Source organism: Pantherophis guttatus, chromosome 6 (genome assembly GCF_059756535.1).
Source record: "Pantherophis guttatus breed Tessera chromosome 6, ASM5975653v1, whole genome shotgun sequence".
Classification (NCBI taxonomy): domain Eukaryota; kingdom Metazoa; phylum Chordata; class Lepidosauria; order Squamata; family Colubridae; genus Pantherophis; species Pantherophis guttatus.
The window spans coordinates 76,970,645-77,092,540 of record NC_142068.1 but is presented as its reverse complement, the minus strand read 5'-3'; the positions used below and the strand labels follow the sequence as shown (position 1 = coordinate 77,092,540).

Sequence of the window (121,896 nt, the reverse complement as noted above, 5' to 3'; positions counted from 1 at the left end):
ATTGCTTTCTCCAATGAATTCTCCTGCATGACATGCCCAAGAGAGAACAAAAAGTGATACATTTGCACCAGCTTGCAAAATTCAACATCTGCAACAGCTAATAGTTAACCCAGAAATGGAGCTATTAACTAGGAGGGAATGAACTGCATTCTTCAGGAACTCTGCTGAGCTTTTTTTGGGGGGGGGGAATAAACACCCTCCCTCCCAAGAAGTTCTAAGTCTAGTGAAAAGAAGGGCTAGGAGTGACATTTCAATATTCGAGGGGCTGCCACAAGACCGACCACGTCAACCTATTCTCCAAAGCACATGAAGGCAAGACAAGAAGCAACGCGTGGAAACTAATCAAGGACAGAACCAACCTAAAACTTAAGGAAAAAAATTCCTGGTACTAAGAACTATTAACCAATGGAACAGCTTGCCTTTAGAATTTGTGGGTGCTCCCATCACTGGAGATTTTAAAGAAGAGATAGGACAACCATTTGTATGGAATAGTGGAGGCTTTCCTGTTTGAGCAGGGGGTTGGACTAGAAGACCTACAACTCGTTATTCTGTTAACTAAGCACGCTCTGTATATTTATAGACTAGTGCCGTGATGGCGAACCTATGGCACAGGTGGCACGCGGAGCCATATTGGTGGGCACGCAAGTGTTGCCCTAGCTCAGCTCCAGCGCGCATGCATGCACCAGCCAATTGATTTTCAGGCCTTCCAGTCCCACCGGAAGTCGGGAAACTGGCTGTTTCTGACCTCCGGAAGGCCTTCAGGGGGATAGGGAAGGCTGTTTTTGCTCCTAGAAAGCTTCTGGAGCCTGGGGAGAGGAAAAAACGGACCTACTAGGCCCACTGGGCCATCGCGTGCCAAAAGCAGGGAGAAGTATGGGGGGGTCACGTGCACATGTGTGGGAGGGCGGGGCCCATTGAATTATGGATGTGGGCACACGCACACGCGACGCCCCCGCGACCCCCGCTTTTGGCACGCGACGGCAAAAAGGTTAGCCATCACTGGACTAGTGGCTCTTTTCTGGAAAAGGGAAGTAAGCACATGGAGACAGGACTGTTTCACTGCGTCTTTTTTTTTCCTGTTCATCATATCCTGGAAGTGACACCTACCTCTCTCCTCAGTGCCTCAGTTGATTAATTTACTTGCAGGAAGTGTGGTGGTTGTTGTAACTACACCGAAAAAGGCAAAGCCAGCAAATCGAACTCAGCTGTCACTTCTCAAGCACATCCTTTATTGCCTTGGCAAGAGATTTAAAAAAAAAAAAGGGGGGGGTTGCCCTTAATGTCTCTTGAAAGATGCTTCCACACCCATCCACCCACCCCGGTCTTCCTCGTGGTCTCCCATCCGAACACCAAACAGATCCGTCCAGGAAGAAATTCAATGAGACGACTCTCCATTTAGAGGGCGAGGACGGGCTTTGCCTTTAAATCCTCCCCTCCCGCGGAACCCACGAGAGAGGGCGCTCGTTCTGCCTGGCTTCGCTCGGCTTGGCCGGGGCCTCCGGCTTCAACCGCTGATGATCATTGGTCCCGGCGGGGGGCTACGGGGCTGTTCTCCGTCCGGCTGGTCGGGAGAGCTTTTCCCTCCCCCCACCCTGGGTGGATTTAAAAACGGAGGCCCAGCTGCTCCCGTCCTTCTCCATGGCCGGGGGAGGTTCGCCGGTGCGCTACGCTCCAGCAGCCGCCCAGGACACAAGGCAACCCTGCTGTGCCTTTGCGGTAAGCGTGCAAAAAAAGGGCAAGCGGGCAGGTGGGGAGAGAGAGAGAGAGCAAAGACCCCGCAGCCTTAATTGCACTTCAGAAGTGGGGAGGGGGGGCGCAGAGGATGGAGGCTCTCCCCGCGCAGAAACAGCTCGTTGCAAGCAGGGGTCTCCAACCTTGGCAACTTTAAGATTTGTGGACTTCAACTCCCAGAGTTCCTCAGCCAGCTTTGCTGGCTGAGGAACTCTGGGAGTTGAAGTCCACAAGTCTTAAAGTTGCCAAGGTTGGAGACCCCCCCCCTGAGATAAAGCGTACTGGAGCGCACAATGGATCTGCTTTCCCGGAGATATGAAGGGGGAGGGGGAAGGAAGGTGACTCACAACTCGAACTTCCGGTAGTGATGCGAAGCTCTTGTGAGTTCCAGCACGTACAACATCAAGAGTGGCTGCGGTTGTGGTCCTTTTGCGTAGCTCAATCTGGGGTTTCCCCCCCCCCCCCTGCGGATGGTTGGTCTTCCACTCGGGCTGATTTCCCGGTCTGAGCGAGGAAGGACGTTCTGTTTATTGTGGTTAGGTTGTGTTTGGCGCAATCCATTGTCCTTCCTCTCTCCAAACACTGGGCCCCTTCAAACGAATTGCAAAAGGTGGGCTTTTTTTAAGGAGGAAAAGGAGGGGTGGGTGGGCTAAGTTTCTTTCAGTTGCACCATGCAAACACAGGTTGCGCTGAGAGGTCTAGTATTCCACTGGATTAATAGAATAGAATAGAATAGAATAGAATAGAATAGAATAGAATAGAATAGAATAGAATAGAATAGAATAGAATAGAATATTGGCCAAGTGTGATTGGACACACAAGGAATTTGTCTTGGTGCATATGATCTCAGTGTACATAAAAGAAAAGATACGTTCGTCAAGAATCATAAGGTACAACGCTTAACAATAGTCACAGGGTACAAATAAGCAATCAGGAAACAATATAAATATAAATCATAAGGATACAAGCAACAAAGTTACAGTCATACAGTCATAAGTGGGAGGAGATGGGTGATGGGAACGATGAGAAGATTAATAGTAATGCAGATTTATAGTTTGACAGTGTTGAGGGAATTATTTGTTTAGCAGAGTGATGGCATTCGGGGAAAAACTGTTCTTGTGTCTAATTGTTCTGGTGTGCAGTGCTCTATAGCGTCATTTTGAGCATAGGAGTTGAAACAGTTTTATGTCCAGGATGCGAGGGGTCTGTAAATATTTTCGCAGCCCTCTTTTTGATTCGTGCAGTTTACAGTATGCAGGATTCTTAAAAAATAAATAAATAAATGGTTGAACTACAAATCTGCTGAATAATCGCATTTGGCCTGGATTGGATAATACAGTTAGCGGCATGCTATAAAACACGGCCTATTAACTGCAGGTAGTTAACTCAAGTTGCAACAATTTATTTAGAGACCATTTGAAGTAACATTGGCGCTGCAAAAAGTGACATGACCTTTTTTTCCCCACATTTACTACTGTTTTAGCATCCCCAAGGTCATGTGATCAAGAATTTAGACACTTGGCAACTGACTCATGGTTGCAAGATCCCAGGGTCATGTGATCACCTTTTTGCAATCTTCTCACAAGCAAAACCAATGGAGAAAGACAGATTCATTTAACAACCGTGTTACTAACTTAGCAACTGCAGTGATTCACTTAACAACTGGGGCAAGAAAGGTTGTAAAATGGGCCAAACCTCACTTAACAAATGTCTCAGCAACAGAAATTTTGGCCTCGATTGTGGTCATAAGTCGAGGACTACCTGTACATCCTAGGCTAGTTTAGCATAGGATCAACCCCCTGTGACATCACACTATTGTGGGCAATGAAGCTGTGGATGCTGTTCACTTTTGGTAATGTTTTCCAACCTTGACAACTTGAAAATGTGTGGACTTCAACTCCCACAATTCCCCAGCCAGCTGGAGGATTCTGGGAGTTGAAATTCACATGTCTTCAAGTTGCGAAGGCTAGGAAACACTGAATGATGGCGTACTAAACTCAACTGTTGTGGCTGTCCAGATATATTTGGAGAACACACAATTATGGATGCGTCTTATGCTTCCTTGAAGAAGGGTGTTAGGACTACAGTAATTGCTTTTTTCCAATCCTAAATGTACACTTGCTCTTTCCAACCACTAGGAGGCAGTAAAGATATAAAAAAAAAACTTTTGTGCCCTCAAGTGTTCATCTGGGCATAACACAGCTCAATCATTATTTATACCTATATCCATCAATTAATCTGGTCCACTTTTGTCACTTCTAATTCTTGGCCATATGCAAACTAATTAAACAATACTGGTCAAAAATACAGAACTTTATGGGATCTCTCTACAAACAATGCAGTCCTTTCACACGCACAAAATATGAAGTTAGATTGTATAAATGTTGAAAATCATAGATGGCAATATTAGACTATGCAGTTTAGATAGAAGATCAGTAACTACACATCTGTTAAGGAGCCCCTGCTGTGCTGAATACTACTGTAGCTAGGGAAAATTGTTTATTTAATCTGGCCATAAAGTATAGGACTTCTGTCATTATGGGGTATTGAGTTTAGATCACGGGTGTCAAACTCGCGTCGTGATGCCACCATGACATATCGGGACGTTATCCCCCTTTGCTAAACTGGGTGGGGACGGAGCCAGCATGTGACGCATCTGGCCCGCGGGCCACGAGTTTGACACCCCTGGTGTAGATTAATGAAAAAAAAAGTGAATTTCAACAACTGTAGAATCAGGCTGCAGCATATCAAAATTGAGAAAAGTGAAGGGGGTCTGAATACTTTCTGAATGCATTGTATGTACATGCACAAATTGGTCTGTTGGTACAGTGTTGGTTTTTTTCAGATTCAGACCCACAACCATGTTGTAGCTGATGATCTGGGCAAGTGCTTATGCTGCTAATTTTAGGTAGGTGGGTATGTACTCATAGCCTGCTCAAATGAATTTCACATCACTGTGGAGTGAAGTTATATAGCCTTGATGGCGAACCTATGGCACGGGTGCCACAGCTGGCATGCAGTGCCTTCTCTGCAGGCACATGAGCTGTTGTCCAGCTCAGCTCTATGCATGCGCCTCCTGCCGGCCATCTTCAGGATGCGTGGGGGTGGGGTGCAGTGGTGGGTTCCTCCCGGTTCGTCCTGGTTCCGCTGAGCTGGTAGCGGTGATGATATGACGTCAGTGAACTGGTTCGCCCCCCTGCCTCCCCCCTCCGCGTTATTCTTACCTTTTATTTGGCCCCACCCCCAATCTATTGCTGCTTCCTGAGTCCCAGCTGATCGGCTAGAAGGAAAAAAACTGTTTAAACTCTTGCCGTGGGGCTTCAAAGGGCCGCCCTATAGCTGTTCAGTGTTAAAAGGCAGTGTGGTGGTAGACCGGTGCCTCCAAAAACAAATGAGTAGACCGGTACCTGCAAAAATAAATGGGTAGACCAGTGCCTGCAAAAACAAATGGGTAGACCGGTACAGCTCTGAAAGCAGTTAAAAGCCTGGTAGACCAGTACCTCTGCTAAATCCTAAAGAATTGTCACATGACCATCAAGCCATGCCCACAAAATAAGCCACGCCCACAGAACTGGTAGTAAAAAAAATTTAGAACCCACCCCTGGTGGGGCGCATGTGGGAGACGCATGCACTTGTGCAGAGGGGGTCATGTGTGCGGGGGGGTAGGGAGGGAGTGCGGGAGGGGTGCACTGCACCACCCCACGGCCCATTTTTGGGCCCAGGAGCTGCAGGCAGGCCTGCTAGGTCAAAAACGGGGGGCAGGGGGGTCATGTGCGCATGCGTGGGGAAACGGGGGGGTCATGCGCACATGCCCAGGGGGAACGCATTGCATTATGGGTGCTGGCACGCATGTGCACTGTTGCGCACACGCACGCTTTCAGCACACGAGAAAAAGATTAGTCATCACTGTTCTATAGCAAAAAGAAAAAGAAATAACTAAAAATCAGATGAAAGCAGAAACCCTTGTTTAAATCAGGGACCTGTTTGAGAGAATTCAGGTTTGACGGCTTTGAACAGGCAGCATTATACAGGTTTTTGGCCTCCATTTTAGAAGAATCTGCCAGAATCTTCAGAAATGACTCAGCTTTCACTCTGAACTCTTTTGTTCTGTGGATCTGGAGTGCCACAAGTATGTGAAGGTAATTCATTGACTTTATTTGCTTATAAAAGGAGACCGTCCTTTGGCCTTGGTTTCTGATTCTGGCTTGTTCATTAAAACAAAAAACAACCAGAAATACTGAATCACTTATCACCGTGACTAGTGTTGTCTAAAGTTGTTTCTTTTTCACCGCCATTGTGTGATTGGATCATATTTTACTTCCCACATCTATAAATGTTTAAGCGGTTAGAGTTAGGAGACAGAATGAAAGACATGAAAGATTAGGCTACTTTATCCTGGCCTTCTTAAAATCTGGATGAATGCTTTTCGTTTTCTAAGACTTTATTAAATGTCAACAGATTGTTTAACTGTAAATACAGGAAAGTAAATAAGGGGAAAAAAGGTGAGTCAAGGAAAAAACAAAATTGGGGGTGGGGGTGCAGAAAAAGAAAAGAAAAATATACAGAAAAAGAATAACTTCCATCCTATAACTTCAATACAGATAAAACTATAAAATGCATTCATCTTGTCCTTTAAAATTAAGCATACAGGTAATGCTCGATTTACGACCAGAGTTGAATCCAAAATTTCTGTTGCTAAGCAAGACAGTCAAGTGAATTTTGCCCCAATTTAAGATCTTACTTGCCACAGTTACTGAATCACTGCAGTTAGTAACCCGGTTGTAAAGTGAATCTGGCTTCCTCATAGACTTTGCTTGTCAGAAGGTCACAAAAGGTGATCATATGATTCCAGGACCCTGCAACCATTATAAATATGAAGCAGTTGCCAAGCTTTTGAATTTTGGTCACATGACCATGGGGCTGCTGCAACAGTCGTAAGTATGAAAAATGGTCATAAGTGTTCTGCCCCAGCTACGGACCCCAAAGAACGCAGCACACACAATGTCTGTACAAACCTTAGTTTATTAAATTAAATCAGTCTTTTTCAAACAAAGGCTGTTAATTAACTTTCTTAACAACCTACGAGTATCCAAAGAATAAATAATCGTAGTCTTACTAGGATTGGCAGAAAGCCCAGAAGCAATTTGCAGGAAACTGATAAAAGAACTAAGCTCAAGACATGAAGGAAAGTGAACTAAGTTGTTCCCTGAAAATTGCTTCAGTCGGCGTTCCTCCTTAAATAGGCGAAGGGAGTGGCCAATTAGCCCCAAGCCTTACTCTCGAGGAGACCTCCTCCTGAGGAGCCACTCCTGCCTTTTCTCAGCTCTGCATGCCCGTGCATCAAGAAGAGGCTCCTCCTCTTCATCCTCTTCACTTAAAGGAGCTTCTGGAGGTTCTGAAGGCCCTGGTTGAATCCCTGCCTCTGGCACCACATCTTCTCCAGCCTCCTCATTGTCTGACTCGAGTGCCAGCTGCACAGGCTGCTGGCGCAACACCACACCAGCCTCCTCGCTGTCAGAATCAGCTACTAGCTGCACAGCCTGCTGATTGGCCACAACACTAAGCCACTTTTATATATATATTCCATGTGCTCATTTTGCCCAGGACCTCAAATCATGTGGTCCTGTCCACCATTAAACCATCTTTCCAAATAGCCTTCATGGTTCCAGTGTATTTCTCCCCACTTGGAACTGAACCCAGGTGGACATTTTTTCCAACATTAGTATATAAGCTTTTTCCAAATTTACTTTCTTTTGAACATTCATGTTCCGGATGGAGAGCTGTGTTCCAAGATGCACCTGTTTATTGAATTTGTTTCTCTGTAAAAGTCCAGCTCATAGAAGGAACAATCTGTTAAACATTAGCAGACCTCAGTAAATTTTAGGCACACATTGACTTAATGTTTTCTTTCTTTCAGAAAAGCTGCTTTCTAACCCTTTGTGAGGTATTAGCACTGTGGAGCCTGTTTTGATTTTTTTTGTTTGTTTTTTGTTTGCTTAGCTGTAGGAACTTCCCTAAAGGATTTTTATGGTTCGACATACCTGCATGGAGAAAAAAATGGGTGAAGCTGTTGCCAGAGTAGCTAAGAAGGTGAATGAAACAGTTGAAAATCAAGCAGATTCTCTTGGTAAGTTAACCACTGTTGGATTTTTTTTTCCAGAATTCAGGATGCCATTACAGGTAGTCCTCAACTTACAAGCACAATTGAGACCAAATTTTCTGTTGCTAAGCGAGACATTTGTTAAGTGAGTTTTGCCCCTTTTAATGACCTTTCTTGCCACAGTTGTTAAATGAATCACTGTTGTTAAGTTTATGGTCACTAAATGAACTGTTGCAAGTTGGGGACTGCTTCTATATATTAAGCTAAAATCGGTGTTTTTCAAACTTGGAAACTGGCTGGGGAATTGTGGGAGTTGAAGATCACATGTCTTAAATTTGAGGAACACTGAGCTAGATGATCCAGTATTGACTACAGCAAGAATTAATGGCTTTTCAGGAGACAGTCTCAGTCTATTCCTGAAAATGAGGGACTTCCTGTCCATTCTCCTAGAAGTGCCAAGAATTGGGCCTGTAATTAGGTGGATCATACTTATACCAGGCTCTACCATCAAACTGGTTTTCTACAATAGCAACGGGGAAGGGAAAGGAATCACTAGACCAGATGTTCTGGTCCACCACAATCCAGTCAAGTCTCCAACAGCGAAGAAGGCTCTGATTGGATTTTCAAGATTTAGATCAGTGATGATTAGCCTTTTTGGTGCTGAGTGTCCAAAGCATGCATGCACGAATGCACATGCGTGTGCCCGAACCCCCAAAATGCATGCACGTGCCCCACTGCATGCCCCCCACCCCCTGTGCATGTGCCCTTTCCCCCGTACCCCGTTTTGGTTTCTAGGTTGGTGTAGGCACCTTTCCAGACCCAAAATGGGGCATGGGGGGGACCCCCCATGCCCCATTTTGGGTCTGGAAAGCCGCCTGCACCAACCTGCACCCCCTCGTGCATGTGCCCCACCCCCCGCGCATGCGCAGCAGAGACCCGAAGACCAGCTGGCCAGTGGGAGGCATGCACATGTGCACTGGAGCTGGCTGGGGTGACAGGTGGCGTGCCCAAAGAGAGGGCTCTCCATGCCACCTGTGGCATGCATGCCGTACGTTTGCCATCATGGACGTAGATAGTTTATATCACAGTGTAACAACGCCAAGCATATATATATATATATATATATCTTAGCATGCATATGACTGCAGTCTCGCATCATATTAAATTTTAAACCATGGCTGATTGCAAACCAGGGTTGTACAATATACCAAGTCAAAGGCAAACTGACTACCGGTACATTATGACTTGGTTCTCGTATCACACCATGTCATGGATTGTTTAACCATACTTTGTTGAGCAAACTACAATTCACTGGATTGGAACAATAAATCATATAGACCAGAATGTACAAATCAATGTGGCTGTTGATTTGTACTGTCCTAAGTCAAAAAAGCAAACTACAGTATGGCAATACTGTATGTTATTAAAGAGGATAAGGATAATTTTGCACAATGAAAATAAATTATTCTTACAGTTAAGGAATAGATCCAAGATCCAATATAAGTTATCTATTTTTGAAAACTCTTATGTGTTCTAAAAATCAGAACATGGCATAATACATTGCTATACGGACTAGATGTAATGATAAGCTTAGGGATTGAATTAATTTTATATTGTTATCTACAGTTATTATGTTTTGTTAATTATTTTTTCTTTTATCACAACTTATTTTAATCACTGTAATTACATCAATATATTTTCTTCACTGTATACTCATAATCATATAATCACTTTATAATCATTATTTCTGCTGGTGATGTAGGATGTTTTTGTATTTCACCATTAAAAATGGTGGCCTGATGGCTCAGCAGATTAAAAGCATTGTGATTAACACCAGCTGTCTGCAATTACTGTAAATTCGAATCTCTCCAAGGCTCAAGGTTGACTCAGCCTTCCATCCTTTCTAAGGTAGGTAAATTGAGGACCCAGTTTGTGGGGGCAATAAGCTGACTTTGTATAAATATACAAAAGTATGAAGGCTATTGCTTAACGCATTGTAAGCCGCCCTGAGTCTCTGGAGAAGGGCGGCATATAAATCAAATTAAAAAATAATAATAATAATTTTTATTATTAAAAAATTTAAATGCTGTGAATGGGGCCCAGAAGCCTAATGGCAACGAATATAGCAACTTTATTTTGGCAGGATTGTCTTGTAAATAATCTTGTTGCTATACTTTGCACTAGCTACAACACGGGGTTCAAGCTCACCACGTCACGTTGCGGTCACGTGTCATTTTGCGACGTTTTTCCCCTTTGCGGAGCTGGGGTGGGCGTGGCCTGTGCGTGATGCATGCGACCCGTGGGCCTCCAGTTTGACACCTTTGAGCTACAACTTTCAGGTTGTAGGCAGCCCATATAAAGTATGTCACAATAGACTCTAAGGCATGACTGCTGATGTCACAGCATCTTTGAGGGGAGCACAGTCTTTTCCTGAGTCCTGAGGATAATGTAATTGGGGTGTGGAGAAGTCTACTGACTGCTAGGAACTCCATCATTGTGAGTATTGATCTGAGCTTGTTTTATTCAAATCTGCACTGGGTCCTTATTAACTTCAGACACTGGCCCAGGACTTCTGCATCAGTGGAGTGTAGGAATAGCTGAGAATTTAATGCACCAACTAATTAAAAATGGAGATTTTAAACTAAAAGTCCAGGTACATTAAGTTAAGCATTGTTTAATCCAGAAAGCATGCTAAACTATAATGGCTTTTGTTAGATTTTGGCTTTATAAGGGTTGTTAGGGATGCGGTGGCTCAGTGGTGAAGACGCTGAGCTTGTCGATCACAAAGGTCAGCAGTTCAGAGGTTCAAATCCCTAGTGCCGCATAACAGAGTGAGCTCCCGTTACTTGTCCCGGCTTCTGCCAACCTAGCAGTTCGAAAGCATGTAAAAAATGCAAGTAGAAAAAATAGAGATCACCTTTGGTGGGAAGGTAACAGTGTTCCGTGCGCCTTTGGCATTTAGTCATGCCGGCCACATGACCATGGAGACGTCTTCGGACAGCTCTTCGGCTTTGAAAAGGAAATGAGCACCGCCCCCTAGAGTCGGGAACGACTAGCACATATGTGCGAGGGGAACCTTTACCTTTACCTAAGGGCTGTAAATTCATCTGTGATGATTTGTAGACCAGTGCAGGTGGTATAGCATATCGAATAAACAACCTTTAACTCATCTCTGGTTAAACATACCAGTAATTATAAATAATAATTTTAAATATAGATAGTTCTTGACTGTGACCGTTCGAAGTTATGACGGACCATCGCCTTCCTATCCATGTTTGTTAGCTTTTTGAATTGATATATTTGGCTAATGCAAAGGTTTCTTTGGCCCAGTTCTGTAGGATTCTTCTTATCTGCTCACTTATTTTATATGGTGCTTTCAGTGTCACTTCCATGGATGTCTCTTTTATCCCCACAATTTATTTTAGAGGTAGGTTGGGCTGTGAGAGTCTGTGATCTTTATTTTTGTTTTTAATGTTTTATTGATTTTATTATAACTTATTTGATTGAGCTACCCAGAGTTGTTGAAAATCAGGCAACATGCAAGTTTATTGTATAATAATAATAACGAGGATTCGATAGGTGGATTAAAATGCCAAATCCAATCTAAATGTCTGGCTGACTGTGCAACCAACCGTCATAATAATAATATCTTTTAGATTCTGCAGATTATAAAAGATTATCCTAAATTACTGAAGGAAATGAACCATTAGGTCGTGAATGTTTTTATCAATTTTACGGCTTCTAAATGATCATAGCTGACATGCGAACTGGGGAAAAAAACTACATCTGTTTTAAAGAATTGTAGGCCAGTACTACATTTACACCCCCAAATATTCTAAAGCAGGGGTGTCAAACTCAATTTCATTGAGGGCCTCATCAGGGTTGTGTTTGACCTTGGCGGGCCAGGGGGCATGGCCAGGGTGGGCGTGGCCAGCTCAACTTCACTCATCGAAGTTCCATTTTCAGTTGCAACGGCCTCCTGCGGCTCTCTGCCAGCAAAAATAGAGCTTGGGGAGGCTGCGCGTAGCTCCCCGGGCTCCGTTTTTGCTGGCAGAGGGCTGCAGAAGGCCGTCATGGCCAAAAACGTAGCCCCGGCGGGTCGCACGCAACCTCCCCAAGCTCCATTTTTGCTGGTAGAGGGCTGCAGAGGCTGTCGTGGCCAAAAACGTAGCCTCGGCAGGTCACACGCGACCTCCCCAAGCTCCATTTTTGCTAGCAGAGGTCTGCAGTCGTGGCCGAAAATGGAGCCCGGGTGGGCCACGTGCGACCTCCTCAGGCTCCGTTTTTGCTGGCAAAGGCAGAGCAGGCCTGTCCTTTGCTGTTTCCAGGGCGGCCCCGTGGGCCAAATCTAAGCACTGTACGGGCTAAATTTATGCCGAGGGCCTTGAGTTTGACACCCCTGTTCTAAAGCATCTTTTTGGAATTGAATTCAAAGTAATGTACAGTTTGAATAGTATCCCATTTGGCAGCGTATTTCTGAATAGTAATTGCTGGGAATATAGCCAAGGGAGTGCTATTTTTAAGTCGGGTATGACTGTCTACAACTGTAAATTAATATGTCTCATATGTTGACTTGGTTATGTAGGTAGTCCTTAATTTATAACCAATCGTTCACAACTGAAATTATGATGCGGCTGAAAAAAAATAGACTTAGGACCTGTGCCTGAAGTTATGGCTGATGCAGGGCCCACAAAGACATATGATCAAAATTTGGGGCTTTGGCAGCCTGCCCACACTTATGTTTGTAGGGGCGCTGCAACTCTCCCCACCCATCTATCCCCCCCCCCCGATCTATGTTCTTTTGACCACCCTGAACAGCAGCCCTTGGCAGCAGCAGTGGCTCTGGGGTTGGTGTGGGGGCAGTGCAGTTGGAAACCTCTATTTCAGCCCCAGTGCCAGCACTGCTACTGATGAGTGCCACTGTGTAAGTCAGCCAATAGGTGTTAGTTGGAAGGTGGGGAAGAGGTAGACAATGGAGGGAACTGCCCAGGAATTCTAAATGCTCCTTCGTCAGATGAGGGGAGGGGGCTGAGGTTTTTTGGGTGTGATAGTTTTGTGCTGCACTGCTGGGCCAGGCTGGGATAGCTGAGACTTCCAGAGGTGGCTGAGGCTTTGTGCAGTACTTCAGAAGCCCTCCCTCCAAATTATATGCAGCCTGGATTGCCCCACCCCAAAAGGCACCCTTGCATGCCTTACCTGGTATTTCCTCTGCTTAACCCACAATTTTCGTTTAACAGTGGGATTAATGAGTGCTGGGATTGTGGTCACTAAGTGAGGTAGTCTTAGGGTGACTGCAGCACTCAGTGACCAAAATTCCGGTCCCAATTGTGGTCGTAATTTGAGGATACCTATCTGTTTCAGACAGATAGTCCTCGATTTATGACTGTGATGGAGTCTACTATTAGAATATTAAGTCATTGCAGTTATTAAGCCAATCAACCATATGATCAACTCGCTCAGCGACCACTGTCCTGGCCCTCTCAGGCACAGATGTAAAGTGAATAGCAATAGTTGTCAACTCTGAAGCAAACCCATCTTGTGCTGCCTCATAGTTGCCACGAAGCCTGAGACGGGGAAGGGAGGTGGGGAAGTAGATGGCCCGGCTAACCGCCAAAACAAAAAGTTTTCCTGTGGGAACCCAGGTCATTGATTGATTGATTGATTGATTGATTGATTGATTGATTGATTGATTGATTTGATTTATATGCCGCCCTTCTCCAGAGACTCAGGGCGGCTTACAATGCGTTAAGCAATAGCCTTCATACTTTTGTATATACCTGCTTAGTAGGGCTTTCGCCCCCCCCCAAGCAGTGTTCTTTTTTATACAAAGTCAGCTTATTGCCCCCACAATCCGGGTCCTCATTTTACCTACCTCGAAAGGATGGAAGGCTGAGTCAACCTTGGTGAGATTTGAACTTGCAGTAATTGCAGGCAGCTGGTGCTACTTAATAGCACTTTAGTCTGCTGCGCCACCAAGGCTCATTGTAACAGGTGGCTCTTGAAGGAGGAGAGGAGTGACCAAGCAGCCTGCCAGCTATATTCATTGGACAATGTGACTGGTGACATCCGGGAGGGGGGACTTTTGCTCTTTTAATTAAGTGAAAACCGCGGAAAGTTTTAGAGTTGGTTTTCACCGGCTGTGCCGATATGATGTATCCAATAAACATACCCTTTGAGCTGGGCTGGGCAATTATGGCCCTTTTACGAACTGTGGACTTCAATTCCCAGAATTCCTGAGCTGGCTCAGGAATTCTGGGAGTTGAAGTCCACAGTTCGTAAAAGGGCCATAATTGCCCAGCCCTGCCTTTGAGGAATCTACCTGACTCGGAGTTCTGCTTTCAGTGGGTGCGCTACTTAGAAGGCTAACAATAGCACTTATATACCGCTTCCCAGTGCTTTACAGCCCTCTCTAAGCAGTTTTGCAGAGTCAGCCTATTGCCCCCAACAATCTGGGTCCTCGTTTTAACGACTTCGGAAGGATGGAAGGCTGAGTCAAGCTTGAGCCATTCAGAATCGAACTGCCGAACCTGCAGTCAGCCGGCAGATAGCAGAAATAGCCTGCAGTGCTGCATTCTAACCACTGCGCCACCACGGCTCATGAAGTGAAAGAGCTGCTTGCTGAAAAAGGCCAGGCAGTTCCTCTCTGGCCACAGAACAGGCAGGCTGGGCTAGAGAAAGAAAGCTTGGATCCTTATGATCCAAGCTTTTTTCTCTGGTCCAGCATGCTGTCTCCTCTCCCTAACCTTTTTGTGTGACAGAAGGTTAGGAAATCTTTCTAGCCAAAAATGTGGAAGGATGGCAGTGCAGTATGTGGAGAAATCTCCCAAGGAGGGCAGGGCAGGGCACCGGAAAAACAATATCGTTGTGATTTTCCCTGCCAGTTTCCCTGTTGATTTTCTGAGGAAGCCAGCAGGTAAGATTGCAAATGACAACTCCATAATCATGAACAGTTTGTCAACCTGTTGTAGGTACGAATCGGTTGCCAAGAGCCCTGATCGCAATCCCTTGACTTTGTGAGCTCTGCAACATCCGTAACTTTGGGCACCAGTTGTAAGTCCTTTCGTTCAGTACCATCATAATTTCAAACGGTTGCTTGAATGAACAGTTGTAAATTGAGGGCTGCCCATGCTAAATGAGTTGATTGAGAGATGGCCAATACTTTTAAAAACAACTCTTTTTTTAGATCCCACCTTTTGTAAGCTTCAAAAGCGCTGCAGCATCAGTTGCTCTCAGAGTCCATTGAAAACAAAACATATACCGTAAGTTATTCTGCTTGGGACTCCAGAAGGTGGAGTAGTTTCCCAGTAAATCAGGAAACATTGAAAACTTTGGCAAGAAAAATATCAAAATTGAAGCTGGCTTGAAGATGCAATTATAGCCTATTCTCTCTGCCTCTGGGTTTTTGGTTTTTTTGTTTTTTTTTAGATATTTTTCAATTGAATATTTCATTTAGAAATATTCAAAGTTTTCTTCATTGCAAAATAGGTGTTCTCTCTCTCTCTCTCTCTCTCTCTCTCTCTCTCTCTCTCTCTCTCTCTCTCTCTCTCTCTCTCTCTCTCACACACACACACACACACACACACACACACACACACACACACACTTATTCTGAAAGTGCTGTTCTGGGCAATCCTTCAGTTTGGTTGAGGAGCCAGTCAAAATTATTCTGCTCCAAAGTCAAAATATCCTCTCACTATTACTCTTGAGAAACAGCTAATGAGTTCATCACTCAAAACCAACACCAATGGAAAGCAAAATCCTTGTAGGAGTACCACTGAAAGTATTTTTAAGTATAGCATAGTAGTCCTTGACTTAGGACCACAATTGGTTATAAGCACCATTCCCTATAGTCAACAACAACTAGCGGAGTAAAATCTGCGGGGATTCCTTACAGTAACTAATATTAGAATGAGTTGGACAGTGGGCTTATTCGCACAATGACATTTTATAACATCTTGAAATGATAATAATGTTTTATGGATTTAGATAAGGGCAGTGGTGGGATTCAGCCAGTTCACACCTATTCGGGAGAACCGGTTGTTAACTTTCTAAGCAGTTCGGAGAACTGATTGTTGGAAGAAATATTTCCCCCCCTCCCCCCACTTTACAGGGCTAATCCTATAAGGAAGGCAGGAAGGAAACATTCTGCTGGTGTTTCTAGCCTAATCTTTATTGCCCTGCTTACAGAAACTGCCTCTCTGGTTAACCCTTATTACATTGTAACAGCTAAGGCAAAGCACCCATTGACGTGAGTAATGTTGAGTTGGCCATGCCCACACGGTCATATGACCACCAAGCCACGCCTACCCAGCTGGTCATTAGGGCAGAGAACTGGTTGTTAAATTATTTGAATCCCACCACTGGATAAGGGGATGGGATGTTGTGATGCTTAACCTTACAGGGGGTGAAGAGTTATTAAATCTGTTTATATTTGTGATGAATGTTGGAATTATAATTACCAACAGTGGAGATTTCATAAAGTTCTGATATATAAAATAGGTTTTGCAGTCAACCTCTATTCCTTCCCAAGAAAGATTGAAAAAGGAAAGAAATTACTGTTTTCTGTAGCTCTGGAATAAAACTGATATGTGGGAAGATAATTGGCCGGGCAATCTCATGACAGATGGTTCAATGAATATCTCTGCCCATGAGCTGCTCAGATCATGTTATGGAAAAACCTCCAATGGCGATGACAAATGCTGAAGCATTGGCAAAATCGTAAATAACTGCACAAGTTTCTTTGTCTGAGTGGCCTTTTTGGAGGGTCATTGCAGTTACGTAACAAGCAAGAAGAGCAGGGGTGGGTTCTAAATTTTTTTACAACCGGTTCTGTGGGCGTGTCTTATTTTGTGGGTGTGGCTTGGAGGTCATGTGACTAGGTGGGCATGGCTAGCTGGTCAGAGTCATTTCTGGAAGGTCCTCGCACTTACGACCAGTCCTCGCACTTACGACCCGACTCATTTGTTTGCTTTTAACACTGATTAGCTGTAGGACGGCCCTTTGAAGCCCCGCGGCAAGAGTTTAAACAGTTTTTTTCCCTCTAGTCATCAGCTGGGACTCAGGAGGCAGCAATAGATTGGGGGTGGGACCAAATAAAAGGTAAGAATAACGTGGGTGGGTGGGTGTGGGTCGGAGGATGGGGGGGGGGGAGAACCGGTTCGGTGACGTCATATTGTCACCGCTACTGGCTCGGCCGAACTGGACCGAACCGGGAGGAACCCACCACTGAAGAAGAGAATGATCTTTGGATGAAGATTCAGATTGGAAGGCAGACCAGAAATATGTTAATAGAGAGAGTACTTTATAGATGACGTAGGGCTAGGCAAGTGCACAAAATTAAATGTGTGGGTATGTACGTGCAGATTAAAACTTGGCACTCTATAGAAATGAAAGTTGGATTTGGAAGAAACATGATAAAAAGAGCATGGATAAGGTAACGGTTCCCCTGGACATGCATGCTAGTTGTTTCTGGCTCTAGGGGGTGGTGCTCATCTCCGTTTCAAAGCCAAAGAGCCAGCACTGTCCGAAGACGTGGTTATGTGGCCAGCATGACTAAACGCTGAAGGCCCATGGACCGCTGTTACCTTCCCACCAAAGCAGGGTTGGGTTCCATTTACTTTTACTACCAGTTCACAGTGGGATTGCGCACGCATACGCTCTTTTGTACATGCACAGATCACCCATAATGATGACCTGGCAGGTGGGTGGGGCCTCTGGCTGGTTTTACTACCAGTTCTATAGAACCGGACAGAACCAGGAGCAACCCATCACTGCACCAAAGTGGTCCCTATTTTTCTACTTGCATTTTTTACATGCTTTCGAACTGCTAGGTTGGTAGAAGCTGGGACAAGTAACAGGAGCTCACTCTGTGTTGCAGCGCTAGGGATTCGAACCGCTGAACTGCCGACCTGATCGACAAGCTCAGCGTCTTAGCCACGTCCCTAGAGCATTGATACTTTGAGCTTGAAGTTTCCTAGGAATATCTCAAGAGCCAAGAGAACAACAAATGGATTATACATATAGGGAGCTGAGTGACTGATGTTACTGAAAGAAAACAGGCAGTGAAATTGGGGGAAAGAAGAAGGAGGTGTTATTGATGATCCCAGCAGAGCAACACAGATTGGCCGGTGAAAGATTGGACAGTGAGAGAAAGATGCTATTGTGGATGGATAAATAATGGAGCAGCAGAGCGCAGTGGATCAATTCAAGCTGCTGGCTTTCCAAGAAGGCTTAGAAAAACAGAAATTTTGCCTCTCCTCCTCCTCCCTTTAGAAGGTTTAGAATAACAGAGTTGGAAGGGACCTTGGAGGTCTTCTAGTCCAACCCCTGCTTAGGAAGGAAACCCTACACCAATATTTACTGTGGAGTCAGTTTCTTGACCTGGTCTACCTCAAAGGGCTGAAACATTATCTATGAAGGCAAGCAGAATCCATTTAGCTTGAAAGAGAAGCACATGATCTGTTCTAATGTACGGTACCTAACCAACAGGAACAGAACCCACAGAGAAGTTCTCTCATCCTGCCAGGTCACTATCGTATAATGTGGTGGCTCATGACTCCAACATTAAATAATAGATAATTGTTTTGCAAAGAATTGGGCATCAGAAAAGGAGAAACACCTGGAAACCGAGCTTTGCAAATTATATTCTTGTCTAAGCCCTTTCTCTCATAACCCCTCTGAATTCTTCCATTGTTCTACTCAAAATCATTAACTGCAGCACTCGGTAAGAATGGATCTGGACAACGTTAGCTGCATTTTTCCATTACATTTTGAAAAGAATTGAATTCAGCTGGCTGATCTCTGGTGCTGCGTGATCAGCAGTCAGTGTTAATTCAGTTGAAGTCTCCAGGATTATACAGCATAAATTTCCCAATTTCAGCTGGGAAAGTGTGCCTATTTTAGAGCAAAGCTAATCCAAAGTTGCTAAGGAATTTGACATTCTGACAAATTGGCTATCAACAGACACCAAGAGATACACTCCATCTCTGCGTCGTTTAAAAGACAACCCAAAGCGACTTCGCATTTCACAATTGGCAAACTTCATCCTCTCCTTCCCTGATGATATTACAGAGCCTACGAATAAAACTGGAAAACAGCTAAGCTCAGAGAAAATGGAATACATAAAACTTAGTCTATTCAAAGAGAAAACAAAGAGATATATACAGAAGATCATGTAATAATTTATATTATGAGATAGGGTTCCATGTATTAGCAGTGGAGAGCTGCACACTAAGAACCACAGATGATCGGAACTAAAAATGTAGATAACAAACACTAAATTTTATAAAGATATGAGTATAGATGGTTGAATGTTAAAGCTATTGTATAGGACAGCGATGGCTAACCTTTTCCAGACCGAGTGCCCAAAGTGCACAAGCGCACACCTAAACCCCGAAAATGCAATGTGCGTGCGGCCCTCCCGCACGCCCCACGCCCCTTTGCATGCACACATGGCCCCCCACACGCGCCCTGCCCTCACGCATGTGTACATGGCCCCCCACATGCACCCTGCACCCCCACACATGTGTGGCAGAGACCCAAAGACCAGCTGGCTGGCGGGAGGTGCACGCAGATGCGCAACACACCTGAACTGGAGTGACGGCTTGCGTGCCATCAGAGAGGGCTCTGCATGCCACTTCTGGCACGTATGCCATAGGTCAGTGTTAGCAAACCTTTTTCTCGTGGCGTGCCGGAAGTGTGTATGTGCGTGCGCAACAGCTTGCGTGCGTGCCAGTACCCATAATGCAATGCGAACCCTCCCACATGCGCATGTGCCCCACAGTGCGCATGCACGCCCTGCACATGCACTTCGCCCTCCTCCCCCCGGTTTTGGGCCTGGAAAGTCGTTATTCTGAGGGAGGTCCGGGGCTTCTCTGTCTCCCCACTTGAGCAGACTTCTGGCATAGCCCCAGGCCTCAGGGGAGAGGGAGGGAGGGAAGCCCTGGCCTACTGCTCCTGCCGCCGCCACCCCCTTGCCCCCAGCAAGAGCAGTTCTCATGCTCCTGGTGCGCATGTGTGCCCTGGAAACCCGGAAGAAGAATGGATGACACCAGTGGTGGGTTCCTCCCGGTTCGGTCCGGTTCGGCCGAGCCGGTAGCGGTGACGATATGACGTCACCGAACCGGTTCTCCCCCCCCCGCCATCCCCACCCACCCACGTTATTCTTACCTTTTATTTGGTCCCACCCCCAATCTATTGCTGCCTCCTGAGTCCCAGCTGATGACTAGAGGGAAAAAACCTGTTTAAACTCTTGCCACGGGGCTTCAAAGGGCCGTCCTTCAGCTGATCAGTGTTAAAAGCAAACAAATGAGTCAGGTCGTAAGTGCGAGGACTGGTCGTAAGTGCGAGGACCTTCCAGAAATGACTGATCAGCTAGCCACGCCCACCTAGTCACATGACCTCCAAGCCACACCCACAAATAAGCCTCGCCCACAGAACCGGTAGTAAAAAAATTTAGAACCCACCCCTGGGTGACACCATGCGTGCCGGCCAACATGGCTCTGCGTGCCACTTCCGGCACGGATATAGAAAGTATTTTAAACAGTACTGTTTTTCAGGACTAAATACAGTACATTTACAGTGACTAAAATAGAAGCTAACTGGATTAATTTATCACACTGACAACTTCATCAGTGTTTATAGTACACTAAAAGTCACAGTGTGTGAACTAAAAACTTAGAATTGCTAGATATTATATAGATATAAATATAGACAGTTGAAGAGTAAAGCTATTGTATATGAAACAGCAGCTAAATGGGTTTACTTATCCGAGTGATATTTCATCCGTGTTTGTTTGTTATGGCTGTTTCCAACTGTTTCTACATCTGTTTCTTCAAAAGCCCATCTGGGATTCTAAGAATTCTCTTTCTAACTGTTCTTTGAATTCATTTCTTTGGCTGTACAGCCAACAATCCTGTTCAAAGACATTCTTAAGATCAGGAACCCCAAAACTCCATGCACTTTTCCTGAAATTGCTGGGAGCAGAACCAAATTCCGACTGAGAGTCAGTTTTGCTGTGTGCAGAGAGGATAAAAGACAGAACAAGGAGCCCATTGATGTTAAAATGATAGCTGGCACTGTCAGGATAACTGAGCACGGGTTCATTAGTTTGACTCATAAGGAAGAACACGATTTCATTTATCGTTTTTAGGGTGTCGTATAGAGCATAACTAATTTCAAGAATTCCCAGCTATGTTCGTTGTGCGAATCAGAATACCCCGGCTTGCAAATCAGAGTTTTATGGCTTAGCATATTGAGTAATCGGCCAAATTGTGGTTTATTTAACGAATCACAATTCAACAAATGATGGCTACGTACGATGAAAGAACTCTGATGGATTATAAATCTGTATAGTGTCAGAAATACAGAGAAGAATTTTAAAAGTGGAATACGTTGATTGTGTTTCTAAACTTTCATCATCTGGTTGAATTCTATGTAATGGATTTCTGATCTGTTCAAGTGCTGACAAGTAGAAAGAAAAGCCCATTAACACCAAAAAAAGAATGAAATTCTGAACACCCATTTGGCAGCTTTAGAATTTGTATACAAGTAGTCTTCGACTTAACCCCCATTTATTTAGCAACCGTTTGTAGTTAAAACGCTGTAGAAAAAAAATGACTTACAATCATTGCAACATTCCCACGATAACAGGCTCATAATTTGGGGAGGGTTGGCAACTGGTATGTATTTACAATTAGTTTCAGTGTTCATAGGATCGCCATTTGCGACCTTCCCAGCCAACTTCTAACAAGCAAAGTCATTGGGGGAAGCCGATCTTCCTTACCAATCACATGTTTCACTTAACAACCATGGCAATAAAGATCATAAAATCTGGCATGACTCACATTTAACAACCACCTTGCTTAACAGTGAAAATTTGGTTCCGATTGTGGTTATAAGTTAGAGGACTACCTAAAATCGAACCTTTTATATTATAGATCCGTGATGGCGAACCTATGGCACGCTTGCCACAGGTGGCATGCGGAGCCATAACTGTGGGCACGTGAGCGTTACCCTATCTTAGCTCCAGCGCACAAGAACGCGCCAGCCACCTGATTTTCAGGCCTTCCAGTCCCACTGGAAGTCGGGAAACATGCCGTTTCCGGCCTCCAGAGGGCCTCCGGGGGGAAAGAGGGAAAAGCCATTTTCGTCCTCCCCAGGCTCCAAAGCCATTTTCGCCCTCCCCAAGCCTCTGGAGCCTGGGGAGGGCGAAAAAGAGGCCTACTGGGGCCACCGTGCCAAAACGGGGGGAGCGCGGGGGGGGGTCGCATGTGCATGCGTGGGGGGCAGGGTGCATTGAATTATGGGTGTGGGCACGCATGCACGCGACCCTCCGTGTCCCCCTGCTTTTGGCACGCAATGGCAAAAAGGTTAGCCATCACTGTTATAGGTGCTTAATGAACATCCCGAAGCAATAAGCTTTTGCCATCTGATATTTCATCTATCTAGCTGCTAGGGCTGTGATGGCGAACCTATGGCACGCGTGCCAGAGGTGGCACGCAGTGCCCTCTCTGTGGGCATGTGAGCCATCACCCCAGTTCAAGTCCACCGCGTATGCACTTGAGCCTCCTGGTGGCCAGCTGATCTTCGGGTCTCTGCTGCACATGCGGGGGGGCGGTGTGTGTGCAGGGGGTTTCCACATGTGCATGCATGGGAAGGCGTGCACATGCGTGTGACGCATGCACTGGGCCGTACGCGCATTGCATTTTGGGAGTTCGGACACACGCTATGGGCACTTGGTCCGGAAAAGGTGAGCCGTCACTGTGTTGGGAGTCAAAATAAAGTCTAAAATTTACCTGACTTAAAAAGACACAAGAGATTAGTGGAAATGAAATGACTTCATGCATGTTCCATTTCATTGTCTTGGCTATAGTAAAGGTGTTTGCCGTTGCAGCCTTGTGGAGAGAAAAATGAGGGGCATCTCAGCCTAGCCCTATTTGTGGGGTTTCTCTTGACTTTTCCATCTGAGTACTAATCAGAGCCAACCCTGCTCAATTTTGGGGGGGGGGGGTGAGATTGAATATGATCTTCTAAGCCCTGGCACCTAGGGATATGCTTACAAAGGCAAGCAACATGAATGAAAAAGGACCTTAATTAGATGTTTATGAGGGGCAGGGGGCTGCAATCACGACATTTAGTGTGAAAGCAAAATATTTTCTGCTTGAAAAGGCATCAAATATGTTTTTAGTAATAAAGGTGCACGTTTTTTCAGGTTTATAAAGGTGTTGAACATCATGAGAGGGTAGAGAAAGAACAGAGCTAGTGATTCTCTATTGAAATGACCATGGATGGACTCCGACACATTCTCTTTGGGATAACCACCTGGGACTATCTGACCATAGAATAGCACTCCAATTTCCAAGTCAGGATTTCCCAACCTTGGCAACTTTAAGACGTGTGGACTTCAATTCCTAGAAGCATAGCTGGTGGGAGAATTCTGGGAATTGAAGTTCACACCTCTTAAAGTTGCTAAGGTTGGGAAACCCTATTGTTGTTGTGGCCTGTCAGCGGCCTGTACGGATTGTAGCTTATTCTGACAGCGAGGAGGCTGGTGTGGTGTTGCGCCAGCAGCCTGTGCAGCTGGCATCCGAGTCAGACAATGAGGAGGCTGGAGAAGATATGGTGCCAGAGGCAGGGATTCAGCCAGGGCTTTCAGAACCTCCAGAAGCTCCTTTAAGTGAAGAGGACGAAGAGGAGGAGCCTCTTCTCAATGCACAGGCACGTAGAACTGCCAAAAGGCAGGAGTGGCTCCTCAGGAGGAGGTCTCCTTAAGAGTAAGGCTTGGGGCTAATTGGCCACTCCTTTAGCATTTAAGGAGGAACGCCGACTGAAGCAATTTGTAGAGAACAACTTTAGTTCATTCTCCTTTGCATCTTGATTCTGTGCAAATTGCTTCTGGGCTTTCTGCCAACCTTAGTAAGATTGTGATTACTTTATCTTTGGTTTCTGTTAAGAAAGTTTATTAACAGCCTTTGTTTGGAAAAGACTGAGTTATTTTAGTAAATTTAAGTTTTGTACAAACTTTGTGTGTGCTGTATTCTTTGGGGCCCGTAACTGGGGCAGAACAATTGTAGATGACCCAGAAGGGCACCATGGTTGATATTAAAATCTGTTGCGATTCTGTTGATCCAAGAGGAATACATGCCACCATCTAAGTCCCAGTGAAGTTCATTCATCAAATCTCCCCAGGCAGCTTCTGCCCACGATCAGGCTTGAAAACTGACATTTTATATGTGTTGTATGTGCAGATGTGTTTTATATATCTTGCACTAGTTTTTCTTCATTTTAGCAATGTGCATGTTTTATTAATAATATGAATAACAATTTATTTAAACATTAACTAAAGTCGTGTATTTATCCCATGATAGTCCAGAGTTGCTCCAACAGTGAGATGAAGGGCATATAAATTTAATAAGTAAATAATAACCTGTAATCTTATATTGTGATGAATGCAGCTTTTCTGAAAGGCAGACTGTTGTTAGATAGAGAAGCCAGTTTTGGAGACTATAAAAACTATTCTGTTTTCCTTACTGCACAATTTGTTAGCATCCTCAAAAAATTATTCTCACAATAAAGAGAATAGTTTGTTTAGTAAACTCTTTACTATAGTAAAGAGTAGTTTGTTTAGATTCATCTAATTCACTTTTAATGTAATAACAGTTTCTTCTTATTTATTTATTTATTTGGCACATGAACAATTTGGCTTTGAATTGGTTTTTCTATGTTTCTACTATCTTCTACTAAGCCTATGCAGCCGACTCTTTTTCAATATGTCTCTAAGAAGAACCCTAAATCCTACATCTCGAGGGGTGAAATATTACTGTACTAATAAGTATTATACAAACAGGATAGCACTGTGAGGTCCTTGATGCTCTGTGAGCTTCAAGATTTTCATGCAGGCATTTCATTACCAAACTAGGTAACATCAACAGTGCTAAAAGGACTTGCTTTTATTTTTATATTCTAGACTTGTAAGTATCATGGTGGTTCCTTGATTAGCTATTGTTTACAGTTAGCTTGTTTTGGTAGTTCCTTGATTGTGGTATTGTTTACTTTTTGATTGTCAGTCTAGTGTTGGTCTTAAGTGTTATTTTCTACTAGTATGCGTATTGATTGCTGGTGAGGAGATGCTGTGGTGTTTTTGTTTCCTTTTGGGCATTTTAATTGTCTCTTTTGAATGATGTGTAGATGTTGTTTATCTCTACATACCTGTGGATGGCCGATTTATCTTTTTTTTTTTTTTTGAAAAGTTTTTATTTTTATTTCTCATAAACACATTTAAATGTACAGTCTCTTATCCATCGTTAATCATTCCTCTTATCTTGTAACTATTTTTAATTATTATTAATTGTTCGGGGCTTGTTCTTTTACCAAGAGCCTTGGTGGCGCAGCAGACTAAAGTGCTGTTAAGTAGCACCAGCTGCCTGCAATTACTGCAAGTTCAAATCTCACCAGGCTCAAGGTTGACTCAGCCTTCCATCCTTTCGAGGTAGGTAAAATGAGGACCCGGATTGTGGGGGCAATAAGTTGACTTTGTATAAAAAAGAACACCACTTAGGGAGGGTCGAAAGCCCTACTAAGCAGGTATATGCAAAAGTATAAGGCTATTGCTTAACGCATTGTAAGCCGCCCTGAGTCTCCGGAGAAGAGCAGCATATAAATCGAACCAATAAATAAATAAATAAATAAATTTCCTCTCTTTTATTTTACCACAATTTTTCCTCCTCTTCTTCCCTTCTCTTCCTTCTGACCCTTTCTACTTTCTTCATTCCTTCTCTCCTTCCCTTTCCTACTTCCCTTTCCCTTCCCCCACTCCTCTCTTCTTCTTCCTTTTCTAACCCTCTCTCCTACTCTTCTTTCCCCTCTCCTTTCTTCCTCTCCTTTTCCCATTTTTCTATCCCTCACTCTCCTTTCCTCTCTTCTCTCCTCCTGCTCTTTCCCTACTCCTCTCTCTTTTCCACACCCTTGTTGTTTCCATTTTCAATTCAATCTAAAATGGTATTCGAGCAGCCCCGATTTTCTATTTATAATTATATACATCTTAATTTCAATTTCTTTTTCATTTAATAATTACAACTATTTCATCATTCATGTACACTTTTTATAGCAACACTTTTTCCTTTTCCCCCCTTCCCCTTTTTTCATTTACTTAGGTATCATCTGAGTTTCTATTCTTTTCATTATCTTTTCTCTTGTTTGTCTTTTTCCTATCCACTTTATCTCTATACCTTTATTCATATTTCTTTTCTAACCAATCATAAAATTGGTTAGAATTTTTAGATGGCCGATTTATCTGAGTGCCAGTTGGGTCTGGGCGGTTTACAATGTCAGGATACAGTATTGCCTCCAACAATTGGGGTCCTCATTTAACTGACCTTGGAAGGCTGAGGCAATAGCTTTTTCTCCCTATGTTTCTTCTACATGCTGGCTAGATTAATGTAGAATATGGAGGAGTTATTTGAGTGTTCTTCTCACGTACAGGATGAGAGCAAGTTCTCTTCCAGTTCACCTGAAAAGAGCAAAAACCACTTTTACCAAGAGGAGGAAGATAATGTGCTCGTTATATTCCTTTGCTGCAGGAATATTATTCCTACATTTCCTGAATTTTAAGTGTTTTTAAGGGCAGGACCTTCAGAGAGAAGTTCTAAGATAGAAGATTTCAGAGCAGAGAGATGGGATGGACTATTTACTGACTTCTGAAATGAAGTAGAGACAATACCTGCCTCTTTTTATCCTCCAGATAATTTATTTTTCATTTCTTACCTGCATGCTATGTTTGTCAGTGAATAGGGTTCATACTTAAGTGGTAGGAAAACAGAAGAGTTTTCCCAGCATTGTAATCTCCTGGCAGCCCTATTACTTTGATATTCTGATCTGTTGCAGCACTCCATCCTATTTTATCAAGATAGACTTTATTTCAAAGTGTACCTGCTCCTGATTCTTCTACTGCAAGCATCTAATCCTCTCGGATAGCTAATAAAATTTTGATGCCTCACAACGCAGCTTATTTTGTTCTGGAAAACTGAATATTTTTTCTCTCACCCTTCCTTTCCTCCTTTGATGTCTTCCTTTAGATTTGGCAGATTGCAAATTGATGACATTTCCCATCGCTCTTTATAAAGTCATGAGGCATGTGGCTGAAGGCATACATCTCATCACACTGGCCAATAATGAGCTGAAGTCTGTAACCAGCAAATTCATTATCACTTTTAGCCAGCTGAGAGGTAGGTGTGCATCTCTGGAGGTAACAAGAAAAAGGAAGTGTGTCTGTTGTTGCTTTTCCTTTTCCAGATGTTAGGACTTCTTCATTTTAAAAATGTATTTATGCAGAAAAAACATTTACATATTTTTTACATATTTTACATATTTACATATTTTTTCTCAGTAACCATGAATATAATGTTATAAATTGATAGTAAAACACTCGTTATCAAAATATAGGTAGTGCTTGACATACAGCAGTTTGTTAGTGGCCATTTGAAGTTACAGTGGCACTGAAAAACACTTACAGTAGTGGCCAAAATTGTGGAAACCTTTTGGGAAAAGTGTATTTTTGAGGTTCGATGGCTAATAACACCACTTTTTTTTGGAGTTTCAAGATAATCATATTCCACTGCTGGAATGGTCCAATCCTTAACCCAATTGAAAATCTATGGAGCTGACTAAAGAAACTTGTTAGTCAGAAGCGACCCATCAATAAAACCTAGTTAATAGAAGCAATCCTTCAATCTTGGTTTCACATTAGAACAGCTGCAGAACTAAAAGACTTGGTTCACTCCATGGGAAAATGTCGTAAGGCAGTAATCCATGCTAAAGGTTAGTATTAAGTATTAACTGACATGATGATAATTTTTGCATATCTCATTTTTTCTATGGTGATAATTTTTGTATATCTCATTTTTTCTACGTGTTTCACTTTACTTCTTTATACTGTAACTGCTATTCTAATAGCAAATCCTTCATAAAAGTTATTGCATTACATTCTTGATTAAATTATCTTTCCATTGATATATAATTTTATGGTACTACTTCAAAAAAAAAGGTGGTGTTATTAGCTAGTTTTAGAAAATACACTTTTCCCAAAAGGTTTCCACAATTTTGGCCACTACTTTAGTGACACCTATGACTGATTTTCACACTTGAAGCATCCCCATGGCCATGTGATCAGAGTTCAGATGCTTGACAACTGGTTCCTATTTATGACAAATGCAGATTCCCACCTTTTGCAACCTTCTGACAAACTCAGTTGGGAAACTTAAGATTCACTTAACAACCGTGTTAACTAATTTAACAACTGCAGTGATTCACTTAACAAATGAGGCAGGAAAGGTGGTGCAATGGGGCAAAACTCACTTAACAAATCCCTCACTTAGCAACATAAATGTTGGGCTCAATTGTGATCGTAAATCGAGGACTACCTATAAAAGAGTCTTTTTGGAGATGGGTGGCAAATAAATTAATAATAAATAAAATTACCCTGCTCTCAAACGTTATCAGCATTGTGATCACCTTAGCTTCCCACAGCCTCACAAATGTATAATGAGAGGGTAAGATCTGAACGTCAGCAAAAATTCCACGTGGGAGACTTCTGTAAGATGTTTATTTTTCGAATTTTAGACTGAACCTTCTTACTGTTGTGATGACATTGTTACTCTGCCTTGCAGCAAAGTTGAGGTTTATATCTTTCATTTTTCTGTAGAGTTCTCTGCAATGTGGAATAATCCTGTGTCCTTCAGTAACCCACCAGTTTTATTGTTTTCATTTAAGGCAGAGGTTCTCAAATAGGTCTCATTCCTATGAGTGTCTGAACAGTTTAGGGGATTTTTTTAAAAAAATATCAAACTTACATGGATAAAATGGAACCACTTTCAAAGCTTACCGGCCTTCACTATACAAGCCAGCTGCAGGCTATTGTGAGAATCTCTTGATAGATAGATTAAAAATTAATTTTTAAAAGCAAGAGGTTATATTATCTCATGCCAGCTCCATTAGTTTCATTTGGAGGGAGGTCTCTCAAAATCTCTTATCACAAAGTGAGCTAGTACCCACCTATGGGAAGCAGAATAATGACACAACATTATAATGTTGGCATCTGTTTCCATCAGTTTAGGGAACTGGGGGTGTAAAATACTGATTTCATGCAAGGAATGAGAAGAAGAACTAGCACATTATCTTCTAAGATGAATAAATGATTCCCTGACAGATTTAATTACCTCCTCAAAGGTTAAAAGGAATTTTGCATTTTATTAAGATTGTTGAAAAGTAATAGGGCATTTGAGGAATATGTAGAGTGAAACTATGAAACTAGAGTGACTCTAGAAAGAGTGCAGAGAAGAGCAACAAAGATGATTAGGGAACCAGAGGCTAAAACATATAAAGAACAGTTGCTGGAACTGGGTATGTCTAGTTTGATTAAAAGAAGGACTAGGGGTGACATGATAGCAGTCTTCCAATATCTCAGGTGCTTCCACAAAGAAGAGGGAGTCAAGCTATTCTCCAAAGCACCTGAGGGCAGGACAAGAAGCAACGGGTGAAAACTAATCAAGGAGAGAAGCAACTTAGAACTAAGGAGAAATTTCCTGTCAGTTAGAACAATTAATCAGTAGAACAATTTGCCTCCAGAAGTTGTGAATGCTCCAACACTGGAAGTTTTTAAGAAGAAGTTGGATAACCATTTGTCTGAAGTGGTGTAGGGTTTCCTGCCTAAGCAGGGGGTTGGACTAGAAGACCTCCAAGGTCCCTTCCAACTCTGTTGCTCTATTTTTCTATTTTTTTTTCTACAATCAAATTGCTACGTATAAATAATATGAGCTTTGATGAAATATATACTGAGGAAGCAACAGTATGTGGTTGCAAAGAAGGATTAATGAGGTTCGACAGAGGCGCAGAACAAAAATGCATACTGTATTTTGATAAAACAATTCTAACAGACAAAACAATTGAGTGGCTGAGTGAATAATATTTATAGAGGAAAGATACATATGGCTGTTTATGTTTATTTTTTAAAGCTTTCTGTACTGTTAGCTATTAAAAGGTGCTGGAGTACATTGTGTCTCCTTACAAATCATTTAATCATTGATTGACTGAACATTTTAGTAGCTGTGCAAGCTGTGATGCAAAAATATGGAATGATGAAAGGAAAATTGAAGTGTCCCTCCAACTATAATTACCAATTATCTTAGCTGTGTCTGTCGTATACTGTTGAAATAAGTCATCTCTAGCATTGTCTTTATCCAACAATTTAGCTGGAAGGCAAGAATATAAATTAGGAAACCTTACGGAGTTGGGTGCTTCTTTCACATTGAAAACTATAGTTGGCTTTTGAGTGAAGGCTGGGGTGAAATACAGCAGGTTCTGGAGAACCGGCAGCAAAAATTTTGAATAGTTTAGAGAAGCGGCAAATAGCACCTCTGGCTGGCCCCAGAGTGGGGTCGGAATGGAGATTTTGCAATATCCTTCCCCCAGGAGTGGGGAGGGAATGGGGATTTTGTAATATCCTTCCCCTGGAATGGGGTGGGAGTGCAGATTTTGCAGTATCCTTCCCCTGTCACGCCCACCAAGCCACGCCCACAGAACCGGTAGGGAAAAAATTTGAATTTCACCCCTGAGTGAAGGGCCGGGGGGGGGCCTTACCTAGAAATGAAATTGCGCAAAGCAGACTAGTAGGCAAGACAAAAACCACGTTTGGTTTGATTTCATTTCCAGATTATTTAAATTTCAATTAAAAGATTTAAAACTATGGTGGCTGAATGAAAAGTGGCTGTAGATCCAATCCCATATCTCAGGAATGGCGAACCTTTTAGGCACAGAGTGCCCAAACCAGAAGGGCACATGCGTGCATGTGGGTGCGTGCTAGAGTGCCAGAAACCTGATGACCAGCTGGCCAGCACACATGCGCGCCTCGGGAACCCAACAACCAGCTGGCTGACCTGTTGCGATGGTGCACGTGCCCACGGAGCGGGTTCTGCGTGCCACCTCTTGCACACGTCATCAGAGCCGTATCTATTCAGTGGAAGAAAAGAAGACTTATTTACATGGGCGATGGAGAACAGAGAACACTCTTGACCGCTTATCAAAGCACTGGCAATTCCATTATTGAAGAAGTTAATGAATTTTAATCACTCAGGCTAAGTTAGACTTGCCTTTCAGTCCTTATTCGCACAGGAGCTGACATTATTTATGCATCGGTTGCTCTTTGAGTGTGAGCTGGGAAAAGCAAGCCTTAAGATTAGCAAATGATGTTCTAGAATTTTGTAAAACCGGGCAGAAAATAAAACAGGTGATGATTTGCAGGGAGAAGTAGGCTTTCTCAATCTTGGCCCTAGATGTATTTATATATTTATTTGTTTAAATTTCTATACCGCCCTTCTTCAACATAGGACTCAGGGCGGTGAACAGCCAAAGTAAAAAACAATACATACAAAATTTAAAAACAGTATTAAAATAATTAAATATTTTGGCTGTAAATTAAAACAACCCAATTTAAAATCAATTTAAAATTAACTCAAGCCAGCCCAGCTAGTTGAAATAAATGGGTTTTCAGGGCCCGACGAAAAATCCGGAGGTCTGTTATTGTACGTATCTCTGGGGGGAGGTTGTTCCAGAGGGTGGGCGCCGCCACAGAGAAGGCTCTCCCCCTGGGGGTCGCCAGCCGACGGCACCCTGAGGAGGCCCACTCTGTGCGAGCGTACTGGCCGGCGGGAGGCTATTGGTGGCGGAAGGCGGTCTCGTAAGTACCGAATGTATGCAATTCTATGCTTGTGTTTCAGCAGTGTCAGCCCCACTAAGTAAACCAGACCATAACATTAACTCCAGGGCAGGGGTCGGCAACCTTAAACACTCAAAAGAGCCAGAAAGATCCTAACCGGAAGCCACCGTTCAATTCTGCAGCCGACCGGAAGTCCGGTTCCCCCATCATAGTTTCCTCTTAGCACAGTGTCCTTTTTTCTCTCCTGACCGGAAGTCTGGTTCCCCCACCAAAGAGTGCCATCCTAGCGCAGCATCCTTTTTCCTCTATCTGTCCTAACCGAAAGCCCTATCAATTGTAGAGCCGACCAGCAACAGGGAGCCGCAGCAGAGGGCCATATGTGGCTCCAGAGCTGCGAGTGCTGACCCCTTACTCCAGGGAAAGGCAAACACTTCTTCTATTAAGATTGGTATAATAACAGAATCTTAGAGGTCTGATAATTCCTCCTCCTCCTTCTTGTAGTTCAGTGAATTAAGAAGGGCTGGCTGAGGCCCTTCCAAACATTATCTCGCTCTTCTTCACTTAAAAGTTTTCAGCCCCCTTTTGCCTAGGCAACAGGACCTGCATCTCTGCATCAAGATCATCATCTTCCTTACTTTCTCTGCAAGATAGGAAGAGTTTTTCCAAAGGAGAGCTGCATGAGCTTGTTATAGGAAGACCAAAACAGAAGGATATTTTGGAGGGCAGCAGCCAGCCATATGGTGCAGAGGATGGAATGAGGAGAGCAAAGTGTTGTTGGAAGAAAAACCTGGTCCGGTTCCAAGCCGGGAGAAAGGCGCTGGAAATAAAATGGAAGTTGACTGGCTGCAAAGAAAGAAGGTTGATTTGGATTCCAGAAACTTCATTGACAGCAGCAATGTTTCTGGGGTGGCTGACCCCTTGGCTTAGGAAGGGATGGATTTTTATAGGGTTCTGAGATGCTCCAGGGGGTTGTGCAATGTAATGAGGCCTTGTGGCTTTTGCTATTCTAATGGTGGTGGATTAATCCTATTATGTCCTAAAGGTCATGTCCTGTTCTTAGAATTTGGGTGGGGGATGCAAATTTTAATCCTATCAGCTCCAACCTTCTATGCATTGTTTATGAATAGATTGGTCCAGTCTCGATGGGCACGAAATATCCATCTCTAAAGATTTGAGGCTTCTGCTATTAAGAAAGACTGGGGCTGCTTTCTGCCTTTAAGAACATGTTTTCTCTATTTCTCCTTTGGGGAAATATTCTGTATTCTGTCTTTCTTAATATTAAGAATAAAGAATATTTTAATCTGGAGAGAGGGGGCTTCCTACAATTACAGTGTTATTTTCTAAAATACAAAATATGTATGCTATATCCTATAGGAGAGCCAGTATTTTTGAAGGAAATAATTGACCTTTTCCCCTGGAGATTAATACTAACCTGCACTGGGAGACAGGTTAGTATGACTGAATACATTGACATGCCATGCTATAACAGGTGGGCAATTTAGAAGACACCCAATTCTCTCTTTTGTAGCTGGCAGGATCTCCTGTGATTGTGGCACAGAATTTGCCTGCACAATTATTAAAAAAAAAAAAAAAAGATCACCTGGATCCAGGGGTGGGCTGCTGGGGGTTCGCAGGGGTTTGGGAGAACCTGTAGCTAAGATTCTGTGCAGTTTGAAGAACCCCCAAATCGCACTGCTGGCTGGCTCCGCCCACCCCACACCATCCCTCCCAGGAGTCCCCACGTGGCCCGTTTTGGATGCAGGTAAATGCAGGGTGTGCACGGAGGTTTGGGGAGGGCAAAAAATGGGCCTACCGGGCATTCGGGAAGTTCCAAAGGGCCTCCGGAGCCTGAGGAGGCCGTTTTTGCCCTCCTGGAGGCTCAAGAAAAGCCTCCAGAGCCCGGGGAAGGCAAAAATGCCCCCTGCTGTGGTGCAGAAGGCCAACTAGGCCACGCCCACCATGGCTATGCCCATCCGGCAACCATGCAGAGAACCCCTTGCTAAAATTTTTGAAGCCCACCCCTGCCTGGATCCCAAAATTTTGAAAACTGAAAGGATATTATAAATTAGATTTTTTTTTTTTTTAAAGAAAAGCCTACTTCCTCAAAAACCTAGCAAAATTTATGGTTCCTGTAAAAATAAAGAAAAGGAAAGTGGACACAAACAATTTTGTTTTCCTTCCTTCAGTTTGGTACATCGTTATGATAAAGGACCATCTACTGCTACATCTGCTTTTTTATTCTTTCCAAATTCTTTCGATCCGTATGAAAAATTTAGTGCCACGATTCATCTTTTTCAAAACTGCAAACATGAAAAAACCTTTCAAAATTGTCAAAAGCTTTTTTCTGTATCTGGAGAGAGCAGTAGAATATTTTTTTTTTTTTGTCTCATTCTGATTTTGTTTCTCCTTTTCAGAAATTGAAAAGGCAGCCTGCGTGAGATAAGTAACTGTTCAGTTGCTTAAAAAGAAGTTAAGAACATTATCAATTCAGAGTTACTTGCTTCTAGGAGATCACCATTTTGTTTCTTTGAACCAGATATATTCTGTCTGATCCAGTCCCTTCTTTTTCTTTTATTTTAATTTTTTAATTAGATTCTTGGTGTTTTCTGAATTTGTTTCTCTGCTTGGAGACATCTCATTACCAGCTAGGTAATGAGATGCAACATCAGTGCATGGGAATGATGCAGTGGTGAAATTCAAATTTTTTTACTACCGGTATTGTGGGCGAGGCTTGGTGGGTATGGTGTGGCTTGGTGGGCGTGGCTTGGTGGGCATGGCAGGGGAAGGATACGGCAAAATCTCCATTCCCACACTACTCCAGGAGAAGGATACTGCAAAATCCCCATTTCCTCCCCACTCCAGGAGAAGGATACTGCAAAATAAAGAGCCCGTAGTACAGTGGACTAAAGCACTGTTATTAACATCTGCTGCTTGCAATTACTGCAAGTTCAAATCTCACCAGGCTCAAGATTGACTCAGCTTTCCATCCTTTCAAAGGTAGGTGAAATGAGGACCCAGATTGTGGGGGCAATAAGCTGACTTTGTATAAATATACAAAAGTATGAAGGCTATTGCTTAACGCATTGTAAGCCGCCCTGAGTCTGTGGAGAAGGGCGGCATATAAATTAAAGCAAAAAAAAAAAAAAAAGATCCCCATTCCCTCCCCACTCCTGGGGGAAGGATATTGCAAAATTCCCATTCCCACCCCTCTCTGGGACCAGCCAGAGGTGATATTTGCCGGTTCTCCAAACTACTCAAAATTTCCGCTACCGGTTCTCCATAACCTGTCAGAACCTGCTGGATTTCACCCCCAGAATGATGTTTAAGTTAACTCTGAATTACACACAGGTGGGTCTTAATAATGGAGTCAGTCCATTACATTGTATATTGTAATGGTTGTAAAACAGTTCCTTTTTTTACAGCAGTTGTTAAATGAATTCAGTGGTCTTTAAGAGAACCAGTGGTTTTCTATAGGTGTGTTTTTGCCAAAAATCAGAGATTTCAGCAAAACCATTGTAAAACATGGCCATGTAAAAATATGATTATGGAATGCTACAAATGCAGCCATGTTTGCCAAGCTCCTGAAGTTCAGGCTTGTGAGTAAGGAAGGGGTTGACTCTCATAACACCCGTTTTTCATTTGTAACTCTGAATGGTTGCTAAGCAACTGTCATAAATCCAGGACTACCTGTAAATTCTCCATTATGCTAATTTCCTTCTCTCTTCAATTAATTTAATTTTCTCTTTTGACCCGAAAAGGGAGCTCCGTCATAATTGAACGCTGATCTGAAACGATAAGTTATAATATTCATTTGAAAAATATTTTAATTACTGTTTTAATGTTTGGTACAGCTTAAGTAATTTCTTTGTGTCATTTCCCCTCACGCTAGTCATTTGTTAAACTATAAAGAATTACTGGACTTTCTATTTTTAGAACTTTCTTTTTCTTCTTCTTCTACTATTAATGTTATAATTTGCTTTGCTTGATATTAATGAATAGAAATTCTAGGGGCAAGATTGCTTACTATTCTTCCTAATAAAGCAGAAGGAAGCATAAGATCAGACAAAGCTCTGCTGGATTTTTCTTTTCCTCAGCTTGAAGAATTTTTTTAAGGGAAATTGCACACAAGGGAATTAACTGAACAAACACATCAAAATTTAGAAATGGCACATGATTCTGTTAAAGCTAATACTGGACCCCACAGATTAATGACTCAAATCAGATTCAAGAATAATATAATAACAGAGTTGGAAGGGACCTTAGAGGGATGCTTAATCCAATCTCATATTTAGAACAAAAGATAAATGCAATACAAAATCGAGTAGATTTACTGGATGTAAATGAGAGATATGCAGTTATTAATCTGTATAACTGTATACAGATACACAGTTCTTAATCAAGAAGGCTGAATGCCTTAGATAGTTGGAAGCTTATGCAAATAAAACGAAGGGTTTCCACCTTGATCTGTGTAATAATATTCTACATTCTAGACTTTAGTCACTTTATTAAGTTTTGTGAATTTCTCTGTCATTTCTATCTGTGATATTTTAGAAGTTTTAAACTTCTCTCAAAACATTGCAGTGTGGAATGCTTCCATTCATAACACCTATTCCATTTCTTATTTTCTAACAGTCATCCCCTATTTGTTGGGACTGTCTGAATAAGTTAAGTCCTGAGGGGCTGTTTTGGTAGATCCCCTCTGCCTCTGTTTAATGCCTTTTGAAGACTACTTGCCCATCTGTATATATTGCAGCACCCTTGAATACAGGTAGTCCTCGACGTGTGACACAATTGAGCCCCTCATTTCTGTTCTTGGGCAAGACAGTTGTTAAATGACTTTTGCCTGATTTTATGACCTTGCCACCAGTCCGCTCCCACAGAGAGGGGCTCCTCAGGGTGCCATCGGCCAAGTTATGTCGGCTGGCGACACCCAGGGGGAGGGCCTTCTCTGTGGGAGCCCCAGCCCTGTGGAATGAACTGCCCCCGGAAATACGTAAGATCTCCGACCTCCGGGTGTTTCGCTGCGCTCTGAAGACCCTGTTGTTCCGCCAGGCCGGGCTATTAACATAATGTTTTAAATTGGGGTATTTTAAATTTCTGGGATTTTAATTGGAGCCTAATTATTTAATGATTTTAAATTTTAATTGTTGTTTTGTTTCTGTGTTTTTAAATAGGCTGTACACTGCCTTGAGTCCTTCGGGAGAAGGGCGGTATAGAAATAAAATTATTATTATTATTATTATTATTATTATTATTATTATTATTATTATTATTATTATTATTATTATTATTATTGCTAAGTGAATTGTTGTGGTTGTTAAGTTGGTTCTTAAGAGAATCTGGCTTCCCCATTGACTTTGCTTCTCAGAAAGTCACAAAGGGTTATCACATCATCCCGGGACACTGCAACTGTCATAAATATGGATTGCCAAACATCTGAATTTTAATGGCATGACCGCAGGGATGTTGCAATGGTCGTAAGTGTGGAAAATGCCCCAAAGTTACATTTTTAGTGCTGTTGTAACTTTGAACAGTCATTAAACAAATGGCTGTACTGTAAGTCATGGATTACCAGTAAGGGGATACCTCTCTCTATTTAGTTATTGAAAGTTATGTCATTAAAGACAAAAGATTAGAAACAGAAACCAATTATAATCAATCATATACATCTTTCTGTGTGTGTAACTAAGCATATATAGTGGTACTCATTATTAATTGGTTCTGGGGAGGCGCGATGAGTACCAAAAATGATGAGTACCGAACAAATTTTCCCATAAGGAATAATGTCATGATTCATAAGGCAGTCAACATTGAAAAAAAATCTAGCTTCTGCCTCAAGCATCAAACAAATGATGACTACTGGGACAAAATTTTCATGTCAAAATGCATTGAGTACCAAATTCGATGAGTTTCAAAGCAGCTGAGTACCAAGGTACCACTGTATATTATTAAAATCAAAGCATACATATTAAAAACACTGAACAAATCAACCCAGAGTTCTCACTCGAAGCACAAATGATCAGGCTCTGATTATCCTACTTTGAACACATAAGGTGAAGATCTAGCTCTCTAGAGAAGGCTCTAAAGCTGCGAAAGAAAGAGAAGAAGATGGCCAGAAAGAGAAGAGGATGATCATCAATAAGATGGATAGACTCAGTTACAGCAGCAATGAGTGCATGGTCAGAAGTGCTTAAGAGGCAGATGAAGGGCAGATCATTATGGAGAAAATCTATTGATGTAGTTTAGGGTTGGGGAACTATGGCCCCTTTATGACTTGTGGACTTCAACTCCCAGAATTCCTGAGCCAGCCATAGTTGCCCACTCATGATACAGTTGCTAAGAATCGCTAATGACTTGATGGCACTTAATCTTCAACACACTTCATTATTTTGGAATTATGCATGTGTTATACTTTTAAATCATTTCACTGTGAATACTTTATTTCTTCACAACCAGGATTTTCTCTCTCTCTCTCTCTCTCTCTCTCTCTCTCTCTCTCTCTCTCTCTCTCTCTCTCTCTCTCTCTCTCCCTCCCTCCCTCCCTCCCTCCCTCCCTCCCTCCCTCCCTCCCTTCCTCTCCCTCCCTCCCTCCCTCCCCCCCTCTCTCTCTCTGAATGTGGAGGCCACCACTTCAGATGACTTTAAAAGGAGATATCAGATGAAAGGAAGGAAAGGAAAGCAATAATGGCTAATAATTAAATGTTACCTCTTGGATTAGAGGCCCATGCTTTGAATAGCAATCATGTAAAGCTACAATATGAACAGAGCTGATGCTCTGATGATCAGTTTTTCCAAAGGTATCTGTTTGGCTTCTGTAAAAATCCTTTTGCTTTTCATCTAACTGAATATGACTCTTATTTAAAGCTCGATAAGAAAGTTATATATTTTAATAACAAGTTTCAAATTTTCATCCCGTGTATAAACTTTGCTGCTTTAGTCTGATTCTAAATCAATATTGGAATCTTATTATATGTGATTTATCACCCAAAGTACCCCAATGTCATCCACGTTGTCCTTGGTCAATAACCTGCCTAGCAACAAGGCATCCTGCATGAAAAAAGGAACTGTAGCATCAAGGCTCAATCACAGGAGATGTTCCTTCTGCCCTAGTACCATGTTTGCCCGAAAATAAGACCCTGTCTTATATTTTTTTTGAACCCTGAAATATGCGCTTGGCCTTATTTTCGGGAAGGTCTTATTATTTTGGGGTGCGTAGAGCAAGATGGGGAACCTCTTGCCGTCTTACCTGATTTCCAGCTCTGTCTCCCTAACCCTATCCAGACGAAATGGCGGGGACCGGCTGCACATGCGTTTAAATATTTTCAGGGAGGGCTTATTTTCGGGGGAGGGTTTATTTTCGGGGAAACATGGTAGGTGTCTTGCTGGTTCTTGCTGTAAACACCTAACTTATTAGGCAGTACTTCATCTGGTGTCCTCTTCCGAACCTGGCATATGAGAGAAAAAGGCCTGTGCTACTGTCTGATAAATTGAAAGGTTTTTAAAAATGAAATAAATTATATAGGAGCTTTCCTGGCACTGCAGTATTAAGGCATTTGGCTAGGGAAATCAGCCCTTTTTCTTTCTCATCGTTTTTAGGAGGTAGGCTAATCTCTCAAGAGATCAATACAATCAAGCTTTACTTAAAAAAAAGAGAGAAATGCAAGAATTCAGAAATCCCTTTCTAGTTTTTTAAGCAGTCACATGAAACCATTTCATAGCGAAGGATGTAAAGAACAGAGTTAGTCAAATCCCAGAGAACTACTTCAAAGAATCTTCCCTGGAAAAAATATATAGAGGAAATTGTAAAATTTAAATGCAACTCTGCCCTGGAAAAGTGCCAGATTGTATAAAAAACAGAATTACTGAATTTGTATAGAGGACTTAAATACATATACAGGACAACATATACAACGTGAAACAAAATAAAAAAAAAAATCTTATGCAATATTTCTAACTAAAAGATATTCTATTTATCTTTTCAAAACTTGCCATTTTCTGAAAGATATTTTGTTCTGCTTCAGCTATTCTTAAACTTTCCTTCCAGATCCTGGAGGATTCCTGTCGATTAATTCTGAAGCTATTGAAGAGATGGAACAGTTCTCATCTCTCTCTTTTTTTTTTTCAGTCTTGGCTCTGAACTACTTTTGACAAAAAGCATCCAAAGGGAAAACAAGTCTTTTATGTAATAGCAGAATTTAAAAGTTGGGAAAATTGGTATATGTAGACAAAAGTAACAAATGGGCTTGATAGTTCGGGGACAACGAACAAAATAAACAATGGCAGAAGAATTGGGGAAAAAAAAATACTTAGGAATCTGCTGGCAGTGGTCAAAAAAGTCAAGATGGTAGGCATGATGATGTGATAGAAACTCCACCCATTTTTGGGGGGGGTAGCACTTGTGCAGACATTCCTGGGTCTAAACTCTAAACTGTATTAAAACCAGAAAATACCTTTGAGAGTAAAAGTGTATTTCATTCCATTCCATTTCATATAATAATAGGTTGTCCTTTGGATTCGAAGAAGACACAATGTTGTGTAGTTTATCTGTGAACATCAAGGTGACCCTTCAGTCTGGAAGTGCAGAGGCTAGCACAATGGACACTAGCACACTCGAAGTCCATTGTTACATAACTTTGGGTATTATTCTGTGACACCGCTCATGGTTTCCCATCAGTTTTTGGTGGTGCTTGTCCCTGAAGTTGATTTTGATTTTGGCTTCATAGCATAGGACTTACCCGTGGGTTCTGTCAGCAGCCACAGTTTCTAATTCCCTTGGTTGACTGTCCCAGTGATGTAGGGCAGGGGTGAAATCCAGCAGGTTCTGACAGGTTCTGGAGAACTGGTAGCAGAAATTTTGAGTAGTTCAGAGAACTGGCAAATGCCACCTCTGGCTGGCCGCAAAGTGGGGTGGGAATGGAGATTTTGCAATATCCTTCCCCTGGAGTGGGGTGGGAATGGAGATTTTGCAGTATCCTTCCCCTGCCATGCCCACCAAGCCACGCCCACCAAGCCACACCATGCCCACCAAGCCATGCCCACAGAACCGGTAGTAAAAAAAATTGGATTTCACCACTGATGTAGGGTTTTTTTCACAGCATCTTTGTAATGCTTGGGTGAACCAGTCCGAACCAGTCTTTCTTATTTCTAGTTCACCACAGAGCAACTGGTGAGGCATATGATGGTCATCCATTCTAATGACGTGTCCCACCCACCACATTTGAGCTCTGATAATCATGGACTCAATGCTGATGGACCCATGAATGTCAAGGAGACATGAATGGAGACACAATATTCCCAATGAATGCCAAAGATGGAGCGGATAGCATGCATATGAAATTTCTCCAGTCCTTTGATGAGTCATCATTAGGATTCACATCCATAAAGGAGAGAAGAAATAACTATAGATCTGTAGACTTTCAGCTTTGTGACATGTGGAGGTTATGTTGACCGAACACACTGCCCCGAAGCCTGGCTGGCGTTGCTGATGAGTCCATTTCTTTCTCCAAAGAGCCATCACTAAAGATGATACTTCACAAGTATTTGAAGCTGTTTACATTTGTCAGCTGGGTGTCATAAAAAAAACCATTATTTTTGGTATTTGACATGGGTTGGTAAAACCCTCAGTCTTGTTCAGGCTGATAGGCTGAAGAACATAGCAGCAACTGAGAATTTGTTCAGAATCAACTGTAGCTTGTGGTCTTTTTGCACCGGGAGTGTGCAATTGTCAGAAAGAGGTTTTCTTGAATGACTGCATGAATCTAGTGCTTTGATCCAACCCTTTCATGTATTACATTTAATAGAATACATTTACTCCTATATTCCACGTTGGTAAAATTGCAGCAATTTTGGGAACAGCGATTTTTGATTTGGCTCTTGGGATCACATTTAAGTATATGTATGAAATTTCAGGCTATAAATTGCGTCCCATCTTCTGGCACCAAGTCATTGCCATGTGCTACCTCAATTTCACTTTTAGAACAGAGGGTAATGCCATCTCCTTTGAATGGGAGCAGAGAAAGTTGAGAGAGATGAAGTCTGATTTTATCTAAGGACAACGACTCGTAATTCCTGTCCCTTCTGTTGCAATACCTAAAGCACTGAATGCTGGTGTGGTCTTCTGTCTAAAATGGCAGATGAAGAATTGAAAAAGCAAGATTAACTTGCCCAAACAAATCTTTATATTATTTATTTATTTATTTATTTATTTATTTATTTATTTATTTATTTATTTATTTATTTATTTATTTTATTTCTATACCGCCCTTCTCCCGCAGGACTCAGGGCGGTGCACAGGCAAAATAAAACATTGTATACAAAATTTAAAAACAATTTAAAAACAATTAAATAATTGTGGCCCAAATAATTTAAAACAACCCAAATTAAAACTGAATCAATTAAAACTGAGAGGATAGGATCAAGACAGCCCAGCTAGATGGAATAAGTGTGTTTTTAGGGCCTGACGAAAAGTCCGGAGGTCTGATATTGTGCGTAACTCAGGGGGTAGGTCGTTCCAAAGGGCTGGTGCCACCACAGAGAAGGCTCTCCCCCTGGGGGTCGCCAGCCGGCACTGACTGGCCGACGGCACCCTGAGGAGGCCCTCTCTGCGCGAGCGAACCGGCCGGTGGGAGGCTATTGGTGGCAGAAGGCGGTCTCGCAAATACCCCGGCCCTAAGCCATGGAGCGCTTTAAAGGTGATCACCAACACCTTGAAGCGCACCCGGAAGACCACAGGAAGCCAGTGCAGCTCGCGCAGGAGAGGTGACACATGGGAGCGCCCCGTCGCTCCCATAATCCCCCGCGCGGCCGCATTCTGGACCAACTGCAGCCTCCGGGTGCACCCCAAGGGGAGCCCCATGTAGAGAGCATTGCAGTAGTCCAGGCGGGAAGTGACGAGTGCTTGAGTGACTGTGCGTAGGGAGTCCTGATCCAGAAAGGGACGCAACTGGCGTATCAGGCGAACCTGATAGAAAGCCCCCCTGGCCATGGCCGTCATATGCTCTTCTAAAGACAGCCGTGCATCCAGGAGGACGCCTAAGTTGCGAGCCCTCTCCGTGGGGGCCAATGATTCGCCCCAATAGCCAGCGATGGCACCAGCTGGCTATATCGGGACGCCGGAAGCCACAGCCAGTCGGTCTTGGAAGGGTTGAGTCGGAGCCTGTTTCTCCCCATCCAGGCCCGCACGGCCTCCAGGCACTGGGACATCACTTCAAGGGCATCGTTGGGGTGCATTATCATTAGATAATGTCAAATCTCAGGTCTGTGTGGTGGTATAGAGCATTCCACATGATAATAAGTACCGTATTTTTCGGAGTATAAGGCGCACTGGAGTATAAGACGCACCTACCTTTTTTGGTTGTTTTTTTTAAAAGTTTTTTTTTATTTTTTAGACAAACACATATACAAACATGCAACGTATTTTCTTTGAACAGAGTATTTGGCTGGTTCACAAATTTAAACAGTGTTTAGTCATTTCAATTAAAGTTACAATTTCTATATTTCCTTTTTGCCATATTTATTCCTCATCTATTTTTTAAAAAAAACCAATATTACCCTTCATTCTCATCTCTAATCTTAATCACATTCAATTTTTCCCTTCTATTCTATATTATACCCCTTCCCATTGTCATCTATTTTTATATCCATTCTCACATTGGTTAATTATTTAATATTACAATTGTTTAATACAAATTCAACATTTTTACATAAATCAATTAGTTATATAACTGTCTTTTTTGTATACTAATCAATATGAACATGAATATTCGAATTATTTCCATGCAATCCAATTTCTTACAAATCAATTAATTATATTTACCAATAATAATAAACCAAATAATTTCCCCCATATATTCCTCCAAACCACAACTTAACCATTTCTGCTTTCAACACAATATACAATTAATAGTATCTCAATTATTACAATTCCCTAGTTAAATAGAGCTTTTTTTCTTTTGTGTTTTAAAATCTTGAACTCTCCTCTTTTACCCTAAATTTCCCATTGTTTGCACCTACCTTTTTTGGTGAGGAAAAAGAAAAAGAAATCTCTCTGCCTCATTTTGCCAGGTTGCCGCAAAGAGCTTTACTTTCAGTTTCGTTTTTCAGCACAGCTAGGGAAAAAAAAATCTGCCGCAGCACTCTTTGAAGCAAGCAGCCAGAGCCCTTCGAAAAACAGCTGAGAGCAAATCAGCTGAGAGTCAGGAGGCCGATCTAATCAACTTGTGCTAATTAACCTATGATGAAGCTGAAAGGAGCTGTTTTTTCTTGCTGTTTGCTTGCAAGGAGGTAACTGCTGGGAGGCACAGGCCAAAGGGTGGGGGCCAGTGGGTGGGCAGGGCTACATTCAGTGTATAAGACGCACCTAAATTTTGACCCCCTTTTGGGGGGTAAAAAGGTGCGTTTTATACTCTGAAAAATGCGGTATATGGAAATATATAGAAATGTTATGATGGCTTTTGATAGAATTGTTAAATCCTCGCACTTACGATGCGCACCCCTGATTGGCCAAGACGCATGGACTTGGCGGGAGAATCCTGACCTCCTATTGGTTACATAGTTTGACAGCTACAGTATAAATAGCTGTCAAACTCCCAAGTTGTTGTTCTGTTTTACTCGAGCCGTTCTTGTTACTGTTAGCTAATAAATCGTTCCTGTTGAACCCAGCCTAGTCTCGCCTCAGTTAATGGGCCCCGAGTTGCCCTACAGAGCAAGAATCATGTAGATGTTTAACCTAAACACCCTGTACTGTGACCCTGGAGTGGAGATGGTCGACTGAAAGCCAGTGGAATGCAAATAAACACAACTGTTTATGGTACATTTTGATACCATCAGGAAGGATACCAAAAACGTGAAAAAGAACAATAAGGTCAACTGAATACCCATTAAAGCATTCTGGAGGAAATGGCACTGAGTGATTACATTACCTCCTTATCTTTCTGTTATCTATCTGTTTCAATGTTGTTGGCAACATATATAGTGGGAGTGGACTTGCTTGGACCTCTTTCCTACAATATGCCAGCAGGCAGACCGTTGACTTTCAGGGACTTTCCAATACGGGTATTTCTCAACCTACAGTTGCAATTGAGCCCAGAATTACAGTTCTCAGTCATTGTGGTTGTAAATCGAGGGATCATGTAATCAGAGCAGATTTTTTTTGACATTTTTTGCTCTGCTTGTCCCGCGAATGTGCAGTTGTTAAGTGAATCCATTTTCTCTGATGTGTGTTTTTAGTCAGAAACTGGAAGTAAACTCCAGAAACTGGGGGAAAAAACGTTACAAATCACAGTCACGGGATCATGGGATACTGCAAATGATCATGAAGATGAGTTGATTAAAGGGTTGTAAAAAAAAGAAAAAAAAAAAGAGTCCTTGTGGTACCAAATCTGGCTAAGGGACACCGGGACAGTTGTTCTCTCTAAACCAGGGGTGTCAAACTGGATTACTTTGAGGGCCGGATCAGCATTGTAGTTCTACGCGGGCCGGCGGGGTGGGGTGGGGGAGATGGGACGGATGCCTCCTGCAGTACCCCACTGGCCAAAATTGGGCTGTGGGGGGGGGCCTCATGTGACCCCCCCCTCACAGCCCATTTTGGCCATCAGAGGTACCACAGGCCGGTCCTTTGATATTTCTAGGACAGCACTGTGGGCCGGAACTAAGCACCCTGTAGGCCGGATACGGCCTTTGGGCCTTGAGTTTGACACTCCTGCTCTAAACTTAGGAAAAAGATACTGGCAAGCCATTTTAGAAAAATGTTGAAAATTCCATGGACCAATTCCTTAGCCACCATGAGTTCAGGGCATCTTCAAAAGATAGTTTTCACAACTATGAAAACATCTGCAATTCTTCCAGTTTGAATTATTTTTGATTATGCACCCTCAAATTAATGTCAACTCTTGGTGATGATATCTTCACCATGACAAAAGTTCTCTACTTGGTCTTTCTTTTACTTCCAATAATGTACCCATCGCTCCTGTAACCATAGCCATCTCCGATGCAGCTGCTTGCCATCTTCTCTTTCCTTCCACCTTTCCCATTATTAGAGGCTTTTCCAGAGAGTTAGGTTTTCACATAATGTGTCTGAAGGAGAATAATTTGAGCCTGCTCATTTGTGCCTCTAGTGAGAACTTGGAGTTGATTTGTTCAGTGATACATTGATTTGTTTTCATGGGAGTTCCCAATATTCTCAGAAGGCCTACCCAATACCAAAGTTCAAAAACATTTATTCTGTTCCTACACTGCTTTTTCAAAGCCCAATTCTGACTTCAACAGTATCATAGGGAATTAACTTGTACTGTTCTGATCTTTGTAGGTATAGACCAGGGGTGAAATGCTACTGGTTCGGACCGGTTCACGTGAACCGGTTGTAAAAAATGCTACCGGTTCAGGTGAACTGGTATTTCCGATGATCAGCTGGGTGACAATCAGCTGTGATGTGCGATTTATATTAGCTAGAATGGTTGGATTTCCTGCTTTCTAGCTAATTTAAATCACGTGGTACAGCGGATCCCCTCCCTCGCTGTTCTACTTACCTTTGCAGACTCAGAAGGCTTCAAAATGTTCCTTTTTTAGCACTGCGTTGGCGTGCCTCAAGCACGCATGCATGCACGTGCGAAGCGCACGCTTGGTAGCAGACTCACAGAACCGGTAGCAGACTTCAGAAGATTTCACTCCTGGTATAGACACATCACGGCATCTGAATATCGTCTCAAGCCCTTTATGGCTGCTCTACCAAGGATGGTCTGCAGCATATTTTATGACTGCTTGATCCTTTACCGTTGATGGTTGATCCCAAAAGGCAGAAGTTATCCGTTATCTAAAAATATACAACTTGTTCTGTCCCCAACCACACGCACACACACCAACAGACATTCAAGAGTTAAAGACCAAACCAGCCGGCAAAATCCTTTTCCTTATGATAACGGAACTTGGCAACAACCTAGTGGCTGCCTGCCAAGAGTTTATTATTTACAAAGAGGAGATATAACTTCTCCCCACTTCTGATACATCAAAAGAAACAGCTCAATAATTACGGAGTCAATCAAGTCCAGAGATAATCCAGCAAAGTCTATAGCCAAAACTCTGGCAATGAAAAATGGCGTGGAAGCTTTCAGCTTTGTTCGTCACAAGGTTTGACTGGCCACCACGCTCCCTTTTATATCCTGTGGGGTGTGGTCCAGTGACTCAGCCTAATCTCGGGCATGCCTTTTCTTCTGTTGCGCGCGCTTATTTCTGCGATGCTAGCGTGGATCCAGCCAAGACTCATTACCCTCATCACTGTCCATCTGTGGCTGCGTGGACGTGCTTGGCTCCGGCCCTATCTCTTGCCCTTCGGCGGACACTGAAGGCATTGCCAGAGAGGAGGGTCCTGGAGAGGGAGGCCTTGCCAACTCCTCTCCTTCACTCTTGGAGTCCTCTCCTGCCAATGACACAGGCTCAGATAACGGAGCCACAACACAACTTCCCAAATATGCAGACAGGAAGACACTCCCATTAATTTTTTTTTTATATCAATTGCATTTCAAAAAATGGTTGACAGATAATGGTTTAGAACAGTACATTGCATTCTTCAAAGTAATGTCTGATTATGAATGCTTTAAACACTAATGACCTAGTTACCTAGTTTGGGTAATGAAACATTTTCAAGAAAACAAGCAAGCTCAGAGAGCACCAAGGACTTTATGCATCGTATTATAGGCATTGTTTTTATTGTGAAAAATTACCTACAGTGCAATGATTTCCATAGATTTCTGATTAGAAAGAATATTAAAAGAGATTGTGTTATCTTCCAAGGTTTTAATATATGAAATTTTTGGAATAGACAGTTCTTCTAAACTTCCATAGATGAAGCCTTCTACAATGCTTAAAAGTTTGTGACACCTTTTGAATTTCCAATATTTCTGCATAAATATGACCTGAAATGAGATCTGTTCTCTGTACAACTCCTAAAACTACCCTGTTTCCCCCAAAATAAGACATCCCCTGATAATAAGCCCAATCGGGCTTTTGAGCACATGGCAATAAGGCCAAGCGCTTATTTCAGGGTTCAAAAAAATATAAGATAGGGTCTTATTTTCGGGGAAACATGGTAGGTAAATGAACCCAAATTCTATGTAGATACCTATTTTTCTTTATTATCTTTCTCCCGCTATAATTAAAAATAGGAATATTTCCCGAAGTCAAAAAAACTTTGATTTGAATGATTGTAAGAGGTAATTTGCATTTTTATTGATTGTCCATCCTGTCCAATTGCAGAACTTAATCTGGAAGGGAATTATATTCATCACCTGCCAGAAGAGGTCCGAACCCTGTTACATCTGAAAATTATCAACCTATCCAGGAACAAATTTCATACTTTTCCTGACCAGCTGACTTCTTTGCAAGCTCTTGAGATGATCAACCTTGAAGAGAATGAGATTACAGGTAATGTGTGTGTGTGTGTGTGTGTGTCTGTGCATTCAAGTGTCTCTTTGTTCAAACAGAATACTAGATAGATTTTTGCCCTCAATGTTTAACATTGTCTTATCGTTTGTAGTTTTTTTCTTTGCAGGCAGATATTGTTTGACTTTTCATTTCACTATGCACATTCCAAAACTTATACCAAGGTTATGGTTTTCACACATAACATGATAGATTTTTATCTCATGATACTGCTATTTAGAAGTGCAATCTCCCCTGGTGTGCCTCACTGTGCTAATCTTGTCAGAGCGTGGAAACTAAGCCTTGGCAGTTGTAGTTACTACTTTAACTGGAGACCGTTTAGGAAATCCAAGAATATTGGCTAATCTGGGAAGACAAAACAGTAGGAATTTTCTTAATATGGTACAAAGCACAGACAACAAAGACTGTATTTGTTTTTTTCACACAACGCTATTTTATTGTTCAAAATTAAATTCCCACTGTTTACTTCTAAACTTAAAGCAAATTCTGTGTTTGTTTTCCCCACATAGCTTATTCTATCTTTGTATTACTATATATAAATTTACAAGTAAACTTATTTATGAGCCATGGTGATGCAGTGCTGCAGGCTACTTTTGCTGCCTGCAGACTGCCTACAATTTGACAGTTCAAATCCCACCAGGCTCACGGCTGACTCAGCCTTCCATCCTTCCGAGGTGGGTAAAATGAGGACTCAAATTGTTAGGGGCAATATGCTGAGACACTAAACCACTTAGAGAGGGCTGGAAAGCACTATAAAGCGGTATATACTGTAAGTCTAAGTGCTATTGCTATTTGTAAATAAATTTACAATTATTTCTATTCTTATTTAATCTATACAATTCTATCTCTGTGTTCTATTTCTGTGTTCCAATTCCTAGGTTTGTAGCACTTATGTGAGGGTGAAGGAGGTTCATTCTCTAAATTTGTGGGTTGGTTTTCGAACGTTTTGTTACCGGGCTAGGTAACATCTTCAGCGGAGTTTAGGGGATGTCAGTGTCAGTGTTCCCCTGTTGATAAGGGCTTCAGGTGTGGGTATGTCAGGTGAGGGTCTTGTGATGGATCAGGTGTGGGTGTGTCAAGTGAGAGTCTTTTGACAGGTCTTGTGAAGTTACATCAGGTCAAGGTTTTTGGGAGGTGAACTGCTGGTGGTAGGGAATTGTGTGGGTTGGTTGAGGGTTGGTGCTGCTTCTGGTTGGCTGTGTGGTTGAATTGGATTCTGAGGGCTTCGTAGGCTGGTTGTAGGTCAATGTATCTGTTGATGGAATTGCTTGTGGAGTGCCAGGCTTCCATGAACTTATGAGCATGGCGGGTGGTAGAGTGGCTGATGATTTTGTGTTGCTCCAATCAAACTGGTGCTGTTTGGTGTCGGGGTGGGTAGAGATTAAGGATTTGGGATCATGGCTTTTGATTGCCAGCCGGTGTTGGTGGATCCTGGTTTTTAATTGACGTGACGTTTGTCCCACGTGGAATTGGTTGCCATGGTTACAGTTGATTTTATAGATTACATTGTTTTTTTCATCTGTCTGTATTTTGTCTTCTGGTTCTGGATAATTCCTGATGGAACATGGTTTGTGGGTTTGTGGGCTATTGTTATTCCTAAGGGTAGGAGGATTCTGGCTGTCATTTCCGACATTCCCTTTTTTGAATGGTAGGGTTAGTTTTTGCACGGTGGTTGGCTGTGTGGTGTGGTTGTGGTGTGGTTTGGGTGCTGTGTGTCAGAATGTGAAGTTTTTTGGATAGCTGTTAAGGAGAAAGACATCAAGTAGTCGTTTCTCTTCTGCTTTTGTACCACTATGTTTCCTTATCTTAACTATTTCTTTTCTCCTTAAATATCCCCCCCTCCCCAGGTCTTCAGCTCTCATAGCCAATCTCAGTTCCTTTGCATGTGGAAACCCTTTTCATTCCTCTTGTAAATGGAGTGCTTTGCTCCCTCTCCAAATATTCACAATTATCTATTGATGGAGCTGTTTTGTAGAGCTCTGCATTAGGTTGCTGTATGCTGTGGATTGTTTTCATTTGCAGGCTTGGTGACTTGTCAGACTCTGGTCAGGCTCTTTTCCTCCCTCTACATATTGCCAGATGCTCAAAATGTTTATAGCTAGCACTCCCTTAAAAGTGGCCCACAAGTTGTCCAAAAAAAAAAAAAAAAAAGCAACCTGCAAATGCCACAGATTTCCCTCAACTGAACTTCCTAACTTTCCATCTTCCAACACTGAGTTGCTCCTGTCTCCCTTATAGAGAGACTCTGGGCAGTGTCCAAATAGACAAGCTGTATGTCCAAGAAAGGGGGACTTGGTGGTTCAGTGGCTAAGACGCTGAGCTTGTTGATTGAAAGGTCGGCAGTTCAGCGGTTCGAATCCCTAGTGCCGCGTAACGGGGTGAGTTCCCGTTACTTGTCCCAGCTTCTGCCAACCTAGCAGTTCGAAAGCAAGTAAAAAATGCAAGTAGAAAAAATAGGGACCACCTTTGGTGGAAAGGTAACAGCGTTCCGTGCACCTTTGGCGTTTAGTCATGCCGGCCACATGACCACGGAGATGTCTTCGGACAGCGCTGGCTCTTCGGCTTTGAAACGTTGATGAGCACCGCCCCCTAGAGTCGGGAATGACTAGCACATATGTGTGAGGGGAACCTTTATCTTTACCTTATGTCCAAGAGAGAGAGAGGGTGAGAGGGCAAGGGAGAGAGAGAGAGACGAGGGAGTGAATGAATATCGTACGTCTACATCAGCCAAGGAATTAGCCATTCTGAAAGAATACTTGGATATTAATTTAAGAAAGAGATTTATCAGACCACTGAAATCCCCAGCATCAGCACCAACCTTTCTTGTACCAGAGAAACCAGAACCTCAGGTGGCTTTGGCCCAGAGACCAAGATTGCCATGTGCACAGCCCATGATTGCAAGGACCTCAACAAGGTCATGATCTGGAATCATTACCCACTTCCATTAATATCAGCTTTGTTAGCTAGCTTGCAAGAGACCAATATATTTGCAAAACTAAATTTTAGCATATAATCCAGGGGTGGGCAATTAGTTTTCCCAAGGGACCACATGAGCAACGGACTGTTGTGGAGAGCTGCCACTGCCACCCTAGCTGCTGCCCTATTCTCTGTCACTGCCATCCTGCCCGCTCTGCCGACGTTGCATGCCCCCCTGCCCTCTGTTGATGTTGTCCTACCTCCTCTGCTGATGCCATATCCTCGTTGCCAACACCCCATCCTCACCTTCGATGCCCCTGATACTGCAGGCTAGACTGGGATCACCTTGGGCCAAATGTGTCCCAAGGACTGTAAAATGCCCAAGTCTGATAGGATCTCATTTGAGTGAAAGAAAGTACCTAACTGCCTTCAGTACAAGGTATGGGTAGTTTGACTATATATCGTGATGCTTTTTTGTGTAAGAAATTGTGGAGTCGTATTGTCCAGATTCACGAATCTGGTTTTTTCTGCTATAATTGATAAATATGTTGTGATTTACTTGGCTGACATTTTAATCTATTCGGAGGACACAGAATCTCATTTCGCGCATGTCAAGAATGTCTTGCAAAGGCTAACAGATAATAAATAACCTTTTTCCTAAACTGAAAAAGCCCCTGTTCAATCTTCAGCAGTTGAAGCTGTTCTGTCCCCGTCTCACACACGCACCCCCACAGACAGGCAACAGTTAAAGAACTCAGCCGACAACAGTTTATCAGGTATCAGAATTGGCAGCAACCCAGTGGCTGGCTGCCAGGTATTCTTTACTCACGACGGGGGAGTTTCTCCCTTCGTCCGGGAACAAAGCCAATAATCAACAAAGTCCAGTAAATACAAAGAAGGTCATCCGATATCCGTTTTTTGCTTTTCACAGAGCTGAACCGGCCACCACACCCTCTTTTATACCCTGTGGGGTGTGATCCAGTGACTCAGCCTAATCCCTGGCACGCCTCTTCTTCTGCTGCGCGTGCTTATCTCTGCGACGCTGCCGAGGGTCCAGCCAACACTCATCTTCCTCATTACTGTCCACCTGTGGCTGCGTGGACGTGCTTGGCCCCGGGCCCATCTCTTGACTTTTGGAGGACACCGAAGGCATTGCCAGAGAGGAGCATAGGATATCCACACAAAGGCAACAGTCAAGGTGTAGGCAGTTTTCTCCATCCTGCAATGAATAAACTACATAAAACACTTCCTGGGATTGCCAATTTTTCCAGAAAGTCCACTCCCTAATTTTGCCCCCACGGTTAAAACTTTCACACAGCTATGAAAGAAGGGAAATATATTTTCTTCTCAAGCAATTGGCATTTCAGGAGTTAAAACAGTTCTCCGCTTCTCAGTCTCTACTCCAGGCGTGGATTTCTTTGAGAGCCGGATCAGCATTGCAGTTCTCCTCTGCGGGCCAGCGGCGAGGTGTGTGTGTACACATGGGACAGATGCCTCCTGCAGCACCCTGCCAGCCAAAAACAGGCCGTGGGGAGGGAGCTCGCGCGACCCCCCCATGGCCCATTTTCGGCCTCCACGGCTTCCTGCAACACACTGCCAGCAAAAAATGGGCCACGGGGGGGGGCTCATGCGACCCCTGCCTCCCGCAGGCCGTTTTGGCCTGCAGAGGTACCACGGGCCAGTCTTTTGATATTTCTAGGCCGGCCCTGTAGGCCAGAACTAAGCACCCCATGGGTCGAATCTGCCCCATGGGCTTGAGTTTAACACCCCTGCTCTACTTCCTCACCAAGATCCCTCCACCCTCCCATGGCAGTTCTCCAGCCTACAAAAGAAGGGGGGATTTATTCCCTTGTGCCTTTTCCCCCCATGTTTTATCAAGCAATTATGACATCTTTAAAAAAAGATTATTAGAAATCGAGACAGCTTTCCATGAGTGGAGGCATGGCTAGGCATGGCAGTTTCCCATACATAGTTTTCCATACAGACCACAAAAAAGTTCCCCCATTTTCAGATGGGTTATACTTTATGACAGGTGTACAGGTACTCCTCAACTTGTCGTAACAACTGAGTCCAAAATTTATGTTGCTATATGAGACATTTGTTAAGCGCATTTTGCCCCCATTTTATGCCCCAGTTGTTAAGTGAATCACTGCAGTGGTTAAATTAGTAACACAGTTGTTAAGTGAATCTGGCTTCCCCAATGACTATGCGTGTCAGAAGGTCGCAAAAGTGGAACATGTGGCCCCAGGACACTGCGACTGTCATAAATATGAACCAGTTGTCAAGCACCCGAATATAAATCACATGACCATGGGGATGCTGCAATGATCATAAGTGTGAAAAATGGTCATAAGTCACTTTTTTCAGTGCCGTTATAACTTCAAAGGGTCACTAAGCGAACTGTTCTAAGTTGAGGACTACCTGTGGTGGCCTGCAGTCACTGCAGTCCTATGATTTCCATTTGCGAATTTCCCAGTCAGCGTTTGACAAGCAATGTTAATGGAAAGCCAGCAGGAGGTCACAAGTCATGGTCACATGATGTCTCGCTTAATGACCAGGAGTGGTTTGCTTAATGACCATGGCAAAAAAAATCATAAAATCAGGTGTGGCCACCTGATGCCTCATTTCACAAACACAAGCTTACTGTTCCCAGAACTACGAGGTTTCAACTGAACCTGAAGGAGACCAACTAACACTTAAGTCTAAGAAAACTGTTGGTTCTGATGCATTAAAAGAGATGCGTTGGCTTTATAAACTCATTTTAAAGGCATTAACAAAACTGTCATTTGATGGATTTGAAGACAAGATCTTAGACAACTGTTGGTGCCACTTGTTCTGTCCCCGTCTCACACACGCACACAAACAGACAGCCAGGGGTTAAATAAACTGGCAGACAATAAATTCTTCCGATAAGAGGCTTGGCAGCAACCCAGTAGCTGCTTGCCAAGAACTTTACTCATAAACAAGATACACACAGTTCAAGAATTGTCCAGTCCGTAATTAAATCCAAGGCAGATAATGTTGTTTCCAAAGATGCAAGGTGACTCGATAGTAGTTAGTTTTGTCCGTCACAGAGTCTGAATGGCCACCTCACCCCCTTTTATACCCTGTGGGGTGTGGTCCAGTGACTCAGCTTAATCTCTGGGACGCCTCTTCTTCTGTTGCGCGCGCTTATCTCTGCGACGCTGCCGAGGATCCAGCCAAGACTCATCTACCTCATTACTGTCCACCTGTTGCTGCGTGGACGTGCTTGGCCCCGGGCTTATCTCTTGATCTTCGGCGGACACCGAAGGCATTGCCAGAGAGGAGGGTCCTGGAGAGGGAGGCCTTGCCAACTCCTCTCCTTCACTCTCGGAGTCCTCTCCTGCCAATGACACAGGCTCAGGTAACGGAGCCACAACAGCCACTGCCACGAGGTGAGTCAATAATTAGAACCCTCCAAAAAGAAGGCCTAGCCGTTTAAACATTGAAGCATGTAAATGTTTTAAATGAATAAATAATAAAGCAAGCGTTTTTTCCCCCAAACGTTAGCAGTATACCTAAAGTTAAAACAGAGATGTTTGCACCTATTTTACCATTTACAGATGATTCTCGTGATAAGCACTCTGCTATGCAATCATTTCAGAGACCAAGGGAATTTGCTTGAAATCCGTTTCTCCTGAGTGTTTGCAATAGCCCATTAAATATTGATAGATTTTATATTAGCAACCTGTCTGTACATTTTATATCTGGGTTGACTCACTTTTGGGATTTGGTATTGTTCTACTCCACTCCCCTCCCAAATTATTATTTTATTGCTTTCATTTTATTAGTTTATTGCTTTTTATTTTTAAAGACTGATTCTCTGTGATAATTTAATCTCTCTCTTGCAGCAAAACAAGCAGGAGGGAAATTCTGCTAGGCTATTAATAGGAACACATTTTCCCCCCGTTAATAACGTATTAAGATGTGGCTGATTGCTGTGTGCTGATTTTCCCTCTTCTGTTTGCTTGGCGTTTTTCCTCTTAGTTTCTGAACCTAGGCATAACTTTAGTGTGATAAACTGAATGTGCTGAAGTTTCTGAAAGTTAGACAGTAGTGACAGCCAATTAATTCACATAGAAAAGGGGGAAAAGAGACTTGTCAGTAACTTTGACAGATCGGAGCTTCAAAATGTTTTATCTTTAGGTGAAAAAAGTAAAGGAAGGCAAAGCTGTTGATATTCATGTTTAATATCTCCAGGTGAGAGTGGGCATAACTAGGTAAAAGGGAATGCACGCATACACAATGAACACGTTTCCTTACTCCGATAGTTCGGTAAGCAACAATGCACAGACAGTCCTTGACTTACAATCATTTGGTTAATGACCATTCAAAGCACTGAAAAAACTGACTTATGACCGGTCCTTGCACTTACAACCATCCCAGCAGCCCTATGGTCACATGATCAAAATTTGGACTGCATTTATGAGGGCTGCAACATCCCGAGGTCACGTGATTTGTGACCGTCCCAGCTGGCTTCCAACAAGCAAATCGATGGGGAAAGTTAGATTCATTTAATGACCACGTGATTCTTTTAACAACCAAGGCAAGAGCCTTGGTACTACAGTGGTTTAAAGCACCCTGTTATTAACACAGCTGCCTGCAATTTACTGCTGGTTCGAATCTCTCCAAGGCTCAAGGTTGACTCAGCCTTCCATCCTTTCTAAGGTAGGTTAAATGAGGACCCAGTTTGTGGGGGCAATAAGCTGACTTTGTATAAATATACAAAAGTATGAAGGCTATTGCTGAATGCACTGTAAGCCGCCCTGAGTCTCCGGAGAAGGGCGGCATATAAATCAAATTAAAAAAAAAAAAAAACCATGACCAAGTTCGGCCCAGCTGAGTTAACAGCTGCCTTGCTCAGCCATGGAAATTCTGGTCCCAATTGTGGTTGAGGACTACCTGTAGATGCAGCTGTGAACTCATTCGCGAATTCAGTGGGTAGCTTTTACTCTTGGTTGTCCCTGTGGTATAGAACAATTTTCATCACTTGGTGTTCTGGGACTGTATTTTGGGATTGAAACTCAACAGCAGCAATCGTTGCCCTTACACAGAGGGCACCAACTCAGAGTTCCATTGTATGCAGTTGCAGCGATGTCCTAGGCCAGGGGTGTCAAACTCACTGCGTCATGGCGTCATGTGACGTATCGTAACTTTTCTTCCCTTCGCTAAAATGGGGATGGGCATGGCCAGTGTGTGACGCATCGGGCTGGCGAGTTTGACATTCCTGTCCTAGACTATGGACAAAAAGAGGAGTGGCATACATGTTATGTACCATCCTGGCTGTGAATGTCTTTTTCTTGCTGTCTTTTGTTCTTTAAAACTATGTTAAACTGTTAAGTCCGGGACACCACACTGGGATTGTCCTGTACCACTCATGCCAACAGAGGAGGCATGCTGTGGGTCCCGTCAGCCCGATTATTCCGGCTGGCGGGGTCCAGGAGGAGAGCCTCCTATGCTGTTGCTCCTGCCCTCTGGAACATCTTGCCCCACAATGTGAGGTTGGCCCAACCCTCCTATCTTTTCATGGGGGCCTAAAGACCTGGGTCAGCTTGGGGCCCCATTGGGGGAACAGCGCAATGGAGATGGTTGGTTGAGTAATAACAGATCCCATTTCCCTCCATTCCGCCTCCACCATCTCTACTTGTCCTTGGTTTTAATGTCTACTTTTAACTTTTTATGTTTTAACTGTATAATAGTAACTTTAAGCCACCTAGAGTTACCCCAAGGGTGTCAAACTCGATCTCATTGAGGGCCGCATCAGAGTTGTGTTTGACCTCATGGGGCTGGAGTGGGCGTGGCCAGGATGGGCATGGTGGGGCACCTGTGGCAGCCCAAGCACTCTGCCAGAGAAAACAGGCTCCCGAGCTCCGTTTTTGGCTGCAATGGCCTTCTGCAACCGTCTGCCAGTGAAAATGGAGCTCGGGAGGGCTACATGCAGCTCTCCTGAGTTATGTTTTTGCTGGCAGAGGCATTGCGGGCCAGTCCTTCACTGTTTCCAGGGTGGCCCCACAGGCCAGATCTAAACACCCCGTGGGCCAAATCCAGCCTCCGGGCCTTGAGTTTGACACCCCTGAGTTACCCTATAGCAGGGCTGTCAAACTCAGGGCCCATGGACCAGATGCGTCACACACTGGCTCCGCCCATGCCCAGTTTAGTGAAGGGGGGGGAAATCCCAATATGTCACATGACAACGTTGTGACGATTGTGAGTTTTACAACCCTGCCCTATAGTAATATGGGTGGCCTATAAATTATATAGATACAGTATAAATAATAAATAAATAAATATCTCTCTAGGATTTATTTCCCATGCTGCTGTTACTTCCCTTTTCCGATTTGGAAAATTACTTTCTTTTTCTTCTTTATTTCAGCTTGCCTCTGAGTTAAACTATAGAGGGAACTGGGGAAAGATCTGGAACGGCAGAGTCGCTTTTTAAACATTAAGCCAAGAAACAAATGGACTTTTAAAAAATAACTTAAAATAATGGTTTATGAATAGGTTCAAATTATGCTGCACTCTATCGGTAGTGAATCAATACTCGTTTACCCTGACTACAAATTTAGCCTTAATGTATTCCACAGGTAAATGGACAGTTTCCTAAGCAACCCTCAAACATGTATTTCCACCAAAAACTTCCATATCTCTCTTTCTTTGCAATTGTAATAGTATGTAGGATTGATATTTGGAGACAGTAGAAAGAATGGGGAACAGTCAAATAAAAGGCAGCTGAGCCTGTAGAAGGAATGGAGGTCTGACAAATATTTTGGAAGGGAACCTGTCTTGTTTTTTGTCTGTGGACACTCTCTTGTTTTTCCTTTTGATTCTCTCTCTGTTTTATCTCTTTTCTTTTGTCTATGGCAGGGGTGTCAAACTCAATTTCATTGAGGGCCGCATCAGGGCTGTAGTTGACCTCAGGGGATGGGTGGGCTGACTAGGTGGGCGTGGCCAACTGGGTGGGCATGGCCAGCTTGATGCCACTCCCCAAACTGCTGGAATGTTTCCTCTTCGCATTGGGTAGATGGGGCCGAAGTAACACTGGCCCGATCTTTCCTCTTCTCATTGGGTAGACCAGGATAGCCCCACAGGCCAGATCCGACCAACCACAGGCCTTGAGTTTGACATACCCGGGTCTATGGAGACAAGTGAGAGGCAATGTTCTTGAGACTTGAAAGAGTCTTATCAGTGTAACTTTAGAATAAAAGTAGCATGGTATGCCTCTTGTATGGTTGACCTCACGAGGCTAGAAGTGTAAACGTCCCAGAAATATAAACTGGAAATAGATATCCTGCTCTGACATGTTTTTCTTGGCAGTTCCATCACCCAATCAACACAGTGAAAAAGTGGATTTCTAAGGAAAGAAGCTAATTAGGTTTAAAGATTGAGTACTATGGTTCTTGGAGGCTTAACTGATATTGTTCCATAAAAGTTGCCGTAAACAGAAATGGATTAACTTTGTTGACTCAGTTTTTATATAACTTTTATTGACCAGAAAACGAAATGTAGAACAAATTTCATGTGGATTTAAATAATCCTAAACACTCGTTGTGCTTATGTTGCTCATCTGGAGGTCTGGTTATGTTAAAGAAAAAGAAAAGGTTTCTGTTTTGCCCCACAGTTGCTGGTGTCGGTTTTTCTGCTCTTCTTTTTAGGGGCCTGCTGTTTGTAGGTCTTTGTCTTGTCATCTTCTTGCGTCTTCCAGGAGTATCATTTCTAAAAAGACACACAATGATTGTATTGTGCCCATGCAAGCTTTCTTACAGGTTGACCCAAGGGTGAAATCCAGCAGGTTCTGACAGGTTCTGGAGAACCGGTAGCGGAAATTTTGAGTAGTTTGGAGAACCGGCAAATTTAATTTAATTTAATTTAATTTAATATTTAAATTTATATACCGCCCTTCTCCCGAAGGACTCAGGGCGGTGAACAGCCATAGATAAAAAACATAGAATACAAAATTGAAAAACAATTTAGAAATATATTAAACAATTTGGCTCGACAGTTAAAATCCCCCATTTAAAATTCAAATTAAAATTACACCATTGGAGAGTTAGGCCAGCCCGGCTTGATGAAATAAAAAACTTTTGAGGGCCCGACGGAAAGTACGTAGATCCGGAATCATCTGTATCTCCGGGGGGAGCTCGTTCCAGAGGGCAGGTGCTCCCACAGAGAAAGCTCTCCCCCTGGGGGCCGCCAGTCAACATTGTTTGGCCGACGGCACCCGGAGGAGCCCCTCTCTGTGGGAGCGTACTGGCCGGTGGGAGGCTCTCTGCCACCTCTGGCTGGCCCCAGAATGGGGTGAGAATGGAGATTTTGCAAAATCCTTCCCCTGGAGTGGGGCGGGAATGGAGATTTTGCAGTATCCTTCCCCTGCCACGGCCATCAAGCCACAGCCACCAAGCCACACCCACAGAACTGATAGTAAAAAAATTTGGATTTCACCACTGGGTTGATCCATGTGTTTGTTGACAAGTTTCCAAGTTCTACCAGTCAGTCTAGTTCTGGAAATGTTCTGGAAATGAAGAAATGAAGGGTACAGACTTCAATGGATAGTTAGGACTGTAGAAAAACCAACTGCAACCAGCCTGCATTTCATTGAGGATCTATATACTGCATGAACCTGAAAGGGGGCTGAGAAAATATCTATAGACCCCCTCACATTCTGGACATAAGATGTTTTAATTTCTCCCCTCAGGATGCCGCTATAGAGCGTTGCATGCCAAAACAACTAGATACAAAGATAGTTTCTTCCCCCATGCCATCACTCTGCTAGATGTTTACCCTGAAGATATTTACCCATGTAATAGAGCTGTATGGTTATTATACTTGTCATTTTCTCATTTTTCTCACCTTCTCATCTTTCCCACTAACTCCTCCTACTGGTATCCAATGATTTATCACTTGCTGTTTGTATATTATGATTTATTATTGTACCTTATAATTTATTATCTATGACTTATTACTATGTTGCTTGTATATACACTGAGAGCTTATGCAAGAGAGACAAACTCCTTGTATGTCCAATCACATTTGACCAATAAAGAATTCTATTCCTATTCCTATTCCTATTCCTATTCCTATTCCTATTCCTATTCCTATTCCTATTCCTATTTCTATTCTATTCCTATTCTATTCTATTCTGCTATGCTATGCTATGCTATGCTATGCTATGCTATGCTATGCTATGCTATGCTATGCTATGCTATGCTATGCTATGCTATGCTATGCTATTGTCAGGGTTCTGATGGATGCCCTAATCAAATCATGAGCCTCGAGCCAAGCTTCAAAAGAAATGCAGTTATTTATTAGGAGCTTCATAGTGAAGCCAACTCTGACCCCACGTAATTTACACTCCAGTCATGACCCTTTCCCCCCCCTCCCTCCAGGGTGTGTCATCAATCACATTCACCAACGGAGCAATTTCATGGGTTGTAGAGATCACTCCCCTCTGGCTGCTGTGAGTAACCCCGGGAGACACTCTTGAGACATATATGTCTGGAATGTGTTTCTGTTTTTGGCTGCCGTGTTGCTTCGTCGGTTTCCCATCCCTCTTGCCTATGGCAACTCGAGAGTAGGCCAGGGATGCTTTGCGAGTTGACAGCTATGCTGTGCTGTGCTGTGCTATGCTATGCTACGCTACGCTACGCTACGCTATGCTGTGCTTCCATTCCATTCCCTGGAGTCTGGTGTTTTCTTTAGTAAGTTAAAAAGTAAGTCAGTCAAAGTCAGACACAAACAGCCTAAGACCAGACTGTCCAGTTATGAAATCACGACACAGAGAGATCAGCCTCTCCTCCTGCATTGACAATTTTCAGCTTGTAATTCTGTGAGAAAAGGATGAATTTTAATTCTTCTATTTATATGGCTCATTTCTTACACTTTGCAACTGCTGGGTTAACAGCTCTTCTGATGCCTGCAATAAAGCTAGCTTATTTAGAGCTGGGTTCTTAAATTGTAGACTGTAAGATTTCTCATTCCAATATCAGTCTGAAGCTTGAATGAAGTCTTGGTCTAACATCTCTCTCTTCCTTTCCCCCGCTCTTTCTATCTCTCTTCTTTCCCCTGTTGAAAATTTTTCTAAAAACGATCGTCAACTATTCTCCTGGCTCGACTCAATAGATGAAAGGCTAACTCTGTCTTTTATTGTGGTGGCGCAGTGGTTAGAATGCAGTATTGCAGGCTAATTCTGCTGACTGCCGATTGCCAGCTGCCAGCAGTTCAGTGCTCAAGGTTGACTCAGTCTTCCATCCTTCCAAAGTCAGTAAAATGAGGACCCAGATGGTTGGAGGCAATATCCTGACTCTGTAAATCTGTAGCAAGTGATGGTTTTTCAACTGAGGAGGATCGTCCCGTCCTTTAATTTTAATTTTTTAATTTTTAATTATGATCATAATACCATCATAATTATGATTTTAATACCATCATAATTTTTAATTATGATAGTATTATCAATAACATTTAAGGAGTGGTGTGGTGGCCTAGAGGTGGCGCTCTTGCCTCACAATCAGGAGACTGTGAGTTCGATCCTAGCTAGAGGCAGATATTTTTCTCTCTTGGCACACTGAGAATATATTTGCTGAACAAAACTCTGCATAGTGACAGGAAGGGCATCCGGCCATTGAAACACTGCTAGCTCCATTCAGTTGCCCGAACTCCACCCTGCAAGGGATTATGACGTCGTTAAATGAAGACGATAAGTAACATTTAAAGTTTTAAGGAATAGGAAAGATACAAGTGAATGCACTGATGGATAAACTACTTTTTTAATATTGCAACATGAACATTGAGAATGCAAGGGCAATCAAGTTAAAAAGCAAATAAGGGAAGCTAGCGTAACCATATCCATCAGGGCTAGCAGTCCAGATAGCTTAAAACTACACATTTCTCCATGCTAGGAGTTGTAGAGCATGATCGAATATAGTCTTACTCATGTATCAACTATTTTCTGTGTATTCATGCTTAAAGAAACAGATTATTTCCTTCTGTAAAAATGCATAAGTATGATATGTATTTTATTACATATCCTTTATAAATTAAACATACTACCTAAACTCAAATATTTTCAGAGCCATACACAGACACATTGCTACAAACTAAGCCAAGAAATACATCCAAAAATCTGTCCTAGTTTTATTAAGCTGACCAAGTAGTGATGATTTGAATTCCAATTTGAGCTGAATTCTTGAATTCAATTAGTTCTTCAAATATTTTATAGAGTTATTTTGGACATCAAAGCATATTTGCGCAAGCTAATTTTCAGTTCTTCCACAGTGGGAATTATACGTGATTTCCAATAGGAAGCATAAAGCATCATCTGAGCTGTGGTGGCGGAGTGGTTAGAGTGCAGTACTGCAGGCTACTTCTGCTGACTGCCTGCAATTTGGCAGTTCAAACCTTACCAGGCTCAAGATTGACTCAGCCTTCCATCCTTCCGAGGTGGGTAAAATGAGGACCCAGATTGTTGAGAGCAATAGGCTGACTCTGTAAACCGCTTAGAGAGGGCTGTAAAGCACTGTGAAGCGGTATATAAATCTAAGTGCTATTGCTATTGCTATTTACAAGGCTAATTTGGTATACTATATGAGAAAATTTGGCCTGCAGTTCATTTCTTCAGAGTCTGAAATTGGAAAGGCCATTCTAAATCTTCAAAGGCATTTTATTTTTTTTTGTTATTAGGAAAAAAAATCACGGCTGCTTTCTTGCTCTTCTGATTTATATTGTCGGTAGGGTTAAAAAATACAGCTTATTATTCTTTCTGTATCTTTTCAGAACAAATCCAGCCTTATTAAGATGGGTTGAGTTAAAAGATCTTTTTCCCCCCTTTGCAAAAATACTGTATCATAGCCTCCATGCAATAAATAAATAGTTTGTGTACCACTTCGGGTAGAGCCATTCACCTCTTACATATTGGAGGAAAAAAAAGAAAAGAAAGATTCTTACCATGTAGAACGAAGTATTTGACATTGTTGAATCTTATTCATTACTAAAGTTAATGGTTTGTTGGAAGGAAAATCCATCTGGTTCAGTTCCAAGGTGGGAGAAAGACGTTGGAAATAACATGGAGGCTGATTGAAAAGAAAGACTCTGTTTATTGGTGAACAGAACCACCAGGGTTTGTGGTTCTGGGCAGGAGTGAAATCTACTTACCTTCCCTACTGGTTCGGAAGTGCATGCACCATGCGCGTGCTCCACTCGTGCACACACACACCCTCTGCGTATACACAAACCCTTCTGCGCATGCACAGAAGATAAAAAACAGGTTACTTCCTGGTTAAAACCAGGAAGTAATGACGACCAGGTGGGTGGGTGGAGCCTCACGCTGCCATCGCTACAGTTCTTCGAACCACCCGCCGCCATCGCTAGCAGTTTAGCCGAACCGGTCCGAACCGGTAGCATTTCACCCCTGGTTCTGGGGCAGCTGAATAACTGTCTGAATAGATTGATGGATATTTATAGGTTTCTGTAACTTTGAAGTTTGGGATTTGTGCAATATGGGCTTTGTGTTTCTAAAAGGATGTTGGGCAATTCCTGTTGTGATTAATGGCTTTCGTCCTGTGTTGGATCTTGGGTGAGGCGCTGCTTCAGTGGTGGTATTCAGCTGATTATATCCGGTAGTGGCGGCTACGGGAGGTTCCGCCCACCCGCCCAGACGTCATCACGTCCTGTTTTTGACGCTCTGTGCATGCGCAGAAGTCCCTGCCGCGCACGCTCACATTTGCGAACCGGTAAGTGAATAGCACCCCTGGGCTGCTTCTTCTAATCATATCACTCGGCTTTTGTTACCTGTCAAACTTTGCTGCAATGGGTTTCGAAATATCCCGTCTTGAATGGATTTCTGCCTGTAGTATTTGCTTTGCTTAGGAATGGAGTTATCTAGATAGTTGGCTTCCTCTTTCAATAAACTTTTTATCTCCATAAGTGCCGACATCATCTGCGGGCTATTAAGAAAGACTGGGAGCTGCTATCTGCCTCTAAGAACATGTTTCTCCATTTCTCCTTTGGGGAAATATAATATTCTGTCTTACTTTTAGTATTTCCCCAAATATTTCATTTTTCGAGAGAGTGGGCTTCCCACAGGTTTAATCAAAATTTCTTGAAAAAGTCTTCTAGTGTACTGGAGAGAAATACAGAGGAAGGAACAAGACCATTAAGGGTGGGGGGCGTCAGATTATTACAGAAAAGATTATTTAGTCCAGGAGAGAAGCGAATGAGAAAGAAACTCAGAATAACCCTGCCTCAATGATGCTAGGTGTTAAAGTTGAACTGGAGAATTTCTTCCTCAACCTTTCAACATTCTATTTTATTAATGGAATGAGCGTCTCATTTATTAACAATAAATATAGTTCGAGAAATTCAGGTGGTTCTTGTTTCCTGAACTTTGCACGGCTTGACACCAACACATTTATGCTGTTCTTTTGAATATGACGCTCCTGAAGACATTTAGGTGTTTTCCTTTGTTAACTTTCAAATGCAATCTTTCCCCTTATTAAATGGTTAATCATTAGTTGGAAATGTTTTTAGCTGATCCATGACCTCCATTGTCAAATTAATTCCTGAAGAGATAGCAGCTGCTTCAGCCAGCTTTTGATCTTCTGTCTGTTGTGAACCCTTTTATCGCCTGCCTTCTCGCTGCCAATAACTCGAAACGTTTTGTTGGCATTATCTGATGAGCATAGAAAAATGTTAACAACATCCACAAAGACCTCTAGGCAAAATGGAGTACCCAACCTATATTTTTCCTGATATTTCTTTCTTGAAAAAAATATATGCCAACAACCTCAGATCTCTCATTTTTCTAATTACCGTTATGTCCAGATCTGAGATTTTCTAGCCAAATACCTATAGGGCTTAGATCTAAAACACAAAATTACCGTAATTCTTCATCAATTTTCTTCTAGACTTGCTCTTATCTTACTGCATCTTGTATGTATGCTTCAGCTTTAACTGATGAACAGATTGCTTGAGACATCTCTTGTAGTGATATCTGATACAAATTGATCAGGTCCTTCCCAAACCAAGATTCCACCTTCACGATTGATAGCTGATGTTTTGAATATGGCATTAGATTTCTGTGGAACATAATAATGCTGTCCACATATACCAACATTTCTACTTCTGATTTAGGTCTCCACTAAACAGACCTCCAGAAGTTTGAAAGGTCAGGTATTTTGGCAAACTGTTAGTGAACATCTTGTTACTTCATCATGAATTCCATTTTTACCTAATGTTTTTTTTTCTGAATATGCAATCATAAATACTGATTTTAGCCAAAACTAGAAAGACCTATACATTTCTGGATGGTTATTAATTATATATTTAGAAAAACCAAAATCTGTATTATGTAGATGAATAAGATAGCAAGAGTTAGATAAAAGAATATAATGGATAATATTGTTGTTAGTTGCGAAGTTGTGTCCAACCCATCACGACCCCATGGACAACTTTCCTCCAGGTCTTCCTGTCCTCTACCATCCCCCGGAGACCATTTAAGCTCAATTATGCATAATAGTGATGCATTTATAAAAGGAAAGAAAAAAATAAACATTACATTTCCACTCAATTAAACCCACATTTACACATTTAAAAGGTTTTAAAATGGCAGGAATTAGTTGTCCCTGGCTGAGTAGAGTTGAAAGGAAATCAATTGTAATCAAATAATTACACTGAAAAAAAAAGTCCCATCATTATAGGTGGCCTGCCTTTCAACAACTCTGCATTGGTTTAACAATGAAACATACAAGCATTCCTCTTGCAAACCCAAATGTTGCTTTTACTCTGCACCTCAGAGAAAAGCAGCTTTCAGTAATAAACCTGTATTAAGACGATGCCAAGAATACATTTTACATTGGGGCTTTCTATCTTTTTCTCCAGAATCAAAGTAGGGAGTTAAGTACACTCGTTCAGATGTAAATGAGTATTTTTGATTACTTGCATTATGTCTGTCTTAATGTTTGGCTTAATTTCTTTAAGTTCAGTTTCAGAGTGGCATAGTTTTGATAAGCCTTATGTCGAAGACTGTGGAGAAATTGAGTTCGGAAGACGGGCTTTAAAGAAAATAAGAGATAGGTGTACACATGCAATCTGAAAAACAATTTCAGACTCAGTAGGTTGTACTGTAAAGAGTGAAGCCATTTAACAGGACAAGACAAAGAACAAGTAGGATAGGAGGCTTAAACAGGTGATATCAAGGTGAGATATCACCAGAAGCCAGCATAATTTTAGTCAAGCCAAATGATCAAATTAATTGAGATTGGGGTGGGGGTGTAGTACAGGGGTGGGCTGCTGGGGGTTCGCAGGGGTTCGGGAGAACCTCTAGCTAAGATTCTGTGCTGTTCGGAGAACCCCAACTCCTACTCCTGGCTGGCCCTGCCCCACCCCGCCCACCCCACCCCTCCCAGGAGTTCCCATGCGGTCTGTTTTGGATGCAGGTAAGTGCAGGGAGTGCATGGAGGTTTGAGGAGGGTGAAAAATAGGCCTACCAGAAGTTCAGGAAGGCCGGAAACAGGCCCGTTTCCCGCCTCCAGAGCCAGAGGAGGCCTTTTTCGCCCTCCCGGAGGCTCAAGGAAAACCTCCGGAGCCCAGGGGGGCAAAAACGCCCCCCCCCACCATGGTGCAGTAAACCAGCTAGGACACACCCACCATGGCCACACCCACCCAGCAACCGGGCAGAGAACCCTTTGCTAAAATTTTTGAAGCCCACCCCTGTGGTACCTTGCCCAATAGTAGTAACTGTGAGAGGGATCTTGGAGTCCTAGTGGACAACCATTTAGATATGAGCCAGCAGTGTGCAGCAGCTGCCAAAAAAGCCAACACAGTTCTAGGCTGCATAAACAGAGGGATAGAATCAAGATCACTTGAAGTGTTAACACCACTTTATAATGCCTTGGTAAGGCCACACTTGGAATATTGCATTCTGTTTTGGTCGCCACGATGTAAAAAAGATGTGGAGGCTCTAGAAAGAGTGCAGAGAAGAGCAACAAAGATGATTAGGGAACTGGAGGCTAAAACATATGAAGAACGGTTGCAGGAACTGGGTATGTCTAGTTTAATGAAAAGAAGGACTAGGGGAGACATGATAGCAGTGTTCCAATATCTCAGGGGCTGCCAAAAAGAAGAGGGAGTCAAACTATTCTTCAAAGCACCTGAGGAAAGGAGAAGAAGCAATGGGTGGAAACTAATCAAGGAGAGAAGCAATTTAGAACTAAGAAGAAATTTCCTGACAGAACAATTAATAAGAGGACCAACTTGCCTGCGGAAGTTATGAATGCTCCAACACTGGAAATCTTAAAGATGATATTGGATAACCATTTGTCTGAAGTGGTGTAGGGTTTCCTGTCTGGGCAGGGGGTTGGACTAGAAGACCTCCAATGTCCCTTCCAACTCTGTTATTCTATTCTATTCTAATATATGATGTAATAGTTAATTTGGAGATAGGAAAGAAGACATATTTTTATAAAGACGGACCCTGCACATCTTGATGAAGACCTCTACATAGGGAACATATTACATGTATTTCTGTTTGTGCTTGGAAATTGTATTTAGAAATATAAGAAACCTAATGTTCTGCTTCAGGAAAAAGATAAGACTGGGTAATGCCAAGAGTTTGTATTGTGCTATATTTTCCTAGTAATTTGGGGAAATGTTTGCTCTTGCTTTAAAAGAATGGAAGATATAGAATACCACTTCCATTGAAAAGAAATGAAAGTCACCAAGGAATCATTTTCAGAAATGATTTCCCCCGTATACAGTATGTCATTTTCAGTTTCTCCCTGCATTGTGACCAGAAGCTATTTACCACTTTTATCTCAGTGGTGTTATAAAGCTAGTAATTTACTTTGATTTGACTGCACTTCAGATTAGTCTTTTAGATGCTCTTAATACCCTGATAATGTGCCACATTTCAAACCAGGCGTATACATTTTGTATTCATTTATTTTTTTAAAAAAGAATGTTTTAAATTCCACATAATAGTAGGTTTTCAATTTATTTAGATGGGTGGTTGGAGATTTTCAACAGAAATAAATACTTCATAATTATTTATTAGCTGCTATAGAATCAGGCTCAGTTGGTGACTGATGAATGAAAACTCACCCTCCTCCTTATCTTTAGCAATAAATCATATCTCTTCCCAGGATATTCCAGTAATCTCTTTGATTCTGTCAGTTGCCTTGTGCAGATGGCTTCTATTTCCCTTTATCTTACCAAATATATTCATTTTTCAAGCCCATCATCCCTCCACATCAGGTGTCCAACATATCTGAGTTTCGGCTTGCATAATTCAAAAGCATCTATTATCTTTCCTACACTGTCCTGCTTTCACAGCAAGAAAGTACATAAAAAGCACAGCACTGATTTTTGTGTGTGTGGGGGGGGGGTCCTTTGAAATATCTTTATTATGATCTGGTTGAAATTTGTCCCCATTAGGGTTGATCTCTACTACTTCTCTAGTGCATTATCCAATTTGATTTATAGTTTAGGAAAGCAAAGTACTGTTTTTTTCGGAGTATAAGACGCACCGCAGTATAAGACACAGCTTAGTTTTTGGGGAGGAAAATGGGGGGGGGGAATCTGCCTACCAGGTATTCATGTGGCTAATGTCCTTAGTCTGGTCAGCTTCAGCACATTACTTTGCTGGTTTTGAGCATGTGCGTGCGCTTTTTATCCCCTACGTGTGGATAAAAAAAAAAGCTTCTAAAGCACAGCTGAGAGGGAGCAGCAATGAGAAAAGTACAGAGATTGCTTCACACACTAGCGCCTCATTAGAGCTGAAATAAAGCTTCTAAAACACAGCTGAGAGTTGGAGGGAGCAGGCAAAGCGCGTGGAAGATCGCTTCAGTCACGAGCACCTCGTTAGGGCAGAAAAAAAGCTTCGGAAAAGCTACACTCAGTATAAGACGCACCCAAATTCTCTAGGGGGGAAAAAGTGTGTCTTATACTCCGAAAAATACAATATGCCTCGCCTTCACTTCTCTGCTGATATAATGAAACCGGTATAAAAGCGCATTCTTCCACGCAGCCATTTCTGTTTCTTTCAACAAACATGCATTTCTTGCAGTAAACTAAGTTGTTCTACAGCCCTGGTTCTGTGAAATCTCATTCACAAGTTTCTGGGCCTTTTTTCTGCTGACAAACTGCAACTCTGTGTTGCTCTCTGGGAGACTGAGATAGCTATTTCTGCCTATTAAGGCATCATCAGTGAGCCACACCCACTTCTCAGATATCTTCCCTGTAAAGGTACAATGTGTCTTTTTTCCTTTTTCGTAGGCTTTTATGTGCATATTCTTTCTAGCCTGGCTAGAAAGATGTATATATAACATACATTAGGAGCCATGGTTGCATGGTGGTGAGAATGCAGTACTGCAAGCTACTTCTGCTGACTGCTGGCTGCCTGCAATTTGGCAGTTCGAATCTCACCAGGCTCAACGTTGGCTCAGTCCTTCCGAGGTGGGTAAAATGAGGACCCAGATTGTTGGGGGCAATATGCTGATTCTGTAAACCGCTTAGAGAGGGTTGTAAAGCACGGTGAAGCAATATATAAGTCTAAGTGCTATTGCTATTGCTCTGTCTTGCAAAACTCCCATTTTCCCAGTCAAATTCAGAAAACATGCTTTAAATCCATCCTTTACCATTCTATCATTGCAAATCATTCTCGTTCTCAGCCAACAACACATTGACCTCTGACCCCATTTCTGCCATCACCGCACGTGTTCCTGGTATATTTATCAATAAATACATTAAATCCAGGAATCCAGTTATGGGTGCTCCATCACTGGACGCTTTCAAGAAGAGACTGGCCAGCCACTTGTCTGGAATGGTATAAGATCTCCTGTTTGAGCAGGAGGTTGGATTAGAAAATCTCCAAAGTTGCTTCCAACTCTGTTATTCTATTAAATAACCAAGAGGCATCACAAATCCTTACCGCGGTCTGAAGCATCGCTTCTATTCCTTTGTATCAGGGATGTCTAAAAACTCGATTTCATTGAGGGCCGCATCAGGGTTGTGTTGACCTTGGGAGGGCTGGGGGGGGCATGGCCAAGGTGGGCATGGCCAGCTCGACATCACTCGTGTCAGGGGTGCTGGTGGTGGCCCGAGTGCTTTGCCAGCAAAAACAGGCTCCCGAGCTCTGTTTTCAGCTGCAATGGCCTCCTGCAACCCTCTGCCAGTGAAAACGGAGCTCGGGAGGGCCCCGTGCGGCTCTCCTGAGCTCCATTTTCACTGGCAGAGGCATTGCGGGCTGGTGCTTCGCTGTTTCCAGGGTGGCCCCGTGGGCCAGATCTAAGTACCCTGTGGGCCAGATACAGGCCATGGGCCTTGAGTTTGACACCCCTGTTTTGTATGATTCATTTTCATCATTTATCACATTCAGCGCCCTACCTTCAACTCCATATTCATGCAAAATGTTTCAAAACCTGCTAAATAATGATGTGTTCCATATTGACAACTTTTTATCACCAGTATATTCTTCATGAATTATCTGGATTTTCCCACTTCATTGGCCATTTTCAGTTGCTTAACATCCCCCCTCCCCAATATGATGGTACAATCTAGAAAAAGATGGATGGCACAGCTATAGGATCACCATTGCTATTGATACAATGCAACTTGCTTACAGTTGAACTCAACATAAATGTTTTAATGACTGCTGCAGAGAATCTGCCGGTAAGTGCATAGATAAGATGGGTCAATGAGATGTTTCTGCTCTGGAATTACGATTTAGTTTAGTTCCTGCAGCATCTCAATCAATAAGAGTCACAGTGGGAAAAGAGCAAAACCTTTCCTACCTTTCTTAAAAGCCCTCATAAAAAACACATTGCCAGATACTCACTAGTGTCTAAGAAAAGCCATTCGGATCAATGTCTCAGCTGTTATTCAGGCCATACATAAAGAACAGTGTTTGAACAAGCAAGAAGCATGAAGCTAAAATCAAGTACAATATGTTCCGGATAGAAAGAAAAATCCAAGAAAATAAAAACAAATGTCGAAAGTACAGAATCTGCCCTAATGATGATAATTCAAACTATAAAAGGGAACTGGAGTCACGGAATGCAAAAAATTGCCTAAATGTGCTGCAGACCACAATGGGGGGGGAAAACATAACCTTAGAAGACAATCCAGTAAATAGAAAAGGAAGATTTGAGAAGCAATCAAAAGCGGAATGGATTGAGTGATTGAGTGTTCTCAGGTCAACGCCATTCCTTAGCGACCACATAGATTCTCTCCAAGAATGATCTGTCTTCAAATTGACTTTCCAGCTCTCTCAGTGGTGCATTCATTGCTGTCATAATGGAGTTCATCCTCCTTGTTGCACATCATCCTTTTCTCTTCTTTTAACTTTTGCCAACATTATGGACTTCTCACGAATGTTCTTCTAATGTCCCCTCACTTCTCGAGTGTTTTCACCTAATGTCTCTAGGATATGTCTATTTGAGGCTGCTCATTTGTGCCTTGAGTGAAAATTCTCAATTGAGGCATTCATGATCTGTTTCCGTGTTTTCATCAGTCTTCCCCAACACCGTACTTCTGACTAGCGGTGGGTTTCACAAATTCTTATCACTGGTTTGCTGGGTGTATGCGCCTTCCGCACATGCGCCTGGCCTTCCATGCATTGCTCATGCGCACACCTTCCGCTCATGTGCCCCGCCTCAAAAACGTGGCTAAATAGGACGGCATTATGCCAGGGCAGGGGGGGGGGCCACCTGCAGTCGTCGCTACCAGTTCGCTTGAACCGGCTGAATACCACCTCTGCTTCTGACATATTTAAGGCTGTAGCTACAAAAGCTCAAAACTTGGTGTTATTCAAGCATGCTATTAGATAAAGTTTCTGATGTTCTCAAGCAGGGAAGAGAAACTGAGATGATGATATTCGTTGCCGTTCCTTGCACCAGAGAGGTCACTGACCAAGAGATTCCGTGTCAAATCAGCACAATCCAAAATTGCTCTCAGTCATGTCTCTGATTTCTTTTACCAGACAAACAAGAAATAAAATGGGAGGGAGGGCATGGGATGACAGATCAGGGACCCATCCTGCTTTGTCTCTCCCAGTTCCAAGAATTGGTGGGAAGACTGATCATCAATCTTGCATTGGATTAGGCAAAATGGCTGTGAAACTAAATGCTGAACTTTACTTTGGCTTTTATTTTAATTAGGACCGCCACTGAATCCTGCCATCAATAAGGTGGAAATGAAACTCTTTATTACAACTCTGATTGATTGATCGGTCCTTGCCTTTTCTTGCAATATTTGTTCTAGGGCTATGTGGTGTTTCAGATTTGATCTCCCAAAAATCCTTCAGAGGACACAAAGGTAGCATTTATTTGTACCACCTTAAAGCAGCTGCATCTTTTTCTGCAACCGTGCAGCAAGGCCCACAGCTGCTTTAAAGTGTTGCATGTAGATGTTATATTTGAGTTCCTGCAATGGCCAAAGCACTTTATGGAGATCAAATCTGAAGCACTGCACAGCCTTAATATGTTAAGGACGTCTTTTGTATGGCACTATTCACTTTTAATAGTTCTAGTCTGCTTCTGTTTTCATTTATCACACGGGTGTCAAACTCGCCGCGTCATATTGCCATCATGTGACAGTTCGCCATCTTTTTCCCTTCACGGAGCTGGGGTCGGGTGACCTGCGCGTGACAATCCGGCGCGCGGGCCGCCAGTTTGCCACCTCTGATTTATCACAATCCGGGATACAAAGAAGAAGCATGGTTAGTTTGTACTCAGTCTGCAACTGTGCAAAAATCTGTGATGGGTAACAACAGAAAGCCCAATATATCTGAATAAATCCAAAGATCCCTCATTATCTTAACACTTAGGCTTATATTTACATGTGTTACACTAAATCATCTTTATGATTTAGTGGATTTACCTCGATTTACACATTATACTAAACCAAAGCTCACCTGAGCACATTTTTCCAGCCCTGTGGAATGAACTGCCCCCGGAAGTGCGTAAGATCTCCAACCTCCGGGTATTTCGCTATGCACTCAAGACCCTGTTGTTCCGCCAGGCCAGGCTATCAACATAATAATTTTAAATTGGGTGTTTTAAATTTCTGGGGTTTTAAATTGAGCCGAATAATTTAATAATTTTAAATTATTTTAATTGATGTTTGTCTTGTGCTTTTAATAGGCTGTACACCGACCTGAGTCCTTCGGGAGAAGGGTGATATAGAAATAAAATTATTCTTATTCTTCTCTTAGAGCATTGAGTGAATGTAACCTCAGTTTCCCACCTGGGATGTGATTAAAGGCTCAGGAAGAAGAATAACATGAACTGTGAAATAATTTAAAGATTGTAATTACTAAAGGATAAAATAAATCAAGAATTCCGGCTCTTGGAAGAGAAAAATAGGCTCTGAAATTAAAAACAGATGATAGTTTGAATTCCTCCCAGACAATTCTAAGTCAACTAAAAGACAAATCATTTCATATTCAGAACTGCAGTTACAGACCGAGCTATTATGATGAATTATAAACTAACCATGCGTCTTCTTTGTATAGAGAATTCACCTCTATAAAAACATCCGGTATTATAAGCTACTCTGTTTGTTTTACTTATGCATATAGACAATGTACATATCTTGGATGATTAATTGCATCACTGTTTAATCTGATTCCTTGGTTGCCTGGTGATTTGCAGCAAAATTCCATCCCTTGTTTCACAATTGTACCATGTCACATTTAAGAAATAATTTTCAGGTAGAAAACACATCTAAATGCAAATGAGTAATTTATTTACGTTTCTGAATAGTGCATAACCATCTTTCAAAGAAATTCAGTTACTAATTTATACTGTAGTGCATGGTGGCAAAGTTCAGTATTTACATTGGCAATGCCCTGTGTTATGTTTTATATATATATATATACATATATATGTATATATTTTACATATTTATACATATATACATTTATATTTATATTCAGCAGCACCTCCAATATTGCATTCAGTTCAAACATACAGGCATCTGACAAGCTGAATGGACATCACTGCCTATTACTTTCGAAATGAAAGCCTAAATGTTAAAATGTATATATTCCAAGAAAATGGCAGAATCATTGAATAGAAAAGTCTTTTTGAACTTGGAAGCAAGGAAAAAACAGGCTCTGAGTTATCTTTCCCATATTTCAATTTTTAAAAAAATGAATGACAGACTGCAGGTCTTTATAAATAGCTCCCCGATAAATTTGCAGTCCCTTGCCAATATTTCACAAAATTCAATCTATTTTGGAAATTCTTATCTTGTTGCTATTGTAATGGCACTTCTTTCTAAAAAGTAATGTTAGATTTCATTTTAAGTTAATACCAGATGGCATAGGAGATGTTCCTTTTAACAAGGAATAGAAACTGAAAAAAGGCACATTTATTAATTATACTCTATCAAAAAGAAGATACAATTTCTGGATTTCTGGATTTTTGATAGCTAAATATGCCTGCTTAATAGGCACTGATTAATTTCCCCAGTACTGGAATGGAAGTTAGTTGCTTTTTAAATTTTTTAAAGTTGATTCATTTATTTGCATTAACATACAAAAAAAAAAAAGAATAAAAAAAGCTAAAAGGAAAGAAAATGACAAGAAAGGAAGAATATATTTTTAACCCTACAAAATGACAAAGTCATTTTTCTCTCTAGCTTTAACCTTAATCACAAAAATTACTATGGGTCAGTTTTTGCATTATACATAAGTACCGTAAATCATGTTACAACTTTAACATCTTTCTAAATCTATATTGACAAACTTATGGCTATCTAACTGAAATGAACAATAGTTGGGCAGGCCTATATTATATGTCAAGTATTCCCAACATCATTATACACTTCTAGCATAACAAAATTGACAGTCAGACCTTTTAAAATGCTATCTAAGGTGTCTAATATACCAGGAAAATATTCTATGGAATTATTGTAACTTGATGGCTCAAAAAATATGTTTGGCCTGTAACAGTGAAAAAAATAACAATTATTTGAACAAATAACTATACTTGTTTTATATTAAACTCCATGACTGTAGCATCTTTTGATGTTTACCTATTAATCAAATTTTAATATTAAAAACATAAACTTTGTTATTAAAATGAGGAAGTAAGGATATTGTAACTTTTTCCTAACTGGATTAAATACTTTTTTTCTTATAAAAAATGCGAGAGATGGGTGAAAGACAAGAGGGAAGTATATTTATTTTGCCTCATCAAATATGTCTTAGTAATACTATTGTGTGAATCAGAAATATTTTCATCTCCAGCAATTCTGTTTCTTTTGATTTTTTTATTTGGTATGTTCCTGGTTTATAAAAAAACAGGACAAGCATCTCTAACTTTCTCATGTCCATGTCTTCATTTATGTTATTATTCGTGACTAATTTCTTTCACATATTAACCATTTTATGTATCATTTTAAACTTAGAAATATTGCCATTTTTCCTCAACTTTCCCAGTGTTTTGAAAACAACAAGGCAAATAAGGAACTCCCAGAGCTTTCTTTTTAGACTCTCTAGACGTTTTTTTTTTAATAGTCTGGAGGCAAGAATAGGGTAGGGTAGGGTAGGGTAGGGTAGGGTAGGGTAGGGTAGGGTAGGGTAGGGTAGGGTAGGGTAGGGTAGAATAGAATAGAATAGAATAGAATAGAATAGAATAGAATAGAATAGAATAGAATAGAATAGAATAGAATAGAATAGAATAGAATAGAATAGAATAGAATAGAATAGAATAGCCTTTATTGGCCAAGTATGATTGGACACACAAATAATTTGTCTCTGGTGCAGAAGCTGTCAGTATACATGCAAAATAACCAAGTAATCATAATCATAATATTAAAGTTATAATACTCATAATAGTGATACCAATAAGAGGAGGCAGTAGAACAGAGGAGAAGGATAAAAGTAATACAGCCATACTACATGGGTAAAATATCCTTAGGCATAAGACAGTGCTGTGGGAATTCAGTGTTCAGCAGAGTGATGGCATGAGGGAAAAAACTGTCTGTGTATCTACTGGTAGTTGTTTTGGCATGTAATGCCTTGTAGCGCCATCCTGAGGGGAGGAGTTGAAGCAATTTATGCCCAGGATGTGAGGGGTCTGTAAATATTTTCTCAGCCCTCTTTCTGGTTTGGGCAGTATACAGATCCTCAATGGAAGGCAGGTTGGTAGCAATTGTTTTTTCTGCAATTCTAATTATCCGTTGAATTCTGTGTCTGTCTTGTTTGGTTGCAGAGCCAAACCAGACAGTTATAGAAGTACAAATGACAGACTCAATAATTGTTTCAACCAGGATTAATATCATTTATGTTTTTGTAAGGGCTGTTGAGAATGTGTATGAAGCCCTGAGTGAAAAAGCTTTAAGTATTCTTATTTTTAATTAACTGAAATGCTTCTATCGATCAGGTTACAAATTCAGTCTTTGTAAATGCTAATAAAGTTCGTCTGTGTGGAAAAACTAAGTATCCTAGGTTTTGACTCCGTTTTTGTTTACTAATGGTACAGCAGCATTGTTTTCTACCTTGCAGTCATGATTTCTATTGCAATTGCCAGTTCTAATAAAATACAGCAGCTCAAAATAATTAATGCTCCAGCTTTTTCCAAGAACCCCGTTGTGATTTCAACCATCCGCTGCTTTTTCTTGTTCTCATATTGCAAGACGGATTTTGCTGTCTTGCTGCGATGCTGCTTCATTCCCCCCCCCCATGAGTAATGGGATTACACACAAGCAGATATGAGGAAAGTATTTTGAGTCATTCTGTGTATTTTTAACACTCTATATGGGAGCAAATATTTTATTAGTACGGTATCTGACAAAAATGCCACAGTAATGCAGAAGAACTGTCAGACAGGCATAGAAGCTTAATTGCAGAACTGATTCTAGGGATTTTTTTTTCTGGTTGAATTTCTAGAGCAGGGGTGTCAAACTCAAGGCCCATGGGCCGGATCCAGCCTGCCGGGTGCTTAGATCTGGCCCGCAGGGCCGCCTTGGAAACAGCAAATGACTGGCCTGCGATGCCTCTGCCAGCAAAAACAGAGCTCGGGGGGGGGCTGCGTGCGGCCCTCCCAAGCTCCATTTTCGCTGGCAAAGGGTTGCAGGAGGCTGTCGCAGCCGAAAACGGAGCTCAGGAGCCGTTTTTCCTGGCAGAGCACTCGGGCCATGACAGGTGCCCCTGACAGGAGCGATGCTGAGCTGGCCACGCCCACCCCGAACCCCCCGAGGTCAAACACAACCCTGATGCAGCCCTCAATGAAATCGAGTTTGACACCCCTGTTCTAGAAAGTGAGACTGAATCTGGAGCTTTCATATTTCTGGTGCCACTTTGTTTCTGTAAGCCATTATTCAGGCACACATTGATTAGAGGTAGTCCTCGAGTTACAACCCTTAATTTAGAGACCATTCTAAATGGTCTATGACTATGACTATCATTAAGTGTTGTACTTTATGATTCTTGATGAAGTATCTTTTCTTTTATGTACTCTGAGAGCCTATGCACCAAGACAAATTCCTTGTGTGTCCAATCACACTTGGCCAATAAAAAATTCTATTCTATTCTGTTCGAAGTTACAGAGATAGTGAAAAAAGTGGTTATGAGTGGTCATTTTACTTACAACCATCACAGCATCCTTGTGATCAAATTTGGGAACTTGGAGATTTGCATGTATTTATGATGGTTGCAGTGTTCGGGGGAGAGGGGGGGGTCGCATGATCATCCTTTGCTACCTTCCCAGCCAGTCCCTGACAAGTGAAGTTTGTGAGGGAAGCCAGATTCACTTAATGTGTGATTCACTTAACAATTGCAGTGATTCGTTAGAATTAAAAAAAGATTGTGTACAATTGGGGGCAACTCCACCCAACGATGCCCTTGAAGTGATGTCCCGGTGCTTGGAGGCCGTGCGGATCTGGATGGGGAGTAACAGGCTTCGACTCAACCCTTCCAAGACCGAGTGGCTGTGGCTTCCGGCGTCCCGATATAGCCAGCTGGCGCCATCGCTGGCTATTGTGGGTGAGTTATTGGCCCCCACGGAGAGGGCTCGCAACTTGGGTGTCCTCCTGGATGCACGGCTGTCTTTAGAAGAGCATATGAAGGCCGTGGCCAGGGGGGCTTTTCATCAGGTTCGCCTGATTTGCCAGTTGCGTCCCTTTCTGGATTGGGACTCCTTACGCACAGTCACTCAGGCACTCGTCATTTCCCGCCTGGACTACTGCAATGCTCTCTAAATGGGGCTCCCCTTGAGGTGCACCCGGAGGCTCCAGCTGGTGCAGAATGCGGTTGCGCGGGGGATTATGGGAGCGAGAGGGCGCTCCCATGTGACACCTCTCCTGCGCGAGCTGCATTGGCTCTCGGTGGACTTCCAGGTGCGCTTCAAGGTACTGGTTACTACCTTTAAAGCGCTCCATGGCATCGGACCTGGGTATTTGCAGGACCGCCTTCTGCCGCCAATAGCCTCCCACCAGCCAGTATGCTCCCACAGAGAGGGACTCCTCAGGGTGCCGTCAGCTAGACAGTGTCGGCTGGCGACCCCCAGGGGGAGGTCCTTCTCTGTGGCAGCACCTGCCCTCTGGAATGATTTGCCCCCGGAGATACGGAGGATATCAGATCTCCGAGCTTTTCGCCGTGCCCTAAAAACTTTTTTCTTCCATCAAGCAGGGCTGGCGTGAAACACCCCCCCCCCCCCGTTTTTGAGATATTAGATTTTTTAATTGTTTAATGGTTTTTAGTTGTAAGGTTCTTAATGTTTGGCCAAAGGGTATAATTCTTTTAAATTTTTAAATTTTGTATTGGATGTTTTTTACTTGGCTGTGCACCGCCCTGAGTCCACTAGGAGAAGGACGGTATACAAATTTAAATAAAATAAAATAAATAAATAAATAAATAAATAAATAAATAAACTCATTTAACAGTCACCTTGCTTAACAATGGAAATTCTGGCCCCAGTTGTGGTTGCAAGTGAAGGACAAGATATCTCCAGTCTACAACACAGTCCTTTCAACAGTTCCAAGAAGGCTCCACACCCATTTGCATTACTTAGGTGAGCCTCAGTCATTTTAACGCAGTCAAAAATGGAATCAATTGTTTATTCAGATAAGCAATGAGCAAACAGTGCTTAAACTCATTTCTTATGAACCTCAGAATAGACGTGAGGATGGGCAATGAATCAGTGGTCATGGTGGTAATTTCCCCCCACAGGACAGAGATGTGATAATCCACCTTGCTGTTTCATTTACCTTGACCAATAACTGTTCAGCTATTGGGAGTCTGAACATTTTAAAGGTGGTGATGCATTTTGGAAATTAAAAGCACTTTGCACAAAGATATGGATATTGTGGAACAAACAAAGATGCGAGACTTTATAAATTTCAGCAGAAAATTTAAAAAAGATCTGAGCCCACCTTGATAAAATGCAATGTTTTTCTTAATTTTCTAAGACAATTTAAATTCAGACATAGAATTTCTCCTATGGTGTGTGTTAGGATATGGTTTGAGCCTAACAAGTTGTCCAGGCAATATATGTGTTCTGTGACTTTAATGTGAATATGTATTGTGTGACTTTAAAGTTTTCCTGCTGATTCATTGTAATGCTGAGTCGTGCTGTAATTAGTTGTGAACGTATTTAAGAAAGGTACTGTAACGTATTCAGTTGATGATAAGCTGCCATAGTGTGTGGAGTTGCTATTCATTGAGCTATCATCGTTGGATGGATCTGCTACCATCGTGGTTTGTGAACCAGAGTGAGTTTGTTATTCTAACCAACTACTGTTTGTGTGGTAAGAAGATTTTGTATCACTGGACTGATTTAACTGGCAAAGACTTGGAATTTGTTTAAAGACTATGAGACTGTTTTTCTACTATAAAGTAAACTTTCGATAAACCAGTTTGCATATCTCTTATTCATTGCTCTCAGCAATGTTTCCTTGTGCATTTACTCTGCTGGTTGGTAACACAACAACAATTGTGTTGTGTTGGAGCCTTGGTAGTACAGTGGTTTAATACACCCTGTAATTAACACAGCTGCCTGCAATTTCTGCAGGTTCGAATCTTATCAGGCTCAAGGTTGACTCAGCCTTCCATCCTTTCAAAGGTAGGTTAAATGAGGACCCAGTTTGTGGGGGCAATAAGCTGACTTTGTATAAATATACAAAAGTATGAAGGCTATTGCTTAACGCATTGTAAGCCGCCCTGAGTCTCTGGAGAAGGGCGGCATATAAATCAAATAATATATATATATATATATATCCTTAACAGTGTGCTTCCCTAAGACACTAAACTGAAGGCGTGGCACTTTTAGCTGAGTAGAATTCAGAAGCCATCAGTAATCCATAAAGTTCCTTTAGTACCGTGATGGCGAACCTATGGCATGCGTGCCAGAGGTGGCACACAGCCCTCTGTGTGGGCATGTGTGCGCCAGCTGGTCCTCGCGCATGCTGGAGCTCCGGAAACCCGAAGATCAGCTGGCTGGTGTGCATGCACACGCAGGCCAGCTGGTCTCGGGTTTCTGGTACGTGCACACACATGTTCCAGTTTGGGCACTCGGTACCAAAAAGGTTCCCCATCACTGCTCTAGTAGATTGCACAATACTGGAGAAGCTAATAAGAGACTAGAGTTAGCTGAAGGACAAAGTAACCGTAACAAGAAGGCATAATCTGGGGCCATGTTGTACAGTAATACTTAATGTATTTTGTTTGGTTTTGGTGTTTTGGGAGCCCAGTTTGTCTGAGTCAACATACGATCCTTAAAACTAGGGCTATCAGATATAGGCTTCAATGTCTGGGGTGGCCACTAGGTGGCAGCACAGAGATGGGTTTTTGTGTATTTTTTCTTTTGCCTCCACTTGCTGGCTTTCTAGATTTTTGCATCAACAGTTAGCCTGAGAATATAACTGGCTTTCAGTGTAATAGTTGTTGCTCAAATATGACCAACAATTACCCTATGTGATCATTAGCAGAGTCTGTTCCCAGCCTCTATTCCCAGATAGTTCAGCTGCTGTTAATTATAATTCCTCCCAAAAGCTGCTGCCTAATGGCCGTGCAAGAAAGGAAAGATTATACCTAATGTACTTTGATAGGGTCAGCCCTTCTGGGTAAATCATACAGAAAACATGACTAGATGAACTAATTCTGTTTTATTGTAAGGCTGCATTAACAGAGTCTTGCAAATCTGGAAGCACAGGTAGACCTCAACATTAGAAATTGTTAACACAGAGACTAAAGGAAGGCCCAACAAGAGCGACGTGGTGGCCTAGAAATGAAGCTCTCACCTCACAACCAGGAGACTATGAGTTCGATCCTAGGTAGTGGCAGATATTTCTTTCTCTGGGCATAAATAGAAAATATCTGCTGCAAACTCCGCGTTGGCGTCAGGAAAGGCATCCAGCCAGAAAACATTCAGCTTCATTCAGTCACCCCAATTCCACTCCAATGCAAGGGATTACAGGCAATTATGATCGAAGTTCCACACCTTTTGTGTTATCACATATATACATTCATGTGCTTCTTCTAATCAATCCCTTTATCAGATTTAATTTGAATGCTTGATTTGAATGTTTTAGTTAATAATGTTCTATAATCATAGCAGGGGTGGGTTCCACTTACCTTTACTACCAGTTCGCAGCGGAATCGTGCGCGCGGGATCGCTTTGCTTGTGGGCACAATCGCTTTGCTTGCGTGCACATGCGCTCTTCTGCACATGCGCAGGTGGGCGGAGCCTCCTACTGGTTTTACTAGAACCGGACAGAACCGGGAGCAACCCACCACTGAACCACAGGTTTTCCTGGTAATCTCCTACCCAAGAACTAACCAGATAGGCTCAACTTTGCTTAGCAACCAAGCTTAAAAAAAAGATTAACTAGGTTCTGCTACCTGATTAATTGGTCTCCAGTTCTGTTAAAGACGGGGCGGGGAGGTCTATTGTGAGGCAGGAAAATACTGAGCTATAGCAAACATATTAGGCATAGATGACTAATTATCTAATTGGAAAGCAAGCATTCATCTCCTTAATTATACGTGTTTTGATTTCATTTCAGCATCACCATAACCCAAATATTAACAGAGCCCATTGCATCTCTGTTAGGTTCAGCTTGTAGCTTACTCCTAACTTGTTGGTCAGGCAATATATCTGTTTCTTTAAGAAACAACTGAGCCACGTAATCAGGGTTTGCTGAACCCTGTAATTAGGCTACAGTGCATAAATAAGCAGCGCAGAGAAGCGTTCTTTGTTCCTGATTGTTCCTGTTGCTTCCTGCGTCTTTCAGCTGATTGATGTTAGACTGGATTGTTATATGGTACTGTATACCGAGAGTTATTAAAGTCTGTTTGCTTTAGGGGAATTTTGGGAGTTTTAAGTCCACATGTCTTAAAGTTGCCAGAGTTGAGGAAAAAATTGAACAGAGCCTATTAAACAAAACAGGGCAAAAGAGACAATGTCATTTATATACCACAGTTGAGAACCCACAATACAATAAAACTGTAATACAATTGGAGAACCATTTGCTGTGGAAAATAGACTATTACATTTTGGGTAGAATTGCACTGCTTTCAACTAGGGGGAAAAAATCCCATTGAGAAAGATTGAGCATTATCTTGAAGTGGAATTTCTCACGACTGATCTTCAGACTCATCTTCGAGATGACTTTCTGCCCTTAGAATTATCTGGTTTTCCATGAAGAATTTTCCTCTTAATTGCAGTTTTGCGCATTTATTTGCCAGCAATGCCAGAGACAGACAGGTAATCATTACTGAAGACAAGTACAGATAAGCACATGATGGAGAGCATCTTTTCCTAAGCCATCTTAATAGACAACATTTGCAAAGTGATCCTTCATTAGTTCATCCAATTTCAAGGAGGCAGCCCTTATTCCATACCCTTTACATTTCCATGTACCTTCTCCATTTTAGAGGAACATCTTTATTCAGTGCCGGTCTGTTTTCATGATTTCCCATTAAGATTTTTTTTCCCTTTATGGAGAAACAGGCCGTGTTTGATTCATGAAAGCTCGCCTACGCGCGTTGAGTTGACAAAATATTGCAATCTCAAAACTATGTGTAAGTGCATTTCTTCTGTTTCACCGGTTTCTAACATAGTAATTATTCCCCCAACCCCTTAAAATACTCATTTAATCAAAGCAGCTGTGAGGAAGAAAGCAAATCTAAAGCAGGTGTCAAGGAAAGAACATTTAAATTACAAAAGAAATGCCTCGAATTGTATTTGTAGCTGCCTGTTCCAGATGAGGCTGCTGAACTCTGCATATCCTTTTTAATTCTATTATAAAATCTGTTTCCAGTAAAATCCATCAGCTTCTCCACTTCCATTCCTGCACCAAACCTTTTGTTGCTGTGCCAGTTAGTTAAAGGTTTATTTAGTCATTGTGTTTCTTCTTTCTTTATAAAGCCATTAAAAGACAGAATAGGAGTCTCCAAAATTCAAAAAAACATAGTTCTTTTCAAAGTAGTCCACAATATGTAACGAGTCAAATAGGTTCTTTTCAGGAAAAAACAAGTTTCCGCTATCAACACTTTCACTTAGTCACAGCTTCAATGTGTGTTTCACTGGTTTCTAACATAATAATTATTCCCCCAACCCTTTAAAATACTCATTTAATCAAAGCAGCTGTGAGGAAGAAAGCAAATCTAAAGCAGGTGTCAAGGAAAGAACATTTAAATTACAAAAGAAATGCCTCGAATTGTATTTGTAGCTACCTGTTCCAGATGAGACTGCTTTTAAGAATTCAAAAGCTAACAAGAGACAGATGAGATGGCAAGAAGACTGAGGGAAAATATCTTGTAGGGACATAAAATAATAGCTGTGAGAGAAATCAAATGGCCCTGCAGTCAAAATGCTTCGAGTTTTCTCTGTAGAAAGCACTGGTTTACACATTTAATAGCAGTCAATGCATGTATTTCTTCCCATCTTTTCTACTACCTTCTCTTATCGGTATCATTATCATTATCATCATCATCATCATCATCATTATTTTGTTGTTTTGTATGTACACTGAGAACTTCTGCACTGGAGATGAATTCCTTGTGTGTCTAATCAAACTTGGCCAAATAGTTCTGTTCTGTTCTGCTCTGCTCTGCTCTGCTCTGCTCTGCTCTGCTCTACTCTACTCTACTCTACTCTATACCCTTCCATCCCATCCCATCCCATCCCTTGCATACTGTAGGAGAGGGCCAGGCTGAGCCCGAGGGAGGGGTCAAACGCATCATAAATCATGAATCCCTGCACGCCTGCAAGAGATCTAAGCCCAGCCCACCTCGAATGCCTTCTTAATTCCCACTCATTTCCCTTGACTGTTAGTAGCTCAATTTCTTGTGGAAAGCTTGAATAAATCTCTACATTCATTTGAACTGCCTGAATCTCCTGATTTCCCTGGCACTTGACACATACATGCAAACTAGGCACTATATGAAATATTTCAAAGCCTTGAAATAACATCATACGTTTTATTCAGTGCTATGGTTTATTAGCAGTGCCAATTTTTAAGTTACATTTTCTGGAAAAGTGCTATCAACATACTGCTAATTTTCTGGACTTGCATTGTGTTTCGCCGAAAATAAGATCCTGTCTTATATTTTTTTGAACCCTGAAATAAGCACTTGGCCTTATTTTCGGGGAGTTCTTATTATTTTGGGGCACGTGGAGCAAGATGGGGCTCCTCTTGCCTTCTTACCTGATTTCCAGTTCTGCGTTTAAATATTTTCGGGGAGGGGTTTATTTTCGGGGAGACTTATTTTAGCACATGAGCTCAAAAGCCCAGTTGGGCTTATTATTAGGGGATGTCTTATTTTCAGGGAAACGGGGTACCTCAAAGCACAAATGTTCATTCTTTTCATTCTCCTGATGTAATGGTTGTTTGGTGAGATAAACAATGCAGGGTGAAAAGCCCATTAGGCAAATTAATTAGTTGCAAGAATGTTGATCAGTTGGCACAGGGATGTCTGAGTTGTTTATTGTCATTTTTCTGAGTGCAATGTGCGGCTGCCTTTTTCCAAATAGGATTCTTCCCCCATGAAAGTGTGGGTGGAGTGGGTGGGAGTCTTCTTGCAATCGAATTTGGCTCTTGGAAACTATCTGGAGACATCCCTATGATTTCCTTGAGCATAATAACCAGGTGGCTTGCTATTCCTTTCTTTAAGCATTTTTGTTTGACTTACAGTACTGGAATTTCCTAGGAATCTCCCATCCAAATACTAAAACCAACTTGGTTGTACAGAGATATGGTGTGGAAGGGAAAATGTGATGGAACACATATGGGTGCACATCAGAGGTGGGTTTCAGCAGGTTCTGACCAGTTCTGGAGAACCGGTAGCGGAAATTTTGAGTAGTTCGGAGAACCAGTAATAAAAATGCTGACTGGCCCCACCCCCATCTATTTTCTGCCTCCCAAGTCCCAGCTGATCGGGAGGAAATGGGGATTTTGCAGTAACCTTCCCCTGATTCGGGAGGGAATGGAGATTTTACAATATCTTTCCCCTGCCATGCCCACGAAGCCACACCCACCAAGCCATGCCACGCCCACCAAGCCACACCCACAGAACCAGTAGTAAAAAAAATTGAAACTCACCACTGGTGCGCATGTAGCATTGTGTACAATGTAAAATTTGTTACTACCGGTTCTGCGGGCGTGGCTTGGTGCGGGGGGTAATATGACTGGGTGGGCATGGCCAACTTTTCTCTTTTTTTTTTTGACTTTTAAAAGCATTTTTTCTACCGAAGGCTCTGATGATCAGGCAAATCAGCTGGGATCGTCAGAGCCTTTTAAAAGCATTTTTTTTACAACCTCTTCAGCTGAAGAGGTTGTAGAAAAAATGCTTTTAAAAGGCTCTGACGATCCCAGCTGATCCGCGAGATCATCAGAGGCTTTTTTTTTTTACTATTAAAAGCATTTTTTCGGCCAAAGAAAAAATGCTTTTAAAAGTAAAAAAAAAAAGCCTCTGATGATCGTGCGGCTCAGCTGGGCATGGGGGGGAGGCAGGGATTTTTGCTACCGGTTCTCCGAACCACCCACCGCCACCGCTACCGGATCGGGCAATCCAGTCCGAACCGGGAGCATTTCACCCCTGGTGCACCATAAACAATATGCTTCCTTTTCAAGAATTGGAGTATTCCAGCAGGTGATCAACTTTTAACCAAAATCAAATATTGCTTTTCAGCTCCAGAGCTTTGCTTAGACCTGCCAACCAGGATTGACTCTGCTTGGGCCCTGATAAGCCCAAAGATTTTCCCTTGCTGCATATTTGCCTGCACCATCCTCATTACCTACAGTATCTGGGTCAACTACCAAAGCTATAAAATAGTGCATTTTTGGCTCCTCAGTTGTCAAGTTCAGTGGGAATAAAGGGGGAACTCAGAGCCCAAGTTCATAGAAAGACTGCATTTTGTAATGAACTAAGTTCTTTTTTCTGACTATCAAGTTTCAGGCAGTAAAAGTTGAGAGAGAAGGAAAGAACTTCCCTTTGTCATACAGGGTTAAATATTAAAAAATCAAAGCAGATATGTAGCCTTAAGCAAATAATATGCCGACCTACTAAATGTCAGGCTGTTTTTACTGTGATTTCCATAAAAATCATCCCTTCTGCCAGGCTGCTCTGCTAATATGAAATAATGCACCTTGAGTGGGCCAGTATCTGTCAGTAGCTAAAGAAGAAGAATTATACAGCAATTGGTCCTGAATCCATTATGTAAACTAAGGAAATAGCTCTCCCTTTTCAAAAACAGATAATTGCGGGGGAGATAGAGCTACAGTCGGCTAGCCTGCATTCGTCTATCTGGGTTCACAAAGTAAGAATATTACTCTCTGCACTAAGTCACCTTCCCATGGTGAGCTTGAAACTGTAGGGTTGAGCATCTACACAAATAAGGAACATCCAGAATGTGTGTTTACTCAGAAGCCAGTAATCTGAAGTCAATCACAAGCTGATCTTGAGTTATGGTCACTGCATGGACACAACCATGAAATTTTCTTGACCACAGGATAGAGGTGGTTTGCCGTTATCTTTTTTGTGTGGTATTTATTCAGGTTCTCAGTGTAATCTATCATCCTGTGATTTTTTTCTGACAGTCTGTTATCTTGCAGTTGCAGGAGAATATCTAGGGCAGTGATTCTCAACCTTGGCTACATGAAAATGTGCGGACTTTTACTCCCAAAATTCCCTCTGCTAGCTGAAGAATTCTGGGAGCAAAAGTCCACACATCTTCAAGAAGCCAAGTTGAGAAACACAGGTCCAAGAGTCTGGAAATTCTCAATCATCCAGGTCATGGTTGTCCCAAAGGTGCTTTTCCATAAGGCAACTGGACATTCTTGGTTTTTTCCTGGAAAACATTTCACTTCTCATCCAAGAAACGTCTTCCGTTATTCGGTTCTGTTATTAGGTAGGTAGGTAGGTAGGTAGGTAGGCAGGCAGATGCAGATGAGGGGGGGGAGAGATAGAGAGGGAGGAGAAAGATTTATTTATTTATTTATTTATTTGTTCGATTTATATATGCCGCATTAAGCAATAGCCTTCATACTTTTGTATATACCTGCTTAGTAGGGCTTTTTGGGGGCCCCTGAGCAGTGTTCTATTTTATACAAAGTCAGTGTCAGGTTTTCAGGCCATCTTCAAATAAATTGCGTCTCAAACAAAGTCTTTTTTGAAACAAACTTCCATTTTATTTAGCACAGCAACTTTTACACTGACTCCATGCAGCCAGCGCTGACGGGCTGACCCAAAATCCCTCCTCTTCCTTCCCCCACTCCTCTGCATTCATTGGCCATCTTCCCAATCATTCACCCCTAATCTACTGCTCCAATTCAAAGAATTTCCCCCCTCCCATCCATCTCCTAGGGGACATTATCTCCAGCTAAAATAAGTAGGTGAAAGGCAACCGTCCCGTTGCAGACACTTGCGTTCTCCTTCTTACGTCAGCACTAGGATAAATGCATCTTGACGTGCTGACATCCAGCTTATTGCCCCCACAAACTGGGTCCTCATTTTACCTACCTCGAAAGGATGGAAGGCTGAGTCAAACTTGAGCCTGGTGAGAATTGAACTCGCAGTAATTACAGGCAGCTGGCAGCTAAGTACTACTTTAACAGCAGTAGTTTAGTCCACTGTGTCACCAAAGATCTTCTTTTAACAGGTTTGAATTACGTATAGGCTACCTCTACAGAAAATGGACAGTCATATAACTGAATAAACAAACAAACAAACAAACAAATAAAATTTCCAGCATAGCCATCACTTATTATTAAGCCTGTGTACATGGCTATAACTGTATTTTACTGTACTGCTAATGTTTATATAAAAAAAATACTACAGTGCCATGGAGCAGGAGCACAGTGGGAGGTGTATCAGAAAATTTAACTCCCCTCATTTATTGTATTTATTTGTGCTTGTAGATCCCTAAATTATAAATGTTTGCATGGTGATTTTTTTTTTAAAGGAAGGTTCTCTTTTTTTTAATCTTTTCTCTTTTTTGCTGTATCTAAACATTGTTAGTTTGGATATGAATCTCTCCTGAGTGAAAAAAAAAATCTTTAATCCCTGTCGGGTTATAGGGGCAGTAGCAGAGAGCAATCACAGAATCTATTTATATTGACCTTTCTTAGCAAGTAATTTAGAGCTAGAGATACTTTTATTTATTCAAGTAAGAATCATTAGTTATTATGGACTATAAAATCAAATAAAAATTGCTTATTTTTGATGCAGTTAATCCCAGAACATTAATCCCAACATTTTGGGGTCATTTTGATTTGCTTTGAAAAGTGTTCTCTTGAGTGCCAGAAAATTGTAATAAAATCAGACATTAACTGAACATACAGTACTGAAGAGGATTAGGGGACTAAAAATTCAATTAAGCTATAAGAGTTATTGATTTTTACCTCTAAAACAACCTAATTTTATTCTAGTGCTATCCTTTTATGAATTGAGGAGAGAATACAAACCAACAGAGACTTTCCATAACTTACAAAATCATAATAAAAAGATAGGCATTCAATCATTCATGTTTAAAATTGTTTCTAAAACTTATGATTGAATAAATAACATTAAAAGCACAACTTCTTGAGAAGTAAATGAACTAATTTGTAGGTGCACAAGAAAGACAGATTTTGGCACCTTAAATACTGGCAGATCTAGTATGGCATGAATTTCCATGGACTTCAAAACCCATATGGATTTTTATTCTTGTCTGAAAAAGTGAAATATTTCCAAAGAACTTGGACTGGCTCCATAAAGCCAGTCAGATGTGAAGGTTAAAGAACATATAGTGGGAAAACTAGATGGATTAAGTTGGGAGTGTTGGGAGAAATATCCATCTGTTTCAGTTCCAAGCCAGGAGAAAGACTGGAAACATGGAGGCTGATTGGAAAGATGGTTTAATGATGAAGCAGAACCACCAAGCAATAGCAATAGCACTTAGACTTGTATACCGCTTCATAGTGCTTTTACAGCCCTCTCTAAACGGTTTACAGAGTCAGCCTATTGCCCCCAACAACCTGGGTCATCATTTTACCCACCCCGGAAGGTGTTCTGCCCCAGCTATGGGTCCCAAGAAGTGTAGCACACACACACAGCTCCAAAAACTCTGTTTAATACAAACAGACCCCTTTCAAAATGCAGGCTTTAATCACAAATGTCCTTATTAGCCTGCTATGAATTACAGAGATTAAACAAAGTCCGACAAGGGTTGGCAATCAGCCCAGAAACCAAATTGTAACAAAAAACTCACTCTCAAAATACTCTGCGTAGGACCAAACGTTGTTTCCAGCAACGTTTGCTATCTGTGTGCGAATTTAAATAGGCTAAGGGAGTGGCCACTTAACCCCAAGCCTTACTCTCGAGGAGACCTCCTCCTGAGTAGCCACTCCTGCCTTTTGGCAGCCCTGCGTGCTCGAGCATTGAGAAGAGGCTCTTCCACTTCACTCTCTTCACTTGAAGGAGCCTCTGGAGGTTCTGAAGGCCCTGGCTGAGTCTCTGCCTCTTGCACCACATTCTCTTCAGCCTCCTCGCTGTCCGACTCAAGCGCTGGCTGCACAGGCTGCTGGCGCGACACCACACTAGCCTCCTCGTCGTTGGGATCAGCCACAATCTGCGCAGGCCGCTGGCGGGCCACAACTGAAGGATGGAAGGCTGAGCCAACCTTGAGCCTGGTGAGATTCGATCTGCCAAACTTCTGGCAGCCGGTGATCAGCAGAAGTAGCCTGCAATACTGCACTCTAACCACTGCGCCACCGCGGCTCATGATTCTGGGCAGCTGACCACATGGAGTTGAGAGTGAGGGGTTTTTATACCTTTCCTTGGGCTTTGCACTTGAACTTCCTGTTCCTGTTGGCAAGAACATGTATTCTACTGGCTGTTGTCAGACTCCTGTGATGCCATGTACAAATCCTAGGAGTTTGTCTGAGCTAAGCTTGGTTGAAGTTTGGCTGATGCAATGAAGGGGCTTGTTGGGCAATTCCTATTGTGGCTGGGCAATTCCTATTGTACCTTTGTTCAGACCTTGGTGCAGGGAGTAATGGATTCCCAAATCTGTTTGGGTGGGGCAGGGAGCAGGGGTTCTGAGTTTCTTTCTCCCTTAATATTTTTATTTCTCTTTTAGGGGAAATATTTTATCCTGAATTTTTTTAAATATTTCTCAAAATTTTTCATTCTTCTAAAAGAGGGGTGGGTGCTAACTTTCTACAGAAGGATAAGAAGAGTTTTAGGCCAAGCCATCCTCAGCCATTTGATTGAGGAAGAGTTGTTGGTTTTTTTGTGCGACCCATCCCTGATTTCTCTTAGTTTTGGCCGGTTTTGAAAGACTTGGCAAAAAAAATCAAGCTCACCACATGGCCACAGATTTCCTACTAGAGAGCATCATGAGGATGATAGCCTTCAGGCATTGTTTAAATAACTGTGTAATTCAATTTGTTTTTATTGCATGGCGTTTAATTCCTCTTTCCAGCATGTGATTTTTGGCCTCAGGCAAGCCGGGTCCGTTTTAACTCTACAATTAAGGAGGGGTGTGAATGTAATATCTCGCAAAGGGCTGAGTAAAATTCCAAGCAAAGATCTGTTTTGGTAGTGATAATCTACTCAAAATAAATCTATTGGGATTTTCTTTTGTTTCCATTCCCCCAAGTGAAGCTTTATTCTTTTAAGTGCCTTTAGTGAAAGATGAATCAGGGCTAGATACACCGATTAACACTACTCAGTGAGTATCTTCAGTGTTTCTTCACAGCCGTACCTGACATGCAGATATTTGTAAGGGGGCCTCAAACTGCTAATTTATTCAACAAGAAAAATAGCATTGGGGTGGGCAGTTTTGAGGAAAAAAATTGGCAGTAAAAGAAAGTCTCTTTTTTTTCACGCAACAAAAACCTCCATTACTTCATATTTTTATTTATTTCCCACCTTTATTGTTTTTATAAGATATTTGATCAAGATAGCAAGCACACTTATAATACAGGTAGTCCTCGACTTACTTCCAAAACAGAGCCCAGAATTTCTGTTGCGAAGCAAGACAGTTGTTACGTGAATCTTGCCCTATTTTACCACTTTTCTTGCCACTATTGTTAAGTGATTCACTGCAGTTGTTAAATTAGTAACACGGTGATTAAGTGAATCTGGCTTCCCCATTGATTTTGCTTGTCATAGGGTTGCAAAAGGTGATCACAGGACCCTGGGGTACTGCAGCTGTCATAAATATCAGCCAGTTGCCAGGCATCGAAATTTTGATCACTTGATCACAGGGATGGTGTAACACCTGTAAGTGTGAAAAATGGTCTTAAGTCACTTTTTTCAGTGCCACTGTAACTTTGGTCACTAAATGAATTTTTGTAAGTCAAGGACTACCTGTACTTCTTCCTCCTCCACAATAACAACCTTGGTAAGTAAGTTGAGCTGATAGAGAGTAACCAGACCAAAGTGTTGTGGCCCGCACGTGGCCTGTGTGGCTGGTGGCTGTTTCAGACAGCGAGGAGGCTGGTGTGGTGCTGCGCCAGCAGCCTGTGCAGCTGGCACTCAAGTCGGACAATGAGGCTGGAGAAGATGTGGTGCCAGAGGCGGGGATTCAGCCAGGGCCTTCAGAACTTCCAGAAGCTCCCTTAAGTGAAGAGGACAAAGAGGAGGAGCCTCTTCTCGATGCACGGGCGTGCAGAGCCAGCAAAAGGCAGGAGTGGCTCCTCAGGAGGAGATTGTTGTGACTCCGACCCCTGAGCCCGTCTTATCGGAGGGAGAAGACTCCGAAAGTGAAGGAGAGGAGTTGGCAAGGCCTCCCTCTCCAGGACCCTCCTCTCTGGCAATGCCTCAGGTGTCTTCTGAAGGAGAAGAGATAGGCCAGGAGCCAGGCACTTCCGAGTAGCCGCAGTTAGACAGCGACGGAGATAAGTCTTGGCTGGATCCCCGACAGTGTCAGAAAGACAAGCGCGCGCAGCAGAGAAGAAGGTGTGCCAGAGATTAAGATGAGTCTCTGGACCATACCCCACAGGGGATAAAAGGGGGTGTGGTGGCCATTCAGGTTTTGTGACGGACAAAACTGAAAGCTAGCAAGTCATTCTGCATTTCTGGAACTTTGTTATATGCTCTGCTTGGATTGATTCTTGGACTGGACTTGACTATTCTTTGGCTTTTGTGGACTTACTTTGATGTTTTCGGTCGGAGGAGATAAACCTCCCTTTGTAAGTAAAAACTTTTGGCAAGCAGCCACTGGGTTGCTGCCAATTCTGTTATCAAAGAAAATTCTTGTCTGCTGGTTTATTTTAACTCTTGGTCGACTGCTGGTGTGCGTCTCGGCTCCCCTAGGACTGTGTCCACGCTCAAAGAACACGCTTAAAGCCAAGCTGGTGTATCTTCATTTAATCGTGGCAATCAGCTCTTACAGAAACCGGAATGCAAAACATAGCAAAACAAAGACGCAGCTGTCACGCCCTTGCAAGCGAGTTCTTATATAGCTCTTTCCCGATTACACTCAGCTGGGAGGTCTCGTACTTCCTCATTTCCTCCGGGCTTACTGGGACGTCGTCATCTTTCTAGAGTGTTCTCAGAGTGGTAAGCTAATCCCACGCGACCCCATAAGGCACCCGTGCACATAAACGCCTACTCGGAAGCCTATTCCACCACCATCACCCATGTGGCTCAGCCCCCCCCCCTTCCAGCTGGGTATCCATGTTCTGCTGGTGCATGGACACGATGTCGAGTGCTTCTTGACGCTCGACAGTGCGTGTGTGAGACTGGGACAGAACAGAGATCTCCTCAAGAGTAAGGCTTGGGGCTAATTGACCACTTCCTTAGCCTATTTAAGGAGGAACACCGACTGAAGCAATTTGCAGGGAACAACTTTGTTTACTCTCCTTCGTGCCTTGATCTTAGTTCCCTGCAAATTGCTTATGGTTGGCTTCTGCCAACTATAGTAAAATTAAGATTATTTATTCTTTGGATTCTTGTAGGCTGTTAAGAAAGTTAATTAACAGCCTTTGTTTGGAAAAAAAATGATTTAATTTAGTAAACTAAGGTTTGTACAGACTTTATGTGTGCTGCATTCTTTGGGGTCCGTAGCTGGGGCAGAACACAAGGTCACCTACTCGGCTTTCCTACTTAAGGCACGATTACAATTCACAGTTCTCTGATTTCTAGCCTGGTGCCTGAGCGCTAGACCAAACTGTGCTATTGGCCAAGTTTTTTTTAAATTGATCTAAGACCATATCCAGTGTGACTGATTTTTTAAAAAAATGTATATACAAAGTGTTTGGTAAACAGAGAGAGAGGTCCCTGCAGATTTTACTCTGCTAGTTGTTGCCAACATAGGGGGCAGTGCTCATCTCCGTATCAAGGCCATTGAGCCAGCGCTCTCCGAAAACATTTCCGCAGTCATGTGGCCAGCATGACATCACGCAGTGTTGTTATCTTCCCACCAAAGTGGTACCTATTTATCTACTCACATTTGCATGCTTTCGAATTGCTAGGTTGGCAGAAGCTAGGACAAGGAGGGGAACTCACCCCATCACGTGGTGTTCGGGTCTCGAGCCTGGGCTGATGGCTTTCCAGTTGACAAGCCCAGCGTCTTAACCACTGAGCCACCGCACTCCCCACAAAGTATCTGGGGTTAGATAAACATATTAGGGATTAAGATGGACAAGCAAGGTACAGCTTTTTCGGTTCATGGGCTTGTTTAAAGCATCTGATCTGTTCCATGTGTTTCTATAGAATTAATAGATAGTCTCAGAACTTTTTTCTTGAAATAATGAATATAGCTCAAGAAATCTGAGGCTTTTTAGTGTTTTTAATGAGAAATAATCCATTGTGTTTTCTTGTCTTCTCATATAACACCCCCATAAACTGTAAATCTATTTTTTAGGATTAATATATGGCTGTTTCATAACAAGGAAGATCTCACCCTCCAAGTAGCGCAAGAACTTAGTGAATTCTCCAGAGTGATAGTTAAATTTATTTCTTTCGGATTGTCTGTAGCATTTTCTAGCATGGCAACTCCTGGAGGACCCATTGCTTTCTAACACACATTTTTTCTCATTAGTAGACAAGGATGTTGGCAATTACATATTCAGAGGGAGGCAGTAGGTCTTGGAGAATAGATTCTGCTCTCATCTTTATCCATATATTTATTTATTTATTTATTACATGTATTTATATGCCGCCATTCTCCCGAAGGACTCAGGGCGGCGAACACAAGTTAAGAAACAAGTACAATAAAATCATAATTTAATCCAAATAATTAAATAGTAGTAAATAATAAAACCCGGAATCAGTCTCAGCCTATTTGTTTGAAAAGCCAAGTCTTCAAGTCCCGACGGAAGAAGCGGAGATCAGGAGCCGTCCGGAGCTCAGTAGGTAATTCATTCCAGAGGGTGGGAGCACCCACAGAGAACGCCCTACCCCTGGGCACAGCAAGGTGACATTGGCTCGCCGTCGGAACCCTGAGGAGAGCAGCCCTATGTGAGCGAACAGGACGGTGAGGGGCAGGCAGGAGAAGGTCATGCAAATATCCCGGACCTAAGTCATGAAGGGCCTTATAGGTGAGGACTAGCACCTTGAAGCGGACCCGGAGAACCACTGGTTTCTTATATACAGGTCATCTTGACCTACAACCATTCATTTAGCGAGCATTCAAAATTATAACAACACTGAAACATTGACTTATGACCAGCTCTTGCATCTATGACCATCACAGCACCCCTAGGGTCAAATGATCAAAAATTGGGCATTTGGCAACCAGCATGTATTTACAATGGTTACAGGCAGGGGTGGGTTCTACTTACCTTTACTACCAGTTTGCAACGGGGCCACCCACGCGCTTCTGCACATGCGCAGATCATCATTTATGATGTCCGGGCGGGTGGGCGGAGTCTCCCGCCGATTTTACTACCAGTTCTATAGAACCGGACAGAACCGGGAGCAACCCACCACTGGTTACAGGTCATGTGATCACCATTTGTGACCTTCCCAGCTGCCTTCTGACAGAGTCAATGGGGAAAGCCAGATCTGCTTAATGACTGCAGGTTTCCCTTAACAAGTGCAATGATTCGCTTAACAACTGTAGCAAAAAAACTATTGTAAAATTGGACGTAACTCACTTAACAACCCAGTGGTGGGTTGCTCCCGGTTCAGACTGATTCGCAAGAACCGGTAGTAAAACCGGCGGGAGGCCCTGCCCACCACCCCGGATGTTGTCATTGGCGATCTGCGCATGCGCAGAAGCTTCTGCGCATGTGTAGAAGCAAGGCACGCGCACAAGCAAAGCAAGCGGGTGCACGTGATCCCATTGCGAACCGGTAGTAAAGGTAAGTAGAACCCACCCCTGTAACAACCGCCTTGTTGTTGGAATGGAAATTCTGGTCCTAATTCTGGTTGTAAGGCGAGGGCCACCTGAATGGGGAATTTGCCTGAAATTTGGCTGAAATTCTGGGACCAAGAGCATCTCTAGCACAGCTGATCTTTTTTTTAAAAAAAAAATCTAGGAGTGACAGTAGAGAAGGAATAATTGAGGTTGAGCAATTTACTACTATCAGTACAAAACACTTTGTGAAATGCAAAGCCCATATCTTGCATCTTTCTTTTTCAGTCTCATTTTTTAGCAAAGGGGGATTTATCAGAGTCTTGAGTCAACCACATTCTTGACAAAATTCCAATGGACATAGGAAATATTTATTGATTACAAAAGTATGAAGGCTATTGGTTAACGCCTTGTAAGCCGCCCTGAGTCTCCGGACAAGGGCGGCATATAAATTTTTAAAAAAATGTTCTTCTACTATTTATGCTCTACTACGACCTTCCTTAATTTGGGAGGCATACATTTTCTCATCTGCTAAACAACTCTAACCCGTTTCCAGCTTGAGCTTTCTGATTTCCTATTTCAGCTTTTGAAGGATACTTTGCCCCAGAGTCCTCTGTTTTAATATGTGTTTTTTGAAAGCGCACTGAAAGGCCATCCATAACCTGTCACTTCCCTTGATTCCTTTAACTTAAAAAAAAAAAAAATCTGCAGTGGTCAACAAAAAGCTTTGGATAACTCCTGCCCTTAAATGATTTTCCAATTTGAGGGAATAAAGAAAGCTTCTTTCAGAATTTGTCCTCTGACCTGATAAAACTGCTAAGTCCAAAGTGGGGCAGGCAATATTTACTGCAATTGAAATAAAGAAAGGCCAGTCTTCAAAAGTGAGCAAAGCAAAAGCCATGTATTTTTAGCTTTGTATAAATGCAAGAATGTTTCATTTTAATTCACAACTTTATTTGCTTTCCCCGCCCCCTTTTCCATGGAGGTTTTCTCTAATTGGGTAGCGATGGCTGCCCTAAAAAATAAAAATAAAGAATTTTCACCCATTCCTCCTCATTTCCTAGCAAAAGCGTTCCTATTTTTGAAAAATGTTGATATTCAGTGGGGGAAAAAAAAGATGCATATTTCACTGCAGGATTCCTACGTGATATCCCCGAGGGAAAAAAAACTCATAAATGTGCAAGTATGCATAATGTATATGCAAGCAACCCCATAAAAGATACAAAGAACCCTTTGGGTTCTTGGGTAGGACTGTCTTGGACCTTGGGTAGGACTGTCATGCTTCAAAACAGTAATTTTATTAATTTTACTTTTGATCTTTGTTCCCACCCTCCTGCTCTTTCATGTTGAAAGAGAAACCCAGCAATAGTTTAGAGTTTTAAGTCACTTTCCGAAATAAAAGCAATTTGTCGTAAAAGCAAGCCACAAATCAATCTATCTATCTATCTATCTATCTATCTATCTATCTATCTATCTATCTATCTATCTATCTATATTAACAACCAGATTGAAACATAATTAACTGTCTTTCTCGCAATACAGTCTAAAATAGCGAGATGGTGAAATGTTTCCATAATTATATAATTAGAAACCTGTATTTTATCTACAAATTGCTCTAGCTCACTAATGAAAAGGCAATAATAGGAAATTGGCACTGATTTTTTTCCCTTATCCCAGGGGTCAGCAACCTGCGGCTCTGGAGCCGCATGTGGCTCTTTCACCTTTCTGCTGCGGCTCTCCGTCACTCAAAATATGTGTCACAACCGCCAATGTGTGACACCCACCGGCACATGATTTATTGAGCTTTTCAACCCCCCAGTAGGCTAATCATGGATAAATCCAAGAAAAAAATAAGATTCAGAAGAAAACAACATTTATTTCAACTACATATGCTAGTTTTGTGGTTGCTCAAGAAATAGTCAGGCACGGGAAGGTTTTTGTGACTCCCGGTGTTTTCTTTTCTTTGGGAAACGGGTCTAAATAACTATTTGAGTGTTTAAGGTTGCAGACCCCTGCCTTATCCCAAAAAATTATTACTACCAAGTGCCATTTGGGGATTAAGCCTGAGATATATGCTTGTTTATTTCTTTAGCAATATGTATTGTATCTTTATTTCAAATTATGTCTATTGCTTGCAAATTGATGGGAAAGAATTGTTAATCCTAAAAAATAAATAATTTAAATGTATAAGCTTTTTTCCTACGATTATTTCTTTCCTTTAGTCTAGTTTACAATTCTGGGATTATTATCTAGTCACCCATCCAAGGTACTTACCAAGTTCATTTTGCTTAATGCATACTAGCTCAATTTAAATCATTTCTTTGGTGTAAAAAAATCCTCAGAAAGGGTAATAACAACTAGGATTTTTAGAACAGATTGTACCACACTGATAAAGCCAGACAAAAGCACTGAATTTACATAAAGATGGGAGAAAATTCGCTTTTCCATTAAGTAGGTTTTTCACTTGAGACAATGTGGATATGCTGGAGACCTTGGCATTCTGAAAGGGGATCAATCTATTACAGAGTATAAGAGTAAAAACTCATCAGTAGGAACAAATTTGTTTTCACATCACAGGGCAAAACCAAGTATTTTTCAGACTACTAAAAATTACTTACAAATATTTAGGTCCATAGCATGGCTATAAAAACATTTAAATACTTATTTCAAACTTAAAGTTTTTGTTTCAAAGTATGATCTGAGGTTTGAGGGATTCTGTTTAAATAGAGGTGCTTTTTCCATCTGTATGTGAGTTTAATAGAAAAATAGAAAGCTGCTTTTTATTAAATTAAACCAAAAGTCAATCTGGCTTAGTTTAATTTACATTATTAGCATTCACTTCAGGCTTCAAGATGCATGAATTAGCTTACAGCCTTTTTATATATAATAATTTTTATCAAAGTTGAAAAATACACAGCTAAAACTAAGACGAAGAAAAATATAAAAAGTAAAAAAAAGTGAAGAGAACAACAAAGAAATCAGAAACAAGAAAAAAAGATAAATGACTTCCCTTTTCATCAAGACAATTTCAATAACTTATCACCATCTCTAACATTTCAACCAAATATAGCTAAATGTCTGTGGAGATTCTTGGTCCCAAAAGTGCTTTTTCAAAAGGCAACTGAACCGAAGAAGCTTCTGGACGAGAAGCAAAATATCTTCAAAGAAAAACAAAGTAAGTCCAGTTGCCACTTGAAAAGGCACCTTGAGTTCAAGCAAAGATCTCTTCATTGCATATCTTACCTCTTATCTGTACACAAATGATAAAGCCTTATCATTCAATCTTAAATCAGCAAAACTCCATTAAGAGTTACCAGAAATAACAACATGTATATATTAACTTTAATGAAGTAAATCAGGTTCATACTTCTTTATTTTTAACACAGTAGCTTATTTTCTTTAAAAACACAACAACAAAATTCTATACCCCGTATCTTATCTCTTATGTATAAACAAATATTTAAAGCCTCATCATTTGAACTTATTCAATACACATTCATTTAGAAACAACAACAGATAAAAAAATCTTCATCTTTAATCTCTTGAAAGAGTTTCCAACAAATTAATTTCATTTGAAGGCTCCGAGCTGCAGCTTGAACAAAGTTGACTGTCCTTTTTTTTTTTTTTTAATTTGATTTATATGCCGCCCTTCTCTGGAGGCTCAGGGCGGCTTACAATGTGCTAAGCAATAGCCTTCATACTTTTGTATATTTATACAAAGTCAGCTTATTGCCCCCACAAACTGGGTCCTCATTTCACCTACCTTAGAAAGGATGGAAGGCTGAGTCAACCTTGAGCCTGGCGAGATTCGAACCCTGCAGTAATTGCAGGCAACTGGTCTTAATAACAGCTCCCAATGCTTCAAACCTGTGTTGTTGTTGTTCAGTCACAAGTCACGTTCCACTGTTTGCAATCCCATGGACCATAGCACACCAGGCCTCCTGATCCTTCACTATCTTCCAAGGTTTGCCCAAATCTCATCTCATCCTCTGTAATTTCCTTTTGCTTTTGCCTTCAATCATTCTCAACATCAGGTACTAATACAAACCTGTAGGAGACTGCTATTTTATGGTTTCTTTGCAGGGAGCAACTGTGTAGAGAATTTATGGGTGATCCCAGCTCCTCTCCTTTATCTGGGGCAGTGGTGGGTTCCTCCTGGTTCGGTCCGGTTCGGCCGAGCCGGTAGCAGTGACGATATGACGTCACCGAACCGGTTCTCCCCCCCCCCGCCCTCCCACCCCCCCACGTTATTCTTACCTTTTATTTGGTCCCACCCCCAATCTATTGCTGCCTCCTGAGTCCCAGCTGATGACTAGAGGGAAAAAACCTGTTTAAACTCTTGCCGTGGGGCTTCAAAGGGCCGTCCTACAGCTGATCAGTGTTAAAAGCTAACAAATGAGTCGGGTTGTAAGTGCGAGGACTGGTCGTAAGTGTGAGGACCTTCCAGAAATGACTCTGACCAGCTAGCCACGCCCACCTAGTCACATGACCCCCCAAGCCACACCCACAAAATAAGCCACGCCCACAGGACCGGTAGTAAAAAAATTTAGAACCCACCCCTGATCTGGGGAAATGTTTTGAAGTGTCAATCCACCTATTGGTGCCTTGTTCTGTGACAGTCATCAATTCTGTCAAAAGCAAAACTGTCTTTAATCTGTCATTGCTTCCCTGGAAGTCCAGGTTATAGCCTTCCTATCCATGGGTGGCTGCACCTGCCCTAACTCTGTAGGGATGTAAATTTAACAGGAGACTATGTAATGAATCCTTAAATATATTTTGGGGGGACAATCCTTGGTCTGAATCGGGTGGGTTCTAAATTTTTTTACTACCGGTTCTGTGGGCGTGGCTTATTTTGTGGGTGTGGCTTGGAGGTCATGTGACTAGGTGGGCGTGGCTAGCTGGTCAGAGTCATTTCTGGAAGGTCCTCGCACTTACGACCCGACTCATTTGTTTGCTTTTAACACTGATCAGCTGTAGGACAGCCCTTTGAAGCCCCACGGCAAGAGTTTAAACAGGTTTTTTCCCTCTAGTCATCAGCTGGGACTCAGGAGGCAGCAATAGATTGGGGGTGGGACCAAATAAAAGGTAAGAATAATGTGGGGGGTTGGGGGGCGGGGGGGAGAACCGGTTCGGTGACATCATATCGTCACCGCTACTGGCTCGGCCGAACCGGACCGAACCAGGAGGAACCTACCACTGATCTGAATAGCTGACTGGCAGTGATATACCCTGGTGTAATGTCTTTCGGAGCCCAACTAAAGGTGTCCAAGGCTGAACCTGGGGCCTTCTGCAGAGAAGGCATATAAAAATATCACTAGCTTTGTCTCTGCATTACATTCCTCAGATGCATTTCAAATTAATGTTTTGAATATATTGAATATATATCTTGATTGTTAGCAACATTAACCGATTTCTCACTTTTAAAAGAAGCATTGGTAGATGAATTGCGTTTGACGTTACGTTTCTTCTTCCTACAGATGTTCCTGTTGAGAAACTTGCTTCCATGGGGTCTCTGCAGTGTGTGAACTTAAAATCCAACCCATTAAATGAGGAGGTTCGGGTGATTGCCAAGCCACTGATCAAGTTTGACCTTCTGACATCTCCACCTGTTTCCCAAGTTGGAAGCCATGTCTGACCTGGATTTGCGGCCGTAGGAGGTTGCAGTGAAAGAGGGAAAAGATATGCCATGTTGGCTGAGCTAAGCCACTCCTAAGCTGCATCGCTCTGCATGTGTTAGGTTTATGCAAAAAGTGTGAGTTTTTTTTTTCTTTTGCAAAGTGATGGAGGTTGCAGCCAGAACTATTATCTGCTAAACCGCGGATCCATAGAAAATATGTGACTAGAGAGGGCGCTTTTCATTGAATGATGAAAAGGAGAGAAGGGAGGACACTGCCTTTCTAGGCTGTAACCACAGAGAAAAAAGGAAGGGCAAAAGTGACCAACGGTATGCCAAGGAGATGATTAGATGGTGTGGATGGGCACCTTGTATGGCTGAGAAAAGAGGAAACCAATCTGTGGTTGGAAAATTGCTTGCAAGTTCATGAAAAAAGAACAGTTTTTAACTTGGCTGAATTTAGATTCAATTCTTTGGTGTTTTATCTTCTCCACTTGTATGCAAGGAAAACGAGCACTTGTTTCTTTACTTACAGTGCTCGCAAAGAACAAATATATCGAGGATAACTATACATCTAGATTCAGAGACACTCTAAAAGATTAATGTGGTCCCAGGAGTATAAAATATAACCCATTAGCTGTCAGGTACAAAAGATCAGGACCATAAGTTAAGTTGCAACACAGAAAATTTATTCAAGCCTACACAGAAGAACATAGTCAACTAAAATTCAGTACTTAATTGGCGAGAAGTGTCAACAGAATTTAGACTTGGACCGCTTCTGGGAACATAACAACTCTAAGCTGATGACACATTTAACTCCACTCACCAGTTCCGCCTGCTCTTCGCCTACATAAACTAAGAGATTCTGTAAAGATGTGGATGTAAATCTAATCCTAGTACAAAACTATTATCATCTGCCTGGAAGTAAATTCTTCTGATAATTTTTGTGCTGTATGAACCAATATTTAAATCTGGGGCAGTGATTTGATTTACAGTGGTTTGTGCTTCCAGTAGCCTGTAACATCAAACAGGTGCATTTATGGATTCTGTCCCCTTTATTTATAAAGCATCTTTCGCTGTATCTTTCTTGAAATGAAATGCTCTGTTGTTTCTTAATCTCACCCTGAAGGAAGAAGCTTCAGCCGGGATTACTTTTGTTGTCCTCAATTACTGAGTTTTCTATTTCATTCCTTGTTACAGTACAACTTGAAATTGACAGCTGCATGTAGTGCCATTTTTGCAGGAACATCTTTAGAAACACAGTCCTGGAGGACACACTCACCAATCAAAATAAACTAGTGGAAATTTCTAAACAATAAAGATTCTTGGGAATTGCCGGGTATTTCTGTACACAGATAAATAGGTAGAGTGCCAGGATCAGATCATGCACATTCTGCCTTTAGCTGAGGACTGTATGAAATATATTTTTCTCACCCAAAGAATGGTTGCTGGATATTCCTGTGAAGAAAACTAAAGGAGATACATCCAGTTTGGACTAGTTAATCCCAGTCTTCAAAAACCAAGCAAGCCTACAAAGGAGAATATTTGTAGCTCAGGGTTGAAATGAGGAGTCCTTGGTGCTCTCTGAGCCTGGTTGTTTTCTTGCAAGAGGTTTCATTACCCAAATTACATGACATCATCAATGCTAGTCACTAGCACTGATGATGTTACCCAGTTAGGGTAATGAGACATCTGCAAGAAAACAACCAGGCTCAGAACTGAAGAAGCTTCTTGGGTGAGAAGCGAAATGTCTTCAAGCAAAAACAAAGGAAGTGCAGTTGCCTGTTGAAAAGTCAATTGGTCTGGATGATTGAAAATCTCCATAGACAACTAGGTTCAGAGAGTACCAAGGACTCCTCACCCCTTTATCTACATAGCTGCAACTGGGCTGCTTAATTACTCTAAGTTGGGAAGGGATTTTGATCCAACTTCTATGCTGTTAGGTGACATTTATTCTCTGTCTCCCACATAAACACATTTGCCTTGAGATAGAAAGCTGATGTTTCACTGGTCAGTTATCTTCTGTGCTGTCCTGTTCAGCCCGTAGCTTGAACGTATGAGTATGTGACTTGGGAACAGGCCAACTATCCACACTTCCAAACCAGAAGACATTTAAGCAAATGTGACAGAGCAACTGGCATAGAAAAAGAAGTGTGGCTTCCTTTGATAAAGTTCTATGTCTCCATGGCTCCTTCCTTACCTACATTTTAATCAGTTGAGCCTTTTGAAAGACTCCTTGTGCTTTGAGATAGTGGCTACTAATGGAGTCTTCTTTCTTTGACTGTTCTTTTTCCCAGCGGGTTAAAGATTTGCACCCTGAATGGAATCTTGCTAAATTTAGCAGGGAGATTTAAAAAGACACAAAATGACTGGTGGAATATAATTTCAACTTTTGAATTTAACAAAATTCAGAAGATTATACGGTAGATCCAAACAGTAATGTCAAATCGCCATTATATATTCTTCACCAGAAATGAGTGTATTCCCATTTGAGAAAATAAAAGGACCGGAACTTTGCAGGTGATACAATCATTTTTATAATTTACTCATCCCTTCTAGATCTGTGAACGAAGTGTAACTGTGTTGTGTATTTAAATGGAAACCTATATTTAATCTTTGCCCATGGAACCAACCTGGCGCCCTTAGGAGTACTTAGTAAAAGTAAAACGTGGGTTTATTTGCTGCCTTATTTTTTAAAAATCTAAAAAAAAAAAAAAAAACCTGCATGAAATTCTTATTTTGAGTAGCTACAGCATAGTAAAGCTAGTTGTAGTTTATTGGGAGGTGGGGAAGAAATTCTTGAGAAATGTCCCTTCCCTGCCTGCTTTTCCCATTTTTGCCCCCTTTCTCAGGGTGTAATTGACAAGATTTTGTGTTTTGACAATAAAGAAACTGAGTTTGTGAAATCAAGTGGCTTCTCCGAGTGATTTTGTGCAGATACTGAAATACCAGATTCATAGATGAAAGTCAAGGAAGATTCCCCAAACATACTGTCTAAAATCTATCCACAAGGAGAAACATAAATCACCACACAACAACTTGTCAATGACTACTTCAGCTTCAACCACAATAATACACAAATACACAATAGATACAAACTCGAGGTAAATTGCTCCAAACTCTATTGCAGAAAATACGACTTCAGCAACAGAGTGGTCAACGCCTGGAATGCATTACCTGACTCTGTTGTTACATCCTCAACTCCCCAAAACTTTAACCTTAAACTGTCTACTGTTGACCTTACCCCATTCCTAAGAGGTCTGTAAGGGGTGTGCATAAGCGCACCAGCGTGTCTTCCGTCCCTGTCCTACTGTCCCCATTTATCCGTACCCATTTCCTGTATTAATATCCATGTTTATACTTATTCTTGTTATACATGTTTGACAAAATAAATAAAAAAAATAAAATAAACCTCCCCCAGGATCTTGCCTCAATCCAGCAAGGTTGTTCAGAAGTGAGCACAGCCCCTTTATGACCTTTGGATTTCAACTGGCTCAGGAATTCTGGGAGTTGAAGTTCTCAGGTCATAAAGGGGCCATAGTTGTTCATCCTTGGTCAGTAATACAAGAGCTGCTAAGAGGTCCAGCAGAATCATTTCTATATACCGTATTTTTTGGAGTATAAGATGTACCTTTTTCCCTCAAAAAAGAGGGTGAAAATCTGGGTACTCCGAATGTAGCCCCACCCAGCTTCTCAAATGGAGGTTTCAGAGGTTGAAAAAAGCAACAGGAAAAAAAGCTTCAGAAAAAATACCCCCAAACAGAGCTTCAGAGGCTTTTTTTCTGAAGCTCTGTTTCAGAGGCTTTCAGAGGCAGGGAAAAAAGCAAGGCACAGAGCTCACAACCAAGGAACCTGTTGCTAAGATTCACCTCTGGGAACAGCTGATTGGGGGTATTCCGGGAGGCTGATCCATCTGCCAATCAGCTTTTTTCTAATTTTCCTCCCCAAAAACTAAGGTGAGTCTTATACTCCGGTGCGTCTTATACTCCAAAAAATACAGTATCTTGCTTCCAGCAAAAACCTTGTACTAGGCTAAGAAGGAGACTGCCAATCCAAAGTTGGAACCAGAGTAAACTCAAGATCCACAGGCCAGATCTGGCCCACGGAATGCTTAGATCTGGACTGCGGGGCTGCCTTGGAAACAGCAAAGGACTGGCCCGTGATGCTTGGGCCAGCAAAAATGGAGCAGCCCCCCCCCACACACACACGAGTTCCATTTTCGCTGGCAGAGGGTTGCAAGAAGCCATCCCAGCTGAAAATGGAGATCAGGAGCCCGTTTTCACCGGCAAAGCGCTCGGGCCACCACAGGTGCCCCCTGACATGAGTGACGTCAAGCTGGCCATGCCCCCCTGCCCCTCCCCCCAAGGTCAAACACAACCCTGATGCGGCCCTCAATGAAATCGAGTTTGACATGCCTGCTCTAGAAATATCTTATGCAGAAATGGAAATCTTTCACAATCTCGAGACTTCATGATTCAAGGGGAGGGCCTTCTCTGTGAGGGCTCCAACCCTTTGGAATGAACTGCCCCCGGAGATACGGAATATCCCTGATCTCCGTGCTTTCCGCCGTGCCCTCAAGACCCTGATGTTCCAACAGGCGGGGCTAAACATATGAACATGTGAATGATTTTTTAAAAATGTTATCTAATTCTGGGTTTTATTTAATTGACCAAACTAAGTAATAATTTTAATTAGCAATTTTATGATGTTTGTGTGTCTATATTTTTCTTGACTGTATACCGCCTTGAGTCCTACGGGAGAAAGGTGGTATAGAAATATAATAAATAAAAAATAAATAAATAAATAAATAAATAAATAAATAAATAAATAAATAAATAAATAAATAAATAAATAAATAAATAAATAAATAAATGAAAACAGAATCCTTACATGAGAAGATTCGATTGTTCCAAACATCGAGATAGCCAGTCCCAGTCAGCTGCTTTTATCCTCCAGAGTTTGCCATTAATTGGCATTATCTTCCTTGAACAAAGGCCAGGCTTTTGAGGAAATTAAATGATCTCTGGATTCTTTTTCTTCCTCAGTAAATAATCAGTCCAGCTTTCATGGTATCACACTTTGATTCCAACCTTCTGAGTGGCTTACAAACCATTCTGTGTAACAACTGCTGCTAAAGACGATGCTAATGCCAGAAAGATTGCCCAGTGCAACAGTGCAACATTCAGCCACCCCAAATTATAAATAATTAGCACTTAGGTGTGTCTTTTTTAAAATCAAAATTGGCTTAAAAAACCAGCATTAATCTAAACTTTTTACAACAGCCTTCTATGCCTTATAGGTTTTTTTGTTCATGATCTATCAGCTTCTCTTGATGCCAGCCAGATTTCAGCAGCCATATAATTTCCTCTTTCCAAGTTATTACATGTGAGGAAAGTTAAATCTTGTTTTCACACAATTATTTTATGCATTTACATTTAATTAATCTCTTTTTAAAGCCCATCTGCTCATCCATGTCTAATCGCTTAATGCCTTGCCCTATCTATTTCCCTTCCTAATACCAAATGCACAGAAGGCTTAAATTTTAGTCTTGCTAGAAGAATTTTACCACATCCAAGGTGGTTTCATAAAGGGGAGTATTTGTAACACAAGACTGAAATGAAGGGTGCTTGGTGATATCTGAGCTTGGTTGTTTTCTTGGCAGACCTTTTATTACCCAAACTAGGTAACATCATCAGTGCTGGTAGGGAGTGGGGTTTGCTCTCATTTTATATTCTAGTGACTTGTCCTGTCAATGTTGGTGGGTGTGATTTTGGAGGTTCTTTGGTAGGGCTGTTTATTGTTAGCTTGTTTGATGGTTCTTTGAGTGGGGTATGGTTTACTTCTTGATAGCTGGTCTGATATTAATCTTGATGTTAACAGCCCAGTCAAAGAACCTCCAAGACCCACCAACACTGGCAAGTCAGTAGAATATAACTTGAGAGCAAATCCCACTCCTTACAAGCATTGATGATGTCACCTAGTTTGGTAATAAAAGGTCTGCCAAGAAAACAACCAAGCTCAGAGACCACCAAGAACCCTTCAAGAAGGTTTCATTTGCACCTCAGTTGACAATATTGTGACCAAATCCATGGAAGGATGATAAATTAATTGGCGTTGGATTCAGTTTTCTGTAAAATGCCAACTGATTTAACAATCAAATATTACACTGCTGCTCGGTTATAATTGTTTGCATTTGACTTGAATATCAAGTAAGTTTCTTTTTTAAAAGAACAATTCCATTTTTACTCCAACAGATGGATAGACAGAAAGATAAGAATTGAAAAGTTATATAATATTCCAAATCCATATAACTTTTCAAATCTATCAAGAGCCTTGATATCAAAGCCTTGATATCAAAACTATCAAGAGCCTTGATAGTACAGTGGTCTACGCACCCTGTTATTAACACAGCTGCCTGCAATTTACTGCTGGTTCGAATCTCTCCAAGGCTCAAGGTTGACTCAGCCTTCCATCCTTTCTAAGGTAGGTGAAATGAGGACCCAGTTTGTGGGGGCAATAAGCTGGCTTTGTATAAATATACAAAAGTATGAAGGCTATTGCTTAACGCATTGTAAGCTGCCCTGAGTCTCCAGAGAAGGGCGGCATATAAATCAAATTAAAAAAAAAAATCTTATCTGTCTGTAAAAATATGGGAGAAATGGTATAAATGGATTGAGAATAGAAAAAAAAAATTAGATAAAGTAGGATTGAATTTAGTTAGAATGTATAGAGTATAAGTGAAATATAGTAATATGTCATGTAAATGGTCACAGTTATGCACAAACTTTCTTCTTTTTGTATTTTAATTATTGAAAATCAATAAAATATTTATTTAAAAAAAAGATTTGAAAAGTTAATTCCTTTGACAATATTACGAGGAAATGTTAAGATATGTACAATTACTCAGGAGAGAGAAAACCCATCCAATCCTTATCAAATGAAATAAATGTTATTATCGCTTATGGAAAATGCAATACATTTGGCACCGACTACTTATTTGGGTTAGCTGGTTGTTTTGTAGTGAAGGAGGAATCGATACAATTGTCTGCTTTCCAGAGCTGATCTTAAGATTGCTCTGATTTTACTACCTACCTTGATAAAGGAAGCATTGTTATTATAATCAAACGGTTATAAAAGAAATATACTCTACTCAGCAGGAGTAGAGGTTCTTAATTTGTTAAATTGCTTTTTGATGGAAAGGCTATACGCTGAGCCTCCTCTCACCAGAAGTTTTAGGAAGTTGACAGCACCTTATCTTTTTGAATCATCTTCAAAAAGCCGAGCTGCATCAGATCTAATTAGTTTCTGGGATCAGAAGTGCCAGAGGAGTAAGCTGAGCTTGGAAGTTTTAAAACTGCTAGCAAACATTTCTGTACTGCTGCCAAGAAAGCTACCCAGATGTCTCCATGAAGCTACAAAGAGCTGAACCTGGATCAAGGAAACCTGTCTGCCCCTTAAAGCCATTTAAGAACATGGAAGCATACTTTGTTTGTTTCCCCACCAGCTTCACTGTCTCTAATATTTCAATAAAACAAATGAAACAAAACAAAATGTTAAAAAGTTATGATATTTATGTAGTTACTTACCAAGCACGTCTAAATTTTATTTATAAATTTTATTTATAAAGTAACCGAAATATATTTACAATCCCCAAGGCATGTCACAACTTTCAAGCACCCCTAATATTTGGAAATTGAAAGTTGAAAAATTTGACACATCCTAAAAAACACCCACTGAATCAGTGGTGGTATTCAGCCGGTTTTATCTGGTTCAGACGAACCTGTAGCGACGGTGGGAGGCTCTGCCCTCCCTCCCAGACGTAATCACGTCCCATTTTTGACACTCTACACATGCACGAAAGATCCTCATGTGCTCACATTTGTGAACCGGTAGTGAAGATAAATGTGACCTCGGCTTCCTGAGTCATAAAAACACACAAGTAGTCCCAGAAACCTCTTTTATTGCAACAGCTGTGAATTACATTCATTCACAGCTGAGTCCCAATTAGTTGCAAAAAGTCCTTCAGGAGAAGTCCTTTGCGATAATCACCAACCTTTATCTCCCTTGACATGCTGCCAAAGACCTACTTAGCAAAGCCACATGGATTCCAGAATCAAACAGAGATGCCAACTGGGAACAGAATTAACAACATTGCTTTCCTGCAAAGTGCCCACGTGCCTTTGCTCCTCTTTTAAGCCTTATGGGAGGGGCCAATCATCTCCAGGCCTTACTCCCAAGTCGTCCCTTTTGTTTTAACTGTTCATGCCTTCTGGCAGCTCTGCGCATGCGCGCACTAGGAACAGGCTCCTCCTGTTTCTCTGCCTCTCTGCTGTCCGACTCTGGAGGCTCCTGAGTCCGCGCATCACTCCCAGATGGCCCTGGCCCCATCTCTGCCTCCGACGCAGAGCCCTCGTCCAGGCCTTCCCCAGACTCCAGGACTAGCCCATGTTCCTCCCCAGCCTCCTCACTGTCCGACTCCGCTGCCAGCTCTGCAGGCTGCTGGCGGACCACAGCAGTAAGTGAATACCACCCCTGCACTGAATTCTTATCAACTCTGTCCCAGGTGGAGAATAGGTTTTTTTTTTTATTGCAAAAGTTTTACAATTACATTTTCACCCCATTTTCCCCCCCAACCCACCCCAGATTCCCCAACCTAACCCTCCCTAACCCCCCCTAACCCTCTCCTCCCCCCCCGGACTTCCACAGAATATACTCCCATCAAAATCCCCTTTATATAAAACTTGAACCCCTCCACCCCCATATAATTTTTCATCTTCACAAAATTCAAATAATTCTATCTTAATATAATACTATCAGTGAAAAGCTATTTGATACTTCCCAGTTTGATATTTGTTCTGCACATAATCTATCCACTTTTTCCATTCCCATTCATAAGTCTCTTGTGAGCGATCTTTTAGGTATGCTGAAATCTTCGCCATCTCTGCAAAACTGGCCATCTTCAAAGTCCATTCCTCGATAGTGGGCAAAGCTTCATTTTTCCAATATTTACCTATCAATAATCTTGCTGCTGTTATAATATACAATATCAACTTTGTTTCATCCAATGTAAAATCCTTAACTATACCCAGTAAAAACAATTGTGGAGAAAATTGGATTTTTTTCTTCAAAACATTCTGCATGACCCACCAAATTTTTATCCAAAAAGCCTTAACTTTCTTACAAGTCCACCAAACATGATAATATGTAGCATCTAAACAATCACATCTCTAACATTTTGGCTGAACATTAGGGTACATACACGACAATTTTTTAGGATCTAAATGCCATCTATAAAACATTTTATAAAAATTTTCCCTCAGATTCTGCGACTGTGTAAATTTAACATTCTGAACCCAAATTTTTTCCCATGTTTCCAACATCACTGGTTCTGCAAAATTTTGTGCCCACTTAATCATACAATCTTTAACCAGTTCAGTTTCTGAATCCCTTTCTAACAAAACATTGTAAAGCCTTTTAATATGCATTGGACCTTTCTCTTTTATATGTCTAACCAATTCTTCCTCTTGCAACATAATACCAATTTTTTGGTCCTCTTTCCATCTCAGTTGAAGTTGATTATACTGTAACCAAGTTAAATTAATCCCTTCATCCAACAGTGTCTCTAATGTCTTCAGTTGCCATCTGCCCGCATCTGTAAAAAAAACCTCTTTATATAAACCCCCCCCGAGTGACATTATATTTGTATTCCACATGATATGACCAAGATCCAGCCATAGCGGTATTTTGTAATCCCATTTGAGTCGGTGCTTCTTCCAAACTCTCATCAAAGAGTCTCTAAATATATGGCTTTTAAATACTTTATCCACTTTGTTTTCATAAAATAAGTAAGCATGCCATCCAAGTTCAAGATCAAAACTTTCTATATTCAATATTCCAGTCTTTTTCCTTCCAAACCAATCGCTTGCTTGAGTCAAAGCTGCTGCTTCATAATATAACTGTAGGTTTGGAAGTTTAAGACCTCCCCTTTCTGGAACATCTTGCATGATTTTCAATTTCACTCTCGGTTTTTTCTTGTTCCAGACAAACTTATTCACTCCACTTTGCCATTCTTTCAATTGTTTATCACTTTTAAGCACCGGAATCATTTGAAACAAAAAAAGAAATCTTGGCAAAATGTTCATCTTAACTGCTGCTATTCTTCCAAGTAAAGACAGCTGCAGTTTTTTCCAAGTCTCCATATCTTTCTGTGCATCTCGCCACAACACCTCATAATTATTTTGAAACAGTTTCATATTTGATTCTGCAACCTGAACTCCTAGATATTTAACCTTTGGTACAATCTCAAAACCTGCCTTCCTTTCGAGTTCGTGTTTTCGATCTTGTGTCATATTTTTAACTATCATCTTAGTTTTTTCCTGGTTCAGTCTAAATCCTGATACTGTGCCATAGTCTTTTATAATGTCTTTCATCTGGATTATTGATTCCATCGGCTGTGTTAGAGTAACAATAGAGAATAGTTTTCATTGAGAATTAAATGTTCTTCTATGGCCTTCTTTCAAGGTTCTCCATCATAAGCCTCCTTTTTTAAACTGATGTGCCTCATACACCAACACCTTCTTTTCTTCCATCCTACTCCCATTTTTCTCTCTTCTGTCTTCTTTCCTTCCAACTTTCTCTCATCCTATGGAGTCCTTGGTGGTCTCTGGCCTTGTTTGTTTTCTTGCAGATGTTTCACATTTCCCAACTAGCTAATGTCTTCAGTGCTACACTGAAGGGATTTGCCTTCTATTTATATTCAGTAGCTTGCAATGTAAGGGTTAATGAGGATATGGTTTTCTCCTTGATAGTCCCAAAGGTACTTTTTCAAAAGGCACCTGGGCTTTGTTTTTCCTTGAAGACATTTCGCTTCTCATCCAAGAAGAAGCTTCAATTCCAAATGAATGTTGGAGGATGGAAGGATACAACACCACCTATCTCCTGTTTATAACATAGTCATTTCAGCAGTTCCAAGAACTGGGATAGATGGGACAGATTATGGGAGAGAAACTACAAGCTAATGATGTCAGCTGCTTATAAAGACAACCTTTACAAAATGTTTTACCGACGGCACCTGCCACCAGCGAGATTGGCCAGGATGTTCTTGAACAGGTCTCTGAATTGTTGGAGGTGTGGTCACAAACAAGGGACATTCTACCACATGTGGTGGACCTGCCCTAAGATTAGGAAATTCTGGGGTAAGATAAAAAAATGGCTGGATGAAATAACAGGGCAGAAGATAGAAAGAAAACCGGAACTATTTCTCCTGGGTATTCTGGAAGGGAAAATGGAGAAAAAATACAATATATCATATTACACATACTAACGGCGAATAGAATTGTGATAGCACAAAATTGACAACAACCAGATATCCCTCCGGACCAAATTATAATAAAAAAAATGTGCATAATAAAAAAAATATGAATGTGCAGAAATGGACAGATTATCTATGGAAATGAAGGAGAGGGAGGACACCGAGTACTATTTAATATGGAATAAATGGTATTCCTGGCTGGAGAGTAAATATAAAACTTAAGGGATATTTTTGTTATGAGATCGAATTGTGAATAGAAGTTAAGATAATTTAAACAAGGATGTAAGTTTAAGATAGAGATATTTAGAAGTAGAATTTGTGTAAAGGTTTACAACCCTTAATGCCTTTTTGGCGATGTTGTTACAGTGGGCTTTGGCACTTAGATCATTTGATATGAGTACTCCAAGGTCCTTGACAGATTGTCCTGTTGAGGAATTTTTCCAGGTGTGAAGCCCTTTTCCACACAAGTGTTGCTAAAATAGAGAAGGTATTTGCTAGTGGAAGACTAGGGAAATATTCAGGATGCCAATGCTTGATGGTAAATCAATCAGCCCAGTAAATTAAATAAGATAAGGCAATAAGATACCTTTCGTATCTTCATTCGTCCACTGCAATATCCAGAAAGCAACAACAATGACAATTTTTAGTTGCCCAGCAATGTTCACACTTCCTAAGAAATCTTTCTTCTTGGCTTTCTGAAAAGTTGTTCAGCAAATACAGGGTCAAGAGTTGCTCAGAACACTGACATTTCAGAAGTAAATTAATTAAATGTCAAGTTTACCCTGGAGTAAACTGTTACGTCTGCTGCTGTTGGAGGATGTGGTTGCTACCCTATTATTGCTCAGGGGAAAAAATACAGCCAGCTGCAATCAAAGCAGGTGCAGATGTTTTTGCAACGTTGAGTTTACACAAACTTCTGAAAGGTAAAAATCATGGGACAGAAAATCCCTTAAGGACCACAATTGGGTCCAGCAACTCTGTCGCTACGTGTTGATGTCATTAAGCAAGACATTGCATGACTGCAATTTGTGATTTTACTGCTGGCTTCTCCATTGACTTTGCTTGTCAGAAGTCAGCTGCGAAGCTCACAAATGGCAGTCACTGGGTTGCGGGACACTATTGTAAATTATGTTACGTTACGTTATAGTGTTGTTGTTAGTTGTGAAGTCGTGTCCGACCCATCGCGACCCCATGGACAATGTTCCTCCAGGCCTTCCTGTCCTCTACCATCCTCCGGAGTCCATTTAAGCTCATGCCTACTGCTTCAATGACTCCATCCAGCCACCTCATTCTCTGTCGTCCCTTTCTTCTTTTGCCCTCAGTCTTTCCCAGCATTAAGCTCTTCTCCAGTGAGTCCTTCCTTCTCATTACGTGGCCAAAGTATTTGAGTTTCATCTTCAGGATCTGGCCTTCTAAAGAGCAATCAGTGTTTATCTCCTCTAGGACTGACCGGTTTGATCGCCTTGCAGTCCAAAGGACTCGCAGGAGTCTTCTCCAGCACCATAGTTCAAAGGCCTCAATTCTTTGGCGCTCAGCCTTCCTTATGGCCCAACTGCGTTTTATTACATTATTGTAAAATATTGTAAATTATGTTGTAAATGCACCCTGGTTGCGAAGCACCCAAATGATGATCGCACGACTTGCAGGGACACTGCAATAGCCATACGTTTGGTCATTAAATAACTATCATAACTCCAAACAGTCACTAAACAGGGCAGTCTATGGAGATTCTCAGTCATCCAGATCATGGTTGTCCCAAAGTTGGGATAAACAGGGCAGTGATTAAGCAAGTATTGCCTATTATTGGCTTTCTTTCAGAGAAGCCAGGAATAGTATGGAAGCTCCTAGGATGGATACCTATACCAGCACTGTCACTTCTCCACTATCACCTCAGCTTTTCCTGTTAAAACATAGCCACAGGACAAAGAAGTCTAAATTTACTCTTCTTAGCCCTGAGGGATATATTACCAGATGTGTAGTAGCAGTGACACCGGAACCAAATTTAAAAGGCACAATAAATACTTAAGGTAATAAGAAAGTTTATTAGCAAAATCAGATCACACGTGCAAGATATAGTTCATTCGCTTCACATAAACTTGGAAAAGTTGATGAAGAGTTTCTCAGGTTGGAAGTGAAAACTTCTCATTTGAACTGCAGTTCTGGAATTCCTCCCTCAACTTAAATTATTTCTTTCTAAGCAATTCTTCCCACCAGTTATGTTCACAAATGAGGAGAATTATAGAGTAGAACTAGAATTAGAATTAGTATTGAGTAGAGTAGAGTAAAGAAATAGAAATAGAAAGAATAGAATAGAATAGAATAGAATAGAATAGAATAGAATAGAATAGAATAGAATAGAATAGAATAGAATAGAATAGAATAGAATAGAATAGAATAGACCTTGGAGATCTTCTAGTCCAGTGGTTGGCAACCTTAAACATTCAAAGAGCAACAAAGGTCCTAACCGGAAGCCCCTGTTCAATTCTGGAGCCGACCGGAAGTCTGGTTCCCACATCATAGTCTCCTCCTAGCGCAGCATCCTTTTTCCTCTGCTGACCAGAAGTCCAGTTCCCCCACCATAGAGTCTCCTCCTAGCTTAGCATCCTTTTTCCTCTACCTGTCCTAACCAAAAGCCCTATCAATTGTGGAGCCGACCAGCAACAGGGAGCCGCAGCAGAGGGATGAAAGAGCCACATGCGGCTCCAGAGCCGCAGGTTGCTGACCCCTGTTCTAGTGCAACCCACTGCTGAAGCAGGGACTGGCTGTCCAATCTCTTCTTAAAAGCCTCTAGTGATAGAGCACCCACAACTTCTGAAGGCAAGCCATTCCACTGATTAATTGTTCTCACTATCAGGAAATCTCTCCTTATTTCTAGCTTGGATCTCTCCTTCATATGTTTCCCTCCGTTGCTTTTTGTCCTGCTTTCAAGTGCTTTGAAGAATAAATTGACCTCTCCTTCTTTGTGACAGCCTCTCAAATATTGGAAGACTGCTATAATGTCATCTTAGTTGCTCTTCTGTGCACCCTTTCTAGAGCCTCAACAGATGGATTGCTTGTTGAGAAGGGGAGCTTCTTCACAGCAACAGTAATACAGTTTTGCCAGGTCTGGTCCTTCTTCTCCTTGCCAGCTTACCCAAGATGCTCCTGTGCCATCTCCCGAGAAGCGTGATGGCAAACCTATGGCACGTGTGCCACAGGTGGCACACAGAGCACTGGTGGGTTCTAACCGGCTTCTCTTTGTGCGTGCGCTTTGCCTCTTTGAGCAAGTGCGTTGCGAATCTGCCCAGCTGAGGTGTGGCAATCCGCTCTGCCGCACCTCTCAGCTGGGCGAAAAAAGAAGAAATATAAGGTCGGAATAACGCAGGGGCAGGCGGGAGGGCCCAGCTCCTGAAGAAAGAAAACCAGTTCGATGATGTAATAGCGTCACCGCTACCAGCTCGGCCGAATCGGGCCAAACCGGGAGGAACCCACCACTGACGCAGAGCCCTCTCTGCAGGCACGTGAGCCGTCGCCCCAGCTCAGCTCCAACACACATGCACCTTCCACTGGCCAGCTGATTTTCTGGTCTCTGCCGCGCATGCATGGGGGGCACATGCGGGAGATGCGTGTGCATGTGCGGGGGGCAGGGGGAGCATGCACATATGGGGGGAGCATGTGCACACATGCGTGGGGTCAGGGGGAGTGGGGAGTCGCACACGCATGCACGGGGTGTCGGGGCATGGGGGGATGTTGGGTGTGCATTGCATTATGGATGCGGCTATTGTGTGCGCGTGCGCTTTCAGCACACAACAACCAAAAGGTTAGCCATCACTGTCTTAGAACCTGAGTTCAAAACTCAGGTATCCCTTCATCCTACACTACTCTGCTTCCTATTAGTGTTTTTTTTCCCAGTCTATGATGCCAGCCTTGTTCCTTTGCCTCGCAGGACTTCTTGCTTTGAAGCCGTTACACTAACAGTGTTTTGCTGGACTCCTCACAGCCAGAGACTGCTATATGTGTGTGTGTGTGAGAGAGAGAGAGCGCTTTGTTCCAGGACTTGCCATAAATGTGGGAGCATTTGGGGCAAAGTTGGAGCAATAAAGGGAAGTTTTGAACTATGAGCTGGCTATGTTGCCTTTGTGCCTTGTCCATGGGAGCTCTCGGTTCTCAAATGCGGGCTTGCTAAACTCCATCCCAGCATCCTAACTATGCAAGCCACTGTACTCCAGGGGTGGGTTGCTCCCGGTTCGGTCCGGTTCTTGCCAACCGGTAGTAATGGTGGCAGGAGGCTCCACCTACCCGCCCCAACGTCATCACTGACAATCTGCGCATGCTCCCATTGCGAACCGGTAGTAAAGATAAGTGGACCCCACCCCTGCTGTACTATTTATCTCATCAGATGATGTTACTTCAGTGATGGGACCTGGAGGGTGCTAGCCAGGCAGATATTACAGGGCAAGCAGAAGCAATTGGAGATGGTGTGACAAATATCCTGACCTTGGGCCATGAATGGTTTTATAGATAACCACCAACATCTTGAATGGCACCCAGAAATCCATTGAAAAGCAATGTAGTAATAAAATTACATCACATACTGAAGTGCCTCCATTATCACTCATAATAATCCCTGCTTTCTGAACCAGTTCCAACTCAAAGGAAATCTGCATTGCGGTATATCAGCTGGTTGGTAGCATTGAATTTAACTTTTTGCTACCTTTTAGTGTGCTCCTTTCACTGGCCTCTTTGCTCGCTAAGAAATATTTGATGGAAAAACATTTTTGCCTTTCAATCGCCTTAATCTGCATTTTAGGTAAATGCACAAAAGTTCTAATCTGATTTGTTTTACTCATAGCACAGTTTCTCCCTCTTATAAATGGCCCTTGAAAGAAACAGAATGCTGTAGTTGTCAGCTGCAATGACATATTTCAGAAAATGTACAATATAAGGAAGACAGCATTCTTACTATTAAAACGCATCAGTCTTTGAAATCCTGAACTGCCTAAATCCTCAAACACTTTTAATCTTTGCAATTTGCTCCAGATATATTAGCACCATCTAAAACTCCTGACCTTTTATTGCCATAGAGATGTTTTGGACCATTTTAAATCTATCATATTTTTCTATGCACAGTTAAAGGACTGTGCATAGAAAAAGGACCCAGATTGTGGGGGCAATAAGATGACTTTGTATAACTATACAAAAGTAAGAAGGCTATTGCTTAATGCATTGTAAGCTGCCCTGAGTCTCCGGAGAAGGGCGGCATATAAATCAAATCAAATCAAATCAAATCCAATCCAATCCAATCCAATCCAAATAAATAAATAAATAAATAAATAAATAAATAAATAAATAAATAAATAAATAAATAAATAAATAAATAAATAAATAAATTGTATTGCTAAACTAGATATTCACATTATCTAAGAATTTTGGAATAAAAAGTTGGATTAGTACAATTTATTTGTTAAGGGTTTTATAGATTATGTACCGGTATGTCTCCAGTGAATTTAAGATGATTTTAATTCAAGGAAAGATCTACTTTCATGTTTACTAGACACCGCACAGAATGAATGCTAAAAAGAATTAGTTGTTGATTTTAATATGCTGGAATTGTAAAATAATAGAAGAGAACTTCCATCCATTAATTTACTTACTACTATTAAATTAAATTAAATTTATGATTTAACAATCTGAATATGAATTTGGAATTTATCATTATATTAAAAATTATGAATTCACTAAGCATGATTAGTGAAAAAAGATTATTATTTTACCACAGAAAGATTACACTACCTTAGAATTGCGATCTTGGACTTACATTTGTTTCCTCTGTAATGAGCTGACTCGTATCCCTGACATGGAATCATTGACCAATGTTATTCTCTGTAGCCACTGTTCTATTTAAAATCATTGTTAATTACTGAGAATCCTACAGGATTGACAGCTTCTTTCCTCTACCGTCTATATCAGAGATGGGGAAATATGGCCCTTTTGTAACTTGTGGACTTCAACTCCCAAAATTCCCGAGCCAGCCCACAAGTCATAAAAGAGCCATAGTTCCCCACCCCTGGCCTATATGCTAAAGCAGGGATGTCAAACTCAAGGTCTGCGGGCTGAATATGGCCCGTGAGATGCTTAGATCTGGCTGTTTGCAAGGGCGCAAACAGCAAAGGACCGGCCTGCGCATACCAGTGAAAATGGAGCCTAAGAGTACCGCCATTTTCACTGGCAGAGCACTGCAGGAGGCCGTCCCAGCTGAAAATGGAGCTCGGGGGGGGGGCTTCCCGGGCCACCACAGGCACCCCAGACACGAGTGACATCGAGCTGGCCACACTCACACTAGCCACGCCCCCCCCAAGGTCAAACACAACCCTGATGTGGCCCTCAATGAAAATGAGTTTGACACCCCTGTGCTAAAGCAATACAAATGTTAATCATTTCAAAAATCTTCACACATAGAAGGGAAAAACATTAAAATGGAGAACATTTCTAAAAGAAAGAATTTGTTGGTAAAACAGGAGCAAAAAATTGGGGGGAAAACAAAGCTTAGTTCTAACAAATATTAAAGCTGCAAGTTTTAGTTGTAGCTCATTGTTTTCTGTTGAAGAATGGACGGGATATGACTCTTCTATTGTTAAAACATTTTTTCCCCAATTTAGTGAGTTGCAAATGTATTGCAGTATAATTGGCTGGGAATTGTGGCAATTATAGTCCAGTGCATCTGGAAAAATGGCAAGACTGATTTGTTGTCTTCTGAAAAGAAATTAAACCAAAAAAATATGTGCATGTAATGATATTCAATAAAATATGGATGTTCTGTTTTATGTTCAAGATTGGTTTAAAAGGTGGCCCAGCAATTCTCCCCCACCTTTATCACTATAAACACAAAATAATATTTAAACTCTACTCAATTAAAATAAGAGCTTCAAAGGCATCCTGGAAAATTTAGGAAACATTTTTTTAAAAGGCATCCAAATTAGACAGCTTTATGACATTCAGATATGAATCCCCAGAGGGTGAAGACAATAAAGAGAAAAAACTCCATCTCTGTACATATCAAACTCTTATTATTAAATATTTCACACATACTGTTTTGTCCGAGCTATAATGGAAAAAAACAGACATTGTCTCCAGTTTATTCCGTGCATTTCCCCTCAGTCACTTCTCAGAAAAATCTAATAAAATCTAAGTATATCTTAGATTGTTGCCCTTCCCAAGATGTCCAGCGCTAACCCGAAGAGATAAGAAATCTTGCTGTTCAATGATTAATTCCTTGGGAACTACATCGGTTGTGTGTAACGCCGCTCCCCAAGAATGAAAATAACCCTGAAAGAAAGATCTCCAAAAGTGATTCTCGGAAGCTGACTTAACTTTCACTTCTGGAGAAGTTTTCACAGTCGACTTCTTAGTCATACAGATAAAAATGAAGTAATCTGTTTTGGAAAATTATCGTGGGTAGTTTGGTACCCTTTGCACAGCCAATTTCTATGTCCAGATCCAAGAAAGCATAAACACACCGATCGGTTCAGCTAGGAAAAGGATAGGATGTTAATCAGTGGTGGGTTGCCCCCAGTTCGCACCGGTTCTATAGAACCGGTAGTAAAACCGGCGGGAGGCTCCGCCCGCCAATCCCGTTGTCATCAGAATGTTTCTCCGCATGCGCAGAAGAGCGCGTGTGCACGCGGCCCCGTTGCGAACCGATAGTAAAGGTAAGTAGAACCCACCCCTGATGTTAATGTTGGGAGAAAAATCCATCTGGTTCAGTTCCAAGCTGGGAGAAAAACACTGGAAACAACATGGAGGCTGATTGGAAAGATGGTTTATTGAACAGAACCACAAAGACAGTTCTGGGTCAGCTGAACAAATGGTTGAATGAGTGAATGGATCTTTATAGGTTTCTGTGACTTTGAAGTTTTAACTGTTCGGGGGTGGTGCGATGAAGGAGCTTGTGTTCTGAAATTCCTACTGTGGCTAATGGGTTTCATCCTGTGTTGGATCTTGGGTAAGGGGCTGGTTTCTAATGTGACCATTCTGCCTTTGTTAGTTGGAGTTTCAAAATATCCTGTCTTGAATGGATTTCTGCCTGCAGTATTTGCTTTGCCTATGAATAGTGCTATCTAGATAGTTGTCTTCCTCTTTCAATAAGCTCTTTATCCCTTAAGTGCTGGCATCTGCTCTGGGCTATTAAGAAAGACTTGGGAGCTGCTTCCTGCCTCTAAAAACATGTTTCCCCATTTCTCCTTCAGGGAAATATAATATTCTGCCTTTTTAATATTTCCCAAAATATTTCATTCTTCGGGGGGGGGGGTTCCCACATTAATATATCAAGCATCAGCAAATATTGAAAATTAGGGGGAAATGAGGCACACATTTATATAGATGTAGCAAAAGATACAGAACTTTTCAGACCCACCAGAAGTAAAATTGTGAGTAATTATCACAATAATTATCATGGATAATCCCCCCAAAGTGCCACATAATTCCAGCTTTCATTCTTTTAGGTAAATAAAAAGTAACAGGATAGAGATGGGAAGTAGGACCCAAGTTGACCTTCCCCTATTCTACATCATAAACAAACATCTTGGTGGATGGAAATATCCAACAAATCTGCATGCAAAAAATGGTGATGTCAGCCTTGCAAAGTAACCCAAATAAGAATTATACCCAGAAGTCTTAGCTCTAACTTGATTGTAAGGTTACATTAATAGAACCTTGCAATATCTGAAGGTACTTCTCTCCTGCTTGCCTCTGCAGCAACATAGCTGGCTGAGGAATTCTGGGAATTGAAGTCCACAAACTCTACTGTCTAAGACAGGGATGTCAAACTCGATTTCATTGGGGGCTGGGGTGGGCATGGCCAGCTCGATGTCACTCGTGTCAGGGATGCCTCTGGTGGCCCAAGTGTATTGGCAGCAAAAATGGGCTCCCGAGCTCCATTTTTGGCTGCGATGGCTTCCTGCAACCCCCTGGGTTGCAGGAGGGCCGCACATGGCCCTCCCAAGCTTAATTTTTGCTGGTAGAGGCACTGCAGGCTGGTCCTTTGCTGTTTCCATGGCAGCCCTGCAGGCCAGATCTAAGCACCCCATGGGCCGCATCAGGGGTGGGTTCTAAATTTTTTTACTACCGGTTCATGTGACAATTCTTTAGGATTTAGCAGAGGTATTGGTCTACCAGGCTTTTAACTGCTTACAGAGCTGTACCGGTCTACTCATTTATTTTTGGAGGCACCAGTCTACCCATTTGTTTTTGGAGGCTCCGGTCTACTCATTTGTTTTTGGAGGCACCAGTCTACCCATTTGTTTTTGGAGCCACTGGTCTACTCATTCGTTTTGGGAGGCACCGGTCTACCCATTTGTTTTT

General features: G+C 41.9%; 1 protein-coding gene across 4 annotated transcripts; it reads left to right on the top strand.

Moving 5' to 3' along the window:
• The first annotated feature begins 1,351 nt into the window (after positions 1-1,351).
• LRRC20 (leucine rich repeat containing 20) lies at positions 1,352-104,156 on the top strand. Of its 4 annotated transcripts, XM_034426009.3 has the most exons (6): positions 1,464-1,716; positions 4,577-4,639; positions 7,732-7,858; positions 26,905-27,054; positions 47,787-47,954; positions 101,110-104,156. In XM_034426009.3, exons 3-6 carry the CDS (start codon positions 7,759-7,761, stop codon positions 101,265-101,267), a joined length of 576 nt encoding a protein of 191 aa, XP_034281900.2. In that variant the 5' UTR covers positions 1,464-1,716; positions 4,577-4,639; positions 7,732-7,758; the 3' UTR covers positions 101,268-104,156. The 4 variants fall into 4 exon arrangements, with proteins under 4 accessions (XP_034281899.2, XP_034281898.2, XP_034281900.2 ...); XM_034426008.3 differs by lacking the exon at positions 4,577-4,639 and having other exon boundaries at positions 1,352-1,716; XM_034426010.3 differs by lacking the exons at positions 1,464-1,716; positions 4,577-4,639 and adding an exon at positions 5,294-5,870.
• The last annotated feature ends 17,740 nt before the right edge of the window (positions 104,157-121,896 follow it).

Excerpts from the sequence above, each read along its gene's own strand:
- LRRC20 (XM_034426007.3), top strand. The coding sequence starts at position 1,515 with ATGATCATTGGTCCCGGCGGGGGGCTACGGGGCTGTTCTCCGTCCGGC. Across the intron at positions 1,717-26,904 it reads AACCCTGCTGTGCCTTTGCG|ATTTGGCAGATTGCAAATTG; the intron begins GTAAGCGTGCAA and ends GTCTTCCTTTAG. Across the intron at positions 27,055-47,786 it reads CACTTTTAGCCAGCTGAGAG|AACTTAATCTGGAAGGGAAT; the intron begins GTAGGTGTGCAT and ends GTCCAATTGCAG.